Source organism: Sphaerodactylus townsendi, linkage group LG13 (assembly GCF_021028975.2).
Source record: "Sphaerodactylus townsendi isolate TG3544 linkage group LG13, MPM_Stown_v2.3, whole genome shotgun sequence".
In the NCBI taxonomy this organism is placed as follows: Eukaryota; Metazoa; Chordata; class Lepidosauria; order Squamata; family Sphaerodactylidae; genus Sphaerodactylus; species Sphaerodactylus townsendi.
In genome coordinates, this window is record NC_059437.1 from 16,295,827 (window position 1) to 16,440,005 (window position 144,179).

The following is a 144,179-nucleotide window of genomic DNA, read 5'->3' on the forward strand; positions in this document are numbered from 1 at the left end:
GCAAGACTGCAAGATTACAACTGGTAGGGTGATGTAGCTGATCCCTGCAAAAATGACCCCACTGGGTTTGTCCCACTCCTCCTCCCAAGGTTTCAACAGGTGTAATGGATCTCCCCCTACCCATTTGGTCCTCACAACAACCCTGAGAAGGAAGTTATGCAATGAGCAGGTGAATGGACTAATATTGCCCCATGGCAACGGGGATCTGTACCTGGGTCTTGGCAGCCCAGGTCTTACAGGCTCACTAGAAAATGTTCATCATCAGTGTCCATTCCACAGATGGTCTGAGTAACTGTGTTATTATTAATGGTATACACACAATCAAGCACTGTGAGATCTGTGAGCATTTGATTTCCTTATACAGGGAATAAATAAATATAGATGGTGTAAATCCAAATGGTGTAAATCCATTGTTTTATATGACAGGAATAAGCCATGCAAGCCAACTGTGCATTACAGTTGGGAAAAGGAGTGGGCAAATGCAATGACAAATAAAATAGTCAAGGATTAATAAATGGAAGGGTCCACTGAAGACAGCCCTTGCCTGGGGATCGATTTGATCTGGGGTTTCTTTGGTTATGGGGCTGGGCCTACACAGAGCCAATAAATGGCAGTGTTTGGAAGTCAGGGCAACAAACACAGCCCTGCTCTTGCATTCTCCTTTTACGCACTCAGGAAAAGGCTAAAATCTTCTACTCCATTGCCTTCTCTTGTAACAAAACATCTCGATTTCCTTTTACTCCAATTATGGCCCGGGATACGAGCCACTTAATTCATCCTTAAGAACTAATCGCTTGCATTTTTTTCCCCATTTGAATCACAACATAAAACCCACTGCTCGTTTTCTGACCTCAGCAAGCGTTCCTCATTTAAAAGCTCATTTTTCAGGGTTCATTGTTGATGGGAAGCCACGTTAAGCAAAGCGTTAATCCGCCTGCAGGTTTGGTTCAAACGGCGTCTTAATTTAGGCTGCATTTTAAAAGGCTTACCAGCACGGAAATAAAAACTCAACGGCACTTCTGGGAAACATTGGATGCACAGTTGCGTGGAAAAAAAAGATGGAACATAATAGGAGCTGGTCTAATCTCCAGCACAAAGCGAAGGGAGGGTTAAAATAAAGCCTTGTTCTTTAACCAGGGCCTGAACTTTTAACACTGAGTAGATCGATGTTCCGCTAGAAAACTATTCTTCAGGGACATTTAAAGTCTAGGACTTCTTAAAAACCTATATCACTGCAAATGTCTTTTGTTGTGCAGCAGATTTCCAGAAAGTGTGAAATTCCCTTTATGCATAAATTCTATTTTGGATAAGATGGAGCAATACAGACTCAGGAAGGGAAGGAAAATTGTGCTTCCTTTTTTTCTTTTTTACATTTTCAAGTTCAAAGTCACTTTGAGTCCCTGTGTTTGGAAGCAAGGAACTCAGTCTTAGGCTTAACCCCTTCCTAGGGCAGAGTCAATAAGGGTTCGGTAATATAAATGAAATCAGGGAATATCATTGAGCACCATGTGATGCCATTAGCATGGTCAAGTTAGTGTTCACCAGATCCTATGCGACACTATGATCCAAGGTTCTAGGAGAGGTAAAGTCCACCTCATCCACCCAAAATTAGTGGTCAAGTAAATGGTGGTTCCCAGCATTCAGTGTATCTTAATGTAGAAACTGCTGGGAGCTAAGCAGGTGATAACATAGGTCACTTTGATGACCTGACCATTAACTTAGAAAATGTGATCCCTTTCTCAGGGCTGTCAACAGCATTATAGGCCCCTAGGAAAAGCTATGCACTAGACCAGTCCAATCCAATCCAAAAACCTTTATTAGGCATAAACCAGAAATACCATACATTCCAAGTACAATAGCAGGATCATTGTTATATATCATGTAGAACACGGATTAAAAATGTAGCGACTGCTTCAGAAATTTCTACATTAGGGCTGTTCAATAGCTTAGACATTTTTAGTTTGTCTGAGAGAAACATAAATTCTAGAGGTAGTAAAGCTCCCAGAACGGTTCTAATATCATTATACCTCGAACAGTAAAGCAGGATATGAGGGATTGAGTCCATAGCATTGGGACAATACTGACAACAAAGCTCACTTTGTGGGATGTTAAGGAAACGACATTGAAGATAGACAGAGGGGAATGAGTTGCACCTTGCTCTTGTCATGACCCATCTGCACTTATAATTAACAAGCTGTTCTAAATATACAGCACGGCTAGATTTCGGGGGTGTGATCCCAAAGTATAGAGGGGAACAGGAGCTTTGTGCAGCACTCAGGAGAGATTGGTATTCCTGATCGTACAGTCTGATCTTTAGATGATGGTAGATTTCCGTGGCGGTAAGCATATGAAGAGACTCCCATGAGAAACCCAAGGAGAAGATTTTTTTTTTCAATATGAAGCCACCACTTCGAAAGCTGAAGCTCCCTCATTTCTAGCTAGGATAAACTTTTTGGATCTGTACGCACTAGTCTCTAACTACACAACCATTCACAGAAATAAAAATGTTTGAAACACATATATTCATTCATATATCATATGTATGTATGTATGTATGTATGTATGTATGTATGTATGTATGTATGTATGTACGTATGTATGATACAGTAAAATGACATAAATTATAAAAAGAGTTTTGATAATAGATGGAAAGTAAGCATGTCCCTTTACTTTCTTTTGTTAAGCTGCAACTGACAGTTGTGAATATTGCAACTTCTGGTGCATATCTGTGTGTGTTTCACAATGCCTGGATTGCAAGTTAATATAAGGTTGTTGAGCTGACAAGTTTTTATTATTTAAAGTCTTTCTATTCCGATCAATTGCATTCTTAGCATATGATACCAGGTGCCTGAGGCTGTTAACGTTCTAGAAATAGCAGCATAAGCCTGCGCCTCTGAATCGGATCACTTCCTCTTGGGACAGATAAACACAGTCGAGATGTGCGAGACCCTTAATTTTAGTACCTGAGACACCATATGCTAAACGCGAGGTTTAATATCGAAATTGGCTGCTATTAAAAAGTCAACTTGAAGTAACAATTATGAGAAATAACATCTGCCAGATGTAAGCACCTCCCCCCCCCTTACCTAGGACTAGAACCAATGATGATGCTGTCATAATGAATAGCAAATATTGGATGCACAGGGGAAAAAAAGCTAAAATAGACTGACTTTGAAAATGACCCGTACTAAAGTTATTCAGAGTAAGAGGCTGCTGTCCTAGTTCGAAGGTCCACTCTAAAGTATGGCTAACTCAGCTGGGCAGGTGGTACATTTAACTTAAAAGGAAATTTCCTGGTGGGTCACTGCCCTAGCAGGTAGGGTTACCAGCAGAGGCGGAGCTACCAGGGGACTGGTGGGTGGAAAACCCCCACAGTGCCCCAACCCACACACTTACCTTTGTGAAACAGTGCAGGCTGGAGAAGCGGCCTGTTCCCTTCAGGCTGAAAATGGCCTGGCAAGAACTACACTTCCCAGGAGACCTTGAGAGCCCCAGGGTCTCATGGGAAGTGTAGTTCCCACAAGACCATTTTATCCTGAAGGGAACAGGCCACTTCTCCAGCCTGCACTAAGGTAAGAAGGGGGGCAGGGGGTGGTGGGCGGGGCACCATGGGGGGGGAGAAAACACAGAGTGTGCACCGGGCCCACTCTGGCCCAGCTACACCTCTGATTACCAGGTCTCCTGCTATGACGGGAGACTTCTTGCTGATCTTCTCTGTTACCTGCCATCACTTGGAGCAGTGGTGGAATGAGAAAAAAAAACTGCCATTGGTCTCTGAGCCAATACATCACTTCCAAATATGGTTTTACTATAGAGTCTCTGGCATTTCCTAGAGCTACCTGTTGTTACCCAGAAGTGATAGAGTGACATTGGAAGCTCTGCTGTCATAAATACCTGTTTCCCCTCTCCTAGCTGTTCTCCTGATTGCCAGAATCAGCCTGACAAACCTAATGGCAGTTCACCAGAGGCCAGAAGCAGGCAAATTCCAGCTACAACTACTAGCATTCAGCACCTTGGGCTGCACTAAGCAATTCAATAGCAATGAAGATTGGTGTTAGCTGGCCAATTGCATCCTGCTATGCTGTGCTGCCACTAAGAAGCAATGTGTGAGCTAATGCTCATTGTTGACACCTCTGAACTCAACATCTCTAGCTGTACAGTTTTGCAGCACCTCAGAAATCTCTCATCTTGGCTTGCTTCTGGGTCATTTACAATGGCCAAAATGGCTGACATGAGCAGAAATGCGTTCCTCACTGGAAGACCATCTCCTAGAACTGTCAGGTCCCCCAGACCACTGGCAGGGGATGGGGAATAGGGTTGCCAAATCCAGGTTAGGAAACTCCTGGAGATTTGGGGATAGGACCTAGGGATGACTGGAACCTCAGTGGGATATAACGCCACAGAGTCCACTCTCCAAAGCAACTGTTTTCTCCAGAGCAACTGACCTTTATGGTCTGAAGATGAAGGCATCTCCAGGTTCCTCCTGCAGACTGGCATCTCTACTGTCTCCACAGCACCAGAAGCAAAGTGCCTATGGAGTAAAGGTCTAGTATCCAAGCCACTGCATGCAACTATCAACTGTAAATGGATACTTGTGAACTCACCTAATCTGAAAATGTCATAAAAACTCCAAGTTCACCGGCTGCAGCATTCCTGGATGCAAAAAAGGCATCTCACATTATTGGCCATTAATCCTATCTCATCTGTAGACTCCTGTATTCTTCCCAAGAAAGTAACTTCCCCATTGCTGATCTTGCATTCTTTAAAATTGGACGCAGCACTAACATGACTAGAGTTTTTATGCGTAGTGTAATCCATCATTATTTAGTGAAAACAAATGCACCTTTTTTAAAAAAAAAAAGAGAGTCTGAATATTTTGAATTATTTCCCTCTTTACCCACACAGCAGGGTGTGTGACTTAAATGGGAACCTTAACTAGAAGGGACAACTCTGAATTGGCTGAGTAGGCATAGCCTAAGTGATCTAATAGCAACATGCTGGAATCCGCATTTGTACTGCTTAGCCAGGTTAGGTATATCCATCATATTGTTATTGTGTCAGACTTGAAAACACTTCATCAGCCTGTGCTTTTCTTTTGGGCATGTCAAAGCTAATTGCTTATAACAGCAATTTGGCCGTGATTCAGAGAGGTCACCTCTTCTCACATGCATTTCATGCAATGATGTGAAGAATTAGTTGCGATGATAACTGGAATGCATATTGTCCCAACAGCATTTCAGTACAATAACAGTGGGGGATAAGTGGATCAGGTAGGCTGCTTTCCACAACCATGTCACATCTATCAGGGGGATGGTAACTTGTGACTGGGCAGCTCTCATGACTGAGGGATAAGGACATTTGTGATTGTGATCATAGGTGGGGTCAGTCTCATTGGATTGTGCTGATATATTTCAGTTCTACAGCCAGTAAAAGTAACATGACCCTGTCACCATTTCCATATCGTGCTAGCTTGTAGTGCTAACCATCAGACTCAGAATTAGGTACTAAGCATAGTTCTACAGCAATCGGGCACAGATACCCAACATCTGACTGGGATGAAAGTATCTCTAAAATAGGCCCTTAAGGTTACCAACTTCCAGAGGGGCCTGGAATTCGATCAGGATTACAACTGACATCCAGACTATGGAGAAAATGGCAGCTTTGGAGTGGGGAGCCCATGGCATTACATCCCCATTGAGCTCCCTTCCCTCCAATACTCTGCACTCCTCAGGTACTGAGGTCACCCCAAATCTCCAGTAATTTCCAAATTCAGACTTGGCAACCCTAATTCTGGGTCTGTTCCAAAAGTATCTAAGATTGGCCAAGAGCAGCCTGAAGATTTTTGAGGCCTCAAATTAAGGCCTTATCTGTCCCCAGGCCATGCCAGGCCTTGCCTAAAATGAGGAGTGTTCAGTCTTTTTGAACTCATGGTTAATTTGTAATTCTAACATGCATAGTGCATATACGACCAGCAACCATTCACTGTGCATATAGAAACAGTTACTACAAAGTTACATAGGTCAGAAAACGGGCACATTAAAAGGTCTTGCAAACAGAAGAAAACCAATTGCAACAAGGACAGTCCTGCAGACAACATGCCTAGAGACAACAATGCCTAGTTGTGTGAACATACAATAAGGTCAAGAAGAAGAAAAAGTCTGCCTTCAGGAAATGTCAATGGAAAGCGCTGCAAATCCATTTTGCTCTTTTTGTGCTTTTTAAAGGTTTTTCCCAACTGCATGCCATAGTTGTGCTTTGCGTTGCCCTATCTTCTTGACTTAAGATGAGATGTGGTACTCTGTTCACCCCAGTGTTCACAACACAACAATTAAAAGAACTGATAGCTGTCTCCCTCTGACAAGTTCACATGTATGCTGCATTTAACCCCTTTTCTGATCTATGTCACTTTATAGTAATTGTATCTATATGCACAATAAATGGTTGTTGTTTGCATGTGCACTAGTTATGTTTGTAATTTGCTGCCACTGCAATGAAGTTAGAATAACTCAATACATAGGTTCATTGCAATATTTGTGCTTGTATGTGCCAGTGCTGTTTGCTCTGTTTGTTATAATTTTTGTATAATACCTTTGTAATTCTGATGGTAGATAGTGGGTGAAACTACCAAGTGGCTGCCTGCAACAGGCAGAGCCAATCACAAAATCTCAGAAAGTGAGGTCATGCATAGCTCAAATAGTAATTCTTCCACATTACTGGCAAGCACATAAGGTGGCAATTCTTTGTAGAATCCATGAAGCTCCCACAAAGGGCTCCTGAGTCTTGGTGAGCAGCATGTTCTGCCAGAACCATTTGACTCTGAACCAATTGATTCTGCTCATCCCAAAAGCAGACCTAGCAGTTGTAATTTGATCTTTGCCTTCTCTAGTTCACAGAATCATAGGCTCATTCCGCACATGCAGAATAATGCACTTTCAAACTGCTTTCAGTGCTCTTTGAAGCTGTGCGGAATGGCAAAATCCACTTGCAAACAGTTGTGAAAGTGGTTTGAAAACGCATTATTTTGCATGTGCGGAAGGAGCCATAGAGTTGGAAGAGACCACAAGGGCCATCAAGTTCAACTCTCTGCCATGCAGGAATACACAATTAAAGCACTCCTGACAGATGGCCATCCAGCCTCTGTGTCAAAGAAGAAGAGTTTGGATTTATACCCCACCTTTCTCTCCTGTAGGGAGATTCAAGACAGCTTACAAACTCTTCTCTCTTCCTCTCAGCACAATAGACATTTTGTGAGGTAGGTAGGGTTGAGAGAGTTCCAAACGAACTGTGACTAGCCCAAGATCACCCAGCTGGAATGTAGTAGTGTGGAAGCACATTTGGTTCATCAGATAAAGCTCTGCTGCTCATGTGGAGGAGTGGGGAATCAAACCGTGTTCTCCAGATTCACCTGCTCTTAACCACTACACCACACATCTCCAAAGAAGGAGACTCTACTACACTTCAAGTCAGTGTATTCCACTGTTGAACAGCTCTTACTGTCAGGAAGTTCTTCCTGAGTTTAGGTGGAATCCCTTTTCCTGCACATTGCACCTGCACTTTGAATCCATTACTCTAGTTTCTGGAACAGCAGAAAACAAGCTTGCTCCAGTTTCAACATGACATTCAATATTTAAATATGGCTGCCATGTCATCCTTTAAACTTCTCTTTCCCAGATTGAACATACCCAGTTCCCTAAGCCTCTCCTCAAAGGGCATGGAGTCCAGACCTTTTACCATTTTGGTCACCCTCCTATGAATCTGTTTCCTGTTCTACAACAGGGATGTAACCAATCAGGTTTCAAAACAATACAAGACAATTTATACAGATTTTAAAAAGTTATGTAAGAGGCTGCTCTTTGGAAGTACGTAACACCCACCTTTCATCCTACTCACTTGCTGTGTTCACCACTCCCATTCCTCCCTCCAGCACCTGATGGGTGAACAGGGGCTAGAAGGATATATGAGGAAATAAAGTGCCTATTTGTGAAAATTCAAACAAGTAATTTTGGGCATTGTTCAAGAGAGAACTGGGGATCAGAGCTGTATGCAGGATGACTGACAGGTAAATGAAACCCTTGGAACGAGGAGGAACAAGTTTTGTCTTTTTGTCATGTAATAATTTTCTTTCAAAATCTCTTTCAATGTTAACTTCGTTTTTCTTCTAATTTGATTTGCTCAAAATTCACAGCCTTTGTCCATAATACATTAGGTTTTTCCAAAAGGCTTTTCGTTCAACACTGGCTAGTAAAAGGAGATCATTATTTTTTTTAAAAAAAGTCATTTGAAAAAAAGTCCAGCAGAAACAAAATTAATACACATATGAAGTGCACCATATTTTCAAAGCAGATTTCAGTTATTTTCTCAGTAATTCTCAGAATTTTTTCCCAACAACCCTGCAAGGTAGATCAATATTATTATTGTCATAATGCAGAGAGGAATGCGAGCCAGCATGGCATAACAGTTAATATAAACTAGGATCTGGGAAATGCTGAGTTCTTTTCCATCTCCAAACTCCACTTTCCTTAGGCACCATCCCCAAATCTTCACAAATATCTCAAGCCAGAGTTGGTAGATGTGCTTGGTCCACTTGATTGTCTCAATTCACACCAGTCCTCTGTATTTAAATTGTGCAAAACCTCAATGGTATTTTAAGTAATAATAATACTCAGTCCCAGGCAATTTTAAGAGAACCAATGTGAAAAGTAGAGGTGAAAAACAGGGGCTTTTCCCCCTTTCTTCTTAATAGAAATGTGTTTGTTTATGTGTGCGTTTGTGCATGTTCCTGCAATATATCAGCCCAAATCAGCCAAAGGAAAAGCCACTTTCACAGCTAAAATTACTATAGGGCACATAAGAGCAATAGACATAAATGATATTTTAAATGCAACTGTTTTCAGAGGTACTTTTCTTCTGCTGATACGAGGGAGAGAGTGCGAGGGAGAAAATAGGTTAGTTTAGTGGTAAGCAAAGTTAACATGACAGCGATATGAGGCAATTGCAACCAGACTGGTTGGCCTGCTAGGAATATCTGGAAGGAGTTTTTAATAATAGATGGAGTTTTTCTACTGGGATTTCTCCCAATAAGTTGTAATGAGACGAAATTGTGGCATAAACCCCAAAAGGGAAAAAAATACATCTATTATTAAATTCTTTTTTTCCCCCACTTGTAATTTTGCCCATGACCTTGTAAAAAGAATCTTTTCTCATTCTTTTTATGGTGGAAAGCAATCATGACAAGAATAGGGTTCGAAATCTGAGGTTCCAGTGGGCTCTTGTCAATTCTGTGTCGATTTGATAGCCAGGTTATTATGACCATAGAAGGAAACTATTATCTTTTTGCCCAGTAACCCTTCACATCTCTGATCTTAGTGGATACCATAACAGCACAAAGATTGTACAGGAAAAACAATGCTATCAATTTTAAAGTTACCTTTCTTTCTGAGAGTGGATTTGTGAGATCCATAATGCCCTAGTCTTCATCTGATATCTACACACGTTCATTTGGCAAAACCTGCAGAGGGTCTCAACTCCAAGCAGAAGGCAGCATGGGATTTCCGTTAGTAAATCTTTTTTCCCCTCTTGATGGTGTGTGTGGGTGTGATTTCCATTAATAAATCTTTTCCCTATTGATGGTGTGTGTATGGCCCCTTCCGCACACACAAAATAATGTGTTTTCAAACCACTTTCACAACTGTTTGCAAGTGGATTTTGCCATTCCGCACAGCTTCAAAGAGCACTGAAAGCAGTTTCAAAGTGCATTATTCTGCATGTGCGGAATGAGCCTGTGTGTGTGTGAAGTGTCATCAAGTCAAAGCCGAATTCTGTTGACCACAGCAAGGGGTTTTCAAGGCAAGGGAGAAGCATAGGTGGTTTGTCATTGCCTTCCTCTGCAGAGTCCTTTTTGCAGGTCTCTATTTCAAGTACTGACCCCACTGAGCTTCTGAGATGTGGTGATATTGGGCTATTCCATTCTGCCTTCTCTCCCTTTTCCTGATTCCTCAGTGCTCCGTTACTTGTAGCGGTGTGCTTGGATTGGTTTGCTGGTCATTGGGGCAAGTTACCTGAAGAGCTACCTATTTCCATGTAAACCTACTTGTTTACTAAGATCATTTGGGGAAGGCTGTCCCATCTGGTAGGGACTTAGGAGAAAGATTTCTTGATGGTGGCATCTAGACTTCAGAATGCTCTTTCCACGGAAGCCCAGTGTACTCCTTCCTTGCTGTCCTATCATCAGCTGATGTCCTTTTTATTTTGAACATCTTTTAACATCTAGATTTTAGCAAGCAGCATTTTAGGTTTTATAGAGGTATTTTATTTTATTTCTCTTTAAATGGTTTGGTAAGACTCTATTTTATTTTATTCGGTTTTATTGTTATTGTATTACAATAATATACAATTATTGTATACAATAATACAATAACAGGGCCTGCAAGGCAGAGATTCTACCAGGCCTACGGTTGAGCCAGTACAGTCTTGCCAACTACTGCCCCCCTTCCCTTTTCCCTCTTCCTTTTCCTTCCTTCCCACCTCCTTTTTTCCTGACCTCTTCCTTTGTGGTGTAATGGTTAAAAGCAGGTGGATTCTAATCTGGAGAACTGGGTTTGATTCCCCACTCCTCCACCTGAGGGGCAGAGGCTTATCTGGTGAACCAGATGTATTTCCCCCCTCCTGCATTCCTGCTGGGTGACCTTGGGTGAGTCACAGTTCTTCAGAACTCTCTCAGCCCCACCTACCTCACAAGGTGTCTGTTCTGGGGAGAGGAAGGAAAAGGAACTTGTGAGCCACCTTGAGTCTCCTTATGGGAGAGAAAAGTGGAGTATAAATCCAAAACTGTTATCTTCTTCTTCTTCTTCTTCTTCTTCTTCTTCTTCTTCTTCTTCTTCTTCTTCTTCTTCTTCTTCTTCTTCTTCTTCTTCTTCTTCTCCTTCTCCTTCTCCTTCTCCTTCTCCTCCTCCTCCTCCTCCTCCTCCTCTTTTCCAACATTTAGCTGTCCCTTTACCTCCTCACTTTCATTGAATAAACCAAAGAATGGGAGCTAGTTTTGAGGTTGTTTATACTAGAAAAGATATAGGAAACGGAATAATATGTTGGAAATATAGGAAACGGAATAATATGGTGCCAATTTTTTTTGTGACAGTTGCTTAATAGGGAAGTATTTTTGCTGGGTTTAGTTGATTTATATTACTGATAATGTATATTGTATGTTGGATACTGTATTTTATCTTTAATGGTGTAAACTGCCCTGACTTGCTCGATAGCAGCTGAATTAAAGTAAAGTACTGGTTCTGGTGGGTTTTCTGGGCTGTGTGACCTTGGTCTGGTGGATCTTGTTCCTAACGTTTCGTCAGCATCTGTGGCTGGCATCTTCAGAGGTGTAACAGAACCAGTTGAATCTGGCCGTGAAAGCCTTCGACAATACATTAAAGTATTTTGTAAGCCACCTTGAATATGTCTATAGAAGGGTGGAGTATAAATACTTTAAATAAATAAATAATACATGAAGCATGGTGTTTGAATGGCTATTCGCTGAGAAAAAATCGTTTTTTGGCTGTGGTGATTTAACTGTGACAAACACAACTCATTCATATGTGTGGATGGGAAATCAACAAGCGGTGATCAGGTACGTATGAGCTTGATAACAAAGAGATAAGCATCCTGGGGAATTGTTAATAGGTCATAGGAATTGTCATTCCAAGTCACCATGAGATGAAGATTTCTTAACTGGATAGGAAAGGGAAAATATTAGGACCTATGGCCACCTAGGGGCTTGCTTACTACCTTCAATGAGGGAAATCCAACTGCTTCTAGAATATTGCTTCATATCAGTTCAGGGGAAGGGTTGTTTTGTAGGCAAGCTCTAAAATTTTCCCACCCATTTGTTTGACTTAAAGAAAAGGCAAAACAACAATTCCATGTTGAGCTTGATTCTGCCTTTTTGCAAACTGAACTTGTGATTTTCTTTTTTCTTTGCACTTTTTTGCCTTCTCCATATATACAATTTGCAGTATTATTTGTGCGTTGGTTGCATATACATGGTTTAGAAGGACCAAATGAAGCAGAAACAGAAGAGGAGAACAATGAAAGCTGTTTTGCATTCTCATGGGGGGGGGGTGAATTAGATGAATATAAATGAAATTCACTATATATAATAAAGAAGATGCCAACAATGAAAACAGGTACCCCAAAATAGGCTCCCAGTGACCACACGGGAAAACAAAAGGAAATGATATTTCTTTTATAGGTATGTGTGTGAGAGTATCCCTATTCTAGTCAATTTTATATTTATATATGCATAGTCATAATGTAACAGTATGTTCCATTTTGTGTGGGGGGTGCATTCTGATTTCTTGGAAATAACTACCAAATTATTCATCTATATGGCAGCCAGTAATCATAACACTATTTGCATTTGTTAGCTGCATTGAGTTTTATTTTTGACAAAAGAAGGGCCTGCCTATAGAAGTAATTAATTAATGGTGTTTGTCTGATGGATAAATATCTGATGGATAAACATTTTCCATATCTCAGTCCTATGCATGTATATTCAGCTCCACTTATGGGATTAATTTACAAGTAAATACGTATATGATTTCAGGGTTAATGTTGTAATGTACTGTGATTTAAGCCATTAAAGAAAGGAATCAAAAACTTATTTGTTTCAGACTTTACCCACCCCTGTTGCAACAGTGCCTGCCATCCAGCCAGCCAGACTGGTCCATCTTGCTGCCTGTGTGGAAGATCTGCTTGCAAGACCTGTGGAACTATGGCCTGCTCCCAGGGTGCTTGGAGTCCCACTCTTATATCTGTACTGGTGGAGTGGTTCAAGTGATTGGCTACATAGCAGCTACTTACGTAATTAGATCATAGTTAGATCATAGAATTTGATATAGGATGGCTGTAGGTAATTAGAATATATTGGCTAGTAGTAAGTTAATTTTGCAGTTAGTGGGACACAGATAGGTAGATATTTAAGCTAAGGTAGTTAGGTGGATCTAGGTTAATTTAGTTGTTCGTGTTTTATTCTTAGGTCCAAAGTTGCTGTGGAATAGGTGATTGAGTGGCAGATACCCACCTGTTCCATCATAGGGACCACCTATACCTGGCTGGGTGGCAGTTGGCCAGGTGGGTGGTGGTATTCTGCGTTCTTCTCTTCGGCTGTTGAAGGGGGTGTCTGGATGCTGGGTGGCAGACGGGTCCAGGTTACCCCCTCCTTTCTATCTTTCTCTTCTACTTTTTAGCTCTTTTTTCTTATCTGTTTTCTTCTAGGCAAACCAGTTTTCAACTAGCTAATATATGTTGCTACTGCCTATGCTGTTCAATAGGCTGTTCAATACATTTACCTTTGTATTCCTTTGTATGGTGATACCATCTGTCTATTGAATTATTGTTAATTTATGGTAAACTGGTTTCAATTGGTTTAATTGTATTTATGATGTTTATATGTTCTATTATCACTGTATTGTATGGATTTTATTGGTATTATAATGCTATGTCTATGTTGCTATATTTATATTATATTTATGATGTTAAGATCCTATGTTTATTGACCCTATGTTTATTGATGTGTGTATTGATGGCTGTGTGATGTTATGATTTATATATGTTTATTGACCCTATGTTATTGATGCATTCATTGATGGTTGTTCTATGATGTTATGTTTATTTATGTTGTTATTATGTTATTGTGCACATGCCTATACCATGCCATACTTTAATTTGATTGCTGTTATAACGGCAGGTTCGATTCTGGAGGGGTTTTCTGCTTTTCTTTGGGTCAAACTCCGGGTTATATGGAAGGTTTGTGACGAGATCTGCATTCTTTTCTCTTTGGACATGTCTTTAGTTGTGAAGAGAGACCAAGAGGAACAGCCCTATATTTTTTGTTGAATGAATGTTTTCTGTTGGCTCTGCCTCTGGACTCCTCAGTTCTGCCTCTAGATACATAGACATCACCCCTTGACACCACCAGCACTGTCATCTGGGTAGGTATGCCCAGCGCTGGGCTTATTTGTGCCATGCAAGACATAATCCTATTCCCCCCATTCCATTTCCTTGATTGACCCCCCTCCCCCTGCCATTTAAGTTGCTGTTAACCCTAGAAAACGACAACCCCCACCCCCATATTGATAAACATCTAGGCCAGGGGTAGGGAACCTGCGGCTCTCCAGATGTTCAGGAACTACAATTCCCATCAGCCTCTGTCAGCATGGCCAATTGGCCATGCTGGTAGGGGCTGATGGGAATTGTAGTTCCTGAACATCTGGAGAGCCGCAGGTTCCTTACCCCTGATCTAGGCTAACCCCAGTTCAGCCACGTTGGTTTTTTAATCAGGGAAAGAATGCCTAGGGAAAGAATTAATGCTCCCTCCTCCAGAAAATTGCTTCTAATTCAAACCAGGTTCCTCACAGCCAAACTTTAATGTTATAGTGAATGTCAGAAGAACTGATCACAGATTTCCCCCTTAAGACATACTTTGGCTCTCCAAAATAGCCTGCGGGTATTAATTGTACATTGCATTTTGATGATCCTTCTGCCCTAAAAGAAGAGCAAAATGGAAGAGCCCCCCCACCCCGGCCCGGTCACTGAAATCTTGGCATAATTTGTCAGCAGCCTTTCCCTGTTAATTGTGGTTAATGCAGACTTGCCTGTGGGAGGAGGGAAGAAGTCTTCCATTTTTGCCGAGGAAATACAGGATGGGTGCCCTTGAGCCAACACCAGAGTTTCTGATTTATTACCTTCAAATGGCAGAGGGTAAGTGTTGTCAGAATATTCAAAAGTGATAGCATTTGAAATTATGATCCCAGCATTTGATATTTTGATATTGGATGAAATTAAACCCACCGTCCTCCTAAAGATGACTAATAGCTCATTCTCGTAGCATTATTACCAGCACTGAAATGTGATATAGCATGAGAAGTAAGGAAGATGCTGTGCAGGAGCTAAAAATGACAAAGCTCCTGCTAGAGTTTCTAGGGTAGAAGCCGAAGGCTATTAACTAAATTAATGGTAGAGAATCAAATGGCAGAAGAGGAAGAGGAAACTGATTGGCTAAATAGGATCGTTTTAGGAGATGCTTTGTTAATGAAGCAGGTCTTGGGGATGGCTTTTATTGGTTATTAGCTCCAAACCTTTTTGATATGGGGACCCACAAATTCAAATTTACTTGGTATGGTGACCTATGAATTTATTGTTTCCTGCATTTTGAACTGTAGGTTTTTGACACCCATTGTTTTCATTTCATTCATTTTAGATGCAAGATTGCCTATTTTATAACAGTCACTGGAGTTATTGAAGGGAAAATAACTTAGCACCCTTATTAATGTTGAGTTTGCTGAAATATTTATTGCACTTTTTTGTTGTCACATCAGCACCGATGGTCTCATATTAACATGAACCTGCACCTTTGAACAAAGTACATATGGTTTATCATCTCCTGAATGAGTTCTAATGAAACCAAGCCTTGCATAAGATGTATCATGTTTGTGTTTTGGACCACTGGCATCTGAGCCCATCTCCTTTTGGGCCAGTCTAGCAGCCATTGTCATCATTTGAAGATGAACAATGGCTGACAGAGGCAGTTTCTCTGGAGGGGTTTTGCAGGTCCAATATTTATCCAATAAGCTCCCTGTTCTGGTAAAGATATTACCCAGCAGCAAAAGGTTCATGTTGTACCTTGAAGCCTGCCAGATCTATTTATTCTTCGGCTGTTAAAATTTAATTAAAAATGTACTAAGAATTAGTGCATCTCTTCTACATTCCTATCAAACTGCCCACGCATTTGCATGTCTGCTCAGGAGTAAGTCTTTCTATTCAACAAGGCTTACTTCTAGGTAAGTGGACACTAGATTGAATTAAACAAGATTTACTTCAGAGAAGATGAACCTCAGCAACCTACCACTGAGAAACAGCTAGGTGGGATTAACATTGAAGGAAAAGGGGAGGGGTTGGCCAAAGAATAGGGAAAAAAAGTGAACAGCAACTAGACAAAGAGCTCTTGTGGGTGGAAAAAAGTTTTTAAAAACTCGGAACCTAAAAGGCTGCAGCAAAACAGCGCCCCTCAGGAAAAGCAGGGGAAGGTTTTTAAACAACAGTGTAGTTGTAGTGGTTAATCGTAGTGGATTCTAATCTGGAGAACTGGATTTGAGTCCCCACTCCCCACATGCAGTCTGCTGGGTAACCCTGGGCTATTCACAGTTCTCTCAGAACTCTCTCAGCCTCACCTACCTCACAAGGTGTCTGTTATGGGGAGAGGAAGGGAAGACGGGCTTTGAGAGTCTTCATGGCTGAGAAAAGCAGGGTATAAATGCAAACTCTTCTTCTCTAAACTTGCCTAACCAAGCTGGGGGGATGAGGTCCAAGAAACTCACTATCTTCCCCTTACTCTCACCCTTGCTGCAGAACCGTCATCTTTCCCTAACACTTCCTGTCACTTGGAAAATGAAGGGAGAAAGTGGAAAACTGTTTTACTGCAGCAGAAATTGCTACTGGATGTATTTTTTGTAAACAACCCAGAGTTTGCCTCAACTAAGGAGAAAACAGAAGAGGGTGGAACAACTGCTTTTGTGCTAGGCAAGAGGATAAGCATGCTCCTTTCCCAGCAAACAAGCACAATTCTGTTTTGCTCAGCTCACTACAGACTGCTGGTTAGTTGATTGACTAGCTTGCTACGGCCTTCCTCCTCCAGTTGAGAGATTCAGCATGAGTTCAGCTGGACACCAGGAAAGGAGGTAAAAAGAAGAGCCATTGTCAGCTAATAGGAGGCTGCAATCCACTTTGGAAGGCTTGAATGAAAGAAATGAAACCTTTAATGGCATAACAAATATATATGATACAAATTAGATTAAGATCTGTTTAGACATACAGTAAATAGAAATTAAAGGGTGGGTCATGATTCATAAGTTGGGAAATACTGTTGTAGGTTAACCAATAACCTATACTTCCTACAAAGAGCTCAGACTCAGGGCAATATTTCTAGTTTTTGAAACCTGAGAATTGGATTCAGTTGGAAGAGAGAGGCCAGATGTAATTGATGACCACCAATGACAAGACTTGCCTCCATCATGGATTGAAAGAGTTCCAACTGTTCAGCCCCACTCCCTTGCCTTAAAAGTTCTCAAAATCTGCTGCCACCAGAAAAAAAGGTAGACAAATCTTAAGATTATATAGTATACTTGCCATGTTTCTAGTGGTTGATCTGACCTGTGGTAAGAATATTGCTATAAGGATTGATCATTTTGAATGGTAATCACATTACATGGTGTAAAAGGTTAAAAGAAACCTTCTCCTGGAACTATGAAATACTTATATCAGAAGCTATTGCTAGTTTCCTAAAAGAAGTTGCAGATGTCAGTACTTTGAATGGACAGCCACAGTCACAGATGCCTGCATACTCCTGATTGCTATTGAACCACAACTTTATGTTCATCCAACACTGAAAATAGCCTTCCCCAGATATATAATATTCTACTAACTATGGTCTGAAAAGATCATAAGAATTGTTGAGGTGAATTCATGGGTCTTTCTTTGTCCAATGGTCATCTGTGTAATCATGACAATGGCCAAGAAGTTATACAATGTGTAAGGCAATGGTTCCTTATGCACCTAGGATCTTAAGAACTTGATCAAGGCCACCCCTTGACCTTCATAGATGAATGAGAGATCAAAGATGGGTTTTCCACTTCTTCATCCAATGTTGTCTCACACTGGCATGAAGTGGGCATGGTGAAGTCCAGGGACAGTAACCAAATGTATGGGTGGAAGAAAGAGACCAAGCAATTAAATAACTGATGAATAAAGGGACCAGTATTTCCTCCATATCCAATAAAGTGAGTTCCTGATATAATGTATTTTAATTTCCTAGGCCGTTTCCGCACGGGCGGAATATGACGGCCTGGGGACGGCAAAAATGCCGTCCCCAGGCCGCCATTCGCACAGGGGCGCAGCTGCATTGCAGCCGCGCCGCCCTCGCGCCGCGAAGCTGGTGTTTCCCCAGAGTGCTCGGAAGCACTCTTGTTGGGGAAACGCCGCCTCGAAGCCTCTGCCGAGCGAACGGCAGCGGCTTTGAGATGCCTCCCCCACCCTCCTCGCACCCGGCACTTACCTTGTCCCCGGGCCTCTGGCGCGTCGCCGAGGCCTGGGGACACGCCCCCTGCTGGAGACGTGTTCCAGGCCTCGGCTGGGCGCCGGCACTCCATGGCGCCGGCTGCCCGGCTCTTTCTAGGACCGTCCGTGCGGACGGTGCTAGCATCATCGGGTCGGCGTACTTGACGCCGACCCAGCCGCTTCCGCAGTCGTGCGGAAACGGCCCTTATTAACATCCCCATTTCTGGTAAAATTGGGCCACAGATAATGGTGCCATCCTTTTTCATCCTGTATCTCTCTAATGTCAATACCCTTTTCTCCCTCAAATGCACCCAAGTCCTAATCCAGGTAAGCGCCGCTGCATCATGGTAAACTTGTAAGTCTGGCAACCCATATCCTCCTCTTTGTTTAATATCTAATAAATTTGTATATTTGTTTTTTCCCCGTTCCATATAAAGTGCATTATGTCCTTCTTCCACTCCACAAATATTTTGTTGTCCAACATGATTGGTAGGTTCTGAAAAAGGTACATTATTTTCGGCAGTATTGTCATCTTAAATACTGAGATTCTCCCTTTAAAACATTTTGAGGCAGGAAGTAAAACATTTCCTCCATGGAATTCCACGTTGTTTTTACCCCTTAATGTTTTATTTTCAGCCTCAAAAAATTCTAAATGAATCACCTTTGTTTTAAAACAATACTCTGGCTGAAACATTCTGAAAATGTCTTCAGTTGCTGTGTGATCTATTTACTGTGTTCCCCTCGCTTCTCTGCTTCCCTGAACTGCTTCCTTGACGCCATTTTGTGAACTCACTCAGTCCCCCCTTGCACTTAGCACTGAAGGATCTCTTCGCACTCTCATAATGCAAATCTCTGCTATTCTTTAATTTAAATTGCAAGCCATCAGGGGCACATGCTGTTGGCCTAGTGCACAGCGGAAGGACTAGGTGCCAACTCACCCTTGCTAGAACAGGAGGTAACTGCTTGCAGTATAAGAAAAAGAAACACTCAGACAGTAGATTTAGTTCCAACAGGAATACTTTATCTCTTGTTTCTCAAAGGAACAAAAATAACAATAACTATCCACTCTCTACTCTGACAACAATCTGAGCCCGAACCTGAAGGTGAAGGAGAGGTACTGAATTGGGTATGCAGTCTTCTTATATAGTTTTGTCCAGCAAATCATTAGCTAGATGATCTAATCATCCTGGCCTGTGACCTTTTCACTTCTGCTGACTGTTACATGCCAATCACTGCAGACCCAGACAGAGAGGCTCCGACCTTTACAATTCTGCTGACTGTTACATGCCAATCACTGCAGACCCAGACAGAGAGGCTCCGACCTTTACAATTCTGCTGACTGTTACATTCCAGTCATTCTAGACCAGCATATGACCACCTTGCAATTTTCAATATCCTGACACATGCATCATAGTCCTTCACTGCATCTTTACTTGAGTATGTGCAAACAAGCCATTTTTCCCCATAACCACCACCCTGTGAGGCTGTGAGGTAATTCATTGAGTTTCCATGGCACAGTAAGTCACTGCTATTCTCATTTTACAGACAGGCAGCTGAGTTTAAGGGTCACAGCCCAAAACAGATATGAGCATGCTCAATCCCATTCATTTCGATAACTCTGTGCTGGCTGGATTGTAGCCTTTGTGTCCACGGTAGGAGGTAAAATTTGAACCCAGGCCTTTCAGACAAATCCTGGTCCACTTTGCTAACAGCATAACTACTACACTGATGATCACTCTTGGAAGTACACTTGCCTTCCTTCTCAGTTTGCTGGTCTACAAGATTTTAATGGGCATATTTATTTGGTGGGGAGGGGAGAAGGTCTTGACATTTGTTAGTTTCTACTTGTAGCATAATTCATTTTAATTGGAACATTTTTACCTCTCTTTCTATTGCCTGCATCCTCCATTTTTTAAAAAGAACTGGCTTTTTGTGTTGAAATTTCATTCCAAGCATTGCTTGATTTATGAATAAGAAAAACATTGGCGCTATAAATATCACCTTTTTATCCCTGGCAACTTATCTTGTGGCTGCCTACCTTTCATACAGCTGTGAGAAGGTTTATTGTCATTGAAGGTGAGGCTGGAATGTTCCTACCTTGCTTGTATGGATTTCACAATGTCACGTGTGGAGACTGGGGATTTCATTTGGAGAGTTTGCTGCTTTTGTCCTTGAGCAGGAGCTTTCTGAAAATATGTTTTCTTTATACTAAAGTGGGATTTACATGATTATCATTGCAACTAAACTCAGGGGTACTGCTAAGCCATTCGATGCATACAGTATGAGACAAAAGACTTGGCCCAAAATACAGTCTGCCTAGAAATGACCCTGAAAGGCCCAGATCATCAGACGCCATTAAATTTACCATCATACTTCTTGAAGCACAGATCAAGTGATTCCCCCCAGAGACTAACTGAGGCTGAAGGAGGAATTCTGGGTGGAGAAGCAGTTGTTGTTGTCGATACTTCTGAAATATTCTTCAGGCCGTTGTAAAGTTTACTGTGATGACTTCAGTGAATTATTTTGAGCTGAAGCATTACATAAATATATATTGTTATTCTTGTGTTTCCTTTCCGCTAGCTATTGCAACCCTAATGTGGGAACACAAGAAGACCAGCGTTCCAAACAGACCAGAGAAAAGTGACTATCAAACAGTACATCACACAGCCTTTTTTTGTTTGCTGCATTCCAGGTGTAGTAAAGAAGCACTACACTCAAAGATCTGGGGAGGGGGGAAGAGGCTCCAAATAAAGTTGTGCCACTGCTTAGTATTAATACATTTCAAATTCAGATATTATTGAAGTTATTGCTTGAGAAAATCCTGGAGATTTGGGGATAATGTCCGAGGTGGGTGGAGTTCAGGGAGGGAAGGGAGCTCAACAACTGTGATGTCACATTCTGGGATGTGACATCTAGGTCAAAGTTTACCTTTTCCAGCTCCTTCCCTTTCTGTGAGGTTCTTTTCACTAAGATGATATTTTAAATTTAAAATGTATGTCTCTTATCACTCATCCTAACAAAGCTCTCAAAACTGTTTCAGAGTACCTTTGCAGCGTACAGGAGAACAATCCAGTTTCTGTTCCCTCTTTAGGACTTCCATTTCTTTTATACTATATAGTGCTTCCAGGAGGACTGATATCTATAGTCATGAGATCTATTGTAATTCTGGGAGAGCTCCCGTCCCACCTGGAGGTCGGTACCCTTAGGTATTATTTCAGTAATATTTAAAACAATCCTATCATATAGGCTATGATAGGGTTGTTTTAAATATTACTGAGATAATACCTAAAGTATTATTATTATCCCTGTGTTGCAGCTGAGATGGTAACAGCCTCCCTGAGGTCTAGCAAGTTGGTGGCTCAAGAATTTCTCAGTTTATAAATCGCTATTTTAGATATTGGCCTTTTCTGCATGCATTGTTTACAATGAATCTTGCTGCCACATGCTACATTTTTTTTTTCCGCTTTGAATGCCACATAGTATTCATCCATTTGGTTCAGGAAAGGTTTTCCCTCCATTTTCCCTCCATTGTTTTCCCAAGCACTATAATAGTGATGTAACACTGAGGCACAGATACAAAGAAGCTGGGGTGTTCAGATCAACTTTTAGATCAATTTCACATAGACCTTCCAATGTTAAGTTCAGGCACAGATACAAAGAAGAAGGGGCAATTGGATAAGCTTTGTCAATTTCATATCAAACTAGGGATGTAACATTAAGGCAAAGACACACTCTGTCCACAGTCAAGAGCAAGCTGTTATTCTCCACATTAATGATAGTTGTAGATTACCCCAATTTTTCAATAAAGTCTTAATCTCTTTCGATATTTTTAGACAATTGGAGTCAAACAATGAACAATTATCCTTCAATGTATATATTCTGAGATACTTTAGTTTCTTTTGCACTTTCACTCCTAATTTTATTTCTAGATTTTCTTTTTGTGAACTAGATATATTCCATACCATTATTTTAGTCTTTTGTTTGTTAACCTTGAATCCTGATATAATCCCAAATTTATGAAGCATATTAAATATTTTAGAGGATTAAATTAATAAATCTTCTACACAGACTACCAAGTCATCTGCAGATGCACAAATTTTATATCTGACTGACTTAACTCTCTGATCCCTGATTTCACTATTGCTTCAGATCTTTTTTATTAAGCTCTCAATAGAATAAATAAAAGTGGTGAAAGTGGACATCCTTTGTTAATGGAATATTATTATGCAATTGTAACATTAAATTTAATTCTGGCAGTCTGTTTGGTATATATTGCTTTTATCCAGCTTAATATATATATATTTACCAATCTTCAAATTCTGTAACGTTCTTATTAAGAAGCTCCAGTATACATTATCAAAGGTCTTCTCAACATCAATAAACAGAAAAGCTAGCAGTTTTTCAACATGTACATTTAAATATTCAATAATGTCCACTGTGAGTCTAACTATTTTTTAATTGTAGTCTTGGAAGGAAACCACATCGTTCCTTCCCTAAAAATCTCATTCAAAATTTATTTTAGTCCTTTGGCCAAAATTGCACCAAAGATTTCATAATCTGCATTAAATAGAGGTATAAGCCTATAGCTGTGAACTTCTCCAATTCGTTCTTCTCCTTTTGGAATCAATGTAATAAAGCTTCATTCCAGGAGTCTGGAAGATATTTTGTTTTTAGAATATTATTAGTTAATTCCTGAAAAGGAACTAAAAGTTCATCCTTACAGAGTTTAAAAAATAAAGATGAAAATTCATATGGGCCTAATGGTTTCCCCATGTTTAAATTTGTCATATTTTCTATCACCTCTGTTAACAGTAATTTGGGAATTTAAGGTCTCTTTGTGTTCATCAGAAATGTTCATTTTAAAATTTATAGAAAGTAATTTGTCTATTTGGGATTCATCTACTGAACCTTCTCTATAAAGACTGGAATAATAATCAAAAAAACATTTGTGTCTTTTTTTGAGTTTGTAATTATTACATCTCCTGGATTTGGGTTACATTTTTTTTCATCTTTTCCTGTCTTAACTTAGTCGCTAGGTATTTACCAGATGTTTTTGCTTGTTCAAACAATATTAATTTTGACTATCTAAACTTGGATTCTATTTCCCCCAAGTAAAGCATGGATACTTGTTTATTCAACATTTTCAGTCTGACTATTAATTCTTTATGTGGGTATCTGTGTGTTTTTTTAACCTTCTTAATTTTCTGGAGAATTACCTTCTCATTTTGTTTTTTAGTCTTTATAATTGAAGCATTTATCTGAATAAAGAATCATCTCATGTAGGTTTTTGAGGCATCTCAAACTGTCATGGTTTCGACATCTTTCCCCCAATTAACACTCAAAAAGGACTCAGATATTGTGTGCTTGACACAATTTTTCTTCAGAGAACACAGTGAGAAGAATCTTTGGTTGAGCCAATGGAATTTTTCTGCTAATGGTGGCAGAAAAGAATCTCCATTGGCAGAAAACTTCCTGACTCGAGAAAGGCTCTAACATTCATTGAAAAGTTTTATGGGACACAACCCATTGTTTTTTTTCCCCAGAACCCAAAATCTACCTGAAAGAAGCTGACAGTTTTGCTAATATTGAGTCAATTTTCCTCATCTGATTTCTCATTTTGACCATTTATTTTTTTTTGTCTGCTGTCTCTCCTCCATTCGCTATTGTTGTTCTACATGTGCTTGTATTCTGTACACAAGCTGCATGATTTGATATACAGTTTATGGTGTTCTGTGTACTCATTTATGGGCCTTTCCCCACTCTCTTCGATCCCCGGTATGCCGCGCGCTGCTCTCAGAAGAGTGCCTGGGATGCCGCGTGCTGAGGGGTGCCTGGGATGCCACGTGCTGAGGGGGCGTGACAGCGGGAGCATCAGGGCGGCTGCGCTGTCACCGCCCCTGACGTGGGGAGTGCCGGGGGACCCCGCGCTACTTTCCTCAAGTAGCGCGGGGCTTAAGGTAAGTGGGGAAAGGCCTTAGGCCTATAATAGATTTAAAATGCAGGTTTCTAGGTGTATACCTAGATATGTATATCTTATAGGGAAAAAATGGAATTAACGTCACAGGCTCAAGTCTCACGAGGGACAAACCCAATTAAAAAGAGAGATTAAATGGCAAGTGTGACAAATTCAAAAATCATTCATCAGTTTTTTTCATGAAATTCAAAACCACTTTGGTCCTCAGCTGTTAATGGAATATATAGGATGTTTCTTACTATCCACTAGACTCCCCTTTGACTTGTTTCTTAAATATGTGCCTCAGTTTCCCAAGATATAATTGCTGTCCCCTGTGCAGATCATCTGTATGGATGACATTTTCTTTCCCCTCTTCTGAGCTGCCTCCAGCTGTGTTTCTGTTCTGCTTTACATTCCTTCAAGGTTTTGATGTCAAAACGCATTCATATTTTTTTATCTGGACTTGAGTCCCCAAGCTTATGAAACTTTCTCAAAGAGAAAGCATGTAGCCAGTTATCCAACACTTATATTTTATTAAGGATTTCAAAAGGAAACTTTCTGTCTTTAGTCTGCCGTCGCCAGCACAAAATATGTTTCAAGAAAGGCTGGTTTTTCCCTTCCTCAGAACGATTCTTAAGCTTTATTCGAAGATGCCGAACGGGCTCTTCGGGGGGATGCAAATGTGCAGTAATCAAATGGAATGAGTGATTACTTACCTGTAGCGCTTGCACAGAAGGCTTCAATAACATTTGGACTAGTCTTTCCCTGTCTCTGCAGCTCAGGAAAAAAAAGCTTTCTTCTTTACAAGAGATGATCTTGCTTGGGGAGGGAGATTGATCAGCTGACGACAATAGAATAAAGCTGCAGGATGAAGACGAAAAGTGACACGCGACTCAAGAGTTTCAGGCCCAAACGAGATGTGATGCTGTGATTGGAATGCCAGATGGGTCTTAAAAGGACCCACTAGCTCTCTGGACAGGATGCTGGGGAAGGAGACCAGTTTATTTTTTTCCCTTGCACTAATTCCTTCAATCCCAGCTCTAGCTAAGAAAAAGACAGGCACAGTACATGCCCCTGTTTTTTTCCCTAGTGGTCTTAAAGCTGGCAGGGAGGAGTGTGTACCATTTTAATTGGGATAAAAGTAGGTGGTCAGAAAGAGTCAAATCTACCTACCTAACATCATGGCTTTGTAGAGACCCAGTGTTGTGTAATGATTAAGAGCAGTGGATTCTGGAGAATCAGGTTTGATTCCCCACTTCTCCACATGAGCAGCAGACTCTTATTTGGTGGACCAGATTTGTTTCCCCACTCCTACATTCCTGCTGGGTGACCTTGGGCTAGTCACAGCTCATTCAAAACTCTCTCTGCCCTACCTCCCTCACATGGTGTATGTTTAGGGGAGAGGAAGGAAAGGAGTTTGTCAGCTTCTCTGAGACTCCTTATAGGAGAGAAAGGCAGGATATAAATCTGAATTCTTCTATATCCTATTTCCTTGGCCATGAGTAGACCTGCCCCCTTATCTGATAGGCTTGTCTTTCCCCAAAGAGCCTGATTTTACGCCTTGGGAGCTGTGGGGGGGGGGGACAAGAATGGAGGACCTGTTCACATGAGTGATGTGCCATCAAGTCGCTTCTGCCTCATGAATCAGTGATCTCCAAACTATCTTCTATAAACAGCCTTGCTTTGGTCATGCAAACTGAAGGCTGTGTGTGCTATATTATGTGTGCTATATTTAAAACTAGCGGGGCCTGGCCACGCGTTGCTGTGGCAAATGTCATTCTCATCACAGTCCGCAACCCACAGAGATGTCCATGCAGGTCCAATGATCCCTCTTTGCCTTTTCAATTCACATTGTTATATGGTAGTGTCTTGTCTTTTTAGTATAATGTAACCCTTTCCATTCCACAACGGAACTGTCCAGAGTGCAAATCCCGCTGTCCATGAGGCTGGTTGACACGCACAGTCCTGGCTTGGGTAAGGCAGAACTGGGGCAAGGAGGCTATCCCAGTCAGGCAGCAGAGGCAGGGTGGTGAGGCGTTCAGACCGAGGCCAGCTCTCTAGGTTCTTAAAGGGCCATGTGCAAAAGAAGCGGAGCCAGTAGTGTTGGTTCGCCCCCACCCCACGGATTTTCTTAGAAGAAAAAGGCAAACTCCAGCTCGCTTTTAGTAAAAGTGAGCTGTGGCAAATATGGGTGAGGAAGTGGGTAAGTGGTGGTTGGATGTGAGGGAGGGCAGAGTGAGGTGTGTGAGAATGAGATAGATGTGTATGAGAGTATGTGTGTTGTGTGGTAGCAGTGGGTGAGGCACAGAGAGTGAAAGTTACCTGCGTGCGAGGGGGGGAACCCCACCTGACATCTCACACGGCAAAGTGTGTATGTGTTTCACTTTCTCGTTTTACCTAACAGTATTACCTAATTACTATTTTCACTGCTCATCTCTGCCCATCTGCACGAACATTCTAAGCCCTCATACCAAGCCCTCAAGTCACAGACAGGCTGCATGAACATTCTAAGGGTGACAGTTAAACACAGGCAGCTTAATGGCCTCATGCGCCAGGAAAAAGACATTTTACCTGACTCAGGTATGGACTTTCGGCGATTTGAAGGTCCGATTACCTGCCCGCAACAGGGAGGAAAGACATCGGAAAATTTGGGGGCGATCTGTCTAGCCGTTTCGGCGTTAGGGAGTGACTAACAAAGTCACTGTTTGCTTTTTATATATATAGATAGATAAGTGTCTGGGAAAAGGCTAGGCTGAAAACTTTCTACTTGGGTTAGGTTTTTATATGTGCAGAGGGGTTGAGGGCATATTCAATCATTATAGACACATAAACTAAAATAAAAGTGTCATTGTTCATTAACAATGCATAGAGATGAACTTAATGTATTCTGTCATTTAAAAGAGTTGTTGATATATATTTAATTTATTCTTAATTTATTCTGTCATTTAGAACAGTTGTTGATTTATTTATTTATTTATACACACACACACACACACACATATATATACACACATATATATATACACACATATATATACACACACATATATATATACACATACACACACACACACACACATATATAAAGAGAGAGAGAGAGAGAGAGAGAGAGAGAGAGAGAGAGGCAGGCAGGCAGGCAGGCAGACAGACAGAAAACAAGCACACGTATATAAACAGGGCATGAGCAATACAGAATGAGCCATCTCTGCTGGAAATTCAGCCTTCCCCACCTCCTGCCACCACCCCCTCTTTGTCTGCCACTCGGGACACCTGCCCACCCATCCCAACTCCCTAGATCTGGCCCTGAAAACATCCATTGCTGTAATGGAATTACTAACTTGTTATCAAAAGATTTGGGTTCCGTTCCCTTAAGCCAAACATTTCACAGTAGTTACATACCAAATTCCAAACACCATGATGATTTCTGAGTCTGGATCCATATAATGGGATGAAGTCCTTTTATACCTCTTTTCTTCTGGCTTTCAAGCATACCTATGAAGAATTGATCACACAATGTAGCAAACTCCCCATATATTGGAAAAGGTTTCCATGCCTCTGCAGGTCTGCATGTGTCATAGCTTGATGGGTCATGGTAGCCACCAGAGGGTAGGAAAACCCCTGAAGATTTGGGGGTGCACCCTATGGATGGTGGCATATGGGGAGGGGCAGGATCTTAACAGGGTATAGTGCCACAGAGCCCACCCTCCAAAGCAGCTACTTTCTCCAGGGGAACTTGTGGTCAGTTGAAATTTCAGAAGATTTCCAGGTCCCACCTGGAGATTGGCAACCCTAGTCATCATGTACATTATTTACCAAAAAAAGAAGTACAGATTCATTAGGCCCTGCTGACCCAGCAAAGTACCCGATACTTTGCCATCAAAAGTGTAGTTACATCTGCCTCAAAGAGAACCCTCCCAGAAAACAATTTTTCTCTTTGCTAAGTGAATTACTCAATAATCCTCATGTGGCCGTTAACAGTGTTTGGCAGCTCTGTATTTATCAGCAAATCTTATTAAGCAATCTCACTTTCATATGTTAGGAGCCTGCCTGTTAATCCAGAATTCTTTCTTTTTTTAATACACAGGAGCTAAAATTGTAGAGAAGAATTCATTTTGATTGACAAGTCGACTATAGGAAATAATGCCTGAAAATTGCCAGTGAGAAAATGATGAAGATCCAATCAAGCTTTTCCATCTTCTATTACAAATCTCAGTCCTTTATTTATTTCTGGCGCTCACAAGAACGAACCCGAAAGAAATGTATATTAATTATGTTTCTGTCATTTTTTTAACCAATAGAGAAACCACTTAATATTCACCCATACATAGTTATTGGGGAAGAGAGCTAAAGAACTGCATTTGAAAATCAGGACTGAAGCAAAACACAAGGGCACAATCCACCAATATTCCTCTATTGAAATGAACAAAAATAACTGGGAAGTCCTGCATACATACTTGGTCAGAGCTTGTAAACTGTCAACCTGCAGGCTGAATCAAACCTGGAGGCCATTTTACCTAGCCTTTAACCCTAGCAAATTTTAATTATTACAGTCAAAGCTTACTTCTCTCCTATGGAAAGAGAAGTTGGCAAGATACTGGTTAGTAAAGTAAGCAAAACTAGTGAGTGTTCCATAGTAGTTCCATACAACTACTGGCTGCAGAGATGATTCCAGTATCTGACCTACAAGTCAGGCTATCAGCCAAGCTATTGTTCTGCCTGGAGAAGAGGAGAAAAAAACAATTAGTGGGCTTAGGAGCTCACTAAACTTGTAGTCAAATTTTAGTGAAAGCAGATCCCTCCACCGAATCCAAGGATGCAATATATGCACTGCAAAGCAAACCTAGTTTACTCCTTGTTCCAAGATTGCCTTTTCACTGTTAGCATGAAAAGAGGTTATCATTTCAAACATGAGAGTGTTTGTCAATACTGATGAGTCCCCTCCCCACACATGCGGCCCAGCCCAATTACCTCACTCCCCAAGAAAGGATCTTGGTACATTGGAAGGCCTTTGAGAAACCCATCCTTACACTGATCCCATGAACATTTTATTCATTTATTATTATGGTCTACTGACCCAAACCAGTAAAAATAACCATGCACCAATCAGAAAATGCAATTCCAGTTGAATAGAAACACAATAAATAAAACATTATAAGCTTACACAAGAGATGAAGTGTTGAAACAAAACGATTTACGCTAGGAATCGCCATCTGAGGTTCTCTGACTTTTTTCCATCTGCCTCCTTCAAAAATTTTGCTACCTCCAAGAAACCCTGCCACTTTTATCCTCTAACACCGTGGTGGCGAACCTTTGGCACTCCAGATGTTATGAACTACAATTCCCATCAGCCCCTGTTAGCATGGTCAATTGGCCATGCTGGCAGGGGCTGATGGGAATTGTAGTCCATAACATCTGGAGTGCCAAAGGTTCGCCACCACAACAGAAAGTGGGCACAGGACTGAGCTGAGCTTCCTTTCAGGTTCACTTCTTGGCCTTTTGACTAAGATCAAGTGGATGAATATATTAATTTACCTTATACTGAGTCAGACAGCATTGTTCAGGGTCTCGGGCAGAGGGCTGACACTTCACTTACTATCTAATGCTTTAAACTGGAGATGTCAGGAATTGAACCTGAGATCCTCTGCATGCCATACAGATGCTCTGTAACTGAGCCACGGCCTCTGTTTATGGACAGGAAATATAATGCAAATCTCAGTATCTCAACAGTTGGGACAAATGGGCCATTTTGAGTCATTTAAGAGAAAGGCAAGTGGGATCACACCTGAAATCAATAAATACATTTATAAAGGTAAAGGTAAAGGTTCTCCTTCAGTCGTGTTCGACCCTGGGGTACCACTGCAAACAGTGATTTCATAGGCAAGCCATTTTTGTGGGGTAGTTTGCCATCGCTTTCCCCAGCTATTGTTTACCCTCTAACTATGTGCTAGGTACTCATTTACTGACCAAGCAATGGATGGATGGCTGAGTTGACCATGAGCCAGCTGCCAGGATATCTGACCCACAGGGGGCTCAAACTCCTGATCGTGTGAGTGGCAGTGCAAGCACTTAACCACTACGCCACGCGGCTCCTATTTATAAAGGACAGAAATGCAACCAGGATAAATGGACCCTCCATGTGTGTGGTCCCTCCATGCTGGGTAGTTTTGCTCAGCCAGGGTTATGAGGATGGTCCAAACAGAAAGGCCAACAACAGCAAGACTTAAGAAGGTGGCCTGAGATTGCTTTGCCAAGGAAAAGTTTGTTTCCATCTGTATCCCTAAGAGCTTCCAATTGCTACTAAGCTATTTTTAAGTGAGAAGTCAAAATCGTCATAGCCAGGAGCAGATCCCTGGATTTTTAACATCCTCCCACATCGTCTATCATCGTCTAATTTAGCTATCGTTCATTTATTTAGCACCTCTGCTGCTGACTTCTCTCTGCTGACGTTTTTATGAAACAGCTTCCCAACTAGAGTACTTTATGGTGCAGAAACACAATTTGTGATATCACCTGGCTGGCTCAATCTGTTGCCACATGTTATAAGGAATAACCTCAACTGATCTTAAAGTCGAAGTATGGTTATGGGATGGTGGCACACAGCATGTGAAGTCACACCATCTGCCGGGGTGCAGGGTCTGGTAAATCATTCAAGACTTTGTGTAATATTAATAAAATTCCTTCTGTCTCAGAACTAAAATGCTAGTAAAGATACGAACTCAAATTGACTGAAATAGGCCAGCCTGTGATTCCCAAACAGTAGACCAGAGTACATTGGTGTGCCTGAAAAGAGTTTGAAACACACTTTCAAAATTGAAGCACCCATCTTGGATTCTTCTCCCTGAGTCTTGTGATGGGGTGGCCCCATGAAGCATGGATCGTTCTTCCCTCTGATAAGATGGGAAACTGACATCATCTCAAGGGAAGAAGTAATGAGTCAAGGACTCATCAGGTTTCATGATGCAATTTGCATCATACTTGGACAGGCATATGGTAATCTCAGAAGCAACCCCATAGCTTAAAAACAAACAAGAAAACAGAAATAGAATGAAACAGAACTCTCATCCCGGAGTGCAAACTGATTGGGCATGTCTACTAATAGCTGACTGAGAACACTGGAGAACCAAGTTAGCCATGCCAAGGAAGATGCCTGTCCATTGTTCTAGAAGGCGATCAGTAAAACATAGATTTCACAAAAATCTCTCTCATTCAGTGGCCATCATACTCTCTGGTAGCAGAAATTCTAAAAGTTAATAAAGCTGTTGGAAGTCTCCCATAAAAAACCTGAAAGAGAGTTTTGGTGCTTCTGGACATCTGATGCACTCTTCTACGTACCTTGGCCCCTTGAAAAGCTACACTGAAGATTATCCAGTTTCTCAAGGTGTTGTCTGAAGAATCTACTCTAGAAGAAAAAGAAGAGTCGGTCCTTATATTCTGCTTTTCTCTACTCTTTAAGGTATCACTTTCCCTTTCCATAACAGGCACCTAGGTGGGGCTGAGAGCATTCAGAAGGAACTGTGACTAGCCCATGGCCACCTAGCAGGCTTCATGTGGAGGAGTAAGGAATCAAATCCAGTTCACCAGATTAGAGTCTTCTGCTTATGCAGAGGAATGGGGAAACAACCCCAGTTTTCTAGATGGAGTTTGCTGCTCTTAACCACCACACCATGCTGGTTCTCGGGATCTGCTGGCTGCTTTTCCCTTGTGGAAATATTCTTATTATGTTGCAAGCATCAAAAATAGCATCCATCTGTGCTTAACACCGAACTACTCATTTCCATTGCAGGAATACGTTGTGCAAAATTTCAGAAAATGGGTTCACAGGGTGAGTAGTGGAATCTGAAGAAATCTGAACTGGGTACAGCTCTCTGGAGGTTGCAGCTAGTAGAAACAACAACAAAATGTCAGTCGGAAACCTCTCTCTCTCTCTCTTTTTTTTAATTTTTGGCTTCCAGCACATAACCTGAAAGCAACAACATTCCCGTTAAAAAGCTGTATATGATGAGGAGGCAACAGTTGATTGGGTTTCTGCCTGGCCTAATGAACAATCTTTCCAGCTTAGCACTGAAAGGGCATCTGCCAACAGTCCATGCCAGTGGAAAAAAGCTAACCTTGCTAGCAGCAAGCCTCTGCTGGGGTCACCCTGGAGCATCCAAGCGTGCCGCCCTGTTGCATTCTGCTCCGGGTCTGGCTTTATTTGATTGTCACCAATTAGTGCAACAATAACGATCCTTACAATCTGTTAGATGTTGAAGCTGCACCCTAACACAATTAAGCGCTCGCAACAAACTCGAGCCACAATGAGAAATGTAGCCCATTAAGTCCCATTTAATCAGCTGGCGTGTCCCCCTAGGACTCGACTGAAATAATGGCAGTAGTTTCCTCTTCCTGGTATGCCGTGATTGATTGACAAGCGGCGTTGCAGTCAGCCACTCTCCTCCACCATTTTCCTAGCAGGGGGTATTGCACAGTAGTGATAGGGGGCTGTAATGACACCACAGCTTCAGTCGCTGCTACATAAATATGACAGGAAACGTCCTTCAATAATGCGGAGCAGCATTTTTCTTTCATGTTTTATCTCCTCTTTATTTGCAGTAGGTCACAGGGAATAATTTTTTAACTCTGTCCTTAAAAAAACCAAGGCTTTGAATACATGCTCACTAAAATCAGTCGAGACTAAGTAATAGGGAATGCGGTTTTTTTCTATATTCTCAGTCCAGCTGCTTTTTATACGCTTTGCTATCTGAATAAACACATAGAAATAGCCACAGCTCAATGGAGCAGCAGTGGCGTAGTGGTTAAGAGCAGGCACATTCCAATCTGGAGGAACCAGGTTTGATTCCCCACTTTGTCGCCTGAGCTGTGGAGGCTTATCTGGGGAATTCAGATTAGCCTGTGCACTCCAACACATGGGTGACCTTGGGCTAGTCACAGTTCTTCTGAGCTCTCTCAGTCTTACCTACCTCACAGGGTGTTTGTTGTGAGAGGGGAAGGGAAAGGAGATTGTCAGCCCCTTTGAGTCTCCTGTAGGGGAGAAAAGGGGGTTATAAATCCAACTCTCCTCCTCCTCCTCCTCCTCCTCCTCCTCCTCCTCCTCTTCCTCTTCCTCTTCTTCTTTCCCCTTGTACTGGTAATAGCTACTATGCCATAATGTTTCAAATACTGGAACTGGGAAGAATTGGGGTGGCTATTGACATTTGCTGGTTTCATTTTTGAACATTCCTGCTCAGGCTGAAATTGCAGTTGACTCTCCACCCCAACAGAATATTACTGCTAAAATGGATGCTGGTGTTTGAATCAGTAAATGAAATTTTAAAAGTTTAGGAGGTAGAAACCATGTAAAATGGCATGGATAAAACTGACACATTGGGAATACCAGCAATGAACAAATATGCACAGCAACTGCATGCAAACATGGAAAGAAAATAGAAGGCATATTTAAAATAAAATAAAAGGCAGACCCGCAAGTCAAGTATGGCATCAGCTACAGAGCCAGAGGTGGTATTGTGTAGTAGTTGGAATACTTGGCCACGGGGTTAGATTTAGAATTCTCTCTCTGCCTTTTATAAACACGAAAAGGGGGAGGGGACCACATATGTAACAATTAGCTCTGTAAAGGAAGGATAGGATGAAAATTGGATTGAAATTGGATGAAAATTGGATGAAAATCCAATATTTAAAGAGAATTAATAATCCTGAACGTCTTTTTTGAGAACATATATTTCAAGTCATTGTACCTCCACCCCAAATGAAGACATGATATGCCAGGTGTATGGGTTAAACAAGGTTTTGTTTGGCAAGGAATGCTGAATTTCTGTCATCAGCGTGATCTTGACATAATATACCCAGAGAACAGCTATGCTGCTTTCAGATGGATTATTATGGGAGCAACCAGGAAGAAGAGAGAAATGGTGCCATTGCAAACACAGCGAACTAACATCGGATCAAAGAGAAATAAATGACCCTGTAATGCAAACATTGCCTCAGTGAACAAGGATTTCTGTGGGTGAATTAACAGTGTCATCTAGCCAATGGAGTATGTTTTGTGTAACAGGTAGCTGCTGCAGTCAGTATGTGTTGCAATTTGACTGCCTACTTTCCCTACTATATCTGCTCTCTGGTTTTTGCTGCTACAGATCTCTGTGTTTCCAGAATTGCCTCTTACTGCTGCACAGATGGGCTCCTCTTCAACAGCCTTCCCTGTGATGGGGTTGAATGTTTTCAGGGCGCAGCTGCAACACTCATGCTCAACAGGCCGGAATTGCTTGGGCAAATTAATCAGCACTGACCAATCAGTTCAGCGGCAGAGATGCTTCCTCGCAGATACAGGAGTTTTCTTTGGGAATGTTCAGGTAGGCAGAAGTTCTCTGAGTAGTTGCTAAAGTTCATTATAATGCTTTTTTTTTAAATCTAAGGAAGTAGCCTTGGGGCAGATGGGATTTTATATAGGAGCTAGAGCTAGATGTCCTTATTCACACTTTCTATGTAGAATCTGAACTCACCTCATCATAGCACTATCAGATCGTACTAGACAGCAATTTTATCCACAGCCAGAATGCCTGTAGCTGGTGGAATTAATAAAAAAGATCAAAAATGTTCAGTCACCTGGTTCAGCTCACAGCTTCCTTCCAGTTAGCACAGCCGAATGGCCAATGAACTGTTCACCTGAATGGTTTGTATATTCTTGATCATAAAAAGGGAATTGTGCATATGGGCGTACAACTCCCCCACAGCTTCCCAGTTCCCCCACTGCTTCTCTATCTGCTGTTTACCACATTTGTAACACATAAAACAAGTGATGCTGGAATCCACCCCAAATAGCATTATTTTCAATGGTGTTTAAACTAGGGAGCCCAGATTCTCCTTTTAAATCCACCTTAAAGGGAGAATCTGGGGTCCCCAGTTTAAACAACATTGAAAGTGATGCTGTTTTGGGGTGGATTCTCCCCCACCCTGAAACAGCATCACTTTCAGTGTTTAAGCTGGGGACCTCAGATTCTCCCTTTAAATCCATGCCGAAGGGGTTGGATTTAATAATATTAATAATAACCTTTATTAGGCATTGGGGGAATAAAAGAAAGAAAGAAAACAAGCATTGGCAGGAAGGGGGTGGATTTAAAAGGAAAATCTGGGGAAATTTAGGGGATGCCTGCTGTCAGGGGTGCAATTACTAAGATATGCACCAAAATTTCCAGAGTATCTTTGTGAGACCCTACTGATGATACTACCCAGGTTTGGTGAAGTTTGGTTCAGGGGGTCCAAAGTTATGGACCCTCAAAGTTGTAGCCCCCATCTCCTATTAGCTCCCATTGGAAACAATGGGGATGGGGCACTCCCTTTGGGAGTCCATAACTTTGGACTCCCTAAACCAAACCTCACCAAACTTGGGTGATATCATCAGGAGAGTCCCCCCAAAAATCCCTGAAATGTTGATGCTGCTAGCCTAAATATTGCGCCCTCTGCAGGCCAAAAATGGAAAAACAATGAAAATACAAAAAAATCCCACAAGCGAACCTGCAGTTTTTGCGCCCCTTACAAGGGGGCGCCCTGGGCAACTGCCCACTTTGCCTAATGGGAGGAACACCTCTGAAGTGACCTGAAATGAGTTGGATCAGTTTGCACATGCGTTTTCTTATGCTGCCATATTGGAATTGTTGTTCATTTTTGACACGGAGGTGAAAGACTTATAGCACCCTAGGCAATTGGCTCGCAAGAAAGGAGAACAATGTGAGGAAAAGTTGAAGGCGGTAGGAGAAAAAGAAGACCCAATATGAGATGGATTTGCTCAACCAGCCATCTTTTAAAGCCTGACAAAAAATGAGCTACTCATCTTTCTATTGATATTATCAGCCTGACACCACACATGTTTACATTTGAACAGGCAGCTTATTTCCTATCATTAATAGGTGCTCCAAGACACAATACTGTACTAATGTTACAGTTATTCTTATTTATAATAGGCATCACTATCAATGCACAGACTGCTTTACAGAAAACAAATCGCTGCTCTAAAGATCTTGCATTCTGTAATTTGTCAGAGGAAAAATAACAAAGTCGGGAGGAAAATAAAATGGAAAGAACATTCCCTGTCTTATAGTTTCATGGCCTTATGCTCAATCATAGTAGAAGTAAGAGAGAAGATGGTGTTTTTCTTCATGGAAAATCTGTTTTTAGAGGAGGGATTAGAATGAACTAAGAAAGGAGGAATTATGCAGGTATTCTGAAAGACTTCCAAGCATAACAGACAGCAAGGAAGAAAGGAAAGAAGTATGTTCCCAGGCAGGATGGACACAGATTATTCACAAAAGACAATTCTTGGTTTCCACAGGCATCACAGGGGCCAAGGGTTTGTTTATCTCTACTCATAGACAGGTTCTTCATTCATAACTGAATGACTGAGGGCTGCTGGATTTAGCCTTATCAGTTAAAGGTGCTGAGAATTACTTTTTCTCTCTCAGGAAAGAAATTATTCTTCTCCAAGCTGCAAAATCTGTAAGACACGCCATGTGATGTGGCTGTAAACTAGACCAAACCTTCCAAGAAGGCAGGAGATTAAAAACTGAGAGAGAGAATATTTCTAGAGAAACAATTGCTCTCCCCACCAAAACAAATTTGCCACAGATCAGCTGGGATAAATGGTTTGGCCCAATAAAAGGAGCAAAAACAAACAAAAACACCGATATATATGAGGTTATAGCTCATTAATGATGCAAATTACGAGTTCAGCATCCAGACAATACAATCTCTTTGAATCCATTTATAACCACTCCAGTGTGTTAATCAGACCTTAAATGTCAGCTCTTCCACTGTTTTGTCTGTGAATATTACATTTAAGAGCCTCTCTAGAGGAAGAAATAGAAGTCTTCAACTCCTACTGTTTGCTGAAAATATATGGATGTAAGAACATACAAAATACCTGCTGGATCTGACCAAAGTTCCATCCAGCTCAGCATCCTGGCTTCATTAATAGTTAAACTTAGGCCCCTCCCGCACACGCAAAATAATGCGTTTTCAAACCACTTTCGCAACTGTTTGCAAGTGGATTTTGCTATTCCACACAGATTCAAAGAGCACTGAAAGCAGTTTGAAAGTGCATTATTCTGCATGTGCGGAATGAGCCTTAATGTTTTTAGAAAGAGCAAATAAAGTAGTAAAGCAGTAAAGCAAAATCCCTTCTCCCTGGTATATACTGCTTCTGAACCTAGGGTTGGAGATTCGGACAGTCCGAATCTGGATTTTTACCGAATCTGCACTGATTCGGACGGATTCGGACGAGCAGGGGCCGAATCTGAGCTGGCCGGATCCTAACAGATCCGAATCCATGGGATTTGGATTACCAGCCGAATTGGCGTTTTAATTTTCTTTGGTGTTTTTTCACGTTTCGGCCTGCAGGGGGCGCATTTTTAAACATATCGGCACCAAAATTTCAGGGTATCATCAGGAAACTGTCCTGATGATACCCTCCAGGTTTGGTGCAGTTTGGTTTAGGGGGGCCAAAGTTATGGTCCACCAAAAGGGGTGTCCCTATCCCCCATTCTTTCCAATGGGAACTAAGGAGATGAGGCTACCCTTTTGAGGGTCCATAGCACTTTGGCATCCCCCTGAACTCAAACTGCACCGAAACTTTGAGGTAGGCATCATCAGGACAGTCTCCCTGATGATACACTGAAATATATTGGTACCAACACATTCTACAAATGCTACCCCCTGCAGACACCCCCAGAGAAATTGCAGTATCAAGATTGCTTTGCTTCTGCAGTGACTTAGCTGCATTGTTAAATCAATAGGGAATTTCTCGATAAGAGTGGGAGCTGTGGAGTGCACATTTTCTCATGGTAAACCCACAAAACTTTCAGGGTATCTTCAGAGTCTTCTGACGATCGACACTCAGTCTAGGTTTGGGGAACCTTTACTTCAGGGGGCAGTGGGAGATGGGTCTCACCCTTTTGGGGTCCCATAGAATTCAAAACCCCCCCTGAAGCAAAATTCCCAAACCTGGATGGTGATCATCCAGAAAGAACATTCTCCCCTGAAGATAACCCCTGAAAAGTTTTGTGACCATACCTTCAAGAAATGTGCACCTCACAGCTTCCCTCTTACCAGAAATTCCTCATTGACAGCAATACAGCTAAGTCACTCTGCAGAAACAAAGAATCTTTGGGCAAATTAAGCCTGGGGGTGCCCGTGCAGGGGATGCATTTTGGAGATGTATCGGCACCAAATTATCAGGGGTATCATCAGGTGACTGTCCTGATAAAGTTTGCCCACCAAAGTTTGGTGCAGTTTGGTTCAGGTATGGACCCTCAAAAGGGGTGCAGTAACTATCCCCCATTGTTTCCAATGGGAGCTGATGGGGATGGGGGCTACACCTTTGAGAGTCCATATAACCCTTTGGCTCCCCCCCTGAACCAGAACTGCACCAAACTGTGGGGTATCATCAGGACAGTCTTCCTGATAATCACCCTTGAAAGTTTGGTGTCACTAGCTTTAAAAATGTCTTTGGTTTGTGTGTGTTTCAATCCGCTCACTCACTCCAGCAGGCTTCATGTGCAGGATGCGTGAAACATGAAAACCAGATTTTTTGAAGCTAGTGGCACCGAATTTCAGGGTATCATCGGAGATCTGTCCTAATGACACCCCCCCAAGTTTGGTGCAGTTTGGTTCAGGGGGGGCCAAAGTTATGGACCCTCGGGTTAAGCCCCTATTCCCCATTGTTTCCAATGGGGAGCTAAGGAGATGGTGGCTACCATTTTGAGGGGTCCATAACTTTGGCCCCCCTAAACCAAACTGCACCAAGCTTGGGGTGTAATATCAGGACAGTCTCCCTGACGGCTTATGTACCGCGGATATTTTTGGTGCTGACAATATGTCTAAAAATGTGTCCCCTGCAGGCACCCCAAAAAATTTGCCCATCATATTCTTTTTCTGCAGTGACTTCTGCATTGCTGCTCAATGGGGAATTTCTGGTGGAGGGCTGTGGGGTAGCACATTTATCAAGGTACAGGTCACAAAACATTCAGGGTATCTTCACAGGAGAGTCTCTGGAATGACACCATCCAGGTTTGAGGGAACTTTGCCTGTATGGGGGGCAGTGGGAGATGGACCCTACCCATAACATTGAACCCCTTGAAGCAACGGTCACCAAACCTGGATAGGTGTCATGAAGAGACTCTCCCTGAAGACACCTTGAAAGTTTTGTGGAGTTTACTTTATGAGAATGTGTGCACTCCACAGCCCTCCCACAGAAATTTCCCATTGGCTGCAATGGAGCCAGCCAACCAGCCACTACAGAGCACAGAACCTGGGAAATTTCTGTGGGAGGGCTGTGAGGGGTGCACTTTTAGAGCTACTGTCACCAAAATTTCAGGGTATCATACAAGTACTGTCCCTATGATACTCCTGTTTGGTGAAGTGCTTGGTTCAGGGGTCCAAAGTTATGTGGACAACTTCAAAAAAGTGTAGCCCCCCATCTCCTGTTAGCTTCCCATTTAGAAACAATGGGGATGGGGCACCCCTTTGAGGGGCAATACAATCCTTTGCCCCCCCCGAACTTCAAAATTCCGCACCAAACTTAAGGAGAATCATCAGGACAGTCTCCAGATGATATCCTGAAAGTTTAGTGCCGCTAGCTTTAAAATTGCGTCCCCTGCAGGCCAAAATGTGTAAAAACACCAAAAATTCAAAAAAATAATAAAACGGACCCAAATTTTTCGGATTTACCCGAATTTTCGGGCATATCCGAATCGGCTATGATTCGGATTCGGGTATACAAATCATTTTATGCCCCAAAATACCCAAATCCGAATTTTAACGAATTTTTTTAGTATTGACCAACCCTACTGGAGGTTCCATTTAAATATCATAGCTAATCACTTTTGCAGGATCTATTCTGTTTGGGGTTTTTTTTAATGATCTAAAAACTGGTAATTTTCACCACAGCTTGTGGCAGTGAATGTCATAAGCCAATTGTGCATTATGTGAAGAAATACCTACCATTCTCTGTTCTGAATCTTCTAAGAGTTAAGATAAGATAAAACTTTATTGTCATTGTGCATGCACAATGAAATTACACACATTCCCCGATGCACATTACTTCAGTCCTCACACCCCATCTTCCACCCTCCCCTTCCAACCATCCCTACACAGCCCCAGTCACATCAACGTGACACCATGGAGTTCAGCATAGCCATGGCTCTAGAATAGAAGCTGCCTCTGAGCCTATTTGTCCTGTTTTTGTGGTCCTATATCGTCTGCCAGATGGTAACTTTTCAAAAAAAAAGAGTATGCAGGGTGAGATGGGTCTTTCAGAATATTCTGAACTTTCTTTAAGCAGCGGGAATTATAGAGTTCCTCCAAAGAGGGGAGAGGGCAGCCAATAATTCTCTGGGCAGTAGTGATCACCTTTTGGAGCACCTTCCTATCTGCCACTGTGCAACTGGCAAACCATGCACAGATGCAGTATGTCAGGACACTCTCTATGGCACAGCAGTAGAAGGTCACCAGCAGTTTTTCATCCAGTTGTTTTCTTAAAAGTCTCAGATAATACAGTCTCTGCTGGGCCTTCTTAACCACCGCCCCAGGTCAAATCCTCTCTAATCATAACACCCAGGAACTTAAAACTAGCCACCCGCTCCACTCGATCCCCATTTATAACCAAGGGCTGAATTTCTGATCTATTCCTTCTATAGTCTACTATAAGCACCTTTGACTTGTTGATATTAAGAACCAATTTTTATCCCTGCACCACGAGAGTGCAACCAGTTTAATTAGATGGTACTCGAGTTCTATAGTAAATTACTCACTTCTCATTTTCCCCTGTCATAACATTGTAGCATTCAGCAGCAAGCAACTCCAGAGTCAGCTGGGACACCTATAGAATGCCTTCTTTTATTCATTCCCCAAGTACTGAAGGGAGCAGCTGTTATCCAGTATCAAACCCTGGCTGTCTGCACCACTAGAAAGGCTGACCAGTAAGAGGAATTAACACTTCAGTGGGGAGACTCCTCAAACACCCCACAATCCTTCTGGTTGGCCAGTCAAATGTGACTCAAGGGTCAATCCAGTGCTCCTTGCAAGTATAAAAAAGTGAAATGGGGTAGCACTAAGAATCACCTGCAAATTTATGGTTTTGCCAGGCACTTCCCGACAACCCTAGTGTGTGAGCCTATTTAAGATATTGAACCTCATAGATTAATTATACATATTTGATGAGCCTTACAGAAATCAACCTGAACCCTCTAAAAACCAGGCCTAGCCAGCAGGCAGGAGAAAAAAAAAAGCACAAAATCTAATCAGTGTTTACCAATTGCCTGGGAAACAACACATTTTTCCCGACTCTTAAGTCCTCAAAGTCTGCAGTGGGCAAACAACAGGCATATAAAGGGAGCTCTACAAGCAAAGCACTGTGAAGGTGAGGGCCTGTAGCTTGGTGATAGAGTCCCAGCCCATACTTTACAAGGATAAAGCCCCTCTTTCAGTCTTCAGTTGAAAAGCCTCAGGTATTTTATTTTGTTAATTTATATTTCATCTTTCCGTTCAGTGTAAACCCCTGTGGCTAACAATCAATAAACCATGAAATACAATATCAGTGGGGGTTTGGAGAAGCTTTTTCTCTACCTGAGACACTGGAGAGCTACAGCTGGCCAGAAGACACAATTCTGAGCTTTACGGACTTAAGATCTGACCTGGAATCAGGCAGCTGCATCTTCAAGGCAACAGCAGCTCCACTCACTTCAGAAAACAAGGGAGCAAAATGAGACAGATGTTCCACATATCGTTTTCTTTTGATAATTAGCTTCCTTTCTCCAGTCCAGAACCTTTAATAGGCATATAATCAAGAAAATGTCAAACATTTCCAGATACATTAAAAAATCACTCATTGTTACATTGTAAAATGCACCTTAAAAATACAGCAACTGCTTCTGAAATTTCTACATTGGAACTATTCAGGAGCTTAAACATTTTTCTTTTATTGGAGAATAGTGTGAATCCTGTTGGTAACAGTGCCCACAAATCAGTTCTAAAGTTGTTAAACTTTGAACAATACAGCAAAATATGAGAAAGTGAGTCCGATATATAGGGACAGTACCGGCAGCGACGTTCGTTGTGTGGAATATTGAGAAAGCACCCTTGGAGGTAAACAGAGGGAAAAGAGTTACATCTTGCTCTGGTTATGACCCATCTACTCTTGTAATCAACACGTTGTTCCAAATATACAGCCATAACTTCCTTTCTTCACAAACACTTTATCAGAGTTGGCAACTCTCTCAATGCAAGCTAGCCACAGGGTGGGTGGGACTGCAAGTGTACAGGTGAGGCCTGAACTTTAGGCTGCAGAGATCAGTTCTAAGGTTGTCAGTACTGGATGGGGAAATTCCTAGAGATTTAGGGGGGCTGGGGAAGGCAGAGAATGAGGAGGGGGGGGGGAAGATGAGTTGGTTTTTATATCCTGCTTTTCTTTACCTTTAAGGGGTCTCAAAGCGGCTTACAACCACCTTCCTTTCCTGACCCACAACCAACAACTTGTGAGGTAGGTGGGGCTGAGAGAGTTTGGAGAAAACTGTGACTAGCCCAAGGTCACCAGAAGGCTTTTCATGGAGGAGTGGGGGAATCATACACTAGAGGTCACCACTCTTAACTACCGCACCACGCTGCACTACAGCAGGATATAATGTCATAGAGCTCGCCCTCCAAAGCAGCCATTTTCTCCAGGGAAACTGAATTCTGTAGTCTGGAGATCAGTTGTAATTCCAGGAGACCTCCAGGTCTTACCTGGAGGTAGGCAGCCCTTGTCAGTTGCAGTGGAGGAAATGTCTGCTTTGGAAGGCAGACACGATGGCAGTATATACTGCTGAGGTCTCTCCCCTCCCTAAACCATGTCCTCCTTTGACTTCATTCCCAATCTTTAGGAATCTTCCAAGCCTTCTCTGTTCTGGGCTTCTCAACCAACTTGTTTAGTGGCCTCTGTGTTTTAGTGGCCAGAGCTAGATATCACAGTGTGCCCTCACCTCCTGCTCCTATTCTTTCAGCTTTCACGTTGTATTACACTGCAAATAGGCCAAAGCAGAGCATGCTAGACAATCAGTTCTGGCAAAGGGTGGCTGGCTGTTCATGGAAATGGAGGCTAAACTGTTACAGCAAAACCTTTTCGTGGTTCCTAGCAAAGTGAAACTGGGGGATAACCATGAGAAAACAGTTCAGAGTTCCTGTGCTACCAGTAGATTTACAAGATGTGTAGATTTACAAGATCTGCCTTTTTTCATCTAGATGCTGTCTTGGGCCACCTACTGGTGCATCTGGCTGTTTCTCTGGTTGATCAGCATCCAGGCATGGCCAGGAAGACTATGGGCAAGCTGCATATGAGGGTTTGTCACCTTGGTGCAATCAGGCAACAACCCCAGGCTGCCGATCTGTCTGTATACCTTCTCCCTTAACATTGTTGCAGTTCTTTCCATTGTTGCAGTTCTTTCCGTGGCGGGAAGCACAGCAGAACAATGGGTTTCAGTCTCTTCCTAGAAGCTTGATTTCTTGGATCTGGCCTCAGAACACTGCCACACTGAGATAGGAGAGAGGTCACAGTAAGGTGAAGACAGAAGGGGGCTCAGAGGCCTTGCCTCAAGAACAGTATCCATCCCAAGACAAAAGAGATATCCCATAGAGGTGGGCAGAAACAAGTCAACACCAGATCTTCCTGTCTTCTCAGGGGTCAGCAGCAACAGCAAGGAAGAAGAATTTAGATTTATACCCCACTTTTCTCAACTGTAAGGCATCTCAAAGTGGCTTACAAATTCCTTCCCTTCCTTTCCTCACAATAGATACCTTGTGAGACAGATGGGGTGGAGTTCATGGGTAGGAATGGGGAAACAAACCTGGTTCACCAGATTAGAGATGGCCACTATACCATGCTGGCTGTCATACAGAAGCCCTTGTATAAAGGGGCCCTATAGAAGTCTTGGAAGGAGGGAATACCACTGGAGTTTGGACATGACAGATGCCCAAGGTAACTGAGTGGTAGTTGCGCAGATTGAGTATCATAGAGGTTCAGGCAGGTAACATCTGTAAGCATAAGTCAGGAAGTCCAGGGGTCAAGACAGGTGGCATTTGTAGACAGAGGCCAGGGCTAAAAACAGGCAGCATTTGCCGGCAGAGGTCGGGCAATCTAGAGGCACAACCTAGAGGCAGAGGCTAAGGAAGAGTCTAGGCATGCTGTTGCTTCTCATGGGTGCACACTTGTTGCACCCAGACAGTGTCAAGTCCAAAGCAAGGCTTATGTAAGATGCCCTTGCCCATGAGGCTAGAATCCTGCAAAGACTTCATGCTGTACTCAGTCCTCCTGCCAATGTTTCCAGTTCACAGAGCCTTCTGTCACATTGAGCAGCAATGAGGGCATTTCTCTGGTTACTACTTAGCTGTAGTCTCTGTCTTTGCCACCTTCACGCTGATGATTTATTAGCTCCCGCTGACCTTGCCTCTATGATTCTGCTTGCCCTGGGAGTTTATCTGGCTGTGATTTGTTTAGCTCCTTGGCTGTTTCCAGAGCCTCCAGTGTTGGTCTATTTCTACTGCTTCTGGACATACTGTGGGGGGTGGGGGGTGGGCAGAGGGCACTGATGCCCCATGTGCCACTTTCAAGTGCCATGTGGGAGTGCATTTGGCCACCCTTTCCCCCATGAGAGCTGCCACCCCCACCCACCAGCCTCCTTCTGCTGCCCAGCTGCTCAAGAGGTAGCCATCTGCCTTTCACCCACCTACCAGAGAGGTAGGCAAGAGATTAACAGCACTCTTTCCTTCCACCCTTCCCTGGGGGCACAATTTTGGTGCAATTTTGGTGGGGAGGGCACAATTTTGAGGGAGCACAGTTTCAGTACTTGCCCTGGGTGTCATTTTCTGCAGGTATGCTGCTGCTTCTGGATTCTCTTTAATGACACCCATCTCCTGTTAGCTCCCATTGGAAACAATGGGGGATGAGACACCCATTTGGGGATCCATAACTTTGGCCCCCCTGAAGCAGACTTCACCAAACCTGGGTGGTATCATCAGGTCAGTCTTCAGATGATACCCTGAAATTTTGGTGTTACTTGCTTAAAAAATGCACTCCCATCAGGCCAAAGCGCAAAAAACACCAAAAATACAAAAAAAAACACCCAGACCTGAATTTTTCGGGTATACCCGAATATTCAGGTATATCCGAACATGTTATTTGTCTTATTCAGGCATACAGATAATTTTATGCCCGAATAAATCTGAATCCAAATTTTACCTAATTTCTAGGGTATTGACCAAGCCTAGTTTCTTTTTTCCTTTATGGTATATGACTTGCAAGTGGTGCCAGAGATAGGTGAGCTTTGGGGCATAGAATTCACCTTCTAAAGTTCACATGTCCTCCAGAAGAACAGATATCTGTCGTCTGGAGATCAGTTGTAATTCTGGGAGATTTCCAAGCCTGGTAGTTGGATTCTGCCTTCAACTGCAAAAGTAAGGCACATCATTTGTAGGGCAGATTCGCTGGGCAGGAAATTCCAAATACTAGGAGATATCAGCAAGAATGTCCTAATCTAGGCTGTGATTAATTTCAGTTCAATAAACTGAGGAAGCAAGGCCACATTCTTGCGATTATCTTTTAGACAAAATTTGTTACTAACCTAGCAATGTAGCTTCTGGTCTTTACTACAGCTGCATTGAGATTCCTTATAATGTTGCCATTCTGTTTTATATGCAACAGTTATCAAGTACAGTAGGTTTTCTGCTCACATTTCAGTGTGTCCAAAACGCAGTGGGAATTCTTTTTACTGTGTCTTTTCAAGCACTTCCCAATTTTTCCGGCAATAAGCAAGCATTCTAGGCTCCAGCAACAAACTTTATTCCCCTTTATAACGTGCTTGTCTGTAACGCATTAAGTTAGATAGAACTCAGACAAAAAATCTGTATTTTTTGTATTGTCGAATGATTTCACGGCCAGATTCAACTGGTTGTGGTGGGTTTTGGGGGCTGAGGTAGTGGTCTGGTAGATCTTGTTCCTAACATTTTGCTTGCATCTGTGGCTGGCATCTTCAGAGGTGTATGACAGAGAAAAGCCTGTTTCACACTGTCCATTTTTTAAAGCTTGGCTACCTGTACTTAAAAATTGACTGATAACCCCGCCCGCAATACAATGCACTCAACCACACCTTTGCATAGCAAGTTCCACCCAAACACTTACTAATTGATTCTGCACCCTGGGACATGGACAATATACCCCACTAAACTATCCCTTCTCACTAGACACAGTGTGAAACAGGCTTTTCTCTGTCATACACTTCTGAAGATGCCAGCCACAGATGCAGGTGAAACATTAGAAACAAGATCTACCAGACCATGGCCCCACAGCCCGGAAAACCCACCACAACCAGTCTGTATTTTCTTTTTGTTTGTGTATTGCACATCCTTGACAGAATCATAACTTTAGGGTTTTACATCAGATTTTTTTTAAAAAAAATAATTATTTCAAATGCTTCATTATTTTCCTCCTCCTTTTTGACTGTAAATTGCAAAAAAAGAAGAGAAAGAATGTGGCCAGAAATGTGTCAGCTCAACTGTGTGTAATTTGACAACGGTTGTTTCTATGCACTTGTATTTGAGCTAGTAGTGAGATAATAATGAATCATGCGCATCTTGGCAAATGCAGCTAGAAGTATCATACTAAATGACTACCTCGGTTTCTGAACAGAACATCAAGTTACTCAAAGGAATTCAATATGGTTTCGACAGGTATTGCATCAAGGAGCCTATGTTCAAAGACAGGTGCCAATCATTTTCCAGGCAGGTGTGTGAATGAAATGAGGGATGCTGCGTGAAAAGCCCTAGCATTCCATAAAGTTTCTCTAAAACTTAACTTTTAAATTCACTCTAGATTAAATGCCACCTGTTTTTCACAACCCTTTATTTTTTTCCCTTCAGAAATTCACCGTGATTTAGGATGACGATGATGGTGAAATGGCAGGTGGCACCAGACATTTGACAACTTCACAATTACCAATTTGAAGCAGTATTTTCTACACGTGACATTTTTGAAGGGATCATGTTCTAAACTTGCTTAACCAGTCAGCAAACATGTACCTCCCCCAAACACATACACAGGATGGATGGGGTTCAGTCTGGGGGACTGATCTTGATAGACCAATGATTTGAATAGAAGGCAGCTATACAGAGATTTAAAAGTGCAAGTCAGTCAGTGGAACAAGGGGCTATCACAACAAAGTAGGGGAAAACTTCCTAGGAATGGGAAAGCACTCTGACTGGGTAAGCTGACCTGCACTCTGACTAGTGGAGCAACAGCTGTCTCAGAGAGGGAGAAGGTATTAGTGTTTTGCTATAGTTACTTCAGGAGAAAGATTTATGTAAAGTGGGTTGCTAACAGTGTCAAGGCTGTATGTGTACTGGGTAACAGGATACCAGCCTGTTAGAACCCAAAGTCATTGTGAATCCATTAGCCAGTAACATCTAACAGTACCATCTTAAAATAAAAGTCTCTCATAGCATCTTGAAGTAAGGAACCTCTCATAACATCTGAGCAACTGAAGAAACTTATAACCCTTATTAAGAACTGTTCCTGTGCCAAAACTGATGTTTGTGTATAGTTAATGCCTGCCTGATTTCCATTCATATCCTGAACCCATCTAGTTTGTTCAATAAATTTTACTTTTGTTTGTTGAAGTTGTTTTGGTTCTCATTGGTGCCCTGAAAAGAGGGATTTGCCAGTGGGGGTGGGGAGGCTTCCTTCACCTTTCTTGATAGACTGATGGTCTGAATACGTCAGCTTCCTGCATTCTTTCCAAGTTGCTTACAGTGTCTTTTTTTCCTCCTTAAATTTCTATCCCACCCTTCGCAACCAAGGCCAGGCTCAGAGCGGCACACAAACACATTTAAAACATTCTAAAAGTTACCCTCATGGGTCAAGCAGTAGATCTCTAATTGTCTTGCACTGAATCTTACCCTTGATCCATAAGTGTCAGTATTGTCTACTCAGACTGGAACAGGCTTGCCAGTGTCTACAGCAGAGGTCTGTCACATCACCAACTGCCCTGGACACATCAGGGACTGAACCTAAGATCTTTCCATGCTAAGCAGATGCTCAGCCTCTGAGGCAGGACCTCGTTCCAAGTCCTTGCAGCACAGAATTGCTTTGTGTAGAAGTAGGCAAGGAGCCGTGTTGCATAGTGGTTAAGTGCCTGCGCTGCCACTCACACGGTCAGGAGTTTGAGCCCCCTGTGGGTCAGATATCCTGGCAGCTGGGTCATGGTCAACTCAACCATCCATCCATTTCTTGGTCGGTAAATGAGTACCTATCTTATAGCTAGGAGGTAAAGAATAGCTGGGGAAAGCAATGGCAAACTACCCCACAAAAACGGCTTGCCTATAAAATCATTGCTTCTAGTGGTACCCCAGGGGTCGAATACAACTGAAGGGGAAACTTTACCTTTCTTTTAGAAGTTGGCAAATGGGAAGGGCGGGAGAGTGATGCCTCTGTGGTGACATCCCAAGAATGTCAGCAAGAAATTCTCCTGCCGGAAGGAGAAGTTCTGCCAGAGGGGTACAGGATGCATTTCCCTCATTTTTAATTGCCACAAACAAACACAAAAGTAAGTTTCAAAAGCCAGCAATTTCAGAATAAAATAAGCCTCACAGATTTGACCTGCACAAAACAAAGAGAATAGAATATCCCCCCCCAAAAGTCTGTTCTAAATAAATCAGCATTACTAAATATGCAAATAGCTGACATTTACTACGCTTTGTTCTCCATTTCCTCAAGACAGAATTACTGGGTAATTGATGGGTCTTTGATATCAGACTGGAAATGTTTGCTTTGTCTTTTTATTTGATCAGTTTGGAGAACATTTAGTTACACTAACTGAAAGAGCTGATTACAATAACCATTGTGGACTTCATTTCACAAAGCTTCCCAACCATCCGTGCGAGGCAGTTGAAACACCATCCATACGCAAAAAATGTGAAGGGATGTGCCTCTAATCGTATCATATGCACACAGTACTAAATCCATGCACTAATCAGGGAGAAATGACCTACTTCTAGAACGAATGTACAATATATCTCCAAATGAATCTGAATTTCTCTACAGATTTCAGAGTTTCAGCCTAACTGATTTTGTTGTTTTTTGTTGATCTGATGAATTACAGGTAATTTTATGCCTTCCATTTTTTGTTTTTATTTCCAACATTTGTACAAAGTAATGTATGTGTGCTGTTCAACAAAGCTTCAGTTCCATTAATATGTTCTCCCTTCTTTGTTACCAACAAGCACGAGTTGCAACAAAGGTCGAATCCCCACTACCGTCTTAGCTAGGTTTCAGAACACAAACTAACCAGGTTTGAGGGACGACCTCCCCGGTCAAATCCCCACTACCGTCTTAGCCAGGTTTCAGAACACAAACGACCTCAAACCTGGTTAGTTTGTGTTCTGAAACCTGGCTAAGACGGTAGTGGGGATTCGACTGGGGAGGTCGTCCCTCAAACCTGGTTAGTTTGTGTTCTGAAACCTGGCTAAGACGGTAGTGGGGAATCGACCAAAGTAAACTTGGAGAGATAGTATTGAGATTCTTTTTCCGTTGTTTTTTACCAATGTAGAAGAGTGCATATGTGTATCAGTTAAACAACCCGTACACAAGTTTGGTTCAGTCATATGAATAATATAATTGTTTTTCATTGCAATGTTTTATCATTAGACATGTGCATAGCTAACGTTGAGGGGGGATGCATAAGAACCGAACAGAAAAACAAAGCGAACTGCACATAATCAGCATCATTAATTGTTGTGATATACAGAACTTTTTCAGTGCAATCACTGGACAAACTTGCTTTGACTGAACTTTGCATGCACTCAAAGTGCTTCCTTGATCTGCTAATCCAGTGGCATTATCCAGCCATGAAATTTGTTCAGTCCTCCAACAGGACAGCACTGCCCTTGTGGAAGAGGAAATAATCATTTCCACTAGGAATTTTGGGAAGGAAAACAAAAAAATAAAATGCAGGTTCAGAGTTGAGGGAGAACAGATACCATAATCCCAAAGGTTCAAATATGTCTATAATGGTTTTGGTTTATTTTCAGGGGAAGACGGGTTGGCTTTCCAGAATTATGGGTCCATTGTTTCCTATGGGGAAATAAAGAATCTTTGTGGGGGTCTGGAGGAGGTGTTTGTACAGAAAATAGCACTGACACTGCAGAGTACAAACTACTCCCTCTCTTCTAACAGCTCCCAGGTTTGAAGGGGGTTGTTCACAAAGAATCATGCCAAGCAAAGGCACACACTTCTAATTCCATGGACTGTAAAGCAGAGGTGGGATCCAGCAGGTTCTCACAGGTTCCTGAGAGTAGGTTACTAATGATTTGTGTGTGCCAAGAGGGGGTTACTAATTGGTGATTTTGCCATGTGATTTTTGCCTTAGTTATCACTCCTCCTCTCAGCAGTAGCGCGCAGAACTTGAAGCAGTCTAACAGGAGGTGCACCGGTGTGCGTGGCAGCCTGCGCCTGTGTGCATTCGTTTCCTGCCCAAGGACTGGCACAGTGGCTGCGTCCTTGCCACTGCCCCGTCCAGGAATGCCCCGCCCCCAGAATGCCCCGCCATGTCCCGCTCAGCCCCATTGGCGCTACACCACAGTTTGAATCCCACCACCATGGAACCGGTTACTAAAATTTTTGGATCCCACCACTGCTGTAAAGGGTGCAACTTGGCTTAGAATGGCACTGTCACCAGGGGCAGAAGTGATGGCAGGAAGTAAAAAAGTCCATCTCCATGAAATCTCCATGAAATCTCCATGAAATTGATATGTACTGGTTATTCTTTTGTCCAAATTTGTTTCAAGCATTACATCAAGCAGCTTTGTGCCTAACTGAAACTACTTGTACTAGGGGTCAGGCCATGCCTTGAAAATAAGTAATAAATTTCGGTTGATGCCTGTGAGGCTTTCATGCTGTCATTGTGAAGAACAGTGTCGGATTTACCTATAGGCTGCTTGGCAGACCAAACCTAGGGCCTCAAAATCTAGGGCACCTCTGGCCAAGGTGTATGACATTTCATAGGTCTTTCTTACACATGCTGTCATAAGGCACTCTAGTCTCTAAAAACCCTTCAGTAATTTTCCTTGCACTTCATTTCAGAATAATACTGTCATAAGCCAATAACTTGACACTAGAATTGATTTCTGTATTGATTTTGTCCTTCCAGGACTTCACTGAAGTGGACCCCCTTTTGTGAGAATGCCCCCTTCATGTTATCCTTTCTAATAAACATTAAAGACTAATTTTGCTTTTTATTTTCAAATTCTAATTTGAGCATGAGCAAAAGGTTTGAAAGTGTTTACAAAGTTTGGTTATGGCAAAAGTTTTTCACAGTGTTAATTTTAACATTTATGCATTTTTTCCCAAATCACTACAGTAACAATAACATCTTGTTTCCTTTAGAGAAAGAACTGTGAATTGTAGAATTTTCAACACCTGCCATCATCCTCAGCTCTACTCAATGTTGTTTAAAACACTCTTCCATTTTCCTCTCGTTGTGAGGATGGGGGATTGGGAGGGGCTCACAAGTGGAATACCTGAGGGCCTTTCTTCATCTAAATCCGGTACTGGTGAAGAAGATATCCAGAATCACCAGAGAAGAGGCACATACACTCTGGGGACTTAGGTCATTAAAGTAAGGATGCAAAGGAAGGCCACGAGCAAAGCTCAACCCATCAGGATTCAGGACTACAGTGAAGAATAAATACACGTCCGTGACTCACCACAGCTGCCATTGCAGCCCTGTGGAAAGGGGAGTGTCTTTCTCTCCCTTCCTGGTCTTGCAGCTGGGTGCCAGGCTCGCGGGACCAGGTGGTCTCTATGAGCACTCACAGAGGAACGAGTGGGGCTGACATCAGGGGATCCCCCAACATCAGCAAGGAGGAGCTGGCCAATGCCTATAAAAGGCTTGGCCTGAGTTACTGCTCTTCCTGTTTGCAGCGGCTTGGGATAGTTTTCCCCACCCTCCTCTCCCCCTTTTTTTCAATAGGTTGTTAAAATGTTGTCTTTGTCATAGCCTTTGTGGGTTGCACATGGGGGAGTGATCTGTAAGTGGTGTAAGCGGGTTAAATACTTGCTTTTGGTGGAACCTCCATATGAGGTTTGGGATGGAGCAATGCAATGGTGTGGGTTGCCCAGACGTGGGCCCCTATAGCTTGTGCCCCTAGCAGCAAAAAGGGAATCTCCAGGCAGTGGCAACCAACCACCCAGCTGGTCTTCCCATCACTGCTGCAGCGTGTGGTGCATTTTCCTCAGCAGGCAGGCTCGAGGAAAATTTTATTTGCTGGGGGACAGCAATTAAGCTGCCCAGCAATCAGATCAGACCCCCATGCTGCGCCTTACGCTTCTGTTCCCTTGAGTCAATGTGTTGTTAACGTGTTTTAATAAAAAGGCCATGGCCAAGTTGTTTTACCACAATGAATGTGTGCTTGTCTTTATGGGATTTTATTTTAGGTGCTCAATTCTTTCACTCAGACAGCAATAGCAATCACCAGGCCCAACAGGTTCCCAGAAGTTGTCTTATCATCATTCTTGCTCATGTCTCTAGAACTTCTCTTGTTCCTGTGATTCATTTCCCTATGGAAAAGATATGCATTGTGTGAGTTACAATCCAGCGACAGTTTAGAAACATTTATAGAAGAGGAGAGGGGATTTCCAGTTATTGAGCCAATATTTCATAATCATACTGTATATGTTCATTGACAGAGAGACTCGAAATGACATGTTTTTATCTTACCCTGAGCTTAAAATACAGTGCCCAAACCACTGCTTTAGAGCGGGAAAGAAGCCAAGACTCCCCCTTTCTTCCACAGCCGTGGAGAAAAGGTTTAGGTGCCAACATAATTGCACGGTGACCTTTCACAAACTGCTCACTCCCCAAGGCAATCTCAGTGGGTTGTTAAATGTCTCGAGACAGGTGCTCACCCAAAAAGGCTGAGGCACCAACACTACTGCCATGACAGATATTAAATTTGTCAATTATTAAAGAACTACCACATGTCAATAAAGCAAAGGCATTTAGAGTGAAGTTGTTTGCCAAGTAAAAGAAGAGAGTGGGAGTGTGAGACGAAAACAAAGGCATTGACAAAGATGCATGTCTCTAGTCCCTTGTTTCATTTCTTCACCATGACATTCGGATAAGAAATAAGAATACCGCATGAAAAAAGGAGATCGTAGCACATGGGTGAGTTCGTGCATTGAAACCAAGAACCACATTTTTAAAGATATTGATTTGTCAGAAGTAAAAAAGAAAGGCTTAATTTTTAAGATCCTTATGGCGTTGAAGAATCTCAAAAAGAATCTCAAAATACCTGAATGTTTTCTCAGAGCACTGGCATCATGCTGACATTTTATTCCGTCTTACTGGACCAGAAAGAATGGTGTGTTGTCCCTGAATTGAATATTATCTCTGATCTTCACATGGCAGGCAATTTGGACAACTTGCATAGCTCTGAGGTAGTCTTCATGGTTCTTGGGCCCTAGATAGAAGTCTACACCGAGGCCTCCCCAGCACCACAACCTGGCCCAAACCAAGCAATGGCCTCATAAAGCGAGGAGGAGCCTCCATCAGAAGCTGGTAGCCCAGGAAGGAGGGGGCACACAGGCAGTTCATGTCCTGGATGCAGTTTCCCCTCCCTTCGTCACTGCCAGAAAACAGAGGATGCGCAAGACCAGTAAAAACTTCAGTTATTCAACCTAACTTTTGTTCTTTATCTTTTTCTTAGACATAGAAATGTTTCCGACATTAGCAAAAATGTGACATCCAGTGGTTTGAAAAGAGAGCTACCATGTAACACCAGAAAAAAACTAATTGCACTACAATTAGGACAGCTTAGGAGAAGTGAGCCACAGAAACATCCCAAGCATTTTCCTTAAAAGAAATAATTCTTTTTTGGGGGAAATGTTCCCATTGTCCAAAAAAGTTGAAAATACAGCAAGCCTTTGTCTGATTGGGGAAATGGAGGAATGCTAATAAAGCATCAAACATTGCTTTAAAAAAGTTTGTGTTACAATAAAAATCTTGCTTGATGAGGAGGATTTACGTTTTTGATAATTCTCTGATGGCAGTGAATTCAAATGTTTGTTAACATCCTGACAACCATACTGATCAAAGTGATGAGCTTAAAAGAAAAGCACATTACCCAGGTAGAAAAAAACCAAGGTTTCTCATGACATTTAGATGCATTAGCGCGCATGCCAGGCTATGTTTCAACTTCAGTATGTACAAAAAAAGAAAGAAGTTGGAGTGGTTGCTTCTAAAAAAAAATAAACTACGACAACAAAGACATCAATTGCCATAAAGAGCTGCTGGACAAAAGGTTTGATTGACTGCATGACTGATTGATTGCAGCAAATGGGTGTGACAACAATCTTTGTATTCTTATTAAGGGGTAAATAGATTCCTCCCATTCCATTCCATACAAATGCATAGCAGCAATTGGGACATCCGGGGTTGCTTCTCCCGGGCACCACCATTGCCAGTATGTGTTGGGGGCTGGGACAGGGGCATTTTGGGGGCAGGAGGGGCCAGGAGGGGACACGCGGGCAGCTCATGCTCTGGGCACAATTTCCCCTCCCTTCATCACTGATTCCATAATTGTTCTAGACATTGGCTCTTGGCTACATGATGAAAACTAATTCTGTAGTTGGAGCCGGAACTCTTTGCAACAACTTTCAGTACTGTCAGTTCATTTCCATTGTTTCTTCTTCTTGGTATTACTGAAGTGCATTGATAAAGAATACTGCTATTCTGAACCCTTTGTATTCCATAACTTTTGTCATCCAATCCACATTTAAACTTGTCTCCAAACAAACCTCTTAGTGTTTGGAACAGGGAGGACCAAATAGCCCTCCAATTTAAATTCAGGGTTGCTGAGAATTTAGTTATTAAAATAATCACTGGCCAAGCTTACTTCAGCATGCCTTGTTAGATAAATTTTATTCACTTTTATGTTGCAGATTTGCCTCTCTCTCTCTCTCTCTCTCTCTCTCTCTCTTTTGCATTCTTACCTTCTTGATCAGTACAGGAGGAGGAACGCCCCCTCCCACCCCAAGATCTTTTTCAGGTCATGCAAATGACCTATTTTTTTTCTTTTTCAAAAAAAATCTGTTTTTATCAAGTGAAGAAGAACATAGGGGAAAACCCCCAATACGATGTATGTCATTAAATCCTAATCAAGCCATACAATATAGAGTCAGTGTTGCCCATACGTGCCATAGCATGACTCTATACCAGGGAGCTTCTAGCTTTCAAAACATAAGCCAGTTTGACCATGGACAAATCATCTTTGAATTTGTCCAGCCATTCTTGTCTATTCAGAGTAGATTTCTTTTAATGTTGTAGCTGATGCTTCTTTGACTTTGACTGAGCAGTCTTTTGTAACAATAGCGTTGGATGTCTGGTTATGGATAAAAAAAGAATGAGAAAAAAGAGATCTTACAAGGAGGATAATTATATCATTAATGCTATGTTGAACATCTGGTCAAAGTATGCATTTAAATTGGCTCCGGGAATTTCACCTCTTTCTTCACCTATTAGGATGGAAACATTTAGGTTAGATGTTAAAGCTTGTTATAACTGGGGAAAAGGAGGAGGAGCTAGACTGCACATTCTCGTTAGTAACAGTAAGGTTATATCATATGAACTGCAATTAGAACAACTGGTTCATAAGTTATATTACCACAGCTTCTTTTTTAATCACACAAAGCTTCTTCAGACCAGACTTAACAGAATACTAATTTTTTGTAATCAGAAAATCTTTTCTAATATATATTGCCTTTGGTCGACCCCATTAGTAACCAACTGCAAATCTTTTTTGTGAAATGGAAAAGGGCTTTAGGAGATGCGGTGAACTTTAATATTTGGAAACAGTCTTTCAAAAGAGCCAAACATTTCAGTGAATTTAGATGTTAGAGACCTCACTGTTTTGATGTTGAATCAATACCATTTGTCCCTCCCAAAAACTGGCTATGATATATATAACTGGTCTGCAACTTCTTGGTACAGCGGTGATACCGACACTTCATTTTTTCATGTGTGGTGGGACACCCCCAGGAAGATGGGTTTCTGGAAGATGGTGTCAGATTATGTGTCACATAGCATTGGAATTTTAATTCCACCTACTCCAGAGATGTTTCTGTTGAATCACAATGGAAGAATCCCAAGTAAAAACAGAGAATGTCTATATATGCTTTCTTTGCAGCACACATTATTTTTGCCATTCGTTGAAAATGACCTACTTTTCCAGCATAGATCACTCAGAGTTTCCTTCCTCTTTGCATTTGTGCAATAGGATACATTGTTTATATTACCTTCCACAGATACACAACCGGCTTTTCGTACTTGTGCAGTCAGCGGTACCTGCTGTAATTGCAAGAACAAAATATAGAACTTTTTTTTCTTTTAACAATGTGTCATTTAAATTAGAAATGGCAGTAGAACCGCTAGATTGGAGAGTGTGGTGGCAAGATATCACAGACATCATTTTCTCCTGCTGTTGGACATATTCATGCAGTTAAGATGCAGATGAACAGCCCATCAAATATTTGATTCCTGTGCTTAATGTTCCACTGCTGAGGTGTTTTTTTCTCTGCCTCTGTCTTCTCAATCTTCAAATGTTGTCTACATATTTTCTTTAAGCTATGATGTATTCTTCATCCAAAAAATAAAAAGATCCACAATGGCTGTTGTGGATTTTCTGGATTGTGGTCTAGTCGTTTATGTTCCCAGTATTTTGGCTGCATCTATGACTGTCATCTCCAGAAGCATATCATGGTAAGACATGTTTTCCTCAATTACAGTGTGGAGTGATTGTATGGTTGAACATATACAGTGGAACCTCGGTTTTCGCCAGTAATCCGTTCGACAACACTCGGCGAAAACCGAAGCTACGCCGTTTGTGCATGCACTACGCAAACGGAGTAGCAGATTTACGCAAAAAGCATAAATTTACGCAAACGGAGTAGCCAAAAACAGAGGAGCCCGGCCAGAAGCGACCGGCGAAAACTGAAACTGATGAAAACCAAAAGCTACGATTACCGATTACTGTATTTTGGCCATTTTACATGGAGGTAGGAGAAGTTCCTTTATAATTGCATTACTGTAACATTTGCAAACGCATTTGCTATCGCATTTGCAAATGTCTGGGTGGAGTTCCCCAGTGATTGGGGTTGCCATCCCCAAACCATCGGCTCCCACTGATGAAACCCATGCAAGGACTGGTTGGCCAGCACCTATAACAATACATTGTTGGTTTGCTAATATGGCTTTAAATGTTCATCTCGACTCATCATACCAACCCATACTACTCCATATGAAATAAATAGATGAAATCATTTAGAAGCACAGGCTTTTTGCCTAGTGCATTTCCTAGCAGTGTGCTTTATGACCTCTTTGCCTCAGTTTTGCAGTATTATGAGCTCGAAAGAGACAAGACGGTTTTCACTAGTTATCTGTTTACTCTTCATGTAAAGGGCACAGGATAGGATAGGCCTGAGAAGGATTAGCTCAGGGGTAGGGAACCTGCGGCTCTCCAGATGTTCAGGAACTACAATTCCCATCAGCCTCTGTCAGCATGGCCAATTGGCCATGCTGGTAGGGGCTGATGGGAATTGTAGTTCCTGAACATCTGGAGAGCCGCAGGTTCCCTACCCCTTGATTAGCTGGAAATGAATAATGAGTGGTAGGCAGGAGAGCCAGAGTGTGGTGTACCAACTAGAATGGTAAATCAAACTACCAGCTATGGGCTGAAGAGACCCTTTGTGCCTGGGAGAAGGGGCAACGAAAATAAAGATGATTTTGGGCAACTGAGCCCAGCACTGGCTGCCAGCCAGTCAGCTCTCAGCTTCCTGCAGCCCTGAAAATCAGGACTGAAATCCCCATTCAGCCATGAAACTGACCCTAGGCTAGTTGTCAGCTATCTGGCTAATCCGACTCAACAGTTGAGAGGAAGGACCTAGGAGGGCGGGTAGGCTTAAACAGAGCCACTTTAAATGATTTGTACTGTCTACATTTTTTCCTGGCTTTCCAAGCTTGATTCTTTATGTTGTCAAGCACAGACAAGTTCTATTTTTGTTGTCTTAGCTCCTCACTAGAGATTGTGGTCTGACTTTGTATAATATTAACTTACTTTATTGTACCACAGCCTTCTCTCCCAATGGGGACCCAACACATCTTACATTGCTCTCCTCCTCTTCATTTTATCCTCACAACAATCCCAGAGAGCTGCAGGACTGGCCCAAAGTCACCCAGTGGACTTATATGAACGAGCAGGGATTTGAACCTGGATTTCCCAGATCTTACAAGTCAGGCACTTTCACCGCTACATCACATTGTAGTTACCTTTTCATAGGTGAAATGCCAGTGACCCTTGTGCACTTCGCTGTGCTGTTCCTGTAAATTAAGAAAATGAATAAATAAAATGTGTTTTTTAAAATGAAGGAAATGAATTAATCAAACTTCAGACTCACTGGAATATGCTGTACAGGAGGTCACATTCTGGTAATGCAAGAATTGATCAGTCGCAAGCATCCATTGACAAGACGAGACTAAAGTTTATTATAAGGCTGGAGTCTAGAAATCCAGGATTTGAGCTTCCAGGACTGCCTCTTAGTGCAATCCTAGAGAGAGTTACTCCAGTTTAAACCCATCAATTTCAATGGGACTAGTCTGGTGTAACTCTGCATAGGACTGCACAGTGAATTATCTCCCAGGATTTCTGTTGTGGAGATAGACTGAAAGAGGGAGAAATGATGTTCAGGGGCCCTTTGAGGAAAAAAAAACAGCATGCACATATTGAAATAAATACATAAATAAATTTGTACTTGCTAGTTTCCCATGGGTAGTTTCCCATCTTGAAGAAAACTTTGTTTTGTGGCAAACAGCATTCATGGAGCCTTTCCCTTTAAAAAAAAACTATACACTTGCACAATAGTTACACATCCTCAATTGTTGGCTGCAAATATATGAAATATATCCACAGTCATGCTGTGAAATACTGCTTTCGTCCTGACTCCCCCCCCCCGGAAACAGCTGTCCCAATAGATTTGTCGCTATTTAATGCTAACATCTGTATATCCCATGAAGGTGAACCACAAGCACAAAGTTTGTCTCGTTACGGAATAAGGGCACCAAATGATTCTCTGCGATCAATTCTATTAAATGGGATTCCCATCAGCTTGTACAATGGTTTAGTTAATCCTGGGAAAAAAATCAAGAAACATAATAGGGACAAGAACCCATAAATCTCACAGATCTAAATGCCTGGGTTTAGGGACGCTCTGAACTGAAACAATTAAGTGGATTCAGAATACAGTTTTTTGGGGAAAACTCTGTATGTTTAATTTGCCACAAAACAAAGTTTTCTTTAGAAATTAAAAATTACACATTGGCAATTGGTATCCATAATCTGCAAATGTATTTATTTACACACACACGCAGCTTTTTTCCCCCAATGGAGACCCTAAATGGCTTACAACATCCTTCCACCCTCTTTCAGTTTATCCCCACAACAAAAACCTGTGAGGTAAAATAGTCCTGAGAGACTGACTGGCCCAAGGTTACCCAGTAAACTTTCATGGCAGAGTGGGGATTTGAACCCAGGGCTCCCAGATGCCAGTCTAGTTACTATACCACACTGATACAGTGTAAGGGTCTGGTACTCCAGTCAGTAACAAGTCTCAAGAAGGTTTCAAGAGCTTTATTAGAACTGTGTCAAGCCTCTGCCAGGTAGCCAACTGAGATTCAAACTCCCTGGCCCCAGTATATACCTTAAGGTTACAGTTTGGTTCAACCCATAAAGCCCCCACATTTGCATTCCCCCAATATCAGCATGAGAAAGACAGAGAAAGACAGTACTACAGATTCATTGTTTTGGGAAAGGTGAGTTACTCCCTGTGAAAGAAAGATAAGAAGTGCTCAGTATGCTCTATGGAACTAGTTACATGCGAACAAAGGGAAGAGGCTCCATGGCCTTGGGGCGGCGGAGATGGCATGCCCAGCTGTTGCTGGTCTGGAGACCTGCGCTCTGGCAGGCCGGTAATGGCACGGCCTGACATACAGCATGTTTAGACCTATCATACATGCAAATGAACAGGGCCATAGGGATTTTTAAAAGGTGGATTCTGAACAGCACAAATAGGACGGTATGAATAGCCTTTTAGGGAAGAACTTCGCACAGGTCTCTTTTCTAAACACTTAAGCTCCAAGCATTCCTCTCAACCCAGGCTTTTGAAAAATCGCTAAACTAGCAATCTTTTTGCAGAATCCCAGGTTGAAGGCTCTCCCGCACAAACACAACAAGCAGGAGATTCTTCCTGCCCACCAGCTGATTACTCCCTCCCCTCCACCTTTTTATTTTTGTTTCTGCCGCCATCTGCCATGTCAAGAAGATCCTGCCCACCCGCCATTTTACAAGTCCCCAAGCAAGTTTTTCCCCCCAATGGCAGTGAGTAAGGACCACGACAGAATCTCCATAGATCTACAGTAACACATTCATTATTGCCTGGCCATTACAAGAAAGTTCCCTTCTCTCTCTCTCTTTAATTTTGTGTGTTAAACATACAAAAGTGAGCAGGTGCAACCAATCAGATTGCAGGAAAATCTGCTTGGCTGCAAGGGTTCATTTCTGTATGCCTCCGCAGCTATGCATGCATTGTAAAAAAATTTTTAAAAAGAAAAGCATTTTCATGAGAAGGCATGAAAACAACTTTGGAATTGTTCTAAGGGCTCAAATCACTTCCTGAACTTGTAAACGGCACACATGTGAACAGAAAAAAGGAAAATGGATTCATTTATAATGACCACAAGTCCTTAGAAACATGCTGTCTGGAATCCAAGTACCCTCAAATTCTTGCCTCGAAGTGCCAACTTTTATCAATGAAGAGAACCTGGGCTGGGTAGAAAAGAAAGGAACAGGTTATATTATATAATTTCTAAAGTAGGCTTCATTAAAAAAAAGAAGCAAGGAGATGAATTTAGAAGAAGAGTTTGGATTTATACCCCCTTTCTCTCCTGTAAGGCAACTCAAAAGGGTTTACAATTTTCTTTTCCCTTCCTCTCCCCAAAACAGTGACCATGTGAGCTAGATGGGGTGGAGAGAGTTCTGAATTAACTGTGACTTGGCCAAGGTCACCCAGCAGGAATGTAGGAGTGGGGAAACAAATCTGGTTTACCAGATAAGACTCTGCCACTCAAGTGGAAGAATAGGGAATCAAACCTGGTTCTCCAGATTAAATTTAACAAATAAATAAATAAATAAATAAAGTCCACCTGCTCTTAACCACTACACCACACTGGATATTGGACACTTGGAGCCCTGCTGAAGAACATCATGTTCTTCCACAGCTGCTGGTTAGGGCTATGAATTGCTAGCATTGAAGTCCAAATCATGAAAACTGCCAGCCAGAATCTTCTGGACCTTAGGAATCACTCCAGTTCCTGCTATCCAAGTTCTACTGTGCTCCCTCATTCTGGGCATTTGGTCACTGTTGAGAGATGATAAACAATGTCACTACCACACTATTCTTCTGCCACACTGTCTGTTTGCTTCTCAAACTTGTTTTCTGAAATAGTAGTCATTGTTTTTCATAAAATTTATTTTTCCATGCATAAGAATTTTCCTTTCTTGAACAGAAGTCCCCTCCAGGTCTGTATTAAACTTATGAGAATCAATCGTATGTTGTTAAAAATAGTGTAATAAGTGTAATATGACCAATGAAATTCTCATCACAAATCAAGAAATAAGCCCGCCTGCGCATTCATTTAGTGGCAGTATTTCTCAGACTAAGGTGAACATCTCAAAGCTACTTAATCTAAGCATGATACATAGTGAGTGGGACCTACTTTTGAAGCTACCAAGTAGATAAAGGAACAGATAATATGGACATCTAGAAACTGAGAGAAGTAAACTGCATCATGTTTCTTGTTTCTGCCAAACTGTCCCCTTTAAAAAAGAAAATTCTGTCTTTTTCTTCCTATCAAAACTTCTCTAATCAGTGGGAAATGGTCAGCAACCTGTCTTGAAAAGTATATCCTGCCTCACCAGTTCATTCTATGAATTAATTTTGCCCATTTCTCCATAGCTGAGCAATAAGCTTCCGCTCAATCCCCACTATTATTTGTAGTAAAAAGACAATTTCCCCCAGAAGAGGACAGTGTTTCTTTCTGAGGTGTTAAGAGATTAGGGGTATGCATTCAGATGTACCAACCAAAACAGCAGCAATCTAAATAAAGCAGAAAAAGTGAAACATTTTCAGTTTGGGGTTTGTTTGTTTTTAGCTTTTTGGCTTTTCCACAACCAACATCAGGGCACAGAAGAATTTTCTTTAACAAAAATTAAAGTGAGGTGGGTGATTAGGCTTTATATTTAAACCTATCCTTCAAGCTTACCTTGGCTTGTGCCCTGCTAGACTTCCAGGTTGGTTCTGCAGCTTCCAATAGATTTTAATGAGTCAATGTCAAACCTAAATATCTGTGGGAAAAAGTTCTACCACTGACTTCAATTGTGGGGAGGGGGGGATGTATTGCTCCAGTGTCTCTGGAAGGCTGTTATTCAATGTTGTGGGACCCGGCTCTCCAGATGTTCAGGAACTACAATTCCCATCAGCCTCTGTCAGCATGGCCAATTGGCCATGCTGGTAGGGGCTGATGGGAATTGTAGTTCCTGAACATCTGGAGAGCCGCAGGTTCCCTACCCCTTGATTAGCTGGAAATGAATAATGAGTGGTAGGCAGGAGAGCCAAAATGTGAATAACCAACTAGAATAGATAAAATCAAACCTTCAACTATGGGTACAGAAAGAGACCCTTTATTACTTATAGGAGAAGGGGCAACGATAAGCAAGATGATTTTGGAGCAACTGAGCCCATTGCTTACTGGCCTACCAATGATGCAACTCCTCAGCTTCCTGCATACCTGAAAATCAAAGTTAAATCCCCATTCAGCCATGAAACTGACCCTAGGCTAGTTGTCAGCTATCTGGCTAATCCGACTCAACAGTTGAGAGGAAGGACCTAGGAGAAGCGGAGTAGGCTTAAACAAGAACCGCTTCTAAATGATTTATTACTGTCTACATTTTTCCCTGGCTTTCCATGGTACGATTCTTTATGTTGTCAAGCACAGACAAGTTCTATTTTTGTTGTCTTAGCTCCTCACTAGAGATTGTGGTCTGACTTTGTATAATATTAACTTACTTTATTGTACCACAGCCTTCTCTCCCAATGGGGACCCAACACATCTTACATTGCTCTCCTCCTCTTCATTTTATCCTCACAACAATCCTGTGAGAGCGTGTGACTGGCCCAAAGTCACCCAGTGGACTTATATGAACGAGCAGGGATTTGAACCTGGATTTCCCAGATCTTACAAGTCAGGCACTTTCACCGCTACATCACATTGTAGTTACCTTTTCATAGGTGAAATGCCAGTGACCCTTGTGCACTTCGCTGTGCTGTTCCTGTAAATTAAGAAAATGAATAAATAAAATGTGTTTTTTAAAATGAAGGAAATGAATTAATCAAACTTCAGACTCACTGGAATATGCTGTACAGGAGGTCACATTCTGGTAATGCAAGAATTGATCAGTCGCAAGCATCCATTGACAAGACGAGACTAAAGTTTATTATAAGGCTGGAGTCTAGAAATCCAGGATTTGAGCTTCCAGGACTGCCTCTTAGTGCAATCCTAGAGAGAGTTACTCCAGTTTAAACCCATCAATTTCAATGGGACTAGTCTGGTGTAACTCTGCATAGGACTGCACAGTGAATTATCTCCCAGGATTTCTGTTGTGGAGATAGACTGAAAGAGGGAGAAATGATGTTCAGGGGCCCTTTGAGGAAAAAAAACAGCATGCACATATTGAAATAAATACATAAATAAATTTGTACTTGCTAGTTTCCCATGGGTAGTTTCCCATCTTGAAGAAAACTTTGTTTTGTGGCAAACAGCATTCATGGAGCCTTTCCCTTTAAAAAAAACTATACACTTGCACAATAGTTACACATCCTCAATTGTTGGCTGCAAATATATGAAATATATCCACAGTCATGCTGTGAAATACTGCTTTCGTCCTGACTCCCCCCCCCCGGAAACAGCTGTCCTGCTAACAGATTTAATGCTATTTAATGCTAACATCTGTATATCCCATGAAGGTGAACCACAAGCACAAAGTTTGTCTCGTTACGGAATAAGGGCACCAAATGATTCTCTGCGATCAATTCTATTAAATGGGATTCCCATCAGCTTGTACAATGGTTTAGTTAATCCTGGGAAAAAAATCAAGAAACATAATAGGGACAAGAACCCATAAATCTCACAGATCTAAATGCCTGGGCTTTTAGGACGCTCTGAACTGAAACAATTGCTATGGTCTGTGAATACAGTTTTTTGGGGAAAACTCTGTATGTTTAATTTGCCACAAAACAAAGTTTTCTTTAGAAATTAAAAATTACACATTGGCAATTGGTATCCATAATCTGCAAATGTATTTATTTACACACACACGCAGCTTTTTTCCCCCAATGGAGACCCTAAATGGCTTACAACATCCTTCCACCCTCTTTCAGTTTATCCCCACAACAAAAACCTGTGAGGTAAAATAGTCCTGAGAGACTGACTGGCCCAAGGTTACCCAGTAAACTTTCATGAAAGCGGAGAGTAGGGGATTTATTAGAACCCAGAGGCTCCCAGATGCCCGAGAATCTAGTTACTATACCACACTGATTCTGATGCAGTGTAAGAGGGTCTGACAATACTCCAGTCAGTAACAAGTCTCAAGAAGGTTTCAAGAGCTTTATTAGAACTGTGTCAAGCCCCAAAGGCCAGGTAGCTGAATCTGAGATTCAAACTCCCTGGCCCCAGTATATACCTTAAGGTTACCGTTTGGTTCAATCCACAAAGCACCCACCTTTGCATTCCCCCAATATCAGCATGAGAAAAGACAGAGAAAGACAATTACTACAGATTCATTGTTTTGGGAAAGGTGAGTTACTCCCTGTGAAAGAAAGATAAGAAGTGCTCAGTATGCTCTATGGAACTAGTTACATGCGAACAAAGGGAAGAGGCTCCATGGCCTTGGGGCGGCGGAGATGGCATGCCCAGCTGTTGCTGGTCTGGAGACCTGCGCTCTGGCAGGCCGGTAATGGCACGGCCTGACATACAGCATGTTTAGACCTATCATACATGCAAATGAACAGGGCCATAGGGATTTTTAAAAGGTGGATTCTGAACAGCACAAATAGGACGGTATGAATAGCCTTTTAGGGAAGAACTTCGCACAGGTCTCTTTTCTAAAATGACTTAAGCCCGTTATATTCCTCTCAACCCAGGCTTTTGAAAAATCGCTAAACTAGCAATCTTTTTGCAGAATCCCAGGTTGAAGGCTCTCCCGCACAAACACAACAAGCAGGAGATTCTTCCTGCCCACCAGCTGATTACTCCCTCCCCTCCACCTTTTTATTTTTGTTTCTGCCGCCATCTGCCATGTCAAGAAGATCCTGCCCACCCGCCATTTTACAAGTCCCCCAAGCAAGTTTTTTCCCCCAATGGCAGTGAGTATGACCACGATTGCACTCATAGATCTACAGTAACACATTCATTATTGCCTGGCCATTACAAGAAAGTTCCCTTCTCTCTCTCTCTTTAATTTTGTGTGTTAAACATACAAAAGTGAGCAGGTGCAACCAATCAGATTGCAGGAAAATCTGCTTGGCTGCAAGGGTTCATTTCTGTATGCCTCCGCAGCTATGCATGCATTGTAAAAAAATTTTTAAAAAGAAAAGCATTTTCATGAGAAGGCATGAAAACAACTTGAATTGTTTCCATGGGCTCAAATCACTTCCTGAACTTGTAAACGGCACACATGTGAACAGAAAAAAGGAAAATGGATTCATTTATAATGACCACAAGTCCTTAGAAACATGCTGTCTGGAATCCACCAAATTTGCTCGTAGTGCCAACTTTTATCAATGAAGAGAACCTGGGCTGGGTAGAAAAGAAAGGAACAGGTTATATTATATAATTTCTAAAGTAGGCTTCATTAAAAAAAAGAAACAAGGAGATGAATTTAGAAGAAGAGTTTGGATTTATACCCCCTTTCTCTCCTGTAAGGCAACTCAAAAGGGTTTACAAATTTCTTTTCCCTTCCTCTCCCCAAAACAGTGACCATGTGAGCTAGATGGGGTGGAGAGAGTTCTGAATTAACTGTGACTTGGCCAAGGTCACCCAGCAGGAATGTAGGAGTGGGGAAACAAATCTGGTTTACCAGATAAGACTCTGCCACTCAAGTGGAAGAATAGGGAATCAAACCTGGTTCTCCAGATTAAATTTAACAAATAAATAAATAAAATAAATAAAGTCCACCTGCTCTTAACCACTACACCACACTGGATATTGGACACTTGGAGCCCTGCTGAAGAACATCATGTTCTTCCACAGCTGCTGGTTAGGGCTATGAATTGCTAGCATTGAAGTCCAAATCATGAAAACTGCCAGCCAGAATCTTCTGGACCTTAGGAATCACTCCAGTTCCTGCTATCCAAGTTCTACTGTGCTCCCTCATTCTGGGCATTTGGTCACTGTTGAGAGATGATAAACAATGTCACTACCACACTATTCTTCTGCCACACTGTCTGTTTGCTTCTCAAACTTGTTTTCTGAAATAGTAGTCATTGTTTTTCATAAAATTTATTTTTCCATGCATAAGAATTTTCCTTTCTTGAACAGAAGTCCCCTCCAGGTCTGTATTAAACTTATGAGAATCAATCGTATGTTGTTAAAAATAGTGTAATAAGTGTAATATGACCAATGAAATTCTCAGCTATCACGAGATCAAAGGAAATAAGCCATATAGCATTCATTTTAGTGGCAGTATTTCTCAGACTAAGGTGAACATCTCAAAGCTACTTAATCTAAGCATGATACATAGTGAGTGGGACCTACTTTTGAAGCTACCAAGTAGATAAAGGAACAGATAATATGGACATCTAGAAACTGAGAGAAGTAAACTGCATCATGTTTCTTGTTTCTGCCAAACTGTCCCCTTTAAAAAAGAAAATTCTGTCTTTTTTTTTCTTCCTATCTGAAAGACGCTTCTCTCTTCAATCAGTGGGAAATGGTCAACCCAACCTGTGTCTTGAAAGAGGTATATCCTGCCTCACCAGTTCATTCTATGAATTAATTTTGCCCATTTCTCCATAGCTGAGCAATAAGCTTCCGCTCAATCCCCACTATTATTTGTAGTAAAAAGACAATTTCCCCCAGAAGAGGACAGTGTTTCTTTCTGAGGTGTTAAGAGATTAGGGGTATGCATTCAGATGTACCAACCAAAACAGCAGCAATCTAAATAAAGCAGAAAAAGTGAAACATTTTCAGTTTGGGGTTTGTTTGTTTTTAGCTTTTTGGCTTTTCCACAACCAACATCAGGGCACAGAAGAATTTTCTTTAACAAAAATTAAAGTGAGGTGGGTGATTAGGCTTTATATTTAAACCTATCCTTCAAGCTTACCTTGGCTTGTGCCCTGCTAGACTTCCAGGTTGGTTCTGCAGCTTCCAATAGATTTTAATGAGTCAATGTCAAACCTAAATATCTGTGGGAAAAAGTTCTACCACTGACTTCAATTGTGGGGAGGGGGGGATGTATTGCTCCAGTGTCTCTGGAAGGCTGTTATTCAATGTTGTGGGACCAAATTTGCAGCATATCTGTAAGTGACTATCTTTAGAAGACTCCTTGAGTTTGATAAAGTTTGGAGGTCCAATTTTATGGGCTCCCAAAGGGGGTGCCCCACTTTCCACTGGAAACAATTGAAAACTCCATTAGTTAGATATTGGGGGCCTATAAAGTTTGAGCTTTTGACCCAAACTCCACCAAACTTGGGGGTTCTTCTAAAGAGTCACCCGCTGCTTTGGTCTCTCAACCTTAAAAAATAGCTCTCTTCCAGAACACAGAAAAAAATTTCCCCATAGACTTTAATGGAGCCACAATTTTTCAGCTATCTGAAAAAGCTGAAAAAAATATTTTATCAGTATGGGTGTTCAACTTTATTCATTTTTTCCCCAAAAATTGGCCCAATAAGCCCAAATGCAAAAAAAAAATGGTGCACACACCTAGATATGATTTTGAATTTTTGACCCCTTTTGGGAAACAGGAAATTCACATTTCAGTTTTGATTCTTCTTTATATGAAACTGACTTGAGCATAATTTTTGAGCTACACTCGATCTCTTTCCCTGTAACCTGCATCAATAGATCACTATTATGCATTTTACATATAATGCAGCATATTCTTCCAATATGGTCAGCAAAACTGGAAGCCTTTTTCCAATGTCTGCTAAGTGAGTCACTTAAGTTGGAGGCAGACTTCATGGGCTGGTGGGAAACTTCCAGCTTTGCTGAGGGCACTTTCGCTCATGCGGAGTAATGCACTTTCAATCCACTTTCACAATTGTTTGCAAGTGGATTTTGCAATTTCGCACAGTAAAATCCATCTGCAAAGCGGATTGAAAGTGGACTGAAAGTGCATTATTCTGCATGTACAAAACTGCCCAAAGTGGTATTGTAGGATGCATACCATTTCAGGTATCCTACATAAAACCATACACCATAAAATTTAGATAGAAACAAAGTATGAACCGTTCACTCATCACCAGCCTAAATTAACATTTTCTCTAGCTCAGTTTCCATTGTTCCGTGGCTCTGTTCAAGGTCTAATAATCATGTTAGGAATCTTGCCTGTGCTAATTGTGTTGCTAGAGTCTGACACCTGGATTTAATTCCTTGCATCAGAGAAGAGTAAAACTAATCAGACAATTTCTGATAATTGAGGCAGGGACAAGACGTTATCTTATGCTGCCATCCATCACTTTCCAGGTGCTCATCCTTTCAAATAAACTCTCTGTTGCTCTTGTAATTTCTCCAGGCTTGTCTTGATTAGAACAAAACAAGTGCATCTTAGCTCAAATTAGCAAACAAGGCATAGTCCAAATTTGGACGGCATTATGCCATGTTGGCTGTACGAGAGTTATGACAGACATAAATAGATGAGAGGTTATTCCTCTCATGGGAGAGAAAATCCCAAAATTCCTGACTAAATTTTTGTCTAAAGCAGAATTAACAGGCTCAGGTTACACAGAGTACTTACAGAACGTCTGATTTAAAAACCAATATTAAGATTATCAACATTTCCCAGGAAGTATTCTAGGTTTCTCAACTGCCACCCGTTTTGGTCCAATCCATGAAGTGTTTCGCAGACTTTGCTCGGTGGAACAGCTACAAGAGTTTTGAAAGAAGTTGTTTAAAGGGAATAATTAGCAAAATTTCTCAGATCACAGAGTTCTCACATCTCAGAAGAAAATGCATAATTTTCAAATTACTTTCCAGGTAGAAGAAAATGCAACTGACTTTCTGCCACTGGATAATCATTCTGTACTCAGCAGGTCTGTTTCAGATCTCACACAGAGAGAATTATGTCTTCATTTGAGTTAACTGACTTTTCTGTATCCAAACGTACATATTTGTATCATATAGAAAACACAGGACTGTTAAGATCTCAGATCACATTCAGACCCAGTACCAACCCAATATATATTTGCCACCAGAGACAGACCACCCTCAACACTCACTGTCTGCCATCTCCACCACATTGCTCATGTCAGTCTTAAGGGCTTTCTTAATGTTTATTCTTTCCTCTCATAAGAATTCAGACATCTTTCTGGCAATCCCACAAAGAACTGTGGTGGTGGTTGAATAACCCAAAGGACAACCAACTCTCACAAGAAGAAAGAACCTCATGAAATATTGCTACGCAGACATAGGGTTGGATCCAATCAGCTTTCTTGCTCAACTTTCCCAAGGTCTCCTCCTTACAGCAGCATCCATTCCACATAGCTTTTATTCATGCAGGTCTCTTGATTTGCAGCATAGCCCTTTGGGGTGGGAAAAGGGGTTCCCCCTCCCTTTTTCACCAATAGCAAAGATGGTTAGATCCAACCCACAGACAATGGGCAATCTCCAACCATCCATCCATGGAAGCTTTCCTGCAATCATGTTAACTCCTGCAGCTCCTTCCAATACCTGGAACTATAATTCCCCATATTTAAATGTTTTAAAAGTTTTCTCTTTTAAATGGAAATAATTTATATGCCATTAAAGGTTAAAATGAAAATGAACTATAATTCCTGGGGTCATGGTATGTATGAAGAAGAGAAACCATGTTGGTTGTTAGACTGGAATGAGGAAGATCAAAAAGATGGAATTAGTTATCTGGAACTACATGCATCAGAAATTTCATGTAGAAATATATTTTTGCAGACACATGTGAAGGGATCTTTAGAATTTAATTGTGGGTTTCTCACAGTCACTTATGAAACATGAAAGACATCCATGTAGACTGAAACATGCATCATCATGAATCATGATGTGGTGAGTTTTCTGGCATGTCAACCAATTGACTGCTTTGATATATCATTGCTACATGTTCGGATTATAACTCATTGCCTCTCTTGGAACGCTGTTGAAATTGTGGAGGGAAGGAGCTGGATTTGGGTACTCTCAGACTCAAAACATAATTGTGACATATACCATGGGGGCATCATTATCCGAGTCATCAGCTCAGTTCTTTGGAGGCGAGATTCAAAGAGAAAATCAGCTCAGCAGAAACTTTGTAACTCACCTTTTACAACCTTTGAACCACTTGGGTAATTGGACAGATAAATAGTGAGACTGGAAATTGGAGCTGCTGGCTCATCGGTCTTGTCTTCAAACAATTATAGCCTGTTCTAAATTACACAAAGGCAGAGCATCTGTCCACTTTGGTCCCACTCTCTCACACCTGTTCTCCATTCCACACAGTAAAACATAGCTGCTTTGTAATTAATTATCTAGTGTCTTAAGCCTTCAGCCTCACCCTTCCCTGCCATTAGACTTTAGGGCCTCCAATAACCTAATCCAGCATATATCTTTCCAAATGACTTTGGCTGTAGATTATTACTGCCTCCAAGCACTGATTTGTCTCCTTAATTTAGCAGCCTATTTTCTTCAATGCTAAAGGCTTTTGCATTTTGTTCCCAACCTATAAATTGTCAGGTGTACCGATGTGCAGCAGATTCAATTCATTTCTTTACATATGGATAAATCAGTGAGGTGCCCATGATTTCATAGTCATTTCCTTGGGTTCTGAAGTCTTTGGAGTATCCAGTCATCTAAGGAAGATGATCTATTTCTCCCAAATGATTTGGCTTAAAAATGTAAGAACGTAAGAATATGAGAACACAAGAAGTGTCCTGCTGGATCAGACCTGTGGTCCATCTGGTCCGGAATCCTGTTTCACACAGAGGCCAACCAGTTACCCTGGGGCCCAACAAAACAAGCAGAAAGAATGGGGGAGGGGGAACCTTTTATAATGTTGTCTCCTAGCCCTGGTATTCACAGTCTGTGGCTTTGGAGACTCCCTTTACTCACTTATAATTGACCTCTCTTCCATGAATCTGTCCAATTCCGCTTCATACAGACATCTATAGTAGAAGACATTATGTCTAAAGGCAGTGAATTCCACAGTTTAGTTACTCAGTTAGTGAAAAAGGCCTTCCTTTTACCCATGCTGAATCTAATGCCCATCAACTTTGCTGGGTAGCCTTAAATTCCAGTATTATAGAAAAGGAAGAAAGGGTTATCTCTTATCCCATGTATAATTGTAAAAACCTCTGCCATGTTCCCCTTGCTTAGGCGAGTCATTTTAGGCAATCTGTCAGCACCAGTTTGGAATACTCTGATTATGTTAACATGTTCAGGGTGGTCTGTAGGAGGATGCTGAGTAGAATGTCCTACTCTACAGAAGCAGATGGACTCAGTGGGACTTCTGATACCTACCCATCCGTATCAATTAGCTCTTCCAATTTCTTCTCTGTGCTGTAGCCAAGTGCAAATAAGCCCGGATCCTAAGCCATTTGTGCTTCTCTTTGCCTATTCCAGAGGCAGTTCAGTGATTTCCTCTGGTGCTGAGAACTTTTCAGCTCATTGAAAGATGCTGGTCTTGTGAGAAAAAAAGATAAAGCAGAAGCAAAACACAGGATCCAAACAATACGAGTTTTGTCCACTTGTGAGAACTACTCTGTTCCTTTCAGTGGAGGAAGCAAGCTTTCATGTCCCAATCCGCTTCTTTAACATCACAAGATAAACCTGTCCTTTAATAATTATCCATCAAGAAAACATTATCCTTTGATTGTACAGGGCAGATCAGAGCTATGGCCTAGAATGCTTTCTTCTTCTACTGCTTAGTTGGAGTTAAGGATGGGCAAGCTGTCCTGGGCTCACCTCCTGATCAGTTCAGTTTGTGTTTATTTCTAAGACCTCTAGAAGATTCAGTGTCTTTCTGAAAATTAGCTGAAAAAAATTCAGAAACAACATGCCTGGGGGAGCGTATCCTCACATTTTTCAGTTTTCCCCTTGTCAGTTTGTCCTTTTCCAAGCATACATTCCCAGGAAAAAATGAGGAAAAGATGACCACGTGGGCAGGCAAGTGATAGCAAATTTCTCATTGCCGCTACCTTAAGATATTTAGGGAGGGACAGGAGACAGTCAGGCAAATTGCCGATCTCGTAAGGTAGACTGCAACTTCGCAATGATTTTGTGTTCAATTTGGAAGAAGAAGGAGAAGGAGGAGTTTGGATTTATATCCCCCCTTTCTCTCCTGTAGGAGACTCAAGGTAGTTTACAATCTCCTTGCCCTTCCCCTCTGACAACAAATACCCTGTGAGGTGGGTGGGGCTGAGAGAGCTCAGAAGAACTGTGACTAGCCCAAGGTCACTCAGCTGGCGTGTGTGGGAGTGCACAGGCTAATCTGAATTCCCCAGATAAGCCTCCACAGCTCAAGCAGCAGAGCGGGAAATCAAACCCGGTTCCTCCAGATTAGAATGCACCTGCTCTTAACCACTACTCCACTGGTGCTCCTAAATTAGTTAATTCATAAATTAGTTTATGAATATTATTTGGGAGACTTTCAATCCAAACTCCCCTGATTTTGCAATTTGATATGATTCTTACAGGAAGTAATGAAGGCTCTGTCCATCAAGACACAGCTTCTGGGATCGAGAAAGGGATGAGTCACATAGCAATGATGGGGTGGGGTGGGGTGGCAGGTCGGGTCATATTTCTGGGTTTGACCACAGTCATGCAAAAATAACGGTGTTCTGAAGAAATCAGGAAGAGCATAGGAAAGATTCTTTGTGAACAGAGATGAGGCAGCTGTTCTAGTGATAAGGTAAAGCATATCTGGCAGCACAATACAATCCATAAGAGAATGAAAGAAAGCTGGTGTTGCACAGTGGCAAAAGGGGAGTATAGGAATGGGGTATGTAGCAGAGCAGGCCTGCTTTGATTTGCAGGCTCTATTCTAGCCAGCCCCCCCTCTCTCTCTCCTGCCATCACCTGACCTTTGTAGAAATGTCCTACTGGGGAAGGTGAGGACCCCCCAACTTCTGCTCCAACTCTGAGACCTTGCTTCTTTGTCTCCTGCTTCCCCATTCCTGGGTGCCATGGGGACAATTTACAGCCTGGTGCACTCCTGGAGGAATAGCTGCTTGCCTACTGCCAGCCCCACCGCCCTCCTGGCACCCCCTTTATGAAATAGCATGTCCAAGATGGTGGAGGTCTATGTGGTACACAGAACTGCAACCAACTGCAAGTATTTATTAAGAAGAAACTGTTTACAAGAATACTTTTAGCATACCACAAGATTCAACAGAAATGAGACACAAACACAATTCCCTGCCTCTGCCTCTGTACAAACCCTATCAGATAATACCGTACAGTAGGCTCTTAAATTTAGAAGATAACAGATCTCACAAAGTTCCCATTAGAGTTTTATCAATTCCCAATGTCCCCCTCTTGACCTGGTTAATCTGGGTCAAGGAAACTTTTACTGCTAGCTCCAGGAGTCCTCTTCCTGACATCAATTCCTTATATCTTTTTAAGACCTCCAAATCTGTGATATCAGCTGATGTATTGCACAGAACTACCACCCTCCGGGTGAGGTCTGGAAACCTCCTGGAATTACAACTGATATCCAGAGTACACAGATCAGTTCCTCTGGAGCACTGGTGTCAAACTCGCGGCCATAACATCTGGAGGGCCGCGAGTTTGACACCTATGCTCTGGAGAAAATGGGTGGGCGGACTCTATAGTGTTATACCCCTCCCTCCTCAGGATCCACCCCCATAACTCAACTTGAAATTGGCAACCATACTCCTTGGAGGGGGGGATAAGGAATGACAAAAATGAAGATCCTGACAAAGGCCACAGAAGCTGTGGGAATTTCCTCTCTATAGACTCCAAATCTGCTTCAACATCTTCTGGAAATGTGTCCAGCCTAGAGGTTAAATTAGGGTTTCCAGCCTTCAGGTGAGATCTATAGATCTCCCAAAATTGCAACTGATCTCAAGGTGACAAGAACCAGTTCTCCTGGATAAAATGCTTGGGGGGGGGGGGGGGGGGGGTTTTGACATTACATTCCTCTGAGGTGCCCCGCTTCACCAAACCCTGCTCTCCCAAAGGTTCACTACCCAAATCTCCAGGAATTTCCCAACCAGGGGTTGGCAAGCCTACAATGAAAGCAGGGACTGTGTGTCAGTCAAACCTTCAGGTTCACAAGTCCTTCCCTCCATCTCATTAAGGGATCTGCATTTGGACGTCAATTAAGCAAAACAGACAGAAAGAATTTTTAAAAACCTCACCCTTTTTGCTCTGTTATTGTCATAACAAAACCAACCTTAAAGATGCTCTTTGGATATGGTTGGAAGAGGTTTTTTTAATCCTTGATATTCTTGCACATGTTGCTGATGCGGTTTCACAGTTGGAGAAGTGGGTGGGGGGAACAGGGACAGAGTGAGTCGGCCGATAATAGGATAGTAATATTGGCAACCAGCAGAATAAACTGATCTCACCACCTAAAAGGATTCTGGTGATTGCTTTCTGTGCACAGCATTTCAACCAATTGTTGCAATTTCTCATCGGCCTTTTCTTTTGAATTCTGCATAAGCAGGAGCAGCGTGGATGTTGCTCTGCCCCATGCTGAGCATTTTGTCATTGAAAGTCTATTTCTGAATGGATTCTTCAGTAACTAGTTTTGCTACTGCAGATGCTATTTTCTGACTGCCGTGTAGGTGAGAGAGGGCCAGCTTTGTCCATTGCATAATGCTATGTTAACAGGGTTGCCAACTCCTAGTTGGAGATGTGGGGCTTGTGCCTGGAAAAGGCAGGGTTTGGGAAGGAAAGGAATTCACTGGAAGGAACGGTTTGGGGAGGAAAGGGTTTGGGAAGAAAAAGAACACCACAAAGTTCGCATTCCAAAGCAGCCATATTCTCTCCGGATATCAGTTGCAATTTCAGGAGATCTTCGAGCCCCACTTGGAGGCTGACAACCCTATCTCCTAGGGCAGTGGTTCTCAACCTTCTAATGCCACGACCCTTTAATACAGTTCCTCATGTTGTGGTGACCCACAACCCTAACATTTATACATTTTACAGATGGAGAACACTGATTCACAGAGTCTTAGGCGACCCCTGTGAAAGGGTCATTCAACCTCCAAAGGGGTCGCGACCCACAGGTTGAGAACCACTGTCCTAGGGTCCTTCAGTGCCAGCTTTCCAAAGACCTCCCTGGGTCACTTTTTGTACCATTGCCTGTTTTGTTGGGTTGCCAAATGCCTACCCAAGTGTGATGGAGCTAAGAAAAATAGCATATAAAAACTCCATTCACTATAATGCTACTTCAAAGCTAGCAGTGTGGAGAGGCAGAGAATCCTGGCTGTGAAGGGTTAATTTCTCACAAAGCCTGTTTGTGAATGCTGGCAGTGGATGGGGTTATTGGTTGGAACTTTTGGAACCAGGGGGTTCAAATGTGTTTAGTGTCTGTGAATAGAGTTGTGATGCTGGCAAATTTTGGGGTGAAAGGACCATAATGTAGCCAAAGTGGGGAATAAACATCTAGGGAAAGATGAATTCCTAGTTCTGGTTCTAAAATCAGAGTTAGGTTGATTCTGCACCGCAAATGTATAACTAGTTGCAGGCATTACAAAGGAACCAGTTTTTTCCCCATTCACATGTGTGCCATGCCGGCAGGGATTGGGAGCCCATGGAAACAATCCAGGTTGCTTTCATGCCTTCGCATGAAGATGTTTCTCTTTCTAAAAATTTCTTGAAACACATGCATAGCTGCAAAGGGATACAGAAATGAACCACGTAGCCATGCCAATCATCCCACAATACGATCGACTGCACCTGCAAAGCTGTGCAGGTGCAACCCGCAAAATCTTTTTTTTTTAGAAAAAGAGGCCTCTCTGCAATGGCAGGGCAATGGCTGGCAGATTCTCCCTGACTGTGGACGATGTAGTGGAAGGGAGGGAAATAAAGCGCTTCCTGCCTGACCTTTTGTGCGGGAGTTGCTCCAATCTGGGATTTCGCAAAAGGATCGCTAGTTTAGTGATTTCTGAAAATCTTGGGTTGAGGGAAATAAAACAGGGCAGACTCTCTTTGGAGACAGGACTGGTGTGAAGTCCTCCTCGAAAAAAACACCCATGCCTTTGGGCCTATGTGGAATTCACCCTAGTTTGTCTGCTGAACCGTGTGTGAGTAGAACCGAGGGAGCTGGCTAAGTGAGAGAGATGGTATCAGAAACGGACCAATTTCTATCCAGGAGGGGAATTTAAAACCTTATGTGAGAGAAGAATTCCCATCCCTAGTTCTGAGGTGCCTTTCCTTCCAAAACTCTGAAGTGATCCTACAGTTTCGGGGATGTCTGTGTGGAAAAGGGAATTGTGCAAATCCTCCATCCCTGCTCAATTTTGGGTAGCAGAGTTTACACATGAACCTTTTAGCACAAGCCTGAGTCAAAGCTGTGAAACAACAAGAAAGTCATCTTATTTCAAAGAACGTAGAAATCGCTGACAAACTGAAATCTTGTCAAACAGCCAAATGCCATCTGAGCTGCACTATTAAGAACACCTGTATTAAGAATGAGTCTACTTATTTTCCTCTTGCCAAATTTCTCCCTGCCCTTATTCTGTTCCCCTGAGGAGTTTAATAAAATTCTAATGTTTTATGTTGAACTTGGAAAAGCCTCGGGCATGATAATCTCTTAAATCAAACACATCAGAGAAAAAGGTGGGAGATACCTCAGCATGACACCATCTACTCCATATGGCTTACTCCCAGGGAAGTGATCTTCAGATGCAGTGTAATTTGCCTATAAAACATGGACTCTTTCTCTGGTTGGTCTGACAGAAATAAAAAGAGGCCTCATCAGTGGGTCCCCGCTCAATGACTTTGATATTTCAAAACATTTTTATTAAGTGTTTTAAAAGTATTATTACTTGCCTTAAGCTTTCACAGTTATAGCAGGTTAAGGATTCAAACTCTATAAATAATGAAATTATATGCTGCAGCTTAGCTGGTATTCCAAACAGATATTAATTTCCTTTTGAGGAATGGAAGGGATTTACTGTACCGCAAATACCTCTGGTCCCTCTTGCACCCTTGCTCAACCCTCTGAAGGGAAATGCTTGCTCAACTCCACGTCTAAACTAATAGCGTGCAAAGGTCTCATCGTCCCAGCAATAATGCACTCAATTAAATGGAGGGGACTTATTTCTTTTTGCAAAGTGACTCCCACCGACATGCCAAACAGGAAGGGAGGTGCGTCTGTGGTTCCGTTGCAAGAAACTGAAAATGACACAATGTCAATTAGTTTTCAAGCTGCACGGCACGTCAAATAATTAGATAAGGAATTAGACGAGGCCAAATTGAATCTCTTTCAATCACTGATAAAGGACTCTTGGGTTTCTTGGCGGGGGAGGGAGTGGAAGATTGATTGCAATAAGACAGGCACTCATGCGAACAAGCACAAACTTTTTGAATCACAGTTATCTCAAAGTTATGTAGTTCTCTTTGCTGGATTAAAAAAAAGAGTTTGGGCTTCTGAAACAGAACTGTTTCCCACTAGATATGGCCAGGTTTTTTTTTACCCATAGCTAACTAGAGAGCAGACAAATGCACCATGGGATACAGGGAATGCCCAGCTGTTCTTTTCTCTGCCTTGTAGTAACATCCCATTCATTCAGAAATGATATAATGAAAGACTGATGGCAATTCATGGAGGATGTGCTTTTTTGAAGGATTTGTCTATTGGTTAGTTAAGGGTAGACTTGCCCCTTTTTCATGAATATATGTTCTTTTCAATGTCACTGGTGCATCAGTGTTACACGTGTGCAAGTGGGGGTCCTGCAAAGACTTGTGAAAAGCATCTGCATCTTTCCCTCTCTCAATATTTCCTCTTTCCCTTCCCTGGAAGTTCCCATAGCCTCTCCCCTGATTCTGCATCCTTTTCTCCCCCATACTTGCCAGACAACATATCTTGACCTGCCCCTACCTGTAGCTTTTCTTCCCTTTCCTCCTCCTGGAAGCCTCTCCTTGGGCAAACTCTGCTGACTTCCAACAACTGCACGGTGCTGGCCACTGACCCAATTGTACATCCGCCAACTTATTGTTTTAATCCCTCATTCTTCAGCTATATTTATTATTTATTTATTTCCTCACTATCCCATCTGTCTCAAAAACTAGGACCCAAAGCAGCTCACATCATTCTGCTCTCCATTTTCTCTGTGAGAAAGGTTAAGATGAAAATGTATGACTGGCCCAAGGCCATCCAGTGACCTTCCACCACAAAATGTGGATCCAAACCTGGGTTTTCCAGGTCCTAAACACTACACTATGCTAGCTTTCACTGGGTGGCTGCTGTTAACTAGTAGCAAGCAGCTGAGGCCAGGTGAATCATACAAGTCAAATGGCAGCAAGTTGCCCAAAGGGTTGCTATCAGACCCGGCCCTACTGACCCCCTCCCCTTCAAAGGCCAAAACAGCCTCAGAACTGCCTTGCACCTTTCCCTGCCTTTCACTGACAGAAACTAAGGCAGTGTGGTTGCCTAGCAACAACCACTGAGGGCATCCAATTCTTACAGCTTCAGGATATGTTTGCATTATTTTGGTGTTTTCACACATACACACATCGTGTATATGCTGAGAGGGGATTTTAGATTTTTCTGCAAACATCTGCTTCGGAGAGTGGAGTCCATGGCATTATGCCCCACCGAGTCCTGTCCCCTCCCCAAACCCACCCCCCACATCTCCAGGATTTAACAAACCCATAATCCTAATTCTACCACATCAGGATGTGACACCCTACCTACCCCCCCCCCTCTTCAGATGACAATGGACTCTCAATCGTTCATGGAGAAATGTTCAGACATCAACAAAGGATGAAACAAAATGCTAAAACAATTCGCAATCTGAAATCATTTCATAATTGGAACTGAGAATTCCCCCTTCTGTTTTCCAGATGTAAATGTTGAATACTTGCAGAAGATGCACAGTATCCCAGGCATACATTTCGATGAGGATATAAGTCCCTTCCTCCTGCTGTTGGTTCATGGAGCATAGAATGCCTACTTTGATTTTGATTGGCCAGGCTGGACTTCTGGTGGGATCCTGTCCCAGCCATGCTATCACACTTTTAACTGAATCCGTTGAAGAGGAGTCTAGGATCTTGTGCTTGCAAAAAATGTGCTCTCCCACTAAGCCATCATTGTATTCATCCTCCCTTAATTAGACACATTGTGTGTACAAAAACAAAAGATCCATTCACTGAGCATGCATGTAAACACGGCCATCTTACGAGAGTATCAGATCCTCATGCTCCAGGTGGTGACTGGAGGTTTCCTGCTATTACAACTGATCTCCAGGCAGCAGGGATCAGTCCACCTGCAGAAAATGGCTGCTTTGGAAGGTGGACTCCATAGCATTGAACCGCTTTGTAGTCCCTCTCCTTCCCAAGCCCTGCCCCCCTTAGGCTCCAACACCCCCCCCCGCCCACTCAAATCACCAGGTATTTCTTAATATGGATCTGGCAACCCTTTCTCATCCACACAACAAATTGTGGAATCTGCATAAATATATATTTCCATGCAGAGGAACAATAGTGGCATTGTTTGCTGGGGGCTGCCCCCTTAACTGGATACCAGGCAACTGGGGCCCAAGCATCTTAGAGCTGGCTGATGATTGCCGACTGATCCAATCCCCCAAAATCTCTGACCGGTGGCCATTCGCGAGGGTGCCGCTGGGGCACAGAGGCCCTGGAAACCTTGCTTGCTGCCCCTCCCCCTGAACCAGGGTGGCCCTCTTCTTCCCGCCAGGGGCTCGCACTGCCGGGACCTGTGCAGAGCGCCCCTTGAATGCCGCAGGCTTGGTCCTGCTTCAAGCTGGGTGGGCTCCCCCATCCACACTAGATGGTAGAGGGGCCCCTGAGACTGCATATGGCACAGCTCTCGCTGGGTCAGTTGTGCTTTTGCTGCCCTTGGTGCCACTGTTTGCCCCTGCTCTTAAGATACCTGGTGCTGCCTGCAGCCTGGAAGGGCACTCACCTGGGTTGCCCCTACCATCCATGCTGTTCCCCCCTGCCACTGGCACTCCTTTCCCCTGCTGGGGAGTCTTTGTTCTTTTCCCTGGCATCTCCTGCCTGAGCTCTAAAAAGAAAAATGGGGGGGATCCTCGTTACCCCCGGGGGTACTGCAGCAGGTCCCTTGTTGTTCTCCCTTGTGTGCTGCTCGAGGTTGCGCTGTGATCCACAAGAGGCACTAAACTAAAAAGCCTTTTTCTACTGCTCCACATGGCCCGATAAACAGCTGCCAGGTGACATGAGGGAGAGGGAAGAGACGCCATCGGTGCTTGGGTGAGAAGAGGTGCCGGTTGTTTCGGCCTGACCATATAAGGCCATGGCCCCACCTCCTCCAGGCACATCACTCACTCATGCCGACAGCTGAGCAGCCCAGCCCGACTCTGGGCTGGATGCTGGTGCTGAGCCTGCCCCTCTCCCTGCCCCAACCTTGGGCAGCAGTGGCAGATAAGGGAAATCTCAGCCATTCTTTCTAGTTGCACAATTGAGGCATACACTGTTGGAGTGCTTGGCAGGTCCTCATTGGGGTTTTTTTTGGTGTGTTTTGCCTATAGCAAGCTTCCGAGATAACAACCTCAACATCACAATGTGTCTCCAAGTGACTGTTGGATCCAGTGAACGAACATCAGAGAAATGAGATGGCAGCAGTTCATTTCCCTTTAAAATTGGGGGGGAAAGTCAAACCCAGCTGCCCAGCTGACTAGTCTCAGAGGCAATCATCTAGGCAAGTTAAAAAAAAAGAGAGAGACAAAGGCACATCAACTTTATGTGAGACGTGAGGAGCCTTCAAAAACATACTGTCAGTAACTCACCTGAATATAAAAGGAATCCATGCTTCAGCCAAGCAGTGGACAGTCCCAGCAGTAGACATAAGAAACTGCCATATATACTGAGTCAGAATAGATCAGTGTAATCTTCTCTGACTGGCAGCAGCTCTGTGGGATTTTAAGGCCCTTTACATCAACTGCGACCTGAATTATTGAACCTGGGACCTTCTGCATGCAAAACAGCTACTCTGCCACTGATCCACAGGCTCACCTCAAGGTGTTTTATTTCTGCCAGGAAATCACACCTTCTGTGCTGGAAGGTCTCTCATCCACTGAATTGAAGCTTGAACGGTGACACTAGAAAGGCCATGGTGATTTGTAGAACATATACCCCAGGTGAGTTTATTTACATTTCTTATCTATACTGTCTCTTTTGGATGGTGGGCTTAAAAGAGAAGATAGGATGTATCATTTTGGCCACTTTCTTACTGGTACTCTGTTTCTATTTTCTTTTCACCCATGCCAGATTTGCAATCCACACAGGTCATAACTTCAGAGGACAGCTGTGTTGGTTGGCAATAGAACAGCTAAATGTGAGCACCAGTAGAACCTTAGAGACCAACAAGATCTCCAGGGTATAATCTCCAGGGAGATTTGACTCTTGCACACTTACACTCTGAAAATCTTGTTGGTTTTTAAGGTGCTCCTGGATTCTAACAGACTATTTCTTCAGTCAAGCCAGGTCTGGAGCAGAGATGTAACACTGGTCAGGCAGAGTGGTGAAGTTCACATCAGAACCAAGTACCTAAAAGGACAAGAAACAGTCTAAGAGGCCACTAAACATTAAAACTACTGAATACTAAAACACACACATGTATTTAGCTAATCCAGTTGATCCAGTCTAAAAGAATTTCCTATAACTGAGGTATTATAAGATTTTGCCTTAGCAGAATTGGACATAATTGGCACATTGTATTGTACTCACTTAGAGTACATGATTTTGTGTGAAAGACCTGGGTGCCAATATAAACAATTCTTCAACAAATGGTCTCAGTTAAAAAAACAAAACACTGTTATAATGGTAATTTGTAATCTGGTAGCTAAACACTGTATCACTGTGTTATTTTTGACCACCGAGCAAGGCCAGTTGGCTGAAATGGGTCTGTTTTTAAGGGCCAAAAAAGTGTCCCATAGGACCCTTCTGTGTACTATAATTGTGATAGTGTATGTATAATGTAGGCTATTATGGGTCTTTTACAAGTGTAGATTATTTTAATTAGTAACAATTTGTAATAAATACATATGTGTTTTTGGCATTTAGTAGTTTTATGCTTAGTGGCCCCTTAGACTGTTTCTTGACCTTTTAAGTACTTGGTTCTAGTTTTGTAGCATTGAGGTTTTTCCCCTTTTATGTTTTTAATGTTATCATCAAACCAGATGTCAGATTGTCAGAGGTTCAGCCCAGAGCAAGTAAAATCAGGCCAGGCCAAAAAATAGGATCTATGATGGGACATTTCAAAGTCTTTTTACTCAGGATAATGTTTTTATAATGCACACATGCCTCTGTTCTTTCTTTGCAATGGGTTTTTTTTCATAGTTTTAGTTCAATCTGAGGATTTTTCTGCTGTGAAGCTTCCCCAGCCAAGTCAGCTGCCATCTCCTTTATCCACCACTTCTCTTGTTGCCTATCACTTTTAAAAAGTGTGTGTGGGGGGAATTATTTGGGTTGCTCTTGTGGCTAAGAGTGAGTGAGTGGGTGGGTGGGTGGGTGGGTGGGTGGGGGAAGGAGTAAAAGGCAAGCAAAACCAAGAGAACTGAATGTATGCAAAGATCTTCACTTCTCAGTGAAGAAAAAGGAAATGTTTTGGAAGCTGTGGGGCTTCTCTGATCTGTAAGACAGTGAGTTCAGGAGGAGGGAGAACATGTGCACAACCGAGAGGCTGACCCAAAGGATATGTACGTTCATTGCAGGGCAGACCACAAGTGCAGAAATGGTCTGTATTTGTTGAGCAATGGCACAAAGACTTTAAATCAGAAGTTCACTAAGAATTTTATGCCTTAGAAGCACATCCAAGACTTTTTCTACTGAGGTATTTGGGCAGAAGTAGCAGCTGCCTATGCTGTTTTATTTCTCCCTGCAGCATCTCATAAAACTGCTATTGGCTCCACTGCTAAACCTAAAAAACACTAGATTGAGCAGAAGTATTGGGGCTGCTAACCCCAATTTGGGAACTTCTAAGGATCTGGGGGTGGAGCTTGGGGAAGTGGCCTCTGTGGAAGAGAGGGACTTCAGTGGGGTACAATGCCATAGGGTCCACTTTCAAAAACAGCCATTGGGCCTTTCTCCACTTACCGTAAGCCCTGCGCTACTCTCCTCAAGTAGCGTGGGGTCCCCCGGCACTCCCCACTACAGGGGCGGTGACAGCACAGCCGCCCTGACGCTGCCGCTCTCATGCCCCCTCAGCGCGCGGCATCCCTTGCACTTGAGAAAACGGCGCCTTTTGATGACCCCGCGCAGAACGTGGGGTTGTGGGGATGCCCAGGCGCGCGCCAGAAATGACGCGCTCTGAGAGCAGCGCGCAGCATAGGGGGGATCGTGGTGAGTGGGGAAACACCCATTATCTACAGGGGAACTGGTCTCTGTAGTCCAGAGATCAGTTGAAATTCCAGGAGATTTCCAGGTCCCACTAGGGGGTTGGCCACTATATTTCACATTCAGGAAAGGCTCAAGATCAAATGCAGCCAGGGTCAGTTATCAATGTCCCAGAGAAACAGCCATGGCCTCTCAGTACCAAAAATGTTCAGAAGGAAGGGCCCATCATGGAAGTGATACCATGTTTACCTGAAAAAAGATGGCCCTTGTCTATTATTGTTGTACATAACAGTAGCTTGTATGTGAATTTTAGATAGAAAAAGGGAGGAAAGCTAGCCTTCCGTACAATCCTCTTGTTGGCTATCCTGAGGGTTGTGCTTTGGGACAAAATAAATGTGGCGATTACCACTTTCTGTTTGCAGCAATCTCTTATAGCATGCTGAACTATAGAAGCCTCTTGTATCCAATTCACGTCTCACAGCATCTGATGCATATCAACATTGGCTCTACCCAATGCCTATACCGGCCCTTCTCCCATGTGAGAATCCACAGTGGTTTATCATATCATTTTATCCTGCTCCATTGTAGCTTCACAATAAAGATACCAAGAGAAAGATTAAGTTGAAAGATTGTGGTAGGTCTATGTTAACCCAGTGGGCTTTCAAGACAGACCAGAGATTTCATCCCATTGTGCTCAGGCCCTAGTCCACCACTCACACCAGTACATCCCACCGGTTCTGTGTATGCTGAGACACTGGCAAAAAGTTTCTTTAATTTCTTCTACTGCTGAGTCAATAGCAATAGAGGCTGGGGAAGAGCACTGTCTTTAAGCATCTCAGTATAGGGATTTTTCAAGAATTCCAAATAGAATTTGATTATAATTCAGTACAGCAAAGAGGAAGATCTTTATTCATTTGCATTATTGAGGACAAATATCTGGCCATTGATTCCAGTTTATTGTCAATTTAGTTATAAATTTAATGAATGCCCCACCCTCTACTGTAGTGATATTTCCTCTCTTCCCTTGCTTCTTCTGGGCACGTCTTTCACATAACCTTTCCTCTCCATGCCACAGTTTGAGGAGGGAGTCAAGTGTAAATTCTTCACATGAAGTAGCACCCGGTGACTCCTCTTACACATGCCTGACCAAAGGCCACCAGATGGCACTGATGTTCAAAGGAGCAGCAGTGGCGTAGTGGTTAAGAGCAGGTGCATTGTAATCTGGAGGAACCGGGTTGGATTCCCAGCTCTGCCGGTTGAGCTGTGGAGGCTTATCTGGGGAATTCAGATTAGCCTGTGTACTCCCACACATGCTGGTTGAGTGACCTTGGGCTAGTCACAGCTTTTCAGAGCTCTCTCAGCTCCACCTATCTCACAGGGTGTTTGTTGTGAGGGGGGAAGGGCAAGGAGCTTGTAAGCCCCTTTGAGTCTCCAATAAGAGAGAAAGGGGGGATATAAATCCAAACTCTTCTCTTCTTCTTCTACAGCAATTGGTCAGGGACGCTCCCAATTGGTCAATGAGGCTCTCTTGTGGGCACGCGCAAACAGAACCGTCCCCCCCATCTAGGCTGGCCTGGGCTGCTGGGCTTGATTATTAGCATTAAACCTAAGACCTAGTTTTGGGGAAGCAGTGTAGGTAACCCAAGCGCTGTTAAATCTTACTGATTTTCATGCGAAGAACTAAAGCACAATCCCTTACCTTGGTTGCTGGCAATGGGGCTTGCTTCTGAGTAAACCCTCCTAGGGTCATGATTCAACTGTTAGAAGAGTTGCATGGTTGCTTCAAAGCAAAGCCATTGACTACCACCAAGCTTACTCCCGAGCAACGCACGCCTCGGAGCCAACCGTTTTTTCTAAACTAGAACCTCAGTATTCAGGTTAAATTGCCACGTTGGCACTTTGCAATAAATAAGTGGGTTTTGGGTTGCAATTTGGGCACTCGGTCTCGAAAAGGCTCGCTATCACTGTTCTAGGCTGTGCAAGGGTGGGTGAGTGGATGGGAGGGAACCTTCCTGAAGCTATACTTAATTACCAAGAACAGTTAGAAACCAAACCAAACTATCTAGAGGAACAGCTGAATGGAGAAAAGCCACAGTAGCAGACAGCAGAGTGCTGGAGTGTTTTGATGGCAAGATTCCAGACTGAAAATAGGGGTGTGTCTTGAAAAGCTCCCTGGAATGATAATTGATTTTTTTAACACAGTGATGAACTGCCACAAAAGTCTATTAATCAATCACATCTAACCAGCTGGTAAGTATGGAGACACCTGGTACGCTGTGTCCCTGTACTTAATATTATAGATAAATCTGGAGTGCCTAATCAGTTGTAGCAAGATGGAGACCCTGACCTTCTCTGTCAGAAGAGATCTCTTAGCATATTTTCCAGGAATCCAAGTAAACACATTCAGTAAATGACTTAATCCTTGCAAGCCCCCAAGCTGACTCTTGATCCCTCACTGTTCTGCTTCACTGGGAAGAGATATGGATGCTCCAGTGATAAGAAGAATCCCATTTGTTTTCCTCTTTAGCAACTTCCACATAGACAGCTATGTGACCAGTACAAATGGGATTGGGGAAGCCTTTCCTTGCATGCAGTCATGGGGAAAGCTTCACTTCTTGTGTTGTTCCTAACAGCCCTAGTACAAAAAAAAATGAATGAGTTCTGATTTCTCACCCGTAAGCAGGTAGATAAAAGCTAGGTGACCAATGTTATGTCTCAGGGCAAAGAAAACAGCTGAGACTCATTCCTGTAAGAAGTTGGGAACTGGAGGAGAAAAAGCCGAACCTTCTTGGGCTTTAAGTGCTGCAGAACCTCCCTCTTCCTTTCCATTTCCTGTAAGAAAAGCAGAGGCGTAGCTCCAAGGGTGGGGTACGTGACGCACTGGGCATGTGCCCCTGTGGGGGTGTGGTGAGGGCGTGGCAGGGGCAGGGGCATTCCAATGTCATTCCAGGGGTTGGGCGGGGGTGTTCCAGGGCAGGGCAGGGGCAGAGGACACACTGGTGCACCGGGCGTTTTCCCCCCCTTGAAGAAAAGTTCCATTCTGATGACTCCACATCAGAATAGGAGCAATGTTCTCTCCTCTTCTCCTGTCTACCTTTTCCTGTACAAACACAAGTTTAGTGGCAATTTCTTATTCCCATTATTTTGACTCTCAAATTCCCATTTGGATGTTGTTTCTCCCATGTGCAAATCAAATCTCCTATTCTTGATTTACTTATCATTTTTAATTTTCTTGCATTGGGTTTTTCCCCTGTAAAGTGTAGACACTTTCCCACCTGACCCTGTGTATCCACAAATAGAACGAAACATTATATGCATATGCGACATACATATGATGTCCGTATAGGTCAGTGGTTCTCAACCTGGGGATCGGGACCCCTTTGGGGGTCGAACGACCCTTTCACAGGGGTCACCTAAGACTTTCTGCATCAGTGTTCTCCATCTGTAAAATGGATAAATGTTAGGGTTGGGGGGTCACCACAACATGAGGAACTGTATTAAAGGGTCGTGGAATTAGGAAGGTTGAGAACCACTGATATAGGTTCTGTAGAAAAAGCATTGCAACCCCCTCCCCTTCCCTCCCCTCCCCCTCCCTCCACTAGAGTTGGTGAGCCATGTTCAGATGCTGGGGCCCCTCCCCTCCCTTGCATGTTTGTTCATTATGTATTTTATGATGTGAATCTACAAAGCCAACAGCAAACAGTCAGAGAGCAATTGACAAAAATGTCAAGAAATGTAGAAAAATGATAAAAGTGGGAACATTTGCTCATCTCAAGGGCATCTCACTCATGTGCAAAAGCGTTGGGAAGTGCATGAAAGATTATACTCGTGCAGGCATGCTTTTGTTGGAATTTTTACCTCCAAGTGTAGATTTCATATGCAGGTGCCAATATTTCCATGATCTCAACAGCATTTTTTGAGCAGCTGCATTTGTCCAGACTGCAGTGAAGCCATGCAAACCCTCCATGCAGAAGTGGTACCTGCTTCAATCCAGTAGTGCGTCAACTGAGAATGGCCAGAGTGCAGAGAGCCATCAAAAGGTGCTAAAAACATAGGGCCATTCAGCAGCAATGCTTCTGTCAACTGATCCCTTCATGCCAGGTGCTTCTCCTTGGGAAAGAGCACATCTGTTTCCTCACTACGCTAGCAGCCATTAATAACAGCGTAGTTAAGAGAACTGTTTTGCTAGCCCATCACTATTGGACGCCTGTGAGCCGTGGCATCAAAGGAAATCAATTCCGCAAGGACAACACAATAGCACCTTTATTCAGGCCAGTCAGAGTTTGGGGTGAAGGAGGTGAGCATTCAAAATTCTGCAAAAAGGGTGAACTCAAAAGACCCCCTTAGGTAGGAAAGATTACTGGAGCCCCCATGGTAAAAATAACAGTTTTGGTGGGCAGGTTGTGCAGCATCCCATTTCTACAGTCCCCTCCCCAAACTCTCCTCTTACCATGCTCCTCCTACCCATTTCCAAGAATTTCCAAATCAAAGTCAACAACAGTCCTATTGGAAAGACCTTGAAACTCCATCAGGAGCTAGAATACACCGTCTCCTAACCAATGCACCTATAGCTTGCTAATATATTTTATCTGTATGATGAATTTTAATGAGTGATGCTTCATTATTTTTTTTTGCTAAGAGGAACCTTACCATGTTCATTTTCTCTCAAATTAAGCACTCCATATGTCCACATGGATGATTTGCGGAGAATTCAAAACGAGTAGCATTTCAAGTGGTTTTGCATCTCTCTGCACAGTTGGCAGCATTTGGAAAGGCAGATGGCCAGGTAAACATTGCTGGCTCATCCTCATGATGTTCTTGATTGCTGCCGTGACTTACAGCTCAAGGTCATGGGTAAGTAACGCCTCATTTAAAACCAGTTACTTTTTGAATGTGCATGCTACTGTTACACCTGCAGAGTCAGCTGAATTCATCCGTCCAGGGGCATTCATAATGTTGGCGCATCTGCAGAATTTATGGCCTTGAACTACATTTCCCAGGTGGCAGAGTGAGACACAGGAAGTATTTGCAATCTGGTTTAGACCAGAAGAGAAACACCCGATAAAAGCTACACAGATCTCCACACCAGCCATCTAGCAGGACTGAAATGGCTAAGCAAAGTTTGTCTTATGTAAATTAATATTTTTCCCATCAATTGGCTTGACCCAATGGTACATCAGGGTCAACCATTAGAAAGCAGTGTCTGACTACATCCACCCAAAAGATTTGAAATACTCTCTAGAACAATATCTAGTGTTTGACAGAAGAAGAGAAGACTTTGGACGTATACCTTGCTTTTCTTGCTGGATGTATACCTTGCTTGCTTGTAAGGAGTCTCAAAGTTGTTTACAAACTCCTTCCTTTCCCGTCCCCACAAAAGATATCTTGTGAGACAGGTGGGGCTGAGAGAGTTCTGAGATGACTGAGATGAACCCAAGGTCACCCAGCAGGCTTCATGTCAAGAAGTAGGAAATCAAACCTGGCTCTCCAGATTAGAGTGTGCCACTCTTAACCATTGCTCCACACTGGCAAACTTCTTTTCTTTTTTTAGTGTTCAGCAGTATGGCTCAAAATTGGTCCCCAGATTGTGATTTGAGATGACAGGTGATGATGAAACATCCCTGACTGCACAAGCTAGATTTGAGTCCTGTAGCATCCTACAGACCAATGTGGTTTCCTAGAGTTAAAACCCAGTTTGTCAGACTCTGGTGGGAATGTAAGTTCTTAAGTCAGTCAGATTGTGGGAGGGTTATTGCAAACAAGAAAGTCAGCATGCAGAAGTACAATGCAAGATGTAATCAGATTGATTAGATCAGGGGAGAAGTTCTTAGAGGCAGAAAAATTAGCATATGTACTGAAATAAAAACCCTGTGTTCCTATTCAGTCCTACTTGAAAATTTATATCCCCCAAATTTTGGGCTCTAAGATGCTACTGGACTTGAAACTAGCCCTTGAACTGCAGAGGAGCATGACAAGCCTTCTGAATCCCTGTCAGTCAATTTGGAGGCCAACATTGGCTGAAAAGTGGGGTAAATAGTAAATAGATAGATAGTGAAACCTAGAGAAAGTAGGAGTCCACCTATTTGTGGTCTCTCACCTGCCCCTGTTGCTTTCAAAGAGATCTGAAAATGTGTCAACTCCACATCAAAGAAAACTAGGTATGTGTAGAAGAATGGGAGGCTTGTGAAACTATTCCGTAATTGGTGCTACAAAGGGAAATCACCAAATTGTCTACCACAGTGGTTCCAAACCTGGGGTATGCATATCCCAGGGGTACATACTGGAATGTTTGAGGGTACACAAAAATATAATGGGTTTGCTGATATGGGGGTACAATCTTAGTTTAGCCAAGGGGTACATGAATGAAAAAAGGTTAGGAACCACTTGTCTACCACAAAGGAAAATACAGGAAAATACATTACAACCTTGGGTAAGAGGGCACCACATTCTTTGAAAGACAGAGAAAAAGGAGAGAGAGAATAGAGTTGTTTCAGTTATGGAATATGCTGACCATAAATTTCTGCTGGGGGCGAAATATACAAAACTACAATCTGCAAACAAGATTTCCATTTTTTTAAAAAAATATCTGCTGACTTGCTGTGTTGGGATTTCCCCCTTTGCTTTTCCCCGACTCTCTCAAAGAAAGTACTCGTGGGATTGAATGCTTTTGCAGTCCTGTGTGTGAGATGTGATATCATCTGGCTGATCCATCATCGACAGCTCATAAAGCTAGAGCAGCGATCACTGCCGCATCAAGGGGAACAGGGCTCCTTTATCTGTGGCGGCTGACGAGATTAAACAGTGCCAATTACAGAGTCGCCATCACAGTAACGCCAGAGCAAATGATGTGCAAGTATTATTATTACTCGACGCTGCACTGTTTTGTATTCCTGGTGGTCACTGGCATAAGTCATCTGCCTCTTAAAAGTCCCATTAAAAAGCATGCTTTTGCTACAGCCATGCTGAACCATCTAATACGTACCCATAAATGTTCTCTCTGTAAGCAGAACCACGAGTCTGAAAAATTCTTCGCCGTGGTTTAAGGGTCTTCTCGGCAGCATTGCCTCACAGTTAGGGGTGAGAAGTTGTTCCCCCCATTGTGTTTCTTTATTGTGAAATTTCACTCCTCACTGAATTCCTCTCATTTGTAATTCTGGCTTAACTAGAAGATTTTTTTTAAAAAAAAAATCCAGAATTGATCATGCTGTGTTTGATGCCGTTTATCATTTCTTCAGTTCATTTGTGTCCATGCCTTCCCTTCACATTGTCAAATGCACATATAGATGGATAAAACGCTGCAGAAAATGCAATGATTGCACACAAAAAAGAGAATCTTGATGCAATTGTATTGTTTTACTTCTGTTTTACTTTAATAAAACACCACATTATAACATTTCTCAATACAACTGTTAAGTAGTGTCAGGGCAATATGTTTTGTGACATTTTCTCACTACGTGATAAAAGCATGTGTTTACAGTGCTATGGTGGTGGTTGTTAATTTATTTGACTTTTATCCTATCCTTCCTGGACTGGAAATGTGTGTATGTGTTTGCTAGTAACACAGAGGAGGAGGAGGAAATGTACATGAATGGAAGGAATGGGAACATGTGGGAGAACATGTAAGCTCAGCACACTCTTATCTAATTTGCAGTCCAGTTATTTGCATGACCTTTTGCACTGAATCTCTTGGGTCCCTTCCACACATGCAGAATAATGCACTTTCAATCCACTTTCAATTCACTGTGCGGAATAGCAAAATCTACTGGCTAACAATTGTGAAAGCGGATTGAAAGTGCATTATTCTGCATGTGCGGAAGTGGCCTTGGTGGCATTAGTATCAGAATTTGTGGAACAGTAGCAGCCTGATCAGCCAAGTATAACCCAAGTGCATCAGCACATGAGAGCTGAGCAGAATCAGCCACAGTTATTACATGAAATGGAGACCACCAAGGAAGACTGGGATTACTCTTCAGAGGAAGAAGAGGAGTTTGGATTTATATCCCCCCCTTTCTCTCTTGTAGGAGACTCAAAGGGGCTTACAATCTCCTTGCCCTTCCCCCTCACAACAAACACCCTGTGAGGTAGGTGGGTCTGAGACAGCTCCTGAAAGCTGTGACTAGCCCAAGGTCACCCAGCTGGCATGTGTGGGAGTGCACAGGCTAATCTGAATTACCCAGGTAAGCCTCCACAGCTCAGTCAGCAGAGAGGGGAATCAAACCCGGTTCCTCCAGATTAGAATGCACCTGCTCTTAACCACTATGCCACTGCTGCAAACTATTCATTGCAGACTACTTCTGCTCAACTCTTGCCTGGAACATCCCATGGATTGGGTCAATATGAATTGGTTATGACTCAGCTGTACCCTTTTCTTTTCTTTTTGTGGTACAGTGATGATTTCTGTCTTCTACCAATGTTCTGTAGGAACTATTTCATTGGGTTTCATTATTATTACTTGGTAAAGGGACTATTGAACTAACTTAGAAAATCTATCTTATCCGCTTTCCTGGGGGCTTCCTATTTGCCCTGAGAGAAAAGCAAGCAAGGCTGTTCATATCATCAATTCCTGCACAGACAACTATAGGCCCTGTTCTTTTATAGTTCTGTTTTTTTATTGCTTTGTCTAAATCCAAACAGACAGCAATATAGGAGTTAGTGTCAGAATGGAGAAATGATCTGCAGGTGCATTGCCTTGTGTAGTACTAACATTGAAAGGAATGGGGCGGGGGTGGGGGGGTTGCCATATGCAGCAAAATCATTGGCAAGATCTAAAAGGCTATTTTTAGGACCACTCAAGGGTTTGAGACCGTGTGCTGTAATAGCTGGAGCGTTGGACAAGAATCTGGAAGCAGTGGCGTAGGAGGTTAAGTGGCGTAGGAGCAGCAGTAGCGTGGGAGGTTAAGAGCTCGTGTATCTAATCTGGAGGAACCGGGTTTGATTCCCAGCTCTGCCGCCTGAGCTGTGGAGGCTTATCTGGGGAATTCAGATTAGCCTGTACACTCCCACACACGCCAGCTGGGTGACCTTGGGCTAGTCACAGCTTCTCGGAGCTCTCTCAGCCCCACCTACCTCACAGGGTGTTTGTTGTGAGGGGGGAAGGGCAAGGAGTTTGTAAGCCCCTTTGAGTCTCCTACAAGGAGAGAAAGGGGGGATATAAATCCAAACTCTTCTTCTTCTTAAGATTTGGATTCACATCTTCAGTCCTCCATTGAAGCTTATTCAGTGACTTTGAGCCAGATACTACTGCACAGGGTTATTGTGAGGATAAAATGGAGAAGGGAAGAACATTGTAAGCTATATTGGGAGGAAAGGCAGGATGTAAATGTAGTAAAATAAAATAAATTTGAGCACGTCTATCAGAAAGGTCAGCTCTTTTCCTTTCAGTGGCTGATTCTTTTATGTCTGCCTACCTACCTATCCACTGGCTTTCGTAAATCACATTATCAATCTTTGAATGTCTTGAGGAAAAAAAAGTTTTATAACAGCACAAACTTCAATCCTAAGCAGACTTATACCTTTTGAATATCATCAACTCAAGTAGACTTCTGGACATAGAAGTGTGTAACTCTTTATATTTATTTATATATATATTTATACTCTACCTTTCTCACATGTACTCAAGTTGGATCACATAGGCTCATTCCGCACATGCAGAATAATGCACTTTCAAACTGCTTTCAGTGCTCTTTGAAGCTGTGTGGAATGGCAAAATCCACTTGCAAACAGTTGTGAAAGTGGTTTGAAAACGCATTATTTTGCGTGTGCGGAAGGGGCCATAGAGTGAGTCAATGGCTTTTTTTGCACAAGTCCCCCCAAACTTTTGGAAAATGTTTGCAAAGTGTTTTCAATCCCCCCTCGTTTGACCACACTCACCCCCTTGAAATGATTTATAGCCTCCATATTGTAGTCATTCCATTTTAAAAAAAAATTCTGTGGATTCAATGCTCATATACTTCAAAGCCTCTTAGGTTGTGTTCTCGTACCTTCGATGATTCAACTCCCCTCCTTCAAAAAAAAAACCCTGATGAAAATAATCAGGTGAGATGACAGAGCAATCTCAGAAAATGGTGCCAGGAAGGAAGTCCAGAGACTGCAGAGAAGCACGAGAAACATCTTAAAGAGATCACACAACAAATGAAAATGTTTTGAAAATATTTTCAGAAAAAGAATTGCTGAAATCAAGGATGCGTTTAAAATGTTTTCAGGTTGGAAATACAATGTTTTGGAGTAAAAACGCTGTGGAACTCCTCAGAGGAAATGTTTTATTTCCTGTCTGAGAATGTTTTAAAGTGTCCACGCAGAAAGTACCAATAGAATTGGGGACCCATCCAAAGAACAATGCAATAGGATTAGGTCTGTAGAACGAACCAGAAGTCTAAAATACTTACATCGAGGAGCAGCAGTGGTGTAGGAGTTAAGAGCTCGTGTATCTAATCTGGAGGAACCAGGTTTGATTCCCAGCTCTGCCGCCTGAGCTGTGGAGGCTTATCTGGGGAATTCAGATTAGCCTGTACACTCCAATACACGTCAGCTGGGTGACCTTGGGCTAGTCACAGCTTTTCAGAGCTCTCTTAGCCCCACCTACCTCACAGGGTGTTTGTTGTGAGGGGGGAAGGGCAAGGAGATTGTAAGCCCCTTTGAGTCTCCTGCAGGAGAGAAAGGGGGGATATAAATCCAAACTCTTCTTCTTCTTCTTCTTCTTCTTCTTCTTCTTCTAAAAGCAGAACTGAAGCAAAGCAAAAGTGTTAACATAACACAATCTCTGATAATTATTCCAAGTAATTTTGTGAATCATTTACCACAGTGTAGCTTTATTGCCTGCATAGAAAAATTCTCTTGAATAATTCAGTTTTGCATAGTCTGTGGAAAGCCAAGGGTGTGGGAGCTTCCTTGACTTCTTCAGGGAGGCTGCTCCAAAAGGCGGGGGCCATGAGATACAAGAAACATTTTGATTTTGCCCATTTGGAGGTTGGCAGTAGAAGACCCTTGTCTGATGAGCAAAGCTGTTGTGGCGACGCAGAGGGAGACAGCTAGTCTCACAGATATGAACATTCAAGGCAATGAAGGACCTTGTATATGATAGTCCATACCTTAAATTAACTGGTGGGCAGCCAGTGAAGTGCTTGCAGGATGGGAGTAATATGCAGGCTCCATCTAGCTCCCAATAATTGCTGAGCTGTGGACATTCTGCACCAAGCGGAGTTTCCTCATTGATTTTGAGTAGAGACCAATGTGCAACGCATTGCAGAAATCTAGTCTCAGTGTTACCGTGGCATGGATCCAGGAGGCCCAATCAACTGTGTCAAGATAAGGGGGCATTTTTCAGGCTAGGCTGAGTTGGTTGAAAGACTTTTTTTCTTTGCAACTACATTAACTTGCTTCTCCATCAATAATGTTGGGTCCAGTATAACTCCAGGGCTCTCAACTGAATCAGCGAGGGTCAGCGGAATTCCATCTCAAGTGGGAAGAACAATGTCCTTCAAGAACTCCACAGTCCTGAACAGTAGACCTGTTTAGGATTGTACTTTCAGGAAATGAAATACTATCCAACAGCATTATTGCCGGATTTTGGTTGGCCTTTGCTTACAGGGGGGGAAAAAAAAGAACAGACAGGATGTTCATTTATCCAGAAATGAACAGCACCGTCTGGAGTTGGTGAAATGAAGTAAGTGAAAGGGAGAGTGAGTGTAACCCAGGAAGCATGTCAGAGCACATTTTCCACTCTGGTATATTGTGCACTCATGAACTGAAAGGAGATGGAGATCCTGGCCGTGTATACCACTGCTATAAATAGTTGAATGAATTCAAACACAGCAGAAAACAAAGCTCTTGCCAAAACATTGTGCTGTATCATTCACCAATGCCTGTCCCGTATGGTAATGATATACGAAAAGAGCCAGGCTGAAGCTGAGAAGAGAAGAAGAGAAGATTTTGGATTTATATCCCCCCTTTCTCTCCTGCAGGAGACTCAAAGGGGCTTACAAGCTCCTTGCCCTTCCCCCCTCACAACAAACACCCTGTGAGATAGGTGGAGCTGAGAGAGCTCTGAAAAGCTGTGACTAGCCCAAGGTCACTCAACCAGCATGTGTGGGAGTACACAGGCTAATCTGAATTCCCCAGATAAGCCTCCACAGCTCAAGCGGCAGAGCGGGGAATCAAACCCGGTTCCTCCAGATTAGAATGCACCTGCTCTAAACCACTATGCCACTGCTGCTCCTAGTGATAGAACACTTGCTTTCCAGGGTCAGCTCCTGACACCTCCAAATAAAGTCAGGCATTAGGAAAGACTTGTCTCTGCCTAAAATCCTGTAGAGTTGCTTCAGATCACAATAAACAACACACTAATCTGCATGGACCAGTAGTCTGACAAAGTGTGACATAGACCTGTGTGTCTGTGAGAGAGACAAATGTCATGTTGCTTTGGGAATATACAGAAATTCTACATAAATTTTCACTCAGTATCATCACTGAAACCAGTATTGTGTAGTGCTTAATGTATCAGAGTGATCCCAAGTATGAATCCCCACTCTACCATGAAAACTTGCTGGGTGACCATTGGGCCAACCACTCTTTCCCAGCTTAACCTATTTCATAGAGTTCATACACAAGTAGGTCGGTTGGTCGGTCGTTCAAAATATTTGTACCCCACCTTTAATATTGGCTAAAAGTGGCATGCAGATAATAATTTAAATAAAATAAAAATATGAATGCTTCCCACCTTCTTTCAAATAATGCCTTCTGTTCATACCCCTGGCAAAAGTCTGATCAAACCAATGAACCTTGCAGTACCTCCTGAAGGTTTCTGGCTAAACAGGCTTCCCTCACCACTTTAGGGAGCCCATAGCTACAAGGGGGGAACTACAATAGAAAATGACACTGAGCTCTGGTTGATACCATATGGGCCACTTTGAACAGGGGAACATCCAGCAAGTAGTAGCTGGAAGACCATTACAGGAGCACAGGAACATATGGGAGAAGACAGTCCTAGATATCTGGGCCTCAGGCTCCAACATCTCAGGCCTCAGTTCTTCACTTCAGGATTATTTTCCCAATGGGGCAAGGAGCATTCCCTCAAAACCTATTTTGATCAAGAAAACTGCAGGAGGTGGGGAGAGACTAAGACCAGTGACGTAGCTACCATGGGGTGAGGTGGGGACAGGAGCCTTGGGCAGACACCATTGGGGTCATGGAAAATCACTGTAGGGGTGGTAAATCAACCTCACACCCCCTCCTCCTTTCCTCACTGCCTCGCCAGGCCCCTTTGCCAACAAAGGTAAGTGCCAGGCCCTTTTGCCAACTAAGCCGGTGGGGGCGACAGCCCATGGAGGCAGAAAACTCGGAGTCTGCCCCAGGCTCCATTTTCCCTAGCTATGCCCCTGGCTAAGACACTCCGTCCTCTCACTCTGGTCCCAATCCAAATTAATTCCCATGACCCTGGGAAGTTGTACAAAATACTTTGGATGCTCCCTATCAGGCAGTTAGACAGCAAGTTAAAAAAAACCCCAGGGATGAGGAACTGGAAATCACCCCAAAGAGGAAATCCACTCACCTTTAGTTATCACAGTGCTTGCAATCGAGTTTCCAGGATATTCACTGAATCAGTGAATCAGGTCAGAAAACAAAGAAGAAAGGGGGGGGGGATATGAGAGCATCAACATTTTTATTGTAGTAACAATAGGCAAAATAGTGCCTAAAGATATTTACCAACCATCAAACAGTTTATTTACCAAGGGAGTTATAATGCAGGAGGGGAAAATCTATATGGATTTACTTCTTATGTGTGTTCATCAATGGATTATAAAAATGAGATGTGAAAATGCGGACTGGAGCAGCATTGATATGGCTAATTATTTAAGGTTTCCTCCTATTTTTTCCCTCTTTAAAAAACTGGTGAGAAGTCAAATGTTAATTAAAGAGCTGAATCAATAAAAAGGAGACTTTAAAAGGAAGTTAGGTTCACTTGGTGCAGCTGTCCTCACAATGAATGGCTTGAAGATACTCTCAGCCGTTTCACATTAGAATCATCAAGGATGGTTTAAAACAGATTTACACAGTAGGAGGTATTAACATTTCAGTAAAACCTTAATAGGGGACTTTCACACCAAGGGAAAATTGAAAAAGGAAACATTTAAACAAAATGCAGATTAACTAGCAATTTTCAGCATTCAGCTGGCTATTAGGGAACATAGTTATGTTCCCCACCCTGTTCTAAGAAATGTGTCATTCCATTCTCTGGTCACTGCACTCTACACAAAAAAAAGTACATTTGTTACAATGCACATATGGGCTGTTATTAGCACCATCCGCCCACCACTTTCATCCCTCCCTGTTCGCTGTGCCTTGGGTTCTGGCATTGAAATGGCTCGTAGTTCTGCCTGTGGTGACATCTCCTAAATTCTGTACATGTTGGCTTTTGGTAATATCTATTCAACATGTAGGCAAGCTTTGGGAAGGTCAGACTGCAAGATGGGAACTGTAGACATTTCATGGATGAAAACTGATGCATACAGAGGTATCACATTTATCTTCCTCCCTAAGATCTCAGTGTAGCATTGATGAGGTCAGTCCACATTGTCTGGAGCTACCAATCTCTAGGTGAAACCTGAAGTTCTCCTAGAATTACTGCCGATCCCCAGATTACAGAGGTCAGTTCCTCTGAAGCAAATGGAAGCTTGGGGTGTGTGTAAACTCTAAGGCTCATTCCGCAGAATGCAGAATAATGCACTTTCAAACTGCTTTCAGTGCTCTTTGAAGCTGTGCGGAATAGCAAAATCCACTTGCAAACAGTTGTGAAAGTGGTTTGAAAACGCATTATTTTGCGTGTACGGAAGGGGCCTAAGGCATCATATCCTGGCTGAGCTCCCTTCCTTCCTCAAACTCCAGTCCCCATTGGCTCTATCCCCAAAACTCCACAAATTACACAACCTGGAGCCAGCAACTCTACTGGTGGTATTCAGACTTAGTAGGGAAAGGGAGAGTGTAGGTTTCTGTGACAATCTGCACATAGGTGTTCCATTTATCTAGTCGTGCAGTCGTAGAATCATAGAGTCATAGAGTTGGAAGAGAACCCAAGGGCTATCAAGTCCAATCCCCTGCAATGCACTCCTCCTTTAGATTTTTTCCAGCAGTTTACTTTTTCATTTAACATGATATGTTGTCACATGTCTTTGGCTGCAGTCACACACTATTCCCCAAGGTTCTATGTGCACATGTCTGATATGTCGTTTGGATCTTGATTTACTTACATTTATTTAAGACGAAGAATTTTAATTATACCTCCCTTTCTCCTCTGTAATGAGACTCAAAGGTGCTTGCAAATTCCTTTCCATACCACTGAAACCTTGTGAGGTTTTCAAGGGAAGTGACATTCGGAGGTGGGTTGCCACTGCCTGCTTCCACACAGGCTGAGAAAATTCTGAGAGAACTAGACAGGGTCTTTATATGGAGGAGTGGGAAACTGAACCTGATTTTCCAGTTTAGAGTCCACCACACTAAACCACTACACTTCACTGGCTCTCCCTTAAGGTCTAGGCCAGGGGTAGGGAACCTGCGGCTCTCCAGATGTTCAGGAACTACAATTCCCATCAGCCCCTACCAGCATGGCCAATTGGCCATGCTGACAGAGGCTGAGGGGAATTGTAGTTCCTGAACATCTGGAGAGCCACAGGTTCCCTACCCCTGGTCCAGGCCTATTTAACATTACTGTCATCTGAAACAACAGTGTGAAGTTTCCCCTCACCACCAATCACAATGGAACCCAATTGCTCCTTATCCCTGAAGCAAACAGCTTATCCCAGATTGCCATACAGGTGTGGATGGGTCAAAAGCTATAAGCCAAAGGTAAGGCTAAAAAGAGCAAGATGGTTGTATATTTAGTTCCTTATCATTACCCTCAGACTAGCCCTGTTCACAAGTAACAGCGAATCAGTGTACTATTTGCATACAGGGTGCATTTGATTCTTCTTTATATGTGCATTGATTAATTCTCATGTTACTTTCAATACATGTAGAACTGAATGTTTGACTTACACCCAGCATTGGTCAAGGTACTGATCTCCAGTTTCATTTGGCTTTCTCTTACAAACAGATGTATGCAGAGGTGTACAGCCTATAGGGACATGGGGTCACCCATGTCCCCAGGTGCATGCCTTTTGGCCCAGCACCCCCCCCATGTGACTGAAACAGTGTGCACCTCAGCCACAAGCCACCGAGCCCCCGCCCCTGCCTCCTTGCAAGGAGGCAGGAGTGGGGCTTGGCAGTGGGAGGCCCTGGTGCCCACTTGTGCTGACTTCTGCTGAGCCCCCTGTGTAGGAGGCGTGGGGGCATTAGGGTGGGAGCCCAGAGAAGGTGTTGTCTCCGGGCACCATTTCCCCCGGATACACCTCCAGATGTATGCATGTATATGCCCTCAAATAAGTTGTAACCAGGGCCATTTGCCTGTGCCCCACAAAGTGGCTGTTTTATCCACACCCTTGTGTCTCTTGACCTTTACATTTCAGAAGCAGATGGTTGGCAAAGTCCCCTACACACTCCTCTTTGGGGTAGAAATCATGCTTGTGTATGTTCATATTCACCAGATTAAAAACAAAAAAAACATTTGCATAAGAGCATTTAGCCCAAGTACAGGATTTGTCAATTAAAGGCAGGTAGTTTGGGCTTAGTTTAGGGTGATGTCACTTCTAGATATGTTAATCTGCTTTCATAGAGTATCTAAGCATTCAATGTGTGCTACAAGATTAGTCCCCAGCTACCTTCCCAAGACCATTTGTTCTCTGCTGGAGTCTTCATCTAAAGCTCCATTTGATTGATAACTGGATGCCTTTCAAATCCTTTCTTGCATCTTCACAAGCATGTGATGTTGGGCACTGTGCTTTTGCAACTAACCATAATGGCCCTGCTGTCGCTTCCCATGTTTGAAAAAGCATTTGGATTTTTTTTTTGTTCCTGTGGGCTGTTTTTGGCTTTTAGAAACATTTCACAAATGGCAAGTCTCTCCCCGTTTGAAGCCTTCAAAAACTGCTCCTTACCCCGCATGCACTCAGCTGAGCTCTCCATTGGCTCCCATTTGCATGTAATAATTTCACTTCCCTTTAATTTTGGACTATCTTCAAAACGGCAGAGGAGATAGCACCCGGGCACTGCAGTGTCAGTCTCTTTCGGCAACGTTTGCCTTCGTTTAACAATTACATTGTGAATGAGATGAACCCAAGAACAATTGAGCAAACTTACTGTGGTGCCTGAGATTTTCTGTTTCTTTTTTTAAAAAAAACTTTTATAGATGGCACTAAAGGTCTCGGCAATGCAAAAGTATGCAAATCTGATTAGCTCTCTGAAAATGAGAGAGCAAGCTAACATATCAACACACAAAGATCTTGCCTACAGCGACTCATCTACATTGTTAATTACAAAGCCTAGTGTGGAATCCGAGAGACTCTATCAAGGAGATCAATGGGTTTAGCGGGCTGCTAAATATTCAGCAAAGAGCTCCTACCTTAAGCTTAAATTAGCAGAGGGACAACAGTAGTGTGATTTTCTCCCCACCGTTCTCTCCAAACTGCAGCATTCCATTGTGCAGAAGATCATTTAGGAAGCTAGTCAGATAGATATGAAATAATTATAGGCTCTGCCAAAGATCCGTGCATTTTGATTGGGGAAGGGCAAAAAAAGGGATGTGAAGGTGGGCCCGAAAGGTCACCTGAGAAACAATGGTGGATTCCGCACAGCACATTTATAACGAGTTGCAGTCATTATAAATGAACCAATTTTCTTTTTTTTTCTCCGTTTGCATGTGTGCCCTTTCTGAGTTCAGGAAGCATTTGGAGCCCATGGAAACAAGTTGCTTTTGCACCTTCACATGGAAACGCTTCCTCTTTTGTTTAATTTTTTTCAGTGCATGCATAGTTGCAAAAACAGCATACAAAAATGAATCCCCACAGCCATGCCAATTGTCGCACAATCCAATTGGCTGCACCTGCATAGCTGCACATATTCAACACACATTTTTTTTAAAAAAAAGAGTGAGAGAAAGGGACTTTACTGCAATGGCCTGGTAATGATGAATGTGTTGCTGTAGTGTAGATCTATCAGTGAAATGATGGTCATACTCACTGCCATGGGAAGAAAACGTGCTTGGGAGACTTTGTAAACTGGTGGGCACTCAGAGAATCTGCCCACAACGTGCTGGGCAAACACAGAATGCAGGCAGGTGAATTCTTGTGTTTGTGCAGGAGTGCCTCCAACCTGGGATTGTGCAAATGGGTTGCTGATTTAGCAATTTTCAAAAATCCTGGGCTGAGAAGAGTAAAACAGCCCTGACTCGTTTTGGGAATGGGACCTGTGCAAAGTTCCTCCCAAAACAGTTTTTACAGCATCCTGAAGATGTTATATTTGGCCTGTGTGGAATCCACCTATGCTAACTATTGTCTGTAGCTTTCAAAATCAGCTGACACTTCAATGCCACTTTAAAACACCCACCGGAGTCTTCTAAGAAGAGGCACATGGATGATCTGAAGGATATCATGATGAGATGTAGCGACATGGTGAGATCACTAAAGGCATTACCTTCTGGGACTATTATTTTCATTCCCTAGGGACAAACATGTTGCCCTCATCTGGGATGAAACATTTCAAATAATCACTGAAAGAAAAAGGGATGGGTTGTTCCTGAGACTCACCATCAATCAATCACAACACCATTCTAGCTAGCATTACTGCTTTGAAGTCCTTTGAAGTCAATGGGCTTAGACGTATATAACTCTGCTTAGAGAGACCCTGCTAGTTGTTTCATCAACTTGCCTGCTTGAGAATTAGCAGCCTTCTGCTTGCCTAATGCCACTTTCAAGGTTGCTGTGACTGGTCTCAGCCATCACACCTTCCAGCCTGAAGATTTAAAGTGATGGCTGTCCTGTTTCATCCACACACAGGTACAAAAAGAGAAGCAAAGACTGCGGAAGACGAGCATGAAGTCAGTACGGAGGAACAATTGGAGGAGACTATCTTTATACACTAAGACAATAATTGATACTGACAGAAGGTCGATTTTGGATGAGCAGCAGGAAGAACTTCCCAACTGTGTGAGTGCATCCCAGTTATGGAATTTGGTCGCTGATGACTATTATGATATCTTCCATCTAAAGATTTTATAAGGTTAAACAGTATACTTGGCAATAGGATTTTTTTAAGGACAGTCAGAAACAAGAAGGTGTGTTCTCCAGTCCTAAGGCCTTTGGAGAAAGGTCCTGAGGGCTTCCGCTGAAAAATTTTGAACTTGAAGGGCAGTAGGCAAAACATACTGCGAGGGAAATAGATAGGTGAAAGGCTAACGTGTAAGTGGCATTACTCCCAATTTCCAGCTGAAAGTGACATCAATGTGACAATTATGTCTTTTATCCCATGATCTGCCCCTGCAAGTGGAGCTATTAACACTAGGTTCTGTACTTTTATAGTGCTGTTGCCAATCCTAAACTTTGAACTAAAATATAGTTCATCTCCTTCTATTAGACTGTTTTGCCCTGTGAGCTCATGTTGAAGCAATGAGCTCCAATCTCTTCCCTCACCGCCCCCCCACCCCCCGGCAATACCACCAATCACCCCTGTCTTTATACAAAATAACTTATTTCCGAACAGGCAAGGTACAGCTGATATTCAGAGTAGCGATATGCACGGCCTTGCATTCAGTTGTATAGAAATGTGTTTTCTTTCACTGCTAGTATTTTTCCAGGTGATGATCAGAGCGAAAAGTCCTTTTAATACATTTACAAACAAGGTCACACATAACAGCCAAGAAAAAATGGATTAAGGTTGCTTACCGGTGAGAGCTATCTCCTCAGGTTAATGTGTAAAATGATTATTCATAGAGGCAGGCATTTTGATTTGCTCCTTAAAACTAGGGTTACAAGCAACATTGTTGTATTAGGCCCACACATCAAGCAGGCAACACATTAGATTTGATCTTTTTGGTTGGTGTGGATGTTGGCCCGATCTCGAGGGATAAAGTGCCAGGTAGCAACATTTTCCTTGAAGGACCATCTAAACTTGCCAACTCTCCCCTGCATAGGTGACAAGCAGATTTATGTTCCCCCCACAGAGGTTCATGGATATTATTGGTTTCCAGAATGCTCTGCAAGATCCAATACCCTTTGGCAATCCATCAGATTAGCTGACAATGCATTGATATATCTGTTACAAGTCATGGACAGGATCACTCCCCACTGTCCTCTGTCCCCACACTCCAAACAGGCCCCCTGATATACTAGGGCAGGGGTCTGCAACCTGTGGCTCTCCAGATGTTCATAGACTACAAATCCCATCAGACCCTTCCAGCCAGGGGCTGATGGGATTTGTTGTCCATGAACATCTGGAGAGCCGCAGGTTGAAGACCCCTGTACTAGGGAGCTGAGGGAGAAATGGTGGGAGCTGAAATGACTAGAGCAACTTTGGCAACATGGTGGGAGCTGAAATGACTAGAGCAACTTTTCCTGACATAGCTGCAAGAACATCTTATAGGTGGGTGATGATATTCTATGAGATGACAGTGAAGATCATACAGTAATCTTACAGCATCCCTCATTATATTTGCAAGAAGACGCCCAATGCAATTGTTTAAGGTTGGGACAGTCCTGCAATGGCTGATCTTGTTTCTCCAGTTTTGGGGGCAGAGGGTGGTGCTAGGTGAGAAGATCTCAACACAATACCCATTTGTGTGGGCGGTCTTGCAAGGGGTGATCATCTCCTCGATGCTTTTAAACATCTATATGTGCCCCCTTGCCCAGTTAGTCAGGAGTTTCAGGCTATGTTATCATCCATATGCAGATGACAACCAGCTGTATCTGTTAATGAGCAGCCAGCCAGATGCTGTCCCAGGAGAGTTGGCCAAGTGCCTGGAGGCTGTAGTGAGATGATTGAAGCAGAGCCACCAGAAATTGAACCCATTGAAGATGGTGGTCCTGTGGTTGGGCTGGAATGGCTCAGAACAGGGGATCCAACTCCTCACTCCTGATGGAGTACAGCTGGTATAAGCCCCCACCCTCTAAGAGTCTAGGTATAAATTTGGATGTTTCCCTTTCTTTTGAGGATCAGATCACAAATATGGCAAGTATAACAGTTTTTCACCTCCATCAAGTTTGCCAGCTGGCCCCCATCTGTCCTGTACCAAACTGGCCACAGTGATCCATGCAATGCTCACCACTAGACTGTACTACTATAGTATAGGGCTGTCCTTGAACTTGCTCCAGAAACCTCAACTGTTTCAGAATGAAGTGGCAGGGAACCCATGGAGAGAACACATTTGACCAGCGTTCCACCAGCAGCAATGGTTTTTGATTGAATATTGGATCAAGTTCTGGTTGGTAAAGGCAGAAGTATAAATAAAATAAAGATAGTGAAAGTATTTGGAATTTGTGTACAGAATTGTACTTCACAACATGACATCATTCAAGGGTGTGTCTCTCTTGGATAAATTCTAGCCACCACAATGGCATTTGGTAGTAACCAGGTACTCTAGCTCTTGAATTCAAAATACATAACAGAGAGAAATCATACAGGGGGGTGGAAGATTTTCCCCCCTCTTCTGGACATAAAGCAATGTTACGCCTGATGAAAATGACACTTTGCAGTGGGAAGAAAATATCATTTGCTGCCCAGAATCAATTGCCTTCCATCAATTGCCTTCCATTTGAGTTTATGTGTGTGTGTTTTTGCATTACGTTAAAAGGTTGGAAGTGATTGAAATAGTAGATGTCCTGCCACATAATTTGCAATGGAAAAATCTTGGCTTTGTTTTCTAGCCGGGCAAGTTGAAGTGAATGAAAGGAAGTCTTTATATAGTACAATTCAGCTTTTAATGTTGACACCTCCAGCCAAAAGCTTTTTGCCCACAAGAAATTAAAGTGTTTATTCTAGACAAATTTCCTTTGGTTGCTTCCTCCCTCTCTCCACCCCACCCCCACATTTATGCCTAAGGCAGCAAGCTACAGTATGCCACTAAATATTCCAAGTGTAAAAAAATATGCACAGCTTTGCAGAGTAAGTGGACCTTACTTGTTTCAGTACATTAACATAATAGGGTTTTGTACTATAATTAAAATGCCTACAACAATATGGGGGAGCAGAATGAAATGGTTGTACTATAATATGACATGGGCACGATTCAGATATTTATTAAGGGGAAACTTACGATCGTATGCATGGAATTATCTTATCCCCTTTTAATGCACCAAAGCTAAAGGTCACCCATCATTTGCAATGTATGACAACAAGTTCCATAAATTAATATATGAAGAAGTAATTCATTTTGCCTGTCCTGAATCTATATCCCCAAAACACTTGTTTAAGCAGTGCAGTCCTAAACATAATTAAACCATTCTAGACCATAAACATAGTTAAACTATTCTAGACCAATTTATAATTCTGTCTAGGATTGTAGTACAAGTTTTATCATGATGGAAGACAATATTAACCATTCCTTCACACTCAAAGAGCTTCTACATTGTTGAAATAGTTGGAAAGGCTCAGAATGGCTTGGGACCCAAATACCCTATGGGCTGCTTATTCTCTTACAAATCTCCCTGATTACTACAGACATCTATGGGGTGCTACAGTGTTCATCCCCCCCACCCCCCAAGTATTTAATAGCTATATGAGGCCTCTTGGCGAGGTCGTCAGGAGATTTGGGCTGTGGAGTCACCGATTTGCGGATGCTATTCAGCTCTACATTTCTTTCCCACCAAATTCTAAGGATGCTGTTGATGTTCTGAACAGTCAGTAATGGACTGAACAAGCTGAAATTTAATTCTGACAAGACAGAAGTTCTCTAGGATCTCTAGTAGAAAGAAGATCAGGGACTCAAGATCACTGCTGTCTTAGACTGGGTTATATTCTTCTTGAAAAACCATGTTTGCAGCTTGGGAGTTCTACTTGAGACAGCAATCACTTTAGAAAACCAGGTGATTGTGGCAGTTTTGGAGTGATTTTGCCCAGCTTGGGTTGGTGCATCATGCATCAACTGCATTCACTTCTGGATCTAGTCAGATCTAGCCACAACGATTCATTACTTGATTACATCTAGACTGGACTACTGCAATGTGCTGTACTTGGGACTACCCTTGAAGAAGGTTGGAGGGTGAAGCTAGTGCTGGGTAAATTTCTGGTCAGAACCAGTTATCAGTCTGACCTCAATATTACAGCAATTACACTGGCTCTACCCTCAAGTTTAATTGAAGGTGTTGGTTTTGAACCGTGAAGCCCTGTATAGCTTGAGAATGGGGTCTCTGAAGGACTGTCATATTCCACATGTTCCTGCCTTGGAATTAAGACTTCAGACAGGAAGAAATCTTAATTACTGTCTCATCAATCAAAGAAGCTTGTTTGGTGAATACCTGAGAGAGGTCCTTTTCAGTGGCATCCCCATTATGATGGAACAATCTCTCCAGGGAGATGCACCCGTAACCCTCATTTTCAATCTTTAGGAGGCAGATACATATTGTTATATTTAGGACTGCTTTTGTTTAAGTTTACTAGGAGTTCTGAGTTGTGAATTTAAACTTTGTATTTTTATGCTTTTAAATATATGTTATTGTATGTGTTTTATGTTATAAGCTTGCTTGAGCTGTATAAGAATGAAATGCAATTAATACATGTTTTAAATAAATAAAATAAACCTGAAACTAAGGTTGCTCCAGATTGGGAAATCTCTGCAGATTTTGGAGGTGGAGCCTGAGAAAGGCATGGTTTGGCGAGGGGAGGGACTTCAATGGGGTATAATGCTGTACGTTTCGAAGAGATCATTTTCTCCTGGTGAACTGATTTCTGTTGTAATCTTAGGAGATTTCCAGCCATCACCTGGAGCCTGGGAAACCTATCTGAGACCCTGAGTTGAGTGCCCTCACTGTCAGAGATTAAGGGTGTGGCATCCAGAAAGAAAGGCCTTCTCAGTTATGGTACCATAACACCAGAGCTCACACCACAGACTCACCAGACCTCTTCTGTTGCCATCTTCTACCATCAGTGAAGACTTTTTTGTTTTGTTTTGTTCTGTTGGGTTTTCATATATTAATGCTTTCTTGTATTGTATGTGTATGTCATCTAGGTTTTAATTGTTTGAATGAGGGATTTGTTGTTTGGCTTGACTGGCTATTAAGAGGTGTTTTTATCAGGTATTTTTTAATCTGTTAGCTGCCTTAGCGACCCTTATGAGGACAGAAAGGTGGGGTATGCATTTTGTAAATAAATAAAATAAAATAAATAGAATGTGAAGTACCCCCTCATCCAGGGTATCCCAGGAACTGAGACAAAGTTCTTGCAAATTTGTTGCGTTCCACGCCTACATGATTGTTAACACTTGGAAGGATTCAGCTCAAAGCTGAATCCCCATTGCTTTCAGTAGGAGAAATGCAAACAGTTTCTTAACTTCCTCATTAGAATGAATTTGAATGTACTTTACTTTATGCCGGATACTCTACTCTAAGTACTGCTGTAATTATTTATGGTCTTTGCATTCTAATTTTTCTCCATTTTTTAATGGGAGTTGTTTCCTTTTGTCCTCACAAAGTATTTCAGGCTGAGATAGTAACTGAACTCAGGATTGTCCAATGCAAGGCCAAACAGAATATTTTCATGTTATATTTCTTGATATTTGTCTTTGTATTTTTGTTAAACGTTTTCATACACTACTTTCTGCTGCTGGGTTCTACTGATTCATTTGTATTGTCCAATGATATTGTACACATTTTTCTTTTTAAATGCATTAAATGCATCATTTTTAGGAATTGTTGTTGTGTGGATTTATTAATGCACCAATAATGTTGAGAAATGCATAATATTGCAGGGGAAAAATAGGGACCAGAAAAACAAAAATGATGCAAAAGGGGGAAAAACGAATTGTGGGTTCAGTGTGCGCCAGGAGGAGCAGTGTCAAAATGTGGGGCTGAAACAACAGGGATGAATTTTAAATCCTGTAGACTTTGCAACATGTTGATTTTCAAAGTCAAAGAATAAGTACTTCTCTCCCCAAAGTGCACACTGCTCTTTTCCCTGTAGTAGTGGTCTTGGCTCACTTCAGTCTAGCTTATTTATTGAAATATCTATACCCTGGTCTACCCCCTAGTGGGGACCAAAAGAGCCTGATAATTTATCTACTTTCAATTTATTCTCACAATGACAGAGTAAGTTGATTAGACTGTCAGAGCAAGTAGCCCAATATAATTCTCAAGCTTCAATGGCAGATTGGGGGTTTAAATCTGAGTCTCTCAGATCTATCTATCTATCTATCTATCTATCTATCTATCTATCTATCTATCTATCTATCTATCTATCTATCTATCTATCTGTCTGTCTGTCTGTCTGTCTGTCTGTCTGTCTGTCTGTCTGTCTGTCTGTCTGTCTGTCTGTCTGTCTGTCTGTCTGTCTGTCTGTCTGTCTGTCTGTCTGTCATCTATCTATCTATCTATCTATCTATCTATCTATCTATCTATCTATCTATCTATCTATCTATCTATCTATCTATCTATCTATCTATCTATCTATCTATCTATCTATCTATCTATCTATCTGTCTGTCTGTCTGTCTGTCTGTCTGTCTGTCTGTCTGTCTGTCTGTCTGTCTGTCTGTCTGTCTGTCTGTCTGTCTGTCTGTCTGTCTGTCTGTCTGTCTGTCTGTCTGTCTGTCTGTCTGTCTACTTATCTATCTATCTATCTATCTATCTATCTATCTATCTATCTATCTATCTATCTATCTATCTATCTATCTATCTATCTATCTATCTATCTATCTATCTATCTATCTATCTATCTATCTATCTATCTATCTATCTATCTATCTATCTATCTATCTATCTATCTATCTATCTATCTATCTATCTATCTATCTATCATCTATCTATCTATCATCTATCTATTATCCATCTATCTATCATCCATCCGTCCGTCCGTCCGTCCGTCCGTCCGTCTGTCTGTTTGGTTGGACGGACTTATACCGTGCCGTATATCGAGGTCTCAGGGTGGCTTACAAAATTAAAAACAACACTAAAAACATCATATGAAACAATCATAAAAAACACCATAAAAGAAACTTCCAAAATATTTCCCACCCATGCCACAGCAGCAGCTTCTGGAAGGGGCATCAAGGGAGTCAGAAGTCAAAGACCAGAGTGAAGAAGAAAGTCTTAACCAGACACTGAAATGCATAAAAGGTTTGTGGCTGGTGAATTTCCAAGGGGAAGTTGTTCCGTAGTCTGGGGCCAGCCAGGGAGAAAGCCCTCTCACATACTCCTCCGCTCACCTAGGCAAGGGAAGGACCACTAGAAGAACCCCACTTGACCTCAGTGCTTGGGCAGGTTCATATTTATATCCTGACTTTTCCCCCAATGGGGACCCAAACTGTTCACATTATCTACCTCTCTTCCCTTTTATCCTCACAGCAACCTTGTAAAATGGTTTAGGCTGAGTCTATGTGTGACTGGCTGAAGGATATCCAGTGAGCTTTCATGTAAGAGTGGAGATTTGAACCTACTTCTCCTGGACCCTAGTCTGACATTAACTTCTACATGATGCTAGTCTCCATGGATTAGATGGTTAGACAATTCTTTCTTCTCAGTCTTGTAGGGCTGCCAGCTTCCAGGTATGTCTGGAGATGTCCCACAAAAAGCCAGCACTTCAGATTGACTTGGAATCTAGCAACTTTTCTCCAGGTTGTAGTTGTATGACAGGCATACTCTATGCAATCTGTATTTAGTGTGGTATATGTAGGGTACGGCTAGAATGTATAGTGGTGAAAGTGTTAAAATGGAACTGGAGAAAATCTGAGTTCAGGTCCTAGCTCTGCTTCAGAGCTCACTGGGAGACCTTGAAGAAGAAGAAGCATTTGGATTTATCTCCTGTAAGTAGATTCAAAGGAGCTTACAAACTCATTTTCCTTCCTTTCCCTACAACAGACACCTTGTGAAGGTAGGTGGGTCTGAGAGAGTTCTGAAGAACTGTGACTAGCCCAAGGTCACCCAGCAGGAATGAAACAGTGAAGAAACAAATCTGGTTCACCAGATAAGTCTCTGCCAATGAGGAAGAGTGGGGAATCAAACCCCAGTTCTCCAGATTAGAGTCTACCTGCTCTTAACCACTACACCTTGCTGGCTGTGGGACTAATCACACTTCTCAAACACAACTTACCTCACAGGATCGTTTTGAGGATAGAAATGGCATGACTATCTATGCCAACCTGACCTTTTGGAGGAGGAGAGAAACTTTATAATATATGTAATGCGTATTCATTGAGCACACACTTCAGCTGTGCCGTAGCTCCACCTTGTGATGCATATTACATGTTCTTTTCCCAATATGCATTTCAGTGCCTAAAACTGAAAAAAAAATCCCAGAACTACAAACACTGCCACCATGATCTTGCCTGGAGATGTTGCTTGGTCATATTTTGCATTGCCTTTCAGCATCTTGGTCTGGCTATATTTTTAAAACAATCAACTTCAGACAGATGAATCCTGCTCTGCAGCACAACAAATTCAGTTGGACTTGTGTAGGGACATGTACATATTTGCACACGTCTAGCTACCTTTGACAGAGTCAGACCAATCGTCTACATATGCCAATGGGTAGAGGAACTTGAACACTATTCCATTATTTAGGATTCTTTTAGCTGAAAACACTGGGGATTAGTATGTGGGACTGTACTGAAATGCAAAGCATATGCTCTGCCACTACCCTCTAGACTGCTTTCATATACCCAAAGTAAGGAATTCCATCTAAGTCAGACAGTCATCAGAATAACATCAAAAGTGATGATCTGATCCTTTGGTGTTAACTTATTTGCTGGATAATATTCAACAAAGTGGAGGAAATTCCAGGATTTGTTGGTATATGAGAGGTATTCATGCAAACTCTTTCGCAAATTCTGACTGAAGTAGGTTCACAGATGTACAAATCCCTAAATTCCAAGTTCAAAGGTACTATGAAAATCAAAGAAATATGCAGTTAAAGCTCCAATGTTTTACTTGGGTAGATATAACATTACAGATTTGATCAATATGGAACTTGGCTGGGGTTAGAATGTCAAATCATTGAAAGCACATTTATTATGTGCTTTCATGGGTCTCCTACATCAAGGGCAATAATTGCCATGCAGGGTTGAGAATAACCCCAGCCCTCTTCTATATTACTAGAAGAACTCTAGTGACCAATGCAATTCTGCTGTCTCCTAAAAAGACGCATGAGGGAGAATGCACACGAAGAACTGCTGTTGTTTGACAATCACATCCAAATGGAGGGATCTGTTCATGGGAGTGGCGGGGCAGCCACACTGGTGAATTTCCCCTCTCTGGGGCACTTGGCACCCCAGTGGAGGGGTGAAACTGGCACCATGCAGCCATCGGTGCCCCCTCTAGGGATGGGATGCGGTGCTGGATGCTGTGACAGGGACTCACTGCTGGCAGGCTGAAAAAATCAGACTTATGCAACCCTTTTGGGCAGCATAAGTTTATTAAGGCCAGTGGGGGCATCTCGGTGGTGACGAGACTTTCATGCCTTCCTGCCCCACTGGAAAGCCCTTTTAGGAGTGACAGGGTGATGTGGTTGCGGCGGTCAGCCATTTGAGGCTTGGATGGGGTCTCCCGTCTGCTGGCTCCAATGAACTCTACTATATATTTTATAGAACTTACTTTTACTGTCAACTATCTGAAAACTTTGAGTAACATTGAACTATGTTCTGACTTTCATCTTTCTGGTACTATAAGGGACTAATTGGATCTAATTTACAAGATTAGAGATTATCTGCCATTTTATTTTACCAAGATTAATGAGTAATGTAAATTAATTAAATTTGAAGTTAAGAAATCTCAAAATATTGTGGGGAAATATTCAGGCAGGTTGCTAACACCCAGACATCTTTTGTTTTACATTTTTCAATTACAGAAGATATTTTCAAGGACAGAGAATGGAGGTACTTTAAAAAAATGTGTCCTTTGTCATATCTTTATTGAGTTTAGAAAATATTTTATCCCATTATTAAGAATCTGGGACTTTTCAGAACAGAATTTATTTTATTTATTTATTTATTATACTGATACCTCGTTTCATTCTAGTGTCTCTAGGCAACTTACAAAGGTTAAAAAACAATTAAAACCACCATTAAAATATCATAAATAACAATTAAAATGGCAATATAAATCACATTAAGATAATTTCACCCCCGTTCCTAGCTCCCCCTCACCCCACCCCAGACCAGCAGCTATAGAGGAGGTTTCCATGGAGGTTACCAAATGTCTAGGCGAACAGGAAGGTCCTTGCCATTAAATTGATAAAGTGTAGGCACCTGGTGAATCTCCAGTGGGAGGCTATTCCAAAGCCTGGGGGTGGGGGGGATCACAGAAAAAGGCCTCCCATGTGCCTCTGCCACCTGCATCTTGGCGGGGGGAGGCGTCACCAGGAGCACCTCCTGTGATCTCAGTGCCGAAGCAGGTACATACAGGCACTTTTTCAGATAGGCAGGGTCCAAACCATTTAGGGCTTTGTATAGGTGCAGAGAAAACTTTTGACTGGTTTGGAAGTGTGATGGGAAAAATTGGACTTTTAAAAAAATGTTCACTAAGGTTCATCAAGCCTGGAAGTCTCTCCTCCAGCATTGGCTGATGAATTTCCCATGAAGTTTTCATGAACATTGTGAAGAAGACAAATGACAGAGCTATATCTAGAGTTGGATCCAACCATCTTTTCTGCAGGTGAAAAAAGAAGGTGTATTTTTGACCATCAAAAAGGTTATGCTGAGGATCATAGAAAATAGATGGGAAAATTTGGAACCTACAGTAAGAAAGGGGTTCAGATGAGAGTTACTCAGATGTCATCTGGATCCAACTCTTACCTTTCATAAATTTTATCTACTCTTTTTTTAAGCCATCAGAGTTAGTGGCCAGATCATTATACCCGTTACAGTGATTTCCTTATTTATTTGCTTGTTTAGCAGTGTGCAGAGTGAACATCTGTTCTCACAATAAAGTATAACATAATGTAATTAAAACAGCAACATTAGAATTAAACTAAATTAAACTAAAAACCACATCTAACAAAACTATCAGCCAATGACAACTTTTAAAACCCAAAAGAACCCGCAGGAGAAACTCAGACACAGAAAACTGGTGGAATGCTTCTCTGAGTTGAAATGGATCAGGTAGTTATCAAAGGGGAGTGTATTTCAAAAGTATGGCATCCTAACTATGAAAATACTCTAGCTACTTCCAAGTAGCAAGGTCACTAGAAAGACCTTTGAGGATGAACTAGGATACTTCTGAACATGCCACTCTGATTTGAATTGTCCATTTCTCAGATTTTTTAAAATAAGAACATGGAATGAGCTTGGATATCTGTTATTATATAATGGAAGTACTTATATGGATAGCAAGTTGCAATACATACCTAATATACATAAATAAAGCACACTAAAATTACACAATCATATGTCCATTGTGTGTGCATCTTTATCAAGGAAATTCACAGAAATTTGCAGTGGCTCATCAGAAGGATGCAGAACTTGGCATAGCCCAGCTGTGAAACAGCTGTATGGAAATAAGTGGTCTGTATGAATTAAGGACACCAGAGTCTCTTCAAGCTGAAATATAAGGGCCATTTCTAAACCTAGGATTGGTATACCATTGTGCCAGCTGGGAGCTCCCCAAGAATTTGGGATCTCCAGGGGATTTTGCTAGTGGTCTGTAGTAGGACTGTAACAGTACAAGCAGAAATTACAGCCAGGAATGACAATGTGTTGTGATTCTTCCTTATTCAAATATTTATGTACAATCTATTTCATCTTTCTTGTCAATGTTATGCATTTTCTGTTGTACATTTTTTTACCATTTCCGTTTCTTAATATTTCAGATATCTCCATTAGCCGTTTCCTATCTAAGCCATTGTAAGAGTCTTTATACCTCTACCAATATCCCTGCTTTTAGTAATGGGCTTTTAATGAGTAGCTGGTGCCACTTTCGTTCTGCAGAAAAACCATTTCCCTTAAAACCGCTCTCTGTTTTCTTCCTGTGTATTCCATCACTCTGTATACTTGGCCCTGCCTGTCTCAATTATTTTTAAAGTGTAGCCTTAGTTCAGCTTGCGTTACATTCACAGCTTCTGCTCTAAATGAATCCCTGAAGATTCATAAAGAGAAAACACAGATGAATATGAGAGGGAAAGATTTACATACAGCCAATACAAATGAAGACCAAACAGTTGTTTTGCGAGAATTTTTCATTTAATGTTGAGCCTAAACCAGTGATATGACCAGCATTTTTGAGTGCTCGATAAAGCTTCCTTTTTATCGAGCAATCAGTATGGTCAATGATTGCATATATGTATTCTTATACTGCTTGCATATGGACTCTCCCTCCTCCTTTGCTGTTCATCCAGCCTACCTAACAGAAAATCATATTAACTGACAAATTAGGTGCTTTCCCCAAGTGTCTTAATTCTGCCGGTGCAAGTAAACATAAGAACATAAGAACAAGCCAGCTGGATCAGACCAAAGTCCATCTAGTCCAGCTCTCTGCTACTCGCAGTGGCCCACCAGGTGCCTTTGGGAGCTCACATGTAGGATGTGAACGCAGTGGCCTTCTGCAGCTGTTGCTCCCCATCACCTGGTCTGTTAAGGCATTTGCAATCTCAGATCAAGGAGGATCAAGATTGGTAGCCATAAATCGACTTCTCCTCCATATATCTGTCCAAGCCCCTTTTAAAGCTATCCAGGTTAGTGGCCATCACCACCTCCTGTGGCAGCATATTCCAAACACCAATCACACGTTGCGTGAAGAAGTGTTTCCTTTTATTAGTTCTAATTCTTCCCCCCAGCATTTTCAATGTATGCCCCCTGGTTCTAGTATTGTGAGAAAGAGAGAAAAATTTATCTCTGTCAACATTTTCTACCCCATGCATAATTTTGTAGACTTCAATCATATCCCCCCTCAGCCGCCTCCTCTCCAAACTAAAGAGTCCCAAACACTGCAGCCTCTCCTCATAGGGAAGGTGCTCCAGTCCCTCAATCATCTTTATTGCCCTTCTCTGCACTTTTTCTATCTCCTCAATATCCTTTTTGAGATGCGCCGACCAGAACTGGACACAGTACTCCAAGTGCAGTCGCACCACTGCTTTATATAAAGCTGGGTGTGTTTAGTATTTGAGCTTTGCCCTTCGGCCTGCCTGATTTTTAAAGCTGAGCACATTCATATTAACCAGGTATTATAAACTGGATTGCAAATACTTTGCAGATTCTCACATTGCTGCTTGGGCACTGTAGTTCAGTTTTGAGCCTGTGCCAAAATGATGAATGTCCTAAAGAATGCCATGATCAACACAGCCAGAAAAGTAGCACATATACTCTGCAGAAAGGGCAATTATGTTCCTGGCTGCACTAGTCACACGGGGTAGTTCTGCCACCTGCTATCAGATTGTAACCATGGAGGACAGACCTTTCTTTTTGACTAGGTATGATGCCACTGCCAAATGCTGTGGATATTGCTATTACCTGATAGACCAAAAAGAGTGGGTTGAATCCTCCTGAAATTTCTACAGCTGAGAAGGGTGTGTGGGATTTTTGTTGATTTCCTCCTTTGCTCTCATGCTGTTCTTGGGGGGGGGGGGGTGCTGTCCCCCCAAGAGTTTGCAGATCATTTTAGGCAGTAGTATGAGGGGGAGGCTAGAAAAACCTGGTCCTCTAACAAAAATGCTTTCCATCAGCAGCAGAACTGCCATCCTCCAGCTGGAATTCATGATATTAACAAGAGAAGAGAGTGGGTGCATTATACATTAGTTAAACAAATCACTCTGCATCCAAGGTTGGCACACCTGTGAAAATACACAAGGTTGTTTCATGAGTCTCTTACAATGTTCAAATGTTCACCATATTTACAAAATATAGAAGTATAGCTTCTCTAATTCTCACAAATTCATATATTTCTTATGTGGGATGCTTTTTGAGGGATTGGAGTGGTGGTTTTCAAGCCAATAACACCAAATACGGTGCCCCTAGTAGGGACCCAAAGTGCTTTGAAACATTATTTTCCTCTCCTCTATCTCATCGTTTACAACAACTGTGTGACAGGAGAGGAAACTGAATATGTGACTGGGTCACAGCCATCCACTGTTGGCTGGGGATTTGACCCTTGGTGTCTGTGAGGGACCCTTGGTCTCTGTGAGGGTCCAGTCAGTAATAAAACTCAAGGTAGGTTCAAGAGCTTTATTCAGAACTGTGTCAGCCCATCGACCAGAAAGCCAAAACTGGCTTTTGGCTCTCTGGCCCTCAGTATATACTCAAAGGTTACAATCTGACTTATCCCAGAATTCCCCCCACCCTCACATTCCCATAATATCAGCATTTGAAAAGACAGTGAGAAAGTTGTTTGGGGGACAGGCAGGTTACTCCCTCAGGAAGGACAGATAAGTTGAACCGGCAGGCACTATTGCTAGTGAACAATGAGAAAGAGGCCCCATGGCCTTGGGCGATAAAAATACATGGGTCAACAGCAGAGGGCTGTGGACGTGCGAACTGCAGGGGCAAGGATGGCGCAAGCCTGACAATCTCCCAGATCCTAGTCTGATGCTTTAACCACTATGCAACACTGGCTCTGAGCATGTGATCTATCAAAGAGCCACTGGGTCCCTTCCATTGGATTATGTTGCTGTACAATACAAGCCTTGCTATGTTCTTGCTTGGGTTCACGTCTTTGCTTAAAGGCCGCCCACTCTTGCTACCCACAATGGCATTTCTGCAGTCAAATACAAGCCACCTGACAGATCTGATAGCACTAGAAAGAAGTGTGAAATATGCCTGCAGCCTAGTCAGTTTCTAGAGATGCACTCTGCTGCTTCTGTTTTTCTCAGCACATATTTGTTTACAGCACATTAATAGATTAATTGCAAATAAAAAGTGTGCCCTAATTACTATTGATGATCAGTTCATTTAGGTTGTCTTAAATTTCACTGTTTGCCAGGATCTATATATAATTTATTATTCTATACACAGACACATGCTGAGAGTGTGGAAATACTCCTTCGATACACATAACAAACAGACAGCTTTGCTGTGAATGTATCAGTGAATCCCTGTGTCTCAGTCTACTGCTCTTGCAGGAGCTCATGAGCTCTTATGTACACACACGGACCTACTTGATTACCAATACTCAATGTTGTTTTTCTACTTCAATGGATGAAACAGTCACATATAGCAGACTTTCCCTTCTATTGAAGTGAATGGAAAAGATTATCTACTGCCGTTTCCACACAGAGGCGGAAGCAGCTAGGTCAGCGCATTTCGCGCCGACCCGACAACATTGGGACCGTTCGCATGGACGGTCCTGGAAAGAGCCGGGACGCTGGCGCCGCGGAGCGCTGGCGCCCGGCCGACCCGGCGTGTCCCTGGGCCTCCGGCACGCCGCCGAGGCCTGGGGACACGCCCTCCCGGCCCTGCGCACCTGCTCCAGGGGCGCAGGGCAGGGGGTCGTGTCCCCAGGCCTCGGCGACGCGCCGGAGGCCCGGGGACAAGGTAAGTGCCGGGAGGGAGTGCGGGGGAGGCGTCTTAAAGCTGCTGCCGTTCGCTCGGCAGCGGCTTCAAGGCGGTGTTTCCCCAACAAGTGCGCTTCCGAGCGCACTGGGGAAACGCCGGCTTTGCGGCGATTGGGCGGCGATCGGGCGGCGCGGCTGCGATGGTGGCCTGGAGACTGCGTTTTTGCCATCTCCAGGCCGCCATTAAATGCCCGTGCGGAAACGGCCTATGTTTAGGAGTAAGTCAGGATGTCTTCAGATTTGGATTTCAAGTTAGGTATCCATACCAGTGCCCTGACCTTGATAGTCCAGGCTAGCCCAATTTTGTCAAACCAAAGATGCTAAGCATGATTGGCCCTGGTTAATATTTGGATGGAATACCACTAAGGAATACCAGGGTCACTATGCAGAGGCAGACAATGGTAAATCCCCTCTAAAAGTCCCTTGCCATGAAAACCCTATGGGGTTGCAATAAATCAGTTGATTGGCATCTTTGCACTAGAAAAAGCATGGGATGGAAAAAACACCCCAAAATCCATACCATATTGATCATTTGGGACACCAATACTGTTTTTGGAATTCAGATTTCAATTTTCCACTGAATTCTACATTTTTGGGGGTCCGTTATCCATAGGAAACATCTTCGGAGGTGGGGGTGGTTTTTCAAACAAATGACAGGAACATTGCAGGAACCAGATCCCAGTATCCATGAGAATTGTATGAAGGGTCCCTCAACAAGATGTCCCCCAGTTGTTTCCTGTGCAGGTAAATCCCATGCTTTTTCTAGTGCAAAGATGCCAATAACTAAATACACAAGAGGAACCACTAACCGAAAGCCTCCCAATGCAAACAGAACCAACCAGGCCAACAGAACCGAAAGCCTCCCAATGCAAACAGAACCAACAGGCAAACAGAACCAACCAGGCCAACAGAACCATGGACAAACCACAGAAGCTAACCAGAAGCATGGGCCAATGTAAGAAACTCAACATGACCAAAATCAAACTAGAGAATTCAAGCCAACCAAACTTAAGCAAGGGGCACTGTTGAAAGCCCAACAGAACCAATGTCAAACCACAGAAGCCAAGCAGAGCCTAAGGCCAGTGTGGCAAACCCAACAGAAGTAGTGTCAAACAAGAGAATCCAATCCAAATCAAGTTAAGCGTAGGACACAGCAGCCACAAGGCAAGTGAGGAGCTAGAGAAGAGGGGCATTGGCGAGAGAGTGGGATTCACCTCTGCCTTGGATGTACAGTCTAACTCAAGTAGAATTCTTGATTGTATTGAATAAAATAAAGAGTTGGTTTTTATACACAGCTTTCTATAATAAAGAGTGTTAACACAGCTTACTATTGCCTTTCCCCTTCCCACACACACAATAGGCATCTTGTGAGGTAGGCGGGGCAGAGAGAACAGACTGGCCCAAAGTCAACCAGCAGGTTTCATGTGGAGGAGTGGGAAATTGAACCTGGTTCTGCAGATTAAAGTATTCTGCTTATGTGGAGGAGTGGGGAATCAAACCTGGCTCTCCAGGTTAGAGTCCATTGTTCATGTGAAGAAGTGGCGGAACAAACCTGGCTCTCCAGATTACTCCACCACTCTTAACCATTACACTATGCTGGCTCTCACCCTACCTGTTGAAGGTGAAGATTACAGGGCACCAAACTTACCTCATAAACACTAGAGTTACAAGTTTGGATAGGAATCTTTAGAAGGTGTTATTGAGGAAATGCCTGCCCCAGGATCAAGATCCTGTGCTGGCAAAGGGAAAAGACCTGAAGTCACCACTTCCCAAAGCTCTTACTTTAGAAAGGATTAAGAAGGAGAATTGCGGACTGAGGAAGTTGGGGGTGAAGAGTGGCGCTTATCATGTATTGTAATGGCAGCCTATTCAGGCCTCTCTTTAGAAACCCTGGAGGCACTTTTTGTACAAACCCTGCTTTTCTAGATGAAGGACATACATTGAAAAATTATAGAAAGTGTTTGCTTTAAGTGCCAGAAGATGAATAATTTCCATAATCCTTTTGCAAATGGCCTTTCTTTCCACAAGAAAATTATATATTTCATCACATTGGGTAGCTTTTGTAAGAAATTGTGAAATGTGTGAATACTGTTATGAAAACACAACATGGAAATTCACATATTACTCTAATTCAAGCAAAACTATGAAATTTCCACATTGAGCTCTCAGCAGTTGGCCAACACTTCTTCTTTTTGTTGGGGGGAAATACACACACACAATACAATGCACGCCCCCCCCCCCATCTATGTTTTGGAAAGCATTGGCAAACTCTGCCTTTGCCCTTGCAAAATTATTCTTTCTCACCCCTTTCCTCTTCTTCCTTTTAAAAGAGAGTTTTTATTTATCTCTCACATATAAACAGCACATACAGAAAAAAGAAAAGAAAAACCCCAAATCTAATCTCCTCTCCCCCACTATAGTGAAAAAAAAGAACACACTTCAAGACCCCCTTCCTTTTCTTTCAAACCTCATTTTGGAAAGGAGTATCAAAACCTAAGGTAGCCAAGAACTGCTGATTTTGGACACTACAACATCCAAAACATTCATATCCTATCCTTTCTCCAAGGAGCTCAAAGGACAAATTTACTTCTCTCCTCCTGATATCTTCACAACAGTCCTGCAAAGTATGTCTCATTAAGAGAAAGTGAGTCACCAAAGACTACCCGGTGAAATTCAGTGTAAAGCGGGGCTTTGTTGAAACGTGGGCTACCTAGTCTGGTACTTCGACAGTTGCATTCAAGAATCAAATAATTTATTGACAGACTAACATAAACTGATTTGAAAAGAGTCTTCTGTTTTCATTCATATTTACACTCTAATGCACCCCCCCCCCCCATGTCAAAGCACAGGGCTATAGATTTGGGCAGCCCCATCCAAACTCAGGGGCAGTGGGCCACAGTGCTAATGTGGTGCCACCCTGCTGCTCCCATAAAGGCTTCTCAGCAACATGGCAACTCTCCCCCCCCCCCCCGCACTGCCATGATGCCCCTATTAGGCAGAATAGATTTATGTCATGTTTTTGGGGGGGAAATCAGCTGTCCCATCTGCTGGCAAAATGGAGTGAATGGTGGACAGGGAGCCAACTAAAGTCAGCTCCTCTCCCAGCCACACCCCAAACTGCCTCAGCCACTCTAGTGGTGGCAGAGGAGCAGGGACACTGGTGCCATGCCCAGTGCCGAATCCCAGCATCGGGGAGGGCTGTGGTGGCCATGTGCCAGGGGGAGGACAAATTTGCCGGTGTGTCCATGCACTGCTTCCACTGGCCTATTCGTCCTCCCCTTTGGATGGAGTTGTAAGTTCATCACATCTATACTCCATCTTTGTCCCTACTAAGCACCCAAAGCATCTTGCATTGCTCTCCTTGCCTCCATTTTATGCTCACAACAAACCTGAGAGGTTGGTTAGTCTGAGAGCGTACGACTGAATGAAGGTCATCCCGCAAACTTCCACGTCACGGTGGGGATTCAAACCTGGATCTGCCAGAATCTAGTCCAGCACTGCAATCACTACGCAATGCTGGCTGTCTACAAATTACTCACCATCGGTCTATTCTATTTGATAAAACATCCTGTGTGCTAGTCTGGTTATCCCATCTCAAGAAGTAAACAGGGCAGAAGGAAATCTACAAACAAACGATCCAAGGGAGTGCTTTTTCGACATGGAAAAAGCTGGATAGTTTGGGACTTTTGAAAAGGAATTGATACCCGGTTTTTCTCCCTAATGGGGAGTCAAAGAAATTGACAACATTTTTAATTTGAAAAAAAATCACACTCCATGTGCTTGGTTGGGATCATAAGGATAGAATTTGGAGCATCTCACTTTTCAGAACCCAATTCTTGGTACTAGACAGAATACAGTTTTACTAGCCAGATAATAAGATGATGGATGGTTAGGTTACTTAGGGAACATGGAAATAGTGCAGTCCTCATCTTCTGCTGCAACAAAGTTTGGAGGATTATTTGTTTCTTCTGTAAATAAATGTACACACCACCCTTCAGAGACGTGCTTGAGGCAGAGCATTCTTTTACCGTTCATACAGATCTTAAGAACACTTCCCTGGGAATAAGTCAAATGGGATTTCTTTCTGAGGAGGTGTGCTTAGTACCTTCTTAAGTAGCTGCACCTTGTAAAGTGTAAATCTGCTTTGGATGGCACTGTTAGTCTACTAATAGATAGAGCTGTAGCAAGTGATCCATCTGCTCTGTATTTCTCACATCTTGCCTTTTCCCTACAAAATCTTAGCATTTGGCTTGCCAACTTTGCCTTCCTGCTCTTATGTCTGAACATCATGGTTTCCTAATATGCAGTCTTACATAATTAAGCAGTACTAAAACAGATTTATGTAGTTCTAACATGAAATAAGTGTAGTTTGGGAGGGAGGGAGGGAGGGAGGGAGGGAGGAAATTGTAATATTATTTCCTCATCCCACCCACCCCACTTGTCTTTATAGATTTTTGGGGCTTGAGATTCCTGCTAACTTTGTCCCTGGGTCTGACTATTCTGCTGTGAGAAAGGAAATGTACTCTGCAAATGTTCAGAGGCACTTTCCTGCTTGAAATTTTTCACAGACATTGGTGAAGTGGGATAGATCTGGCTGTGATTATTTCTTGGAAAAGAGGGATATGCCTCAAAATATGTGTGTATACTCAAGAAGCAGTATTGTTATGCCTTCTGCACACAAATGTTATGTCTTCTGCACACATATGAGGAATGTATGCTTAACACATGTGAGACTCCAACACAGCCATCTCATCCCCAGCCGCCCTTGCACAGATCTAAGCTTTCCTTAGGAGTCCACTGCTCAACATGCAGAAATGCAGGGAGTGAAATCATACTTCATCATTTTACCTTCTTGCCAGGAAAAGTTTCACTTTGGATAAGAAAACACAGAGAGAGAGAGAGAAAGAAAAATGCCCAAGTCTGCGCACCAATCTTTTTAAAAACACATTTTCTAGTCTGTGGATTATCCTGTTAGTTCATTTCATCAGTCATCTGCCTTTGTACCAAGGCTGATACTGGCAATTACAAAAGAACTACGTACAGTTGGGCAGAGTGGCATATCTATATTTATGGAGAACTTAGGAGGAGATCTGAAAAATCGATGGAACGAAATCCCATCAGTGAAGTTGCTTGTGTTCCTCCGAGTGTCACCATTCCCTTGCTTGACTGGCTGACTAATATGAGCAAAGTGTGTCATATGTTTACCAAGCTGCTTTTCCTCGGTAAATGCTCAAATTACTCACTTACCTTTGTTTACACTGTTCAATCAACAGATGCTCTGATAAGTCACCAGGTTTGCAATTGAGAATTCTCTCCCTCTCCATCGCAAAACGAGTTTTGCTTCTGTTTGCCAGACTCTCATCATGATTCCAATGAGTGAATGTGCTCCAACACATCCTAACCCATCAATTTAAAGAAGAATTTCCGAAAACAACAGTAACTAGCTGTCTTGCTATCCATTCTGGTGTACACATTTAACAGCCTTTAGATACTCCAAGGAAGGTGCGCTCCCATCCCCCCACCTAAGACAATTCTCAGTCTGTCTTTGTAGTATCCAAAAATATGGACTTAGAAGTGGCTCATCACACATCCACACTGCAGGTCAAGTTCACCTCAGGTGGTAGCTTAGGACCATTTCTTACATTATGCCAAGGCAAATTAGATCTATCACCAAGTGTACACTTAATAAGGAACAACAACTAAACCCAGTTCCTGACAGGTTTACCTGAATAAATTTAGTCGCGTTCTCACTAGAGGTGGATTTAGAGATGGCACCAGTATACAGTTATACACTGAACATTTTGAATGTATGCTTGACAAAGCCTCACACCTAAGTACAATGCCTAAGTACAAATCAGATTGGATCCAATCACTGCTCAGAAGGGGAGACAAGATCCCTTTGTCCACTGAAAAAGGCTATATTGGGAGTCACAGAGTGTGCTTGGTCAAAAGTCAGCTGGGATGGCGGCTGAGGTAAGGAGGGTGAGAGAGCCCAGCAGGCTCTCTGGATCCAACTCATTATTTTAAACAAGCTGTTCCAAATGGAAGCTAGGAAGGGTAGGCATAGTTTTTTGATACTTGTGTTGTGTACTAATGAATATCAGTGATAGAATCTTGCCTTGGAACAATCCAGCCATACTTGAGGGTGGTGCAAGGCCCTCCCTAAGTATCAGAAAGGAGAATACAATGGATAGGGAAGCACTTGTGAGAAAATGACACTTATCATGCATATAACACACTTATATGCAGGTGTTCAAAATCCTTCACATACATACATAATCTCTTTATAATCCTATAAAGTAAATCAGCATTATTATTCTCACTTCTTCTTTTTTATCCAGCCCTGCCTCCAAGGAGTGATCTCCATTCCTCTATTTTGTTTTCAGAATAACCTTGTGAAGGAAGATAGTTCTCATTCTGCGTATGTCCAGCGAATTGTTTTTATTATTATGACATGGTTTTAATTGAAACCTGAGTCGGACACTGATCAGGCTGCACAGAAATATCCTAAATAAGTAAACAAAGAAATATTTAATAAAGAAATCCTGGTTTGAGCCCATTTATAGTTCTGTCAGCATCTTTATGTAAAGATCTCAGTGGTGCTGAATCTCTTCACAGCCGTTTGGCCTTGACTGAGTTCCCTGGCACAGGCGACGGGCCAGAATCCGCAGCAACCACACTGTTAGAGGGCTTATCTCATAGAGTGAGATGAGAATTCCGTTCCCATGAGAATGGGACTGGAGACACCGGGAGGGGGATGGGACAAGGGGGTTATATTCTGTAGTTTAAGCGGGAGGTCCCATTCCAGTCATGCTGTGTGTATGAGCTTTCTAAGATGTCTGAATAAATGGTCTTTCAACCAAAAGCCTTTTATTTCTGCCTCGTTGGAATTCCTTACATTATGACTGGAATCTATCTTTATTTTCTTTTTAACTTACTCCAGTGGATCTCTCATGGTGTTTTTTTTACCCCAACATGCACGAGATTGAATATTCCTATGAAACTGAAAATGGAAGGCGCGGTAGCCCCCATAGAGGGTTCAGAGCCTTCCCTTCCTGACCTGAGGAACCAGTGGGGGGGAGCGAGGGTCACCAAAGCTGGTGACTCTCTCGTCCTCTACGTTCCAGCATGAGTCTTCCCCTACTTCGTTGGGATGAGGGATGCCGGATGTGACCATAATGGATTTGCATGATGCGTTTGGGGCGCTGTCTATGGATCGAGCGCCTGTGGATCGGATCTCTACCCGTTTCCCGTGGCTTAGATTACAAACCCCAGATGCAACCTGTTTCCGGAAGAGATGGGTCTGACTGACCACTTCATGCAGCCACCCAGGAGTCAATTGAGCGATTCCTTGACTCATGCTTCGATGATGCTCCCAAAGGATCCCCAGTGGCATAACACTGGGGCTCGTCCGGGAGAGATCCACAAGTCCGAAACCGGGGCGTTGATGAGATCAGGATGCGGTGATCGGGAGGGTTTCTGTGCCGGTTCCCCAATCCGGATTTCCAGCCCCGGGCCTGCTAGCCGAGTTGATGTGCCAGAAGCCCCATGGAGCCGTCCGGGCCCGTCGAGGAGGACTGGAGGAGTTACCATCCGGAGAGGAGGAATCCGAAGAAAGCGTGACTCCCCATCAGATTTATTTCCCACTCCCGATCCAAAGAAAGTTGGGAGATGATGAAGTATGCCAGACTTCTTGCTGATGCTAAAGAAGGAGGCATACTGGGACCGGGAGCGCCGAAGACTCTGGGAGGAGGAACACGAACAGCTGCAAAAGATGCGTGAATGCCTGCAAAGGGACTACGAGAACAACAAGCGCAAGGGCGATCCAACTCGGGCTGAACGGCGGACCCAGAAGCGTTGCAGCGGCAGTATCAGCAGAACTTGGTGTATCCGGTCCCATGACAAGGTCTTGGATCACTCCAAGCTGGATCTGGAGCAGCCAGCCTTGAAAGCATTAGGGCCATCAAGCGCCAGAAGCCGAGTTGACTGCATGACCATTCCAAGCGTGATGAACAAAGCAAAACTGGATCGTGAAAAAATGGCCTTACATGCGCGTCAAGATGCCTTAACTTTCGCCAAAGAAAGAGAATTGGCTGCCTTGGGCAAAGAGCTGAAGAGGCAGCCCGGGGATACGATAATGGCAGAACCGAGATTACGGTGCTTACACCTGCCTTTACCAGAGCGCCTACCACCGCTCCCCCTGCCATGGGGTTGGCGCTGCAAGGTCCTACTTGCTAATCCCGGCTGCCTCCTTTCATGGGAGGAGGAGCAGCGGTGCAAGATCCCGCTCTACCTCCTCCAACCGGCAGTAACTCAGCCGGCCCTGCTCTCCCAGCCCGCCCCAGCCGTTGCGACCACAGCCCCAGCGGGATCCGGAAGAGCTGTTGAAAGAGGATATTATAGGCCCCATCCTGCCGTTTCAGCCCAGGACCCAGCCTCCTAAACTCCCCTACTTGTCATCCTGCAAGCTGGGCGTACTTTTATATGGAAGGAATTTGATGATTTGTATCGTTCTGAAGCGTAGAAAAGATCACAGGACATCCGGGTCACGTCTTGGATGGGAGTGGCTGCTTCTACAGAATGGTTTGTGACTCTTTATGAATTGCAAGCTGATGATACTGCGCTTTGGTGGCTGGATTTCTCCCAAGCCTTCACGTGCCCATTTCCAAGATCGGGTGCTGAAACCGAAGCCATTCGTGCCATAAAGTCCATTCAGCGGGGCTTGACTGTTCTTTTGCTTCCGGAATTTGCCCGTAGAATTTCGATGCGGCGGCTACTAAACTTCCTCTCCTGATGACTGACCTGAAACGCATGAAATGTAGATACTTCTTTGAGGCTATGGAAGATACCAAACTTGAGGAGACAGTTCCCCTCATCCGCATCCAGCGCTTTTGACCGTCGCTGAGTGGATCGATCTGGGATCCTACAAGTAGCAGCCCGTCTAAAGTACGCTCGTGCGGGGCGCCCACGTCCGAAAACCACCCACGGTTGCTCAACAACGCTTCGCAAACCAAAGCCCAGCCGTCTCCACGGAGACCACATCTGACCGCCCGCCCGTCGTTTGGGATTATGCCTCTATTCGCGGTGGTCACTGGCCATCCCTGGCTGCCAACTGCCCCAAAAAACAGAAGCCCGCCGTTCCGGTCTCCACGCACCCCCTCTGCCAAGCCTCCACGGAAGTCTAGGCCTCCCCAGAGCTCATCCCAAAGCCGCTACTCGAGGAGGAACTTCGAGGAGGGGGAAGCGGCGGTTTTATATCTTCGGCGCCCATGGACATGGGTCCTACTCCAGATTACGGTGGAGTGAAGGCGAAAGCGCCCATTACTATTCAAAACCTCTTTAGCCAACCCTGCCAAGCATACAGTATTATAGCCTCGCCCTCGTTGATTCTGGCTGCTCCCACTGTTTAATCTCACGGCCGCCTTGGGTAGCTGAGGAACTTGGCTTGGAGCCGAATTCCCCTAGTGAAGCCCATTCCGTTTACTCAAATGGATGGCAGCCCACTTGGAGGCGGAAGGCCGGCCCGATTCAAAAGCGCCAACCCTGTTTTGCTCCGTTAGCGCTGACCATTGGGAAAAAAAATTAGTTTCGTTCTTGCTCCAGTGGCCAAACACTCCATTGTCTTGGGCATGCCATGGTTGTTATTACGCCATGGCCAAATATTATTTGGAAAGAGCGAATTCTAGAATTCCACTGACCCCCCTCTTGCGGAGGCTTACATGTAAGTGGGGGAAAACCCGCCTCCAAATGACATTGAACCGCTGGCTTCCACACTTGCATGCTTACACACGTCGGTGACTTCCTAATCCCACCGATATCCCACAAGCTTATAAAGAATCTGGCCAGGGTGTTTCAGGAACAAGAATGCGATCAGTTGCCCCCCTCATAGGGATACCCGATTGCAAAATCATTTTGCAGCCAGACTCCAACGCTGCCAAGGGTGCAGGAATCTATCGCGCAAATGAGCCCCACAGAAGAAAAGGAGCTCCGTGCTTTCTTGGATAAGAATCTGGCTCCGCAGTTCATACGACAAACCACCAAACACACCCATGCAGCCTGTTATTCTGTTTGTAAAGAAAAAAGATGGTTCCTTCCAGAGACTTTGTGCACTGATGATTACCCGTGGATTAAATGCTGTTTTCCATGTCCAATAAATATCCTTTGCCCTTAATCAAAGACCTCTCTTAGATGCACTGGGGCAAGGGGCGGTTTACTAAGTTGGATTTGAGAGAGGCCTATTACAGGGTCAGAAGTGCGGAAGAGCTATGAACATTTAACTTCGTTTAATACTAAATTTGGACAATATGAATACTTAATAATGCCATTCGGTTTGGCTGGAGCCCCCGGAGCTTTTATGGCCCTAATCAATGAGGGTTTTGCAAGATTTATTGTATAAAGGGGTGGTGCGATGTACTTGGATAGATGTCTTGATTTATTCCACAAACTATGGAAGAACGCATGAAGCCCTGGTTAAAGAGATGTGTATTACAACGTTTACTTGACAACCAACTCTCTTAAAGCGAAATTGTCAAAGTGCTGTTTTCATCAGTCCTCCATAGACTATTTGGGCTATCGGATCTCTACCAAATGACTTAAAAAATGGATCCTGCAAAGAAGTAGATCGCTTTGGTACTTCAATGGCCGGCCCCCACCAACAGAAAAAAATTGCAATCCTTCCTTGGTTTTGCCAAGTTTCTATCCACGTGATTTTATACCCCAATTTGCTAAACTGGCCCTTTAGGCTCCACAGATCTCTCTGCAGCACCAAAGGGCAGGATTCACAGGCTGCTAAGCCGGAGGGCTCCCCCCTCCCTTTGGTCTCAGGAATCAATCTGCATTCCAGCATCTGAAAATCAGCTTCCTTTCTGGCAGAACCCATTCTGAAACACCCCGACCCCCGACCTTTCCCTTTGCATTGTAGTTCCGTGGATTAAGCATCCCGGACAAAACGCTACGGCAGCCACTCTTGCAAGAGGAAATAAAGATGGTAAACTTGTTGCCGTGTGCTTACTTATCCAAAAAGTTTTCTGGCCCTGAGCTCAGCAACTGGACCGTGGGGATAAAGAGACTGCTGCCCTATCCAAGGTGGGCAGCTATGCACCTGGCGTCACTGGCTTGAGGGGGCCAAACACCCCTTCCAAGATTTGGTCGGATCATAGAAATTTGGCCGACCCTCTCCAACCCCCCCTCAAGAATGTCCGCTTGAAGCAGCTTCGTTGGAGCTGATTTTTTCTCCCTTCTCCTTCACCGTCCATTTTTTCCCTGGAAAAACCAACCAATAAAACCTGGCTGATCGCTGTCTACCGCCTTCCCGGGGAGGGGGGCGGTTCTTGATTCTGAGATATCCAGCGCACCGTGCTCTCCCCACTCCCAGCTGGGTATGGCTGTCACTAGGTCACAGACCTCCCGCTCCTCCTCCCCCTTTGCCCATTCCAATTATCGTCTCTCCCCTTCTCTCGCTTGGGAACTCAAAGGGAGGCCCGGAGGCTCCTTGAACCTCCAGCGGAGGAAGGAGAACTCCCAGATGCTGCTTGGAGGATGGCGTTTGGAAAGCGGGGGGGGGGGGATGTTGGTACGTGCCTCCCCCCCCCTCCGCAAGCAGGTTCTCAAAGCCTACCACGATGGAGGTCGGCTGGGTGCGCCATGCATAAAGGCAACCCAGAGACTTATATCAAGGGATGTTGACGGTCTGCGCTGAGACCAAGTCCATTCCCCTTGGAAAGCTAAATAACACAAAACCTCTCCCTGTTGCCTCCCCTTCCTGGGAGTTGGCTTCAATGGAATTTATTACAGATTTGCGAAGGAAAGCCAGGGAAACACTGTTTTATATGGTAGTGGTGGACCTGTTCTCCAAACAAGCACATTTTATCCCCTGTAACACCATTCCCTCACCGCCCCTAAATTGAAGCGATTGTGTATTCAACATATCTATCGCCTACACTCCTGCCCCCCTCAAGGTGGTGTCAGACCGCAGGGCCCCAATGGTCGTCTCCAAATTTTGGAAGGCTTTCCTGGGCTTGTTGGGAACCACCCCGGCGGTTTACCGCCCCCTACCACGTTCAAAGTGGCGGTGAATCAGAGGAAGGGACGAACAGAACTCTAGAGCAGGTATTCACGTTGTTACACCGCTTACCATCAGAATAATTGGTGCGAGTTAATCCCATTTGCAGAATGCAGCACACAACAATGCACCATTCCCTTGAAGTAGCACACAGAAAACCCCCTTTGAGGTGTCTGGGCGTTCTTTCCCACCACTGCCCCAACTTTGCCCACGGAGGCGTAACATCCTCCAGAGTTCGAACAATGGATTACATCCCTGGCTGAGGGGGTGGAAGACAGTCCAGGAACCTACCCTACAACAAACTGGGACTGCAAAAGTTTCAGGCTGAGGATGGCTTATCGTTCTGTGTTCCCTTTGCGTGTGGGGGGCTTGGGTTTATTGGCCCCTACTAAGAATCTTAGAGATTTCACAAATGTCAAAACTGGGTAGAGAAATTCATTGGGTCCGTTTAGAATTACAAAAGTGATCAATGATGTTACCTGCTCGTTTAGAACTACCTAATTCCTTAAGTATTATCCATCCCACGTCTTTCATTCCCAGTTTGCTCAAGGAGACTCCAACTTCCGATGCCTAGCACGACCCTCCGGAGAGACCCCATGGAGCCATAGAGTGATGGCCACAACTACTATAGAAATTGGCAGCTATTCTGGACTCTCACTTGTCCTTAGTAAACACAATACTTAGTTTCCTAGATTTGGGATATTCCTCGACCCACCCATCAATGGGTCTATTAGGAGAAAATATCAATACCCCCTCCCTTATTTCAGCTACTAGCATCGTGCTTTTCCACTGAAACCGGGGGAGCAGGAAGGGTTCTTTTCTTAGGAGAGGCAGAGTGTAAAGATCTCAGTGGTGCTGAATCTCTTCACAGCATGATTTAGCCTTGATTGAGTTCCCTAGCACAAATGACAGACAGAATCCCACTTAGCAACCACACACTGTTAGAGGGCTTATCTCATAGGAGCAGGGTGAGAATTCCATTCCCATGAGAATGGGACTGGAGACACCGGGAGGGGGATGGGACAAGGGGGTTATATTCTGTAGTTTAAGCGGGAGGCCCCATTCCAGTCATGCTGTGTGTATGAGCTTTCTAAGATGTCTGAATAAATGGTCTTTCAACCAAAAGCCTTTTATTTCTGCCTCGTTGGAATTCCTTACACTTTACTGGGGTAACGGTGGCTACTAAAGTTATGCTATTGCAAATATAGACAGCTTGGAAGTGACTGCAGCGTAGAATATTTTGACAACTCTCATCACAATCCTAAGCATTCTGAACTCATTGGGTTTAGTGGATTTAGAAAGATATAACTCTGATCAGGATCGCACCATAAAGTCTACTCTCAATGTGGACTCTCAGCTTTTTCATGCAATGAGGTTTGAATGGATTGGAGTGTGTGCATCTCTTCTGGTCATGGCAGGGCTTCCCTCCACTCACAGAAATATCCTTTTACATTGAAGAAGAAGAAGAAGAAGAAGAAGAAGAAGAAGAAGAAGAGGTGGAGGAGGAGGAGGAGAGGAGGAGGGGAGGAGGAGGAGGGGAGGAGGAGGAGGAGGAGGAGGAGAGGAGGAGGAGGAGGAGGAGGAGGAGGAGGAGGAGGAGGAGAGTTTGGATTTATATCCCCCCTTTCTCTCCTGCAGGAGACTCAAAGGGGCTTACAATCTCCTTGCCCTTCCCCCATCACAACAAACACCCTGTGAGGTAGGTGGGGCTGAGAGAGCTCCGAGAAGCTGTGACTAGCCCAAGGTCACCCAGCTGGCGTGTGTGGGAGTGTACAGGCTAATCTTATTCCCCAGATAAGCCTCCACAGCTCAGGCTGCAGAGCTGGGAATCAAACCCGGTTCCTCCAGATTAGATACACGAGCTCTTAACCTCCTATGCTATTGCTGCTCCTTGGAGAAAGCACTGCAATCAAATCTATGGGTGCTGACCTCTTCCGATTTTAGAGCACAGGAAATAGCTGTCCTGTAGGTCAATAGTACTTGTGTCATAAAACCGAAACTTTAAACATAAACTTAGATTGACCAAGGAGCAAAATATAGCAGGCATTTCAAGTCGCAGCAGAGCACTCCAGTTTATGTACAAGACTAGAATAAAACATCCCTTCACATCTTTTCAATAGGATGTGGCATATGCTTGATGCATGGGTCTTTACTAAGCCAGTTCTTAATGGGGAATTATCAAGGTAGTATTTCCTCACATTCAGTAGGTGGAATCGAGAATGTCAAGTTAACAAAAAGACCTAAGTCATGAGACATGTAAATCAAGTTGTTCCTGAAAGGTAAGACTTCTCCATCACTTAAAGATAGGGTCCCCCCATCTTAGTAATTTCAGCAATTGTTATTAAACTTTAGAGAAATAATTGCAAGGAATGAAGTGAAGAAGGTGCTCCCTTGTAGGTTGATTGATGGTTAACCGTTGTGATTGATGGCCATCAAAACCTTTGAGAAAGCAGGTATCAGATACAGCCAAGTTGCACCTCCATTCTTCATTAGAACAACATTCCTTTCCAAATTCTTTTTAAACATTCAGTCCTTTGGAAAAACTCCCATCCTCATCCTTGGAGCTATGGAAAGTTGATCCAGAAAAGATGAATCTGAAAGTCAAAATTGATGGAGATATTCAAGGAGGGGGAAACCCTGGAAGGCCAGAAACTTGTCTGGAATCTATTTTACATAAGTAGTACACATTGTCCTAATTGTCCAGACTCGTTTTATTCCAATGCTTCCTCTGAAGTGCTCACATATATTGTCCTCTTCATACCAACATTCAAATATTGTGATGTATCTTTGAGAATGGGGATCTGATTCCACATCTCCCGGAATCTAGTCTAGCACTCTAACCATCATGTAACAGGAATTGCAGCCGACCAAAGGGCAGGATTATACTGCATCTGCTTTGACCTGATTGCAATTAAAATGGTTCACTGTACACGGCAAACTGGGCTAGAATCTTTCCTTGGTTATGCTAGCACATGTGTGTTTGTGAAGTTGTAAGGGTGTAAGCAGGCATTTTCTCCCGTGGAACTGATCTCTGTCACCTGGAGATCAGCTGTACCATTTGAAGGTTGGCAAACCTAGTTTCTTTGAGATGTCACAATCGAGATCACACAGGGACAACCCTTGACATTCATGTTAATTAGGATGACACCAGGCTGGTTTGAGCCCAGCAGGGCCAGTTTGAGGCTTAAGAAACTGTGGTGATGCCAGGAGGTACTGGCAGATGACTGGGACTGCTGGGACAGGAGAAACTTATGGTTTATGATAGGTTTGCTTCCCTTACCCATGCAGCTACCACCTGGATTTGAGACAAGCACCGGAGGCACTGACAGCACCAATGGGTTCAACTTGATCCGTATATTTCTGGCTAAGTATAGCCTTCTTTGCTTTCACTTTCATTGGCTGGTACACTCATATCTTCACAGGAAGCTATTGTTAGGGGGTGGGGACTTGGCTGCCCACCCTAGTCCAGATTTAGAGTCATGAACCACACCAGTTGCAAGCCCTCTGAGGTGAGTCTTAACAACCTGCTGACTAGGTTGTCACTTTAGCTTCAGGCAGCCCCATCAAATGGGCCGGACGTCCAGCCACAGCACCGCAGGAGCCCACCTCTCCTATGGAGACTTCCCTGCAGCGTAGGAAGGCTTGAAAGGCAAAAAAAGCCTCCTGGTGTCGCCTCCTGCTGCCACCATTAAGCCCCCATTGGGGTTAATGAACTTTTCAAGTGGCATAAGTTCTAACCTTGGGCTGCCAGCACATCATGCATTGGGAGGTCGCTAAAGCAACATGGTCAATCCTTCCCAGGCTTCCCCCCAGACTGCTCCTGCTATGCTGGCAGCGGTGGCAGTAACGCAGAGATTCTAGCACCACATCTGGTGCTGCCTTCCACACCTCGGAAGGATGGTGGCTGCATGCCAGCAGATTTGTTCCTTCACAAGGGCAAGTATGCCGGGGAGGGCAGATCTGCCAGCCTGGCTGCACACTGCTCCCACCGACAGATTTGCGCACACACATCCCCCCCCCCTTTGGATGGGCTGTGAATCTGGATGGGTTCAACTTTCTGATATCTTTGGTTTCAGCCTGAAAATGGTCATTTTGATTTTGCTTCTTTATGCATGATTAACCTGGGATTCTTTAGGCAGCTCGCTTTTCTCTCTCCAACCCCCTACCATCATCACCACCACCTGCCTGCCTGTCTGTCTGTCCATCCATCTAGTGGATGCAAAAATGCCATATAAACTGTGTTCTGAAACTGCCCAAGACATCATATGGCAGAACAAACATTTTAAACTATAAAAAATATCAGACATTTACTTATCCTGCTATGGCAAATGATGAAGATGCATAACGCCAGGAGTGTCCCACTGTTTTTGTTTTGTCTATTCCTTGCTTTGCTTCTCTGCCTCAGCAAGATGAAGAGAGCTATATGAATCAAAGGCAGTGGGGAATTGGACTTTGACTCAGGATTATGCCCAGAAAAAACAGGCATAGGAAGATAAGATGATATAAATGGTGTCCTTGTATTGATTATGGTTGCACTGGATTACATTTCAGATAACAGAATCTCAAAACCTGTCCCTTGAAATGTGCTTAGTTCAGCATATATACAAATTAGCAGTTCTTGATGATCCTTGTACGTGGAAGATGTTGCTTATAAATGTTCTGATAGGGGAGATAAATGGTGATTGAGAATTTGATCTGGTATGGTAGCAGTCAATAGGAGTTTGAGTGCCAACTTCTTAAGTAGCCACTGTAGCGGTATCTTTTAAGTAACTTTGATGTGCAGGCATCCACAGGTGACAAAGCTTATTTCTTTGTTGTGAAGTGCTTCTTCCGCTGGTTTCTGATGGTGCAGGATTGTGTTGCAACTGTTGCTGCTGATCTGACTTGGTCCGCTGGCAATTCAGTTTGCAAGTTCATGTGAGATTTCATTCAGCTTGAATTGCAAAAAACGAAATCCTGTCTCACTTCCTGGGGCATGTGCATTTATGGACATTCTCACTGAATATGATATAGCCGTTTGTCCAACTGCCATGAATGGGTTGACGGACAGGTGGGCCATTTCTTGGGAAATCAGATCCCTGTTCTCAACTGACAAACAGGACATCAGCTGAACTGGCAGGTGTGTGAACATCCGTAATTTAAACTGAACATCATAGAAAACTATGGCCCTTTCCGCACGAGAAACTTACAACGTTTTCAGGCTGGAAATAAACATTTCCTCCATGGAGTTCCACATTGTTTTCCCCCCTATGGTTTCAACAACATTTCCAAGCCACTTTTTCAATGATTCTTCAGACTGAAATGCATCCAAGTCATCTTCCCTTGTTATGCAGTCCTATTTATAACATTTTTCTCTTTCCTGCTGCCATTTCCCAAGCCTCTTTGCCTTCGCACAACTTTCCCCTCGGCATCATTTCTTTGCATCTCTTCCCCCCCCCCCCGCCTCTTTATTTTCATTGCTTCTGTGGTGTTTTGTTATTGCTGCTGCTGTTGTCGTTTGGTTGAATCTCCAACGCACTGATTAAACACAGATACAGAGAATCGAAGCCAAGAATCAATGAAGCATAATTTCTACAAATAACCACCCATTTTTTTTAAAAAAAAAACCCATCATGGCAGCTATGAAACACTTGGGCCCTTTCCACACGGGCGGAATAGAGCCCCCCAGGGATGGCAAAAACGCCATCCTGGGACGGCAGCGCCATCCTGGGCGCCCTGGAGTGGTGTGAAGCTGCCGCTTTAAACCTCACTCGTTGAGCAAGGTTTTTGAAAAGCAATGGCTTCCCACTGGCACAATCACCTCTTCTTCCAGAGTTGCTCTGGAGGGCTGGAGGGACACGCCCACACTGCCCTCCGACCCCTGGAGGTCAGATGGTAGCTTGGGCATGTCCCTCCAGCCCTCCGGAGCGACGCTGGAAGAAGAGGTGAGTGGAGGGGACCGAAGGAGAGGCGGCTCAGTGTGGAGCCACCTCTCCAGCTGGAGAGGAATTTGGGGCTGCTCACATGCTACGGTGCAAACAGTCCCCGAGCCTCCACTGGCATAGTTTATGCCAGTGGAGGTTCGTTTCTGCTGCTGTGCCGAAAGGGCCTTGGAGAAGGTGACTGCAGACAAACATCACGGTAAAGGAACGGACTGAAAATGTTCTAGGTGATTTGTTTGGAAAGGGTCTACATTATTAACACCAAGAACACCACTAAAATCAGCATTGCTAAATACAGCCTCATTAAAACGTAATCATCAGCAAGATAGTCAAGACAGCCCTTGCAGAAATCACCATGTGTAACACAGCAAAAATGGAACAATATTTATTATATGTTACATTTACTTCATTTAGACCCCAAAGGGGACCAAAAAGAGCTTACAGCGTTTTCTTTTGTTTGACCCTTATAACAACCATTTGAAGTAGGTGGGGCAGACAGTGTGTGACTGGTCCAAGGTCACCCAGAAAGCTCTCATGGAAGAATGGGGATTTGAACCAGCATCTCACCGATCCTAGTCTAACAATCTAACCACAACATCACAGTGGCTCTGAACAAGTCAGGCCACCCTCAAGAGGGGGTTTCACTGTTGGGACATTGCTATTGAGAAGGCCCCTCTCTGTTGTTTTCAACCACCATTCCTCAGACAGCGGGGGCATATGGCGATGATCTCAATGTCTGGGAGATTTATATAGAGGAAGTGACCCTCAAGACACTTTGAACAGTTGTACTTATTTCTAAATATGTTTCGAATTCTTACAGAATAAAAAAGTGCTTTTGTTTTATATAAAGTGGTCAGAAGACAAGAGATCTTTCAATCCTGAGTTTTGAAGTGTTTGTCTCTGTCTCTGAAAAAACAACAGTGGAGCTTTGAGGAGGGTCTAGTGGAAAGACACATTGTCTAGAAAATCATGATATTGCTTTTTTTTCCCTTTCAAGTGCGGCTCATATATTTTAAACAAGAATAACCTTTTATACGTAAATGAAATGATTGCAAAAACAGTACTTTCTATTAGGTAAAGTAAGAGGGGAGGTTTATGGCTTGAAAGATTGAAGTGCATTAACCAGTGGACCAGCTGATGTATATTGGCAGATTGTGAAATGAACGATTTGATTTCTTGCTATATCCCTGGTATATAAAGCAGCAGCATATTATGAGAGACTCATGGAACGATTTGCTTGCATCCCTTTTCTCCCTGGTTCATTTTTCTCCGCTAAATGTTTGTTCCCTTTTAAAAAATCATTATTAAGGCTATTAGTTTTGGTTATTGAATTTATTTATTAAGAATATTTGATTTCAATGGGGAATGATGTTTTTCTCATCCAAATGGGTTGAAATTTTCAAGAACTGTATCCTTTATTTCAGTGATAGGTATAAAGATGTGAGGACTGGCCCATAATGGAGCATCTTCTATATTTCTCGAATCTTCATAGTGGAGGGCGGAAGAAGGTCCATTGTTCAAGAAAATCAGAGTATGTGGGTGATGAATGCTGAACCCTACTCCATCCTATGTTTTACCCTTACATCCAAAAGATCAGGCATCAAAATCAGGAGGTAGGAGAGTCTGAAAAAGATGCAGAGTTTCAACGAACAAACTTTTTCCCCCCTCTGCACAGACTTACAGGAATACCCAACTTTTCTTCAGGAACTTCCTTTCTGTGCTTCAAGTTCACAGTAAATTCTCGAGTGGATTAGCATGTGGTTAATCCAGGACATTCTAAACTACTGTTCTAGATTAAGGAATGGGATTGTTCAAAATACCATATTTACCTTGTAGTTCTCTTGACTATTTGAAGTTGTCTTTCTCCCAACCAGCTCTAATTCCTGGTGCTTCTTTAGCTAAGTGGAGGGGGCACTCTTCATGTTTGGGTGTAAATTGTGGAAGGGAGCAGGGTTTAGTACCTCTACCTGTTGATACTGATTTGGTATAAAAATAAGCTTTCATTTCATGCCAAATGGAGACAGGCTGTCCATCGGATTTTATCAGGATCAAGGCATAGGTTCTTTGACATGAAATGAAAGCCCTTCAAGCTCTGAGATCTCTCGTAATCAGTTAATCTCACATAGACCAAACTGATCTTTTCTTAGGCCACTCTCTAGGTGAGGCCTAACATCCTGGAATTATAGCTGATCTCCAGAATACGGAGACCAGCCCCCTGGACACAAGAGTAGCTTCCTTCCCAAATTCCACCCTCCACGGGCACACCCCCAAAATATCCAGGAATTTCCTAGTCCAGAGTTGGCAAGCCTATCCGGTGCATGTGTTTTGACTCTTGGGGCTCAAAGCCTCAGCTATTCTATTCCACTCTCTAAGTCTGCAATGCCGTGGAGCTACCCGTTGGGTAGCTTGTAGGAAGGTTTTTCAAGACTCTATTCTGCATCTATTCAACCTACTGTTGTTAAGGGCTCATTCCACACATGCAGAATAATGCACTTTCAAACTGCTTTCAGTGCTCTTTGAAGCTGTGCGGAATAGCAAAATCCACTTGCAAACAGTTGTGAAAGTGGTTTGAAAACGCATTATTTTGCATGTGCGGAAGGGGCCAAGCAGAGTTGTAAACAGAGCTATGGGACTGCCACATCACTTCTAGTAAAATAAGAAAGTACACTTATTGAAGTACACTACTTCATTTCTTTTTAAAAAATATTTGGACAATGCTTGTGGTTTTTTCCCTCTTCACTGTTGATCTTGCCCATTCATTTATATTAGATAGTTTTATGGAGCATTTGTATGGATATTTGTACGTATAATATAGAATGCAAATTTACAGACACACAAATAACATTAAACAAGCCATACATTTGACAGGGGGAAAAAATGATGAGAGGAAACCATGAAAAGAAAAATTCGTAGGTTTGATTTGCACAAGGGAGAATTGCAATCAAAAAGAAGATTTCCAGATCAAAGCAGCAGAGACGAGCAATTCAGATTCAGTCCCATATTAAAGAAGCAAGCAAGCGCCAGACAACCGCCAGAGCTACCAGGAATGCAAGTTTGTTTACATATTTTAGGTTAAAAGGAGCTGCATTCTGCAAAATCAGACGACTGGATCATTTCATCCAGAATTGTCTCTTCTGACTGTCAGCAGCTCGCCAGTGCCTCAGGCAAAGTTCCACCTGAGCTCCTTGGCTGTGAAGAATGATAGGAGAGAGAGCTCTTTTGTTGTTTTAACCAGGGATGCTAAGAAAATCAGAGATGAGAACATGGCTGTCACTGAAAGTTACCTTGATTGAGCTCCTTGTTTACACACAAGTCTAGGCCCTTCATTCGCCTCACAGTTCAATGTTGGCCTCAGACACCATGTTGCACAGCTTTATAGCTGTAAAGTAACTGCTTGTGTACAGAGTTATGGACAGGTAGGATTGCCAGCTCTGGTTGGGAAAATTCCTGGAGATTATGAGGTGGAGTCAGAAGAGGGTTGGGTTTGGGGACAGCAGGAACCTCAGTAGCATCTAATGCTGTAGAATCTACCTCCAAAACAGCCATTTTCTCAAAGGGATCTGACCTGTGCAATCTGGAGATCAGTTATAATTTTGGGAGATCTTCAAGTCATACTTGGAGGCTGGTAATCCTAGTTCCACTAGAGAACATTGCAGCTCTAGAGGGTAAACTATATTGCATCACATCTCTACTGAGATCCCTCCCTGCCCCAACTTCCGCCTTCCCAGATGCTGCTCCTAAATATCCAGGAATTTCCCAAGCCAGAAACAGCAATCATCACTTCATGAGAAATGAAAAAAAAACTTGGTATATTTTCTTCTTTTGGGTGATAAGCCCACATGTTTCCTCCTTTTTTTCCTCCTTTTTTTTTTAAAAAAAACCCACTTCCTGAGTTTGTGGGCAAACTTTAATCAATGCTGAAAAACAAACCGGTTTGCTTTCCCCCTACCAGTTAGGATTTCAAATATAGACTAAACCAGAGTTTAGAATGCATGTATATAGTGAAGGACATAAACTTAGTTTGTCTTTTGATTGTAATGACCTGCTGTGTTTTACTGTAAATGTGGACATCTTTAATGATTGAGCCAGAGTAACACCTGCATCTAAGACATACTGAGAATTTTTTCCCCTTGCTTACATTTCAGCAAGTATAGCTGACAATGTATTTTGGCATCAGTTCACAATATGTGAATATTGCTTCTTAAAATGCATTTGAATAAAACTCAGAGGCACATTTCCAACAGAGCCTTGATGGAAAATACCACAAGATCCTTCATAATGTTTTCAAATCCCATCCAAAGAAGTCTGTGGAAACAGAAGGTTGGGGGGGGGCAGGGGGGAGGTTCATTGGATGTTCTTCTAGTGCTTAAGGTGAGATATTAAAGTCTGCATAAACTGGTGAGGTTGCAAAATCCCAGAATAATGAGATCATAATTTCTTCTGCTCGTAATACTCAGTTTTTATTATAACTTGATTCCCTTTCCCTGAAATTATTATTCAGTTTGCAATTAAAAATGTGACCCATTTCTGTTGTGTTCCTGGGGTGCTTCTGGACAAAAGCAGACACCAGGCTAGGCAACTGACCCAAGTAGCCACTGTGGGGGCGGTCTCAGAAATTGCTTGTTTTAAACCCTTTCCACACAAACCTTCTAAAACCTTTTGGGGCAGGAAATGAAACATTTCCTCCATCAATCTCTTCATTTGGGTGCTGTGTGGTTTCCAGGCTGTATGGCCGTGTTCTAGCAGCATTCTCTCCTGACGTTTCGCCTGCATCTGTGGCTGGCATCTTCAGAGGATCTGATCCAGATCCATACAGCCTGGAAACCACACAGTATCCAAGTGATTCCGGCCGTGAAAGCCTTCAACGATCTCTGCACTGTTTTTACCCCCAAATGTTTTTATTTCCAGTCTGAAAATGTTTTAAATGAATACCTTTTAAAAATGACTCTCTGACTGAAACGTTTTGAAACTGTCTTCAGTTGCTTGTATGATCTAGTTACTATGTTTCCCATGATTCTCTGCTTCCCTGAACTTCCTCCTTGGCACCACTTTCTGAGCTCACTCAGTACCCCCTCACCTGTTCATTTGCAGCATTATTATAATTTTATTTTAATGTGGGAGGGACAGTCTTCAAAGTATCAAGTATATGAGGAGTACAGAATGCAGCTCAAGTTTGTGAAGCATTGAAGAATCAATTCAACACAGAACTCAAAAAAGGGCGGGTGGAAATGACATTATGGTGGTCAGGAATCATTTCAAGAGGGTGAGTGCAGACATACATCTCTGTAAAGGGGGAGGGATTGAAAATGTTTTAGAAACGTTTTAGGGGAATTGTGGGGAAGGGGCCTTAAATCTGTGGTGTGCAGGATGGCACCCATAGCCACCATGATGCTTACTAATGAGTTTCCTGGCACCCTCTTGCTGCTGGAATCTTTGAGATATCATAAAAATGGTTTTGAATAAAGCAGGACAAATTCCATGGTGCTCCAGATTGGTGACATAACACATGAACAGCTCTTACATCACCGACTGGGACTCATGGAACATTTGCCCAAAAGACATTCTAATTCATTTAAAAGGTAGGACCCTATTCATATTCCTCTAGACGTTCAAATCAGGTTCTTCCATTTAAATGATCTGGGGAAATTTGCAGAAGGGTTGAATTCCATGTGTCTGAGTTGGGGTGATTTTCAGAAGAAATGGAATTTCTGAAACCATTTTCAAATGTTGTTGAAGGCTTTCATAGCCAGAACCAACAGTCTGTTGTGGATTTTTGGGCTGTGTAGCTGTGGTCTGGTGGGTTTTGCTCCTAACTTTTCACCCACATTTGGGGCTGGCATCTTGAGGTCATAGTAAGATGCATTTCTCTTCATGGCACAATGTGGAGTGATTGTGTGGTGGGGTGACATGCCTCTGATGATGCCAACCATAGATGCATGCCAATTGTTAGGAACAAAAGCTACCAGACCACAGCCACACAGCCTGGAAACCTCACGACAGCCAGTTTCAGATTAATTCTATCTTTCACTTTCCATAATGTAATTGCAGGTATGGCTTTAGAAAGAGTGCACACATCAGAAGGCCATCAGTGAGGAGACGCTAGACCACAGGTGTCAAACTCCAGATGTTCATGAACTACAATTCCCATCAGCCCTTGCCAGTATAGCCAATGCTCATGTTGGGAGGGGATGGTGGGAATTGTAGTTCATGAACCTCTGGAGAGCCGCGAGTTTGACACCCCTGCGCTAGACCAACAACAATGCTTGCAATATATGGATGCTTATTTGGAGTTCCTTTCACCAAGAATTTGGACAAATCTGATTCACTTCAAAGGGACTGAAGTCTTCATGAAATGTGAGGGCATGATTTCACACAGCTCCACCCCTTCCCCATCAATTGGATGAAAAATGGCATGCCACCATGTTGCCAGACCAACTTATATTGGGCTAAGGGAACCCTGTTGGAGGACAGTGGTGGCTCTACCCATCTCAGCCAACCCTTGGGTGCCTAGTAATGGGAGCCCATTTTTTGCATTGGCTCAGTGTCCCCATGAGGAAATAGAACTAGGTCTGGACTCACTCCCCCCCCCCCCCCCGCAAATCAGCCTTGCAAGATGTCTCTCTCATACCCTTCCTGATAGGATTAAATGAAACCCAATGCTCTTACCCTGGAAAGTGTTCCCATATTCAGTTCTGGACCATATACCCCTATGAAGAAAATGGATGTGTTAATGTGCTTGCCTGCCCAGTGTTATCCTAACTCAGCGCTTCTTCCTCTGACTAAAACCTTTAACTGCCACCTCATTTTCATTGTTATTATTTTACAGCTGTAATTTTATCAGCTACCTTCCCCCTTGGAGGCACTCCCAAGCTTGGAACATCAAGCAGATGCCTCAACTCGTTAGTTCATTGACCTAGCCAAGAAGGTTGATGTCTGTCTCTTATATTTCCCTAGAAAGGAGAGACTTTTCTTTGACCAGGTAAATTAAGAGTCACTTTGCATAACCCTGAGGGTCCCTTTTTCCCTATAAGAAACCTCCTCACCCAGTAGCCCTTGTTCAATATTTCGGAACACTTCTCTGTCTGTGATATTGCTCCACAACACATTGTTCTTCCAGAGCTAATCATGGGTTGCTGAGCTCGGATCATCGGTCATTCCGCTCCAAGATTAGATGTCTATGACCCTTACTCCCCAATTCCCTTATCTATTCCAGATCTATCCCCTCACAACTGCTTATATCCCAGGCCTGTATATATGTGTTCTGCTGATTTGATTAGTGTGTGTATTACTCCTAAATAAAATTGTTACATTTTATTCACTCTCCTGCAAGTTTCTTGCAAAAACGGACTTTTGTAAAAACAGGCAATCAAGATTCTGAGCTTGCCTGACTGTTTGCTAAACCAAGAGTCTGCTCTTGTTGGTTCTGCACTTTAAAAGGAAGAGACTCCCATCACTTCAGGTAACAGATTTGATGGATTCATGCAGGCATTGCCCTGTACCCAGTGGGAGGAATCAAATAATTTAACAACCGTTTCCGGTGGTGGGATTCAAATAATTTAACAACAAAGCACTACTTTAACAACCAGTTCTGATGAAGTGGTGCGAATCTGCTGAATCCCACCACTGCCTGAACCCAGAATAAAATGCACCTAGTCTGTGGCATAGGTATAGAAAGATGCTTTTAAGATAAACCTCAAAGCATGTGTGTGT